This window comes from Oryctolagus cuniculus, chromosome 5 (genome assembly GCF_964237555.1).
Source record: "Oryctolagus cuniculus chromosome 5, mOryCun1.1, whole genome shotgun sequence".
Classification (NCBI taxonomy): Eukaryota; Metazoa; Chordata; class Mammalia; order Lagomorpha; family Leporidae; genus Oryctolagus; species Oryctolagus cuniculus.
Window position 1 is genome coordinate 60,647,867 of NC_091436.1, and position 142,853 is coordinate 60,790,719.

Consider the following 142,853-nt stretch of genomic DNA (forward strand, 5'->3'; position numbering starts at 1 on the left):
CACCTCCCTCCCATACTGGAGTGCCTGGGTTCAAGTCCTGGCTCTGCTTCCAATTCCAGATTCCTGCCAACCTGCACCCTGGGAGGCAGCACATGTGTGTGGGTCCCTGCCATACACATGGCAAACCCCAGCCTCAGCTGTTGCAGGCATTTGGAGTGTACCAGCAAACGGAAGGTCTTACTGTTTTCCTCAAATTAATAAAAGGTCGGTTTTCAATCAAAAGTTACAGGACACACAAGCAAGAAAATGTCAGGATTTTGTGGAGGGTCTAGGGAAGCTGGGACAAATTCTAGATTGGTTACCATTTCTTAGGTGGGGTTACAAGCAGGGCTAACTTGGGTTTGTATATATTAAGGCAAGAGTGGCTTTGCAACTGGATATCTTCAGGAACTGATGGGTAAAGCGAGTAGGCTGAATATTCTTGGTCTCTGCCTGTTTCCTACCACACAACTCCTAAAGCCCTGGGAGTCTCTGAAGGATAAGTATCTTTGTATTCCAAGATAAGTGATGTCTGGAGGCTCCTGGATAACAGAATGGGCTGGTTGCCAGGGCCCCTGGTCTCCAGGCATGGGAGAGGGACCAGAGGCTGACCTAATCACCCTTGATCCAGGATCTAACTAGCCGTGCCTATTAATGAAGCCTCCATAAAAACCTCATAAGGTTTGGAAAGCTTCTGGGTTGGTGAACTTGTGGAGGTGCTGGGAGAGTGGCTTGGAGGCGTGGAGGTTCTGCACTCCTCTTCTATCTTGCTGTTCCCGAGTTGTATCCTTTTACAACAAACCGTAATCTGGTAAGCAAGCCTTCCTGAATTCTGTGAATGGTTCTAGCAAAGGATTGAACCTGAAGATGGTGTTATGGGACCGTGCAGTGTGTAGACAAGCCAGACAGCTATAGATACCTAAGGACCCACCACTTGGGACTGGCATATAAGGTGGTGGGGAGCAGTCATGTGGAACTGAGTCCTTTACTTACGGGATGTGACAGTAACCCCAGATAGGCAATGTCAGAAATGAGTAACAAGACACCCAACGTGTCCACCAGCAAAGTGAGCTGAATAAGTTTGAGAAAACCACACTTCTGAGAGCAACAGTGCAATAGTGGTGCTCGATTCAGCAGCATATATACTAAAATTAGAACAATACAGAGATTAACATGGCCCCTAAAAAAAAAAAAAAAAAAAAAAAAAAATAGTGCACTAGTAAAAGAAACAGTTTTTCTTTCAATGACAATTGATTTTTTTTAAAGATCTATGTATTTATTTATTTGAAAGGAGAGTTAGAGAGAGGCAGAGGCAGAGAGAGAGATTTCCATCCACTGGTTCACTCCCCAAAATGGCCACAATAGCTGGAGCTGGGCTGATCCAAAAGCTTCAAATAACTTCATACATATAAGATTAACCCTACACCAAGCAGAGTTCAACAGATAGTAAGGGAACAAAAAAGAAAAAAAAAAAAAAAACTGCTCAGAGGGTCACTTTTGACCATAAACATTACCGCCTACCATCATAGCTAATACTCCATTATTACCTTGTTTGGTTATTTCCAGACTTACTGAAAGGTCAACCCAAGGTCACCTTACCAAGGAGAAAGAGAAAAGGTTTTGTTAACCCTTTATTTGTAGCCGTCCAGGTCAGCATCACAATATCAGGACCAAAACTTCTATCTTCTTGCTCTGCCACTCATGGCTTCTATTTCCAAGGTTATTTTAAAACCCAAGAATTCTGAGCCAACGTTGTGGCTTAATGGGTTAAGCTTCTGCCTGCACATTGGCATTCATATGGGCACCAGTTCAAGCCCAGCTACTCCACTTTTTTTTTTTTATTAAAACAAGGGACGAAGCTGGCGCTATGGTGTAGTGGGCTAAGCTTCCACCTGTGGCACCAGCATCCCATATGGGCACTGGTTTGTGTCCTGACTGTTCCTCTTCTGATCCAGTTATCTACTTTGGCCTGGGAAAGCAGCGGAAGATGGCCCAAGTCCTTGGGCCCCTGCACCCACGTTGGGGACCCAGAAGAGGCTCCTGGCTCCTGGCTTTGGATCTGCCCTGCTCCAGTCTTTGCAGCCATCTAGGGAATGAACCAGCAGATGGAGGATGTTTCTGTCTCTCCTTCTCTCTGTCTGTAATTCTACCTCTCAAATAAATGAAATCTTAAAAATAAGGGGGGGACTCTTTTTTTAAGATTTTATTTATTTGTGTATTTGAGGTAGAGTTACAGAGACAGAGGAGAGACAGAGAGAAAGGGCTTCTATCTGCTGGTTCCCTCCCCAAATAGCTGCAATGGCTGGAACTGGACTGATATGAAGCCAGGAGCTTCCTCCAGTCTCCCACACGAGTGCAAGGACCCAAGCACTTGAGCCATCTTCTACTGCTTTCCCAGGCCATAAGCAGAGAGCTGGATCGGAAGAGGAGCAGCCAAGAGTGGAACCGGCGCCCATATGGATGCTGGCGCTACAGGCAGATACCTTGCCTACTATCCCACAGGGCACCCCTACTCCACTTCCTCCCCAGCTCCCTGCTAATGCTCCTGTGAAAGCAGTGAGAGATGGCCCAAGTCCTTGGGATCTTGCACCAGAGTGGAAACCAGGAATAAACTCCTGGCTCCTGCTTCGGACCAGCCCCACTCTAGCTGTTACAGCCATTTGGGGAGTGAACAAGTGGATGGAAGATATTCTCTCTCTCTCTCCCTCCCCCCCATCTCTGTTAACTCTGCCTTTCAAATAAATAAATAATTTAAAAATAAATAAATAAAACTAGAGCAGAACTAGTCACCATAAAATGAATATTACAGTTGAATTCTAATAATCTTTCTCAACTGGAAAAACAGTGAACTTACAGCTGGAATATCAGAAATTAAACCTTTATTCTTTTTTATTTGACAGAGTTAAGACAATGAGAGAGACAGAAAGAAAAGGTCTTCCTTCTGTTGGTTCACTCCCCAAATGGCTGCTATGGCCGGCGCTGTGCCAGTCCAAAGCCAGGAGCCAGGTGTTTCCTCCCTGTCTCCCATGCGGGTGCAGGGGCCCAAGCACTTGGGCCATCCTCCACTGCCCTCTGGGGCCATAGCAGAGAGCTGGATTGGAAGAGGAGCAACTGGGACTAGAACCAGGCGCCCATATGGGATGCTGGCGCTGCAGGCAGAGGATTAACCAAGTGAGCCACGGCACCAGCCCCTTAGTCTTAAATACTTCAAAATTTTCTCTTCCTAGATACTAAGTATGGTAGACTGAAAAATGGCCTCCCAAAGACTTCCATGCCCTAATCCTGCATACAATAAATCACACAGCAAAAGGGATTCTGCAAATGGAATTAAGGTAACAGGCCTTAAAAAAAAGGGAGTTTATCCAGGCTGGCCCAATGTAATCAAATGGAACTTCACTTACTTTTAATTTTAAAAGTCTTGCTGCCGCCTGCAGTGCCAGTTCCCACATGGGTGCTAGTTTGAATCCCAGGTGCTCCACTTCCAATCCAGCTCTCTGCTATGGCCTGGGAAAACAGTAGAAGATGGCCCAAGTCCTTGAGCCACTGCACATGCATGGGAGACGGAAGAAGCTCCTGGCTTCATTCAGATCAGCCCTGCTCTGGCCACTGCAGCCATTTGGGGAGTAAACCAACAAATGGAAGACCTCTCTCTCTGCCTCTCAAATAAATAAATATATATATTTATATATATTTAGGCAGTTAGACAGGAAGTGAGGCAGAGAATCTTCCATCCACTGGTTCACTTCCCAGATGGCTACAATGGCTGGGGTTGGGCCAGGCTGAAGCTAGGAACCCAGATTCTTCTGGGTCTCCCACATGGGTAGAGAGCATAAGCACTTCAAGCACTTGGGCCACCTTCTGCTGTTTTCCTAGGCATGTTAGCAGGAAGACTGATTAGAGGCAGAGCAGCCAAGTCTCAAATCAGCACCCATATGGGATGTCTCATACAGAGGCTTAACCTACTACGCCACAATGCAGGCCCCTCAATTGGAACTTTCAAAGTCAAAGTTGAGGGGCTGGCAATGTGGCATAGCAGGCTAAACCACCATATAACGATGCTGGAGTACCAGTTGGGAGTTCTCCACTCCAATCCAGGTCCCTACTGATGTGCCTGGGAAAGCAGAAGATGGCTCAAGTGCTTGGGGCCCTGCCACCCATGTGAGAGAAACCTGGATGGAGTTCCTGGCTCCTGGCTTTGGCCTTGCCCAGCCCTGATCATTGGAGTCACTTGGGGAGTGAAGCAGCAGATGGAAGATTCTCTGTCATTTTGCCTTTCAAATAAATAAAATAAACTTAAAAAAAAAAAAAAAGTGGAAGGCAGAGGGATAAGTTACTGAGTTAGGATGAAGTAAGAAGTAACAGGAGAGATTCAAAATGGGAGATGGACCTGATACCACCCACCCCTTCCCCATTTCTGGCTTTGAAAAGGAAGAGGCCATGAGCCATGGAATGCCGACAACCTCTAAAAGCTAAAAATGGTCCTGACCTGACAGACAACAAGGAAATGGGACCTCACTCCTTCAACTGCAAAGACTTGAATTCTGTCAACAACTCAAAGAGCAAGGAAACAGATTTGTCTCTAGAAAAGAATACAATCCTGTCAACACCTAGATTGGTAACCCAGGGCAGAGCAGTGTCAGACTTCCAAACTAAAAGACTATAGGCAATACGCCTGTGTTGTGTTAAGCCCCTGAGTTTGTGGTTATTTGTGACACCTGCAATAAAAATTTGTACTTACCTTAGTAAAAAGCACTCAAAGTACTCTTCAGAGATGGATCTCTAATGTCATTTAAATCATAGCTTAAAAAAATTTAATTTGGGGCTGGCACTGTGGCATAGCAAGTAAAGCTGCCACCTACAGTGCCGGCATCCCATATGGGGGCTGGTTCGAGTCCCACCTGCTCCACTTCTGATCCAGCTCTGCTATGGCCTGGGAAGGCAGTAGAGGATGGCCTAAGTCCTTGGGCCCCTGCACCCATGTGGGAGACCCAGAGGAAGCTCCTGGCTTCAGATCGGCGCAGCCCCGGCCATTGCAGCCACTGGGGAGTGAACCAGCGGATGGAAGACCTCTCTCTCTGCCTCTCCTTCTCTCTCTGTGTAACTCTGACTTGCAAATAAATAAACAAATATTTAAAAAAAAAATTTAATCCATGTCCAGTTCTGAATGATTCTGGTACATAAAGCCATGCTTTGGCAGGAAATATGTACACAGCCAACACAAACAATACAGTAGTGAACAAATGAAAGGTGCACAACCAATTATTTTACACTTAGAAAGTTCATGACTAGTTATAAGAAACAATTCATCTAGGGGTGGTTTCTAAGGCAGCGTCTTGAGTTCCCAAGGAAACTTGGGAACTTTCTTTCTCAGAAGAGGTATCAGCAGGAGGACCAGAATTCCCTATCTCCAAGTGCTGTGGTTTCTCCTGTTCATAACTCAGGTTTGAAGTGTCTTTCATTTGGATCTCTTGCTCTTCCAACTCCAGAGGTTTCTCTGGGGCTGGAGCTGCGACTTCCTCATCTTCGTTCTCATGCAGAAAGCTACAGATCATGTTGGGTCTATAGGAGAAATCATTATCCTTGATTTGCAGCCATTCCACTCCACCTAATTCAAGGGAGGGGATAAAGCAAGAAACATGAAAAAGGAATTTTGGTTAAGTATATTTTTCTTTAAATGTTCATCCTAGGTATACATGTCAAAATAAAACAATAAATAAAATAATAAGTCAAGCAGCATAGCGCCTGGAACTACTTATGAAACAAATCATATAATTTCCATCTTCCCTGGAAACTGTGGAATGCCTATCAGGTATGCACAAACAAAATCATTAAAATAATTAACTTCAATTACCATTTGCCACTCCATGCCCTCTCCCTGCCCTAGTTCAATTCTCAGCTCATCCTGAGACATCATCTGAGCTCTCACAATTAATTCATGTCTTAAAGGAAACTTTGTCACTTCCTTACAATTCTCCCCTTCCTATTCAATTTTCATAATAAAATGGAGCATTGCACTCTGTCACGTTCCAAGTCAGGACTCAGCTCATTTTCTAATAGTGAAAGAAGACAGCTCTCAAACAAACCCAAACAACAAGCACCTTGAAAAAATTTTTGTTCCTTCCCTTACTCAGTAAAAGTAAAAAGTAAAAAAAGATCTAATCTCCCAAGGAACTCCCACAATCAAGAATTGGTCCAACAGTGCTAGTCAAATTTTTTTTTTTTTTTTTTTTTTTTGCTAATTACCTTTTCAACCAAATATTTTCACTGGATCCTCACAAATTTTTATAGCCAGCTCAAGCTAGCTATTCTCATCTTCAAAATCCCATCAGATATCTCTAAAATAAATCAATGATCCTGTCACCTTATTCACTCCTCCATCTATTCCTATTCCCTGCCATAAACAACCCCTCCTTAGCTGCTTGTGGCAATTTCCTTACTGGTAATCCCAAGTCTTTTCATATATTATTCCTGTAAAATAGCCCTCTAATCAAAAAGTGACTGGTCAGTCACTGTGTTGTGGCACAGTGGGTTAATGCCCTGGCCTGAAGCGCTGGCATCCCATATGGGCTCAGGTTCTAGTTCCAGCTGCTCCTCTTTCAATCCAGCTCCCTGCTATGGCCTGGGAAAGCAGTAGAAGATGGCTCAAGCCCTTGGGCCCCTGCACCCATGTGGGAGATCCGGAAGAAGCTCCTGGCTACTAGTGGCTTTGGATAGGCGCAGCTCCTCCCATTGCGGCCATCTGGGGAAGCAGTTGGAGGACCTCTCTCTCTCTCTACTTCTCTCTGTAACTCTGTCTTTCAAATAAATAATATAAATCTTCAAAAAAAACCAGTGACTAGTCCTTTTCATGCAATTCACCTTCAACTACTGACTGTAATGTTCTGACTGCGACATCATTCTCCCAGTCAAGCTCAAAACCTTGAAACCATCCTTTACTCTGTCACTTAGCATAATAATTGGAACGTAATAGATTCATAAACAGAACGAACTGGGTGTTAAGTCACATTTATTCATGTGTGTTTTAATGTGACTTACTTTAGAATCCAAGTTCCTAGAAGCTAAGGGTCACAACTCCTATCTATTTTGCTCTGCTGCCAGTATAACGCCATTGTATCAGGAAAGCCAGCCTCCAAGACGGTCCCCAGCGATCTTCACCTGACCCATGCCCTGCGCAGTCCCTTCCCACACTGAAGAGAGGCTACTGCAGAAATGACCGAGTACAACTTCTAGGGCCAGTTCTCAGAAGACACTGGGGCTTCCACCTTGTTCTCATGGATTACTGGGTCTGAGAGAAGTCAGCTGCCACGTGGGGAGGACGTTCAAACAGTTCTGAATGGCAGGTCCACATGGCAGGGAACTGAGGCCACCTGCTGTCGGCCAGCGCAAACTCCCCAGCCATGTGCACAAGCTATCGCATAATCAGATCTTCCGGCAGCAGGCCAGCCTTCAGATGAGAGACCGCAAGCCAAAGCCAACTAGGTCAGCTACTCCCAGATACCGTGTAAAACAATGGCTTTTTGTTATTGTTTCAAGCCACATGTGAGGAATGTTCAGCTCACAAAATCATTTGGTCTGGCCATACAAGGCAACCAAAGGTGGAACTTGAAATTCAATAAATCTACACTGATTTTTAAGTTGATAATTGTGTATGCCCCATGAATGATATTATAAATATCCAAATGGCCCTTGGCAGAAAAAGGTTCCCACACTTATTTTTGACTTAGCAAATAAGACCCTTTTGGGATCCATATATCTTTTTTTTTTTTTTTTGACAGGCAGAGTGATAGTGAGAGAGAGAGACAGAGAGAAAGGTCTTCCTTTGCCGTTGGTTCACCCTCCAATGGCCGCTGCGGCCTGCGCACCGCACTGATCCAATGGCAGGAGCCAGGTGCTTCTCCTGGTCTCCCATGGGGTGCAGGGCCCAAGCACTTGGGCCATCCTCCACTGCACTCCCTGGCCACAGCAGAGAGCTGGCCTGGAAGAGGGGCAACCGGGACAGAATCTGGCGCCCCCACCGGGACTAGAACCCAGTGTGCCGGTGCCGCAAGGTGGAGGATTAGCCTATTGAGCCATGGCACCGGCCTGCCACACTTATTTTAAGCCATTAAGTTTAGAGGTAATTTGTTATGAACAACAGATAGCTACTACAATCTGAATAGTTGGTTGCTAACTTATTTGACTAAACAAAACACCCAAGTCCTCCCAAAGATCTATCAGATAATTAAACACCAGAAGATATTAGATAACTTCTTTTAATAAGAGCATCTAAATGATAGCCAAGCTTAGGGTATTTAACTGCCTTTCAAGTTCATTCTAGAAGCCAGTATCTCTTTCTTCCTACATTTTTACAGGGTGCCTAAAAGGGAATAGTGAATAGTTTTGTAACATGTATGATTAAGAACAAGGATTATAGTCATGTATTGCTCGTATAATCAATTTCGGTATGATCAGTGAACTTTTAAATGTTTATTCCTTGCTTAAAATATAATAAATCTAGTAAGCCACAAACACTCATCACTAGAATCTTATCTACTAGAACTTCAAAGATGTCACTGAGCAATGAACTCTTATTTATTTGAAAGACAGAGGGGGAGAGAGCAGACATACAGACAGACAAGAGGAAACTTCCCAGTGCTTGCAATGGCCAGGGCTGGGCTGAGGCCAGCCAGGAGCCAGGAGCTCCATCCAGGTCTCTCACGTGAGCAGTAAGAACCCAGTTACTGGGGCCATCACCAGTGCCTCCCAGGGTCTCTATTGGTGGGAAGCTGCAATCAGGAGCCAGTTAGGAACCGAATTCAAGCACTCCTCTATGAGATAGAGGCATCTAACCACTAGGCTAACTGCCCACGTTCTCTGAGCAATGAACTTTTAAGCCATCAAGAGATTACTGCCCAGCTCCACAAACACGTGACTGGTATAGGTGCAGCAAACATTGCTCTGAAAGTCTCCAGTCTATGATGACCAAGAGCTGGAGAAGACTGGACACTAATCAAGAATTAGGAATTAGCTTCCTGCTAATGTGCACCTTTGGGGGCAGCAAGTGATAGCTCAAGAGTACTTCGGTCCCTGCCACGCACATGGGAGACTGGGAATGAGATGCTGACTGCTGGCTTTGGCCTGGCACAGCCCCAGCTGTTGTTGGCATTTGGGAAGTGAACCAGCAGATGGGAGATCTCTGTCTGTGTGCCTGTGTGTCTTTCTCTCGAACTTTCTCTGTCTTTTAAATAAGTAAAATAAAGACAAAGTCAGGACTCACTACTGTGGTCCTAGCGTCTCCCCCACATAGAAGTCAGCTTCTTCCAACTGTGGGCACATTAGGAAGGCTGCAGCTGACAAGTTTCCAGAGGGTCCCCAGGGTTACAACTTGGGAGTTCACTACATCCACTCCACTTATAAGGAAGCTTGTATTAAAGAGAGAGGGATATGGAATGGGAAAGACTGCTGAATTCCCTAGGACAGGGAAATCATATTAGATTTCTTGGCAAACTCCTCAAAGTCTTTTCCAATACAAAGTGCATTTTTTACATGTCCACAGTGTCTGTGACTATATGAGAATTCAGTTGAATTTTAAATATGTTCTTGGGGAAGGAGGCATCCAGCCTAGTGGTTAGGACCCAGCATCCCCTATCAGAGTGCCTGGGTTTGCTTCCCACCAATGCAGATCCTGGGAGTCAGTGGTAATGACTCAGGTAATTGGGTTCCTGCCACCCACATGGGAGACCTGGATTGATACCAGCTCCCTGCTTCAGCTTCAGCCCTGCCCTGGCCACTATGGACATCTGGGTAGTGAACCAGCAGATAGGAGCTCTGTCTGTCTCTCAAATACAGCCCCAACTGTAATGTACTAACTATATCACATATGGTCATGACCACGAAGTACAGGCCTGTCTGGGCAGCCAAGCGTCACTGTCAAAGCCAATCCTGGATCACCCATCTTCAGAGAAGCAAGTGAACAAACCTATGTTTTCTTCCCCTTCCTTCTTTTCGGTCAGCAGAGTTCTTGTCATGCTGAGCTTCTTCATGGTGTGGCATTTGTATTTCAGCACTGTTCTGTTACTGCCATCTGCATCCACTAGAACACGCAGTGAACACAATTATTACACTGTGTTAGCCCATCAAGTAAAATGGTGACCGTAAGTCTCAACTGTTCTAAAATCAGGAATTATACTAAACTAATTCCGATCAAGACAGTGTCGTTAATTCCCACAGCACCTCATCCTCCCTGCTCCAAGCACAGGCAAGTGACAGATAAAATACATACCACTCCAAGGCCTGACTAAATTCAAAAACAACATCTCTAGAGGGCAAAATCACAAAGCTCAGCATGAGATGACAGCCAGGCTCCAGACCTGAAGTAGAAACTGCAGTTGGGGGGCCAGCAGCATTGTGGTGCAGCAGGTTACGCTTTGACCTGCAGTGCCAGCATCCCATATGGGTGCCAGTTCAAGTGCCAGCTGCTCCACTTCCAATCCAGCTTCCTGTTAATGCACCTGGGAAAGAGGATGGCCCAAGCCCTTGGGAACCAGCACCCATGGGGGAGACCAGGAAGATGCTCCTGGCTTCGGTCTAGCCCAGCTCCAGCTGTTGTGGCCATTTGGGGAGTGAACCAGTGGATGAAAGATCTCTCTCTCTCTTACTCTCTAACTCTGCCTTTCAAACAAATAAAAAAGAAATCTTAAAAAACACACACACACACACACACACAAAAGGAGGGGGGGTGCCCAATGCTGTGCCGTAGTGGGTAAAGCCACCACCTGCAGTGCTGGCATCCCATATGGGTGCCAACTCGAGTCTCAGCTGCTCTACTTCCAATCCAGCTCCCTGCTAATGGTCTGGGAAAGCAGTAGAAGACTGCCCAACTGCTTGGGCCCCAGAAGAAGCTCCTGGCTCCTGGCTTCAGATCAGCGCAGCTTGGCCATTGTGGCCATCTGGGCAGTGAACCAGCAGACGAAGACCTCTCTTCTCTCTCTCTGCCTCTCTTCTCTCTGTGTAACTCTGACTTTCAATAATTAAGTAAATCTTTAAAAAAAAAAAAAGCCAATGAGAATAAACTGTGGTAAGGGCTCAAAATGAAGTACTACTGAGGCCATAAACAAGAGTGTCAATTTGTTAAGTCAACAACAGGAGTCACTGTGCACTTACTCCTCATGTAGGATCTCTGTCCTTAGTGTGCTGTACATTGTGATTTAATGCTATAACTAGTACTCAAACAGTATTTTTCACTTTATGTTTCTGTGTGGGAGCAAACTGTTGAAATCTTTACTTAATGTATGCTAAACTGATCTTCTGTATATAAAGAGAATCGAAAATGAATCTTGATGTGAATGGAAGGGGAGAGGGAGTGGGAAAGGGGAGGGTTGTGGGTGGGAGGGACGTTATGGGGGGGAAGCCATTGTAATCCATAAGCTGTACTTTGAAAATTTATATTCATTAAATAAAAGTTAAAAAAAAATGAAGTACTAAAGAGCAGGGAGCAAAAATGAACTAGAGCTGTCTCTCTTTTTTTAATGTTTATTTGAAAGGCAGAGTGAAAGAGAGAGGAGGAGAGAAAAATCTTCCACCCACTGGTTCATTCCCAAATTAGCTATAACAGCCACGTCTGAAACAGGCCAGAGCCAGAAGCCTTAACTCCATCTGAGCCTCTGATAGGGGTGGCCAGGGCCATCATCTGCTGCTTTCCCAGGAACATTAGCAGGAAGCTGGATAAGCAGAGGAGTAGCGGGAGTAGCAGTGACACAAACTAGCATTCCCATATGGGATGACAGCGTCACAGCAAAGCCTTAACAGGCTCTGGCACAACTCTAGCCTCTACAGCTATATACCTCAGCATGTACACATCTCAGAACAGAAGTGAAAAAAGATACAGAATGATATCTATAGTATACTATAATTTATATAGTTTGGAAATAAATAAAACATGATTAATATCTGTGAATAGATACGTCCACTATGTAACATAAAATCCAGTACAGGAAAGATAAACACCAAATTCAGGAGAGTAATTACCTCTGAAGCCAGAGGGAAGGGAACACATTTGGAAGGGGTTATAGAGAGCTTCTGGAATTATTTTTAAACTATAATCTGAGTCAAGTTTGGCAAATGGTAGAATCTGTTACAGCCAGACAAAAGGTACATGAAAAGTCTAATTTTAATTATACAGGCTTATGTGTGAGAACCAGTTCATAGTCAACAGAGTTGGGCTAGCATAACAATCACATACCGTTTTCCACATTTTCTTCAAATATAACACAGGTCCCAAGAGTGTCTGCAGAAACAACGTGAAGGTAACTTGTTGAGAGCTACAGAGGTACCGTCTCGGAAAGGCATATTAAAAAAGGAATTCCATGTAACTGCCATCCTCCTAACCTTCATACTCCCCAGCAAAGACATAGCGGTCCACTTGCAGAATGGGCCTCTCTGAATCAATTCCCTGCAACAGAATAAAAGATCATTAAAAAAAAAATCATCAGGGAAAAACTTCCACCATGTAACCCTGCTACCAAGGATACACTTCCCAAAGGGCGGCACCTCAGGAGCATCTTGTTCTAGCAAGTTCAAAATCAACCACAACTGCTCCTCCAAGCAGCCGCTACACATTCAGCACCACTTGACTCCTACCCAAGCAGCAAAGTCTGTTTCAGTCAGCATCCTCTTCCAGCTTAGGGCAAGCTCAGAGGCCATTCCAGCAGCAGCAGCCTAATGGTTTTAAAGGAAAGGGATGAGGCCGGCACTGGGGCTCACTAGGCTAATCCTCCGCCTGCGGCACCAGTACTCCGGGTTCTAGTCCCGGTTGGGGCGCCGGATTCTATCCCAGTTGCTCCTCTTGCATTCTAGCTCTCTGCTGTGGCCCAGGAAGGCAGTGGAGGATGGTCCAAGGGCTTGGGCCCTGCACCCACATAGGAGACCAAGAGGGAGCTCCTGGCTCCTGGCTTCTGACTGGCGCAGCTTGCCGGCCGTAGTGGCCATTTGGGGGGTGAGCCAATGGAATGAAGACCTTTTCTCTGTCTCTCTGCCTGTCAAAAAAAAAAAAAAAAAAAAAAAAAGGAAAGGGATGAAGCAGATGGTAATTTACGAGGCTGACACTCCAGCCAACAGCAGGTGTGATGTCCATGAAATCTCTCACAGGCATCTTCTCCCCCTATCCACGGGTTAGCCTCTGTGTGCACCTGATCAGTGTTTCTTCCCTACTGCTCTTAAGTTTCAAAAAGCAATGCATTGGGGCCAGCGCTGTGGCGGAGCGGGTAACACTGCTGCCTGCAATGCTGGCATCCTATATGGGTGCCGGTTTGAGTCCCAGCTACTCCACTTCCAATCCAGCTCTCTGCTGTGGCCTGGGAAAGCAGTAGAGGATGCCCAAGTCCTTGGGCCCCTGCACCTGCACGGGCAACCCAGAAGAAACTCCTGGCTCCTGGCTTTGGATCGGTGCAGCTCTGGCTGTTGCAACCAATTGTGGAGCGAACCATCGGATGGAAGACCTCTCTCTCTCTCCCTCTCTGCATCTCCTTTTTGTATGTAACTCTTTCAAATAAATACATCTTAAAAAAAAAAAAAGGCAATGCATTTTTTCAACACATCATATTATTCCACATCAAAATGTTACCTGCTCCACACCTTAACCTGTCTCTGCAGCCACACTCTGGCACTCATGCAAACACACGGATCACTCCCCCGGAAATCGACTGCTACAGTCCCGCCTGTGCACCCTTTGGGACCCTAGTGGGTCCCCCCTTTGTAAGGTGCAAGCCACACATCGGTCTTTGGCCCTTCTGTCAATGTAAGAAAAGCCACACAACTGTCCAATTCCATTAGACTCACCAAAATCTTGCATTTATTTTCACACTTGGAGAGAAAGTCTGAATCCATAATTCCCGACAATTCCACCAGCACCAACTGCTCCTGGTGGAGGAAAGAGGGGCAAACATGCCAGCGTGGCGGGAGGAGGCAAGGAACCAAACAAGTCCCAAACTGTGAACCCGGGCCCCGTGTTCAGCCAGGACGCAAGCGACGGCGGCTACCGAAGGCGCCTTCCCCACATTCGAGCCCGCCTGGCGGAGGCGGCTCGCGCTCAGGGCAGGACGCCGGCGAGGCGCCGCGGGGCCTCCCTCGCGCCGGACGGGTCCCGGACTCCCTTCCCACACGCAGCCTGCGCCGCCATCCCCGCCCCTGGCGAGCGCCGGGGTTTCCCGGCCGCAGCGCTTACGGCCTCTTCTTCCTCGCCCGTGTCCTCCCGCCGCCGCCGCCCGGCCGCCGCCATGGTCGCGCTCCTCCTCGCGCCCGCGTCAGTCGTCCCGCCCGCCGGCGCCGCCATCTTGAGTCCGGGCAGCAGCTCCGCCGGCTCCTGCGGCTCCGCTCCTGCCAGGACGCGAGATGGCGTCGGCCGGGGGTCCCGGCCCAGGGCGCCACGCACGGGCGTGAGCTTGGGGCGGGGCTTCGCCGGGCTCCGCGGACGACCCTCAGGAGAGGGGCGCTGCCCCCCGCCCCGGGAGCCGCTGGGCTGCGGGCTCAGAGGATCCCTGGTGTGGGAGGAGAGGGACCCAGCGGCCTTGTGTTGACCCCAGCGTAGATTTCTTGGAAAGAAATTGTTTTCTTTTTTAAAGATTCAATCATCCACTCATATATAAGGCAGAGTTACTGAGAGAGGGAGAGATCTTCCATCCGCTGGTTCACTCCCCAGATGCCCAGCATTCCAGGAGGCTGAACTCCCTCCGGGTCCCCAACGTGGGTTCAGGGACCCGAGCGCTTGAGCGGACTTCCACTGCCTCCCCAGCCTATTAGCAAGGGGCTGGATTGGAACAGCTGGGACTAGAACTGGCACTGTTATGGGACACCGGCCTGGCCCCACCCCGCCTCTCTCTGGCCCCACATCCCCTCCGCCACAGAAATTCTTACAGGATTAAATGAAGTAATACACATAAAACAGAATTAGCCCAATATTTGACACATAGTAAGCAGTTAATGTCTCTCTATTGCTTCTCAGCCTTTTGGCTAAGATCAAGTGTAGTATCAGTTAATGTGTCTCTAATCCATTACTAGTAGTAATATAGAGAATTTTTTGTTTGGCAATAGTTTTAAAAGGTTAATAGAAAAAAAGGAAGTAAAAGATAAATTTATTTTGGTGCAAAGTTTTTTTTGAAATCCAGAGGAAGGATTTTTTTTTCTAATTTACTTGACAGAGTTATAGATAGTGAGAGAAAGGTCTTCCTTCCATTGGTTCACCCCCCAAATGGCCGCTATGGTTGGCGCTGTGCTGATCCAAAGCCAGGAGCCAGGTGCTTGAACCAGGTGCTTCTTCTGGGTCTCCCATGCGGGTGCAGGGCCCAAGCACCTGGGCCATCCTTCACTGCCCTCCTGGGCCACAGCAGAGAGCTGGACTGGAAGAGGAGCAACCGGGACTAGAACCCGGCACCCATATGGCATGCTGGCGCCGCAGGCGGAGGATTAAGCAAGTGAGCCACAGTGCCAGCCCCCAGAGGAAGGATTTTTAAAACAGTCCATGAGAAATGCATATGATGATAAAACTATGCATAGTTTACTCCCCCACAGCTGGGGCTGGGCCAGGCAGAAGCCAGGAGATCGGAACTCAATCCAGGTCTCCCATGTGGCTGTCAGGGACCCACACACTTTAGTCAACAACTGCTGCTTCCCAGGGTACACATCAGCATGAAGCATAATCAGAAGCAGAGCCAGACACCAGGTACTCTGATATGGGATGTAAGGGTCCCAAGTGATGTCTTTGTAATATTTATCATAAATTTGGAGGGCGGAGAAAGATTACATCCCCTGGTTCACTCACAAAATAGCCATAACGGCCAGGACTAGGTCAAGCTGAAGCCAGGAGCTTCATTCAGGTCTCCCACATGGGTGGCAGGAACCCAAACATTTGGGCCATCAACCACTGCCTTCCAAGGTAAGTTAGCAGGGAACTGGATAGGAAGCAGAGCGGTTGGGCTGGAACCAGCACTCTCTTATGGATTGCTGGCATCGCAAGTGATTTTGTTTTAAGATTTATTTATTTGAAAGGCTAAACTAGAGAGAGAGAGAGAGAAAGAGAGAGAAGAGAGATCTTCCATACACTGGTTTGCTCCTTAAATGGCAGCGATGAAGCCAAGAGCCTGAAACTCCATCTGGGTCTTCTATGTGGGTGGCAGGGGCCCAAGCACTTGAGACATCATCTGCTGCTTTCCCAGGCAAACTAGTAGGGAACTAGATCGGAAGTGGAGTAGCTGGGCCTTGAATCAATGCTCATATGGGACGGTGGTGGCTTTACCCATTGCACCACAATGTTGGCCCCTACAGTTGAAATATTTTTTAAAAAAAGATTTACTGGGGCTGATGCTGTGGCATAGTGGGTAAAGCCACCACCTGCAGTGCCGGCATCCCATATGGGTGCCGGTTTGAGTCCCAGCTGCTCCACTACTTATCCAGCTCTCTGCTGTGGCCTGGGAAAGCAGTGGAAGATGGCCAAAGTCCTTGGGTCCCTGCACCCGCATGGGAAGACCCAGAGGAAGCTCCTGGCTCCTGGCTTCAGATTGGCACAGCTCCGGCTGTCATGGACAATTGGGGAGTGAACCAGCAGATGGAAGACCTCTCTCTCTTTTTTTCTCTCTGCCTCTCCTTCTCTCTCTGTGTAACTCTGACTTTCAAATAAATAAATAAATATTTAAAAGAAAAAGATTTATCTATTTATTTGAAAGAGAGAAATCAATCTTTCATCTGCTGGTTCCCTCCCCAGATGGCCACAATGGCTGGGGCTGGCCCAGGCTGAAGCCAGGAGCCAGAAGCTTCATCAGGTATCCCACACATTGGTGGCAGAGACCCAAACACTTGGGCCATCCTCTACTGCTTTCCCAGGCCATTAGTAGGGAGCTGGATCGGAAGTGGAGCAGCCACAATGTGAACCGGCACCTATATGGGATGCTGGCACTGCAGGTGTTGGCTTTACCGACTATAACACAAGGCCAGCCTCCACAAGTGCCAACTTAACTCCAGCAGACAAGCACTTTTGGACAGATGTCCTCGTGGAAGAGTTTTCTGTAAGGATGCAGTTCTAGCTCAGTCGGGTGATAGTGAGGCAGGAAGCAGATAAGGGCTAATTGGGGAAGCTGAGGGGGGGAAAATTTCCAAAAATATTTCCTTAGAGGCTATTTGTATAAATAAGATAACAGCTAAACAAATCCCAAAAGCTTTCAAAGCCTAACTCCTTGTTTGATACATGACTTGTCAAGAACTTGCCTGTCTAAAAAGCCTTCCCTTGGAAGCTACATGTATAGACATGATAACAGCCAGATGGCCGGCACACCAGGTGACTTCAACACCACACCTGGGCCCCTCACCCAGGAACCAGCTCCCATAAAATCACAGCACCAGTTATCTGCGGGGCCTCGGGTCTCAGCCTCATCTCTGATCCATTGGTCCACTCCTACTCTATGAAAGACTCTGCTTGCTTTTCCTGTAATAAAACTTTTCTGTTACTGTCGGTGTGAGCCTCATTCAATTCACCATCTGAGATTTAAAAGAACCTGGTCCCGGCCGCGGTTCAATAGGCTAATCCTCCGCCTGTGGTGCCGGCACACCGGGTTCTAGTCCCGGTAGGGGTGCGGGTTCTGTCCCGGTTGCCCCTCTTCCAGGCCAGCCCTCTGCTGTGGCCAGGGAGTGCAGTGGAGGATGGCCCAAGTGCTTGGGCCCTGCACCCCATGGGAGACCAGGAGAAGCACCTGGCTCCTGCCTTCGGATCAGCGTGATGCACAGGCTGCAGCACGCCGGCTGCAGCAGCCATTGGAGGGTGAACCAACAGCAAAAGGAAGACCTTTCTCTCTGTCTCTCTGTCTCTCACTGTCCACTCTGCCTGTCAAAAAATTAAAAAAAAAAAAAAAAAAAAAAAAGAACCTGGTCCCTGACTTTCTATCTAGGACTCCAACAACAATAGCGTTTGTTCTCAGGGACTATGTGCACGAGAGCCTCTCCTTCATAACCTCCTGGTTTAATTTCTTCTTGTTGTTGTTTAACAACATTGATACCTGAAAATAAAAGCAATATCCAAAATGCAGTAAGTCAATGGCATCTCTGCCCCAAAAAGGAATGTGATACATATACATGCTACACATGGAGGAACTTGAGAACATTATGCCAGTGAAATACTTGAGTCATCCTCCACTGCTTGCCCAGGCCATTAGTTGGGACCTGGATCAGAAGTGGAACAGGGGCCAGCGCTGTGGTGCAGCAGGTTAAAGCCCTGGCCTGAAGCGCCGGCATTCCATACGGGCGCTGGTTTGAGTCCCAACTGCTCCTCTTCTGATCCAACTCTCTGCTGTGGCCTGGGAAAGCAGTAGAAGATGGCCCAAGTCCTTGGGCCCCTGCACCCATGTGGGAGACCAGAAGAAGCTCCTGACTCTTGCCTTCGGATTGGCTCAGCTCCGGCCATTGCGGCCATCTGGGGAGTGAACCAGTGGATGGAAGACCTCTCTCTCTGTCTCTACCTCTCTTTCAAATAAATAAAAATAAGTCTTAAAAAAAGAAGAAGAAGAAGAAGAAGAAGAAGAAGAAGAAGAAGAAGAAGAAGAAGAAGAAGAAGAAGAAGAAGAAGTAGTGGTGGAATAGCCACAACATGAACTGGCACTCATATAGGATGTTGGTGCCACAGATAGTGTCTTTACCCTCTCCACCACAGTGCTATCCCCTAGAGCGGCTAGTTGTTGGTTTTTTTTTTTTTTAATATTTTATTTATTTATTTGAGAGGCAGAGTTACAGACAGTGAGAGGGAGGGACAGAGAGAAAGGTCCTTATCCACTGGTTCACTCCCCAAATAGCCGTAACAGCTGAAGCCAAGACCCAGGAGCTTCTTCCAGTCTCCCACGTGGGTGCAGGGGCCAAAGACCTCAGGCCATTTTCTACTGGTTTCCTAGGCCATAACAGAGAGCTGGATCAGAAGAGGAGCAGCCTGGACCAGAACTGGCACCCATACGGGATGCTGGTGCCACAGGCGGAGGATTAACCTATTGTGCCACAGCGCCGGCCCCAGTGGCTAGTTTTGAACAGAACAGGGAATAGAAAATTGCTTGGGCTGACCCAGGAAAAGGCTTAGATACCATGGTAGCTGCAAAGCAGGAGTATAATTTGCTTCTGCTCCAAAAAGAAAAGATGGTCTAAGGACCCATGTCTGAGAGGGGTAAGCGTTGGTAAAGGTCAAGGGTTGCAGCCTGCTTGCCTGAACCCACTTTAAGCCTCACAGCACCTTGGAAGATCATTATTAACAAGAATGATGTTTGAATTATTCAGTGACTGACTGGGAGCTCACAGCCACTCAGCCACAGTGGAATAGGGCTCTAGAACTGCTGAAGTTGAGAGGCCTGGAGTGAGTTTGATACAGTTGCATTTTACTGACTGATATGGAAGAATTTTAATAATTTAACAACAGAGACCAGTGTTGTGGCGCAGTAGGCTAAGCCTCTGCCTGCCGCACCAGCATCCCAGGTGGGCTCCAGTTTATGTCCTGGCTGCTCCACTTCTGATCCAGCTCTCTGCTATGGCCTGAGAAAGCAGTGAAAGATGGCCTAATTTCTTGGGACCATGCACTCACGTAGGAGACCTGGAAGAAGCTCCTGGCTCCTGGCTTCAGATGGGCCCAGCTCCAGCCTTTGCAACCATTTGAGAAGTGAACCAGTAGATGAAAGACCTTTCTCTCTGTCTCTCCCTCTCTCTGTAACTCTACCTCTCAAATAAATATTTTATAAAAATAATTTAACAGCAGGTATAGTTTTTACCAGTGCATAGAAGCGAAATATTGGCCTTCATTGTACTAATTTCCAGTTCTCACATTAGGAAACAGACCTGGGAGAGTAGGAAAGTTACTTTCTGGCTTATTAGGAAAGTAGGAAGACCTTACTGTCTTGTTGGAGATGTCAAGCCCGCATCAGGCTGGTGAGGGTCAGAGGAGTGAGATCAAGCATCCAACCCGAGAATTCAAGCAGAGACCAAAAACTGGGGAGTTCAGCCCTTCACAAGGCCAGGTCAGCCACATCATTCTAGGGCAAGACTTGCATGACTTTGGGGTCAGTAACCTCTGTTCTGTGAACTTTTGCTCCTTGCCAAGTTCTGCATCTGTTTTTGCTTTGTTCTTTCCTAGTGTGTGAATTGCAGCCACAAGCTTGGATATTTGAGTATAAGAAAAACCATGTTTCTTTATTCATTTTTATTTATTTAAAAGGCAGAACAGCAGAGAAAAAGAGACAGAGAGATGTTCCATCCCCTGGTTCATTCCCCAAATGCCTGCAACAAGCAAGGCTAACTAGGCTGAAGCCAGGAGCCAGGAATTCCATTTGAGTCTCTCATGTGAGTAGCAGGAACTCAAGTCCTTGAGCCATCATATGCTGCCTCCCAGGAGCATTAGCAGGAATCTGGATCAGAAAAGGAAAAGCCAGGATGCAAACCAGACATTTCTATAAGCCTTGCGGGCATCCCAGGCAGAGGCTTAACCCACTGCAAGGCAACATCCACCTCCTAAAGCATCTTTATTTCCATTAAATCAAATTAAACTTGACTCTGATTGATTAATGATGTGAGTGAAAAATAGCTCAAGAAAGTTTTTAAAGGCCTCAACTCTGAACTCTTCCATATCGGGCTGGTAGGACAATTTAATCTCTGGCAGTTTGCTCACTGTTAACTCCCAGATCACGCATGGCATTTGAAGAAGCTGCTCGTGTCTTCAGCCTACATGGGCAGTGCTGAGATGCATGTGGTTGAAGTCACACAGATCCCTGAAGAGCAAGGACTCAGTTTCAGTAGAGCTTGGGAATGCCTGCTCTGTTTGGGAACTCTGGGGTACACTACGTCCTGGTTCAGCCCCAAGGCACTGCTAGGAGAATGAGGACACACCAGTCAACCTTCTTTCCAAGCCCAGGAAATCTCCATTTTTTTCCCTACAGCTTTTGTTTCTCAATGTTTTTAAACTTACTTTCATTTTATATCATATTCATTTTTCAGATCTTCCATCCACTGACTTATTCCCCAAATGCCCATAACAGCCAGGGCTGGGCCAGGCTGAAGGCAAGAGTCCAGAATTCCATCTGGGTCTCCCATGTGAGTGGCAGCGACCCAAGTATGTCAGCCACTGCGGGCTGCCTCCCAGGATATGCATTAGCAGGGAGCTGGACTGGAAGTGAAGAAGCCGTGCACTCCGATACGGGATGCAAGTGTCCCAGATGGTGACTTAAGCCCCTGTACCAAATACTTGGTCCTCTCCTACAGTTTTTCTTTTAAAGATTTATTTAATTTATTTGAAAGACAGAGTTAGAGAGAGGCCTTCCATCTGCTGGTTCACTCCCCCAGATGGCCGCAATGGCTGGAGCTGAGCCGATCTGGAACCAGGAGCCAGGAGCTTCTTCCGGGTCTCCCACGTGGGTGCATCTTCCTTTCCCAGGCGCATTAGCATCTCCCACAGTTTTTAATAAAGGCGGGTCTCCTCTTTTCCCTCCAGACATCTAGCATCATTTCTTTAACAATAAACAAAGAAAAGCACGGTCTTCAAGTAGCTTCAACTTTTCTTTTTAAACTCCCAGTTATATAAATGGCCCAGCTGCCTGTTTGCGGAGGGCCATAGGTGAATTATTGTGCCACATCAGTAAGATCCTTGAAGAAATTCAAACCTTTGTATGCTGGTTTTAAGAGTCAAAGGCGGCCGGCACCGCAGCTCACTAGGCTAATCCTCCGCCTTGCGGCGCCGGCACACCGGGTTCTAGTCCCGGTTGGGGCGCCGGATTCTGTCCCGGTTGCCCCTCTTCCAGGCCAGCTCTCTGCTGTGGCCAGGGAGTGCAGTGGAGGATGGCCCAAGTGCTTGGGCCCTGCACCCCATGGGAGACCAGGAGAAGCACCTGGCTCCTGCCATCGGATCAGCGCGGTGCGCCGGCCGCAGCGCGCCGGCCGCGGCGGCCATTGGAGGGTGAACCAATGGCAAAGGAAGACCTTTCTCTGTGTGTCTCTCTCTCACTGTCCACTCTGCCTGACAAAAAAAAAAAAAAAAAAAAAAAAAGAAGTCAAAGGCATTTTTTTTAAAAGATTTTATTTATTTATTTGAGAGGTAGAGTTACAGACAGTGAGAGAGAGAGAGACAGAGAGAAAGGTCTTCCTTTCATTGGTCCACTCCCCAAATGGCTGCAACGGCCAGAGGTGGGCCGATCTGAAGCCAGGAGCCAGGTGTTTCCTCCTGGTCTCCCATGCAGGTGCATGGGCCATCTTCTACTGCTTTCCCAGGCGACAGCAGAGAGCGGGATTGGAAGAGGAGCAGACGGGACTAGATTCCAGTGCCCATATGAGATGCTGGCGCCACAGGCGGAGGGTTAACCTAGTGTGCCACGGCGCTGACCCCAGAGTCAAAGGCATTTGTTCACACACTAGGTCAGGATAATTTGGAAGTTCAAGGGCTGGAAACAGCCTGTGAAAGAAGGTCTGGTGAGCTTCAGCTATCCCTGTACCCTGGAGATCCTATGTGGCTCCTGGGGCTTTGCAGCATAGGCAGTGGTAGTGAGAGGACTAATGCACAGACACCTGGATGTGGCTGAAATCCTGTAAGGGAAGACAGCTCATTGCAATGTGTTCTGAGTAGTGAATTTCAACTGCTAAGCAGTTACGGTTGTGGGGTGGGCAGTTATGCTGCTTGTCAAATTAATTAATTAATTAATTAAGCTAGCAGTTATGCTGTTTGTCAAAGACGCCTATATCCCATATCAGAGTGCTTGGCTACATTCCTGACTCTGGCTCCTAACTCCAGCTTCCCACCATTGCAGACCCTGGAAGGCAGCAGTGATGGTTCAAGTCATTCACTGTGTTCCTGACACTTACATGGGAAACTTGGATTGAGTTCCTGGTTTCCTGGCTTTGACCTGGCCCAGTCTCTGCCATTGCATTTAGGGAGTGAAACAATAGATGGGAACTGTCTGTCTCTCTATCACTCAAATGCAAAAAGGAAGAAAAGTTATGAGTAACAACATGAGGGAGCATTTACAAGTCAGACTAAAAAGAGACGTGATGGTGCTGGCACTGTGACATAGAGGAGTAAACCACTGCCTGCACCACTGGTATCACATGTAAGCCATTGTTTTCAGTTCTGGCTGCTCTGCTTCACATGCAGTTCCCTGTAATGGACCTGGGAAAGCATCTGAAGATGGCCCAAGTGCTTAAGCCCCTGCTATCTACGTGGGAGACCTGGATGGAGACCTGAGCTCCTTGCTTTAGCCTGGCCCTGCCCTGGCTGTTGTGGTTATTTGGGGAGTGAATTCGTGGATGGAAGATCTTTCTCTCTCTTTAACTCTGCCTTTCAAATAAATTAATAAATATTTTTTGAAATATTTTATTTATTTATTTGAGAGATAGAGCTACAGAGAGAGAGAAGGAGAGACAGAGAGAGGTCTTCCATCCTCTGGTTCACTCCCCAGATGCCACAATGGCTGGAGCTGAGCTGATCCAAAGCCAGGAGCCAGGAGCTTCTTCAGTTTCTCATGCAGGTGCAGGGGCCCAAGCACTTGAACCATCTTCTACTGCTTTCCCAGACCATTAGCAGGGAGCTGGATTGGAAGAGGGAAAACCAGGACATAAACCCGCACCCATTGGGATGGTGGCGTAGCAGAGGCTTAGCCTACTATGCCACAGCACTGGCCCCAAATTAATAAATCTTTAAGAAAAAAAAAAAAAAAAAAGTCATGAGGCCAGTGTTGTGGTACAGCAGGTTAAGCTGCTGCCTGCAATGCTGGCATCCCATATGAGCACCAGTTGGAGTCCTGGCTGCTCCACTTCTGATCCACTCCCTGCTAAAGTGCCTGGGAAAGCAGTGGAAGATGGTCCAAGTGCTTGGGCCCCCTCCACCCATATGAGAGACCCGATGGAGTTCCAGGCTTCTGGCTTTGGCCTGGCACAGAGCTCTGGCTGTTGCAGCCATTTGAGGAGTGAATCAGTAGGTAGAAGATCTCTGCCTCTCCTTTCTCTGTAGCTCTGCCTTTCAAATGAATAAATATTTTTAAAAACTATATTATTTATCATTTAAAAATTCATGCTAGAGGCAAATTACATAGTTTTCAGCAGATACATTTGGCATTATTAGAGAAAAATCTATATTTGTAATTTGGAAGGGAGGGTTAGTTTAATTTAATTGCAGTTAATAAGAGAAATCATGAAAAAATTCTCACATATAATTTCTGTAGAAATCTAAGTGGGGTGTTGGGCTCAATATTTAAACACCTGCCACTAGGAGGAGACAAATGAATTAAAAATGGTTTACTCTGCTCTTCTTTCTTTCCTAAATTAAGAAAAAGCTACATGAAAAACATATTTAATAACAGAATTCTAGTAAAAGAGCATTTGATATTAACATTTCTGATTTAAAAGATGAACACTTTATGCTTACATAATAGTTTATATTCCATTCAAAAACAGTGAAAACTTTTTTATCCCTATCTTACACTTTTTTTTTTTTTTTTTGACAGGCAGAGTGGACAGTGAGAGAGAGAGAGACAGAGAGAAAGGTCTTCCTTTTGCCGTTGGTTCACCCTCTAATGGCCACCGCGGCCGGCGCGCTGTGACCGGCGCACCGCGCTGATCCGATGGCAGGAGCCAGGAGCCAGGTGCTTTTCCTGGTCTTCCATGGGGTGCAGGGCCCAAGCACCTGGGCCATCCTCCACTGCACTCCCTGGCCACAGCAGAGAGCTGGCCTGGAAGAGGGGCAGCTGGGACAGAATCCGGCACCCCAACCGGGACTAGAACCCGGTGTGCCGGCGCCGCAAGGCGGAGGATTAGCCTAGTGAGCCGCGGCGCCGGCCCCCTATCTTACACTTTTTTAAAAAAATTATTTATTTGAAAGGCAGAGTTACAGAGAAAGAGAGGGAGAGGGAGAGACAGAGTCTTCCACCTGCTGGTTCACTCCCCAAATGGCCCCAGTGGCTAGGGCTAGGCCAGGCTGAAGCCAGGAACCAGGGGTTCTATCCAGGTCTCCCACACGGGCGGCAGGGACCAAGCACTTGGGTCTGCTGCTTTCCCAGGTGCATTAGCAGGGAGCTGGATAGGAAGTGGAGCTGCCAGGACTGGAACCGGCACCCATATGGGATCCTGGTGTGGCAGGAGGCAGCTGAATGCCCTGCACCACAATGCTCGTCCCTTACTCCTTTAGACCAGAAAACAAAAACTAGAGTCATGAGTCTCAAGTTACAGCTGCTTGAAGCAGCAGAAGGGCATTGTTTAAATGCAGGTTGTGGGGGCCAGCGCTGTGGTGCAACAGGTTAAAGCCCTGGCCTGAAGCGCTGGCCTCCCAGATGGCTTCTCCTCCTCCAATCCAGCTCTCTGCTATGGCCTGGGATAGGAGTAGAAGATGACCCAAGTCCTTGGGCCCCTGCACCAGTATGGGAGACCTGGAAGAAGCTCCTGGCTTTGGATCAGCCCAGTTCCAGCAGTTGCCGCCATCTGTGGAGTGAACCAGTAGATGGAGGACCTCTCTCTCTGTCTCTACCTCTCTCTGTAATTGTCTTTCAAATAAGTAAAATAAATCTTTAAAAAAAAATGCAGGTTGCCTGGGGGGCCAGCATTGCAGCAGAGCTGGTTAAGCTGACTGCACTAGCATCCCATGAGTCCTAGCTACTCTGCTTCTGATCCAGCTCCCAGTGAATGCGCTTGGAGAAGCAGTGGAAGATGGCCAGAGTGCTTGATCGCTTTCTTGCTCTATTTCTCCCTCTCTTTTGCTCAATCTCTCTCTGTGACTCTGCTTTTCAAATAAATAATTTTTTAAAAAATGCAGATTTTAAAAAATGCAGATCACTTAAGCCCCAAACCTAGAGTTTCTGGTACAGAAACTCTGGACAACATCCCCCACCCCCACCCCGTTTAAATCCATTTTATTTTTTGACAGCCGAAATGGCAATGGTTTTTCCTTCTAACAGCTGCTGCTGTTGCTCTGGTCTGAGGAACACACTTTGAGAACCACTGTGCTAGCCATTGAGAAACAGTTCATTTCAAATGCGTGAAATTCAGCACAAACAGATCATCTAAAACTTAGTGGAATTTTTATTGCCTGCCCCAAAAGCTTTTACAAGCTCCTCACCTGGGACATTCCAAACTGCTAAGACAATGCTTTGCAAATAAGTGGCTTCAGTCAACAAGCCCCAGTGGGCCTTTCCCAGGCCTACCTTATCAGGGTCCATGTGGCCTTCTGCATGTCCACATGCCCCCTCCCAACAAGTAGCTTAAAAAAGACAAGCACTGTGTGGACGCCAGTTCAGGTCCTGGCTGCTCCACTTCCGATCCAGCTCTCTGCTATGGCCTGGGAAAGCAATGGAAGATGGCCCAAGTCCTTGGGTCCCTGCACCCGTGTGGGGGACCCAGAAGAGGCTCTTGGTGCCTGGCTTTGTTTCGGCCATCTGGGGAGTGAACCAGAGGATGGAAGACCTCTCTCTCTCTCTCTCTCTTTCTCTTTCTCTCTGCCTCTGCCTTTCTGTAACTCTGCCTTTCCAATAAATAAATAAATCTTGAAGAAGGAAGGAGGGAAGGAAGGAAGGAAGGAAGGAAAGGAAGGAAGGAAGGAAGGAAGGAAGCAGGGAGGGAGGGAGGGAAGAAATACCAGTGTGAAGAAAACCAAATATTCAAATATTTAAATAATATTGACTATTTATGCAAGAGAAGTTTTGAGGCGTCCCACACATTAATGTGATAACCACAGGGAGCCGGAGAAAGTTCTGGAGAGACAACTAAGCATTTGTGGGCTAGCAGTGGGAAAGGCAATTTGGCAGCTGTGTGTGAGTGTGTGTGTGTGTGTGTGTGTGTGTGTGTGGTGGCTTAGAATAGGAAGCTTTTCTGGAGATTCTAAGATAGGGGGAACTGAAACCCCGGATGAAGGCAGTGACCGAGGAACTTAAAAAAGGAGAGGTCACAGACAGTCAGCTGAAGAAGTAGAACGACATGGGTGTCTGCCTAAAGGAGGAGTCCAGGAAGGGCAGAAGTGGGAGCCATGTCTCCAATTATGAGCCTGAGAGTCAGAGCAGAAGAATGGCCCTGGCAATGAGAGGTAGCTTGCCCTGGTCATGCTGCCTAAACAGATACAACGACAATTAACCAGGCTGGTTCTCTTGTTCTCTTTTCCATTTTCTCCTTAATGTTTGTTTATTTGAAAGGCAGACAGACACAAACACACAGATAAAGAGAGAGACAGGGCCACGCCCGGGTCTCACTAGGCTAATCCTCTGCCTGCGGCACCGGCACACCAGATTCTAGTCCTGGTCAGGGCGCCAGATTCTGTCCCGGTTGCTCCTCTTCCAGGCCAGCTCTCTGCTGTGGCCCGGGAAGGCAGTGGAGGATGGCCCAAGTGCTTGGGCCCTGCACCCGCATGCACCTGCCTCCTGGCTTCGGATCAGTGCAGCGCGCCGGCCACAATGCACCAGCCATGGCGGGCACTTGAGGGGGTGGACCAATGGAAGGAAGACCTTTCTCTCTGTCTCCTGTCTCTCTCTCTCTCTCACTGTCTAACTCTACCTGTCAAAAAAAAAAAAAATTAAAAAAAAAAAAAAGAGAGAGAGAGAGAGACAGAGAGAGAGATCTTCCATCTGCTGTTTTACTCCCCAAATGCCCACAACAGCCAGGGTTGGGCCATGCCAAAGTCAGGAGCCCAGATGCCATCTGGGTCTCCCACGTGGGTGGCAGGGACCCGAGTATTTTAGCCACTATCTGGTACCTCCCCAGGTGCACAGTAGCAGGAAGCTGGAATTGAGAGTGCAGCTAGGGCTCAAACCCAGACACTCAATGTCGGATTCAGGCATCCCAAGCAGCATCTTAACCACTGTGCCAAGTGCCCATGCCATGGCAGTGGTTCTCCGGTGTGATGGCCAGCCCGTGGCAGGTAGCATCACCTGGTTTGTTAAGAGTGCAAATCAAGGTTTTGTTAAAAATGTAGATTCTTAGGCCTTACCCCAAACGCTGGGAAGCGGCCCACCAGGTTGTGGTTTAAGCTCTCCAGGTGATATTGCTGTACATTCAAGTTTGAAACACAGTTAAGCCAGTTGGAATTTTTTTTCTCCTTACAACAATTTGAACTGGGATCACAAAGAGAACCAGCCTGTTACTTGTGGAGAGAGAAGCCCAAGTTGATTCTAGAGAGATTATGAGTAAGCTGGAATTCTGAGTAAGCAGAGCTGTGACTAACACACACCCTCACGGTCACGTCCTGCATTCCTGCTGCAGCCCCAGGGGTCGCTTGTTCCCAGCTTCGAGATGTGCACGGGATCTGCCCAGGTTCAGTTCATTTTCAAGCCCAGCTGTTCTGAGTTTCCTGTGCTATTCTTATCTCCACTGTTGTCCTGAGTATCCTTTATCCCGTGACTTGAGGCGGCCTGAGTGAGTTCCTGTTCCTAAAACATGGCGAGCTGCTGTAGCTCCAGAGCAGACTGGGCAGATGTTTGAATTCACACCAAAAAATGACTTTAAAAAATTGGAGGCACTTTAAAAATTCTCCTTACAAATAAAACTGGTTACCTTAATCAGTTTTTTAAAGATTTATTTATTTGAAAGGGAGAGTGACAGAGAGAGAGCAAGAGAGACAATGATCTTCTATTTGCTGGTTCACTTCGCTAATGGCCACAACAGCTCGGTGTGGGTCAGGCGGAAGCCAGGAACCTAGAATTCCATTTGAGTTCTCACCGGGGTAGCAGGGACCCAAGCACTTGGGCCATCTTCTGCTGCCTTCTCAGACACATTAGCAGAGAGCTGGACTGGGAGTAGAGCAGCCAGGATTTGAACTGGTGAACTGATGTGGGATGTGGGTATAGCAAGCGGCAATGTAGGCTGCTGAGCCAAATACGCACTCCATCTAGAGAATGACTTTCACATTCTTGTCAAGTACTTTCTTCAAAGTCCTCTGAGTTAAACCGGTTCTGCGTTAATTAATTAATCCATCCATTCATTCAATAACTTTAATGGACACACAGCATTATAGAAAAGAGCCCCCAAAAGTTAACCCACGGCACTTAGAATCAAGTTGAGAAAAAAATACACACACACAGACCAACCAAGACAATGCCGAATCCAAGGGATACTTCTATGATTTAAGACTTCATGCTGAAAGTCCTAGGAAAGCGAGGGAGGGCCTGGCAGTGCTCACGGAATGAGGACTTATTGAACCCCTGTTAGAGTAGAGTGAGTTGGGAGGAGTAACACACGGGGCTGAAGACCAAAGGCCAGCCTGGTGGGGCAAACGCCCTTAGCAAAAGCCCGGTGGCAGAAAGCAAGCAAGGCAGGATGTGGCTTTTCAACAGATCAGCTTGGCTGGAATGAAAGGGACAGCAGCGAATGAGAAGGAAGAGTGTGAGGGGTGATAAGGGGTGGTGAGCCCTGAGCCTCGGTGCATAACACACGAAACCGTTTACGACATCCTGCGGACAACAGTTTCCTTCTTAGAACTTGTACTTCTCTTTTGAAAAGAGGATTGATTTCTTTATTTGCAAGAGCAACAGAGAGACACAGTAAGAGATCTTCTATCCTCTGATTCACCCCCCAGCTGAATGGCTGCAACAGCCAGGGCTGGGCTGGCCCAAAGCCAGCTAAGAACTTTGGACAGGTTTCCCATGTGGGTGGCAGGGACTCCAGTACTTGGGTCATCCATCACCTGCTGTCTCCAAGGTGCATTAGCAGGAAGCTGGATGGGAAGCAGAAGCCGGAACTGCTCCCGTATGGGATGCTGGCATTGCAAACAGCAGCTTAATACGCTTTGAGACACAACAGTCAACCCCTTGGATGCTTTCTTAAGCCTGAGCACTGTTGCCCGAAGCTAGCACTAATAAATCATGAAAATAGTCACTAATAAATCATGAAGCAGTAAAGAGCACAGAGCCTGGGGGCCCGCTTCTCGGGCCCACCAGACTCCACCACTTCCTAAATGCATGCTCTAGGCATGCTGTTTTGCCTTCCTGGGCCTCAGTCTTCCCGTCTACAAAGTGGCTAGAACAGTATGCTTACCACATGAGGTAGCTGGGAGTCAATGTATTGAAGCCGTGGGAACAGAGCGTGACACCGTGGAAGCGTTATGAGCGTGTCAGCCATTATTAGAATTTCAAGTATCCTCTTTGCAACAACGTAGGAGCCTTCTGTAGAAAGCCTGCCTTCCTGTGGAGCATTCAAACAGTACAGTTAGGCAGGCTTTCCCTCTTTTCTCCTGCTCTGTATAGAAAGATACACTTCACCCCAGGATGTCGCCTTACTGCAGGGTCAAACTGCCCAGAGAAAGCGAAGACCGCGGGGAAGCCGCCGAGCCCGAGGATCAGGGCTCCATCTGTTGCAGCGTTTCCCCATCACTACAATCACATACAAAGAGCAGGGATTCAAATGAGTCTAACGCGTTTTCTCGCTTAGCAGAAAATGTTTGGGTAGCTACAAGGGATAACAAAACACAAGGCCTATTGTAGTAGCAACACTGCTCCGGCCAAGGCATGGGCTGCTCCGCGTCTCTATGGCGACGGTGTTGCCTTCTCGGCCTCTTCTTCCTACCCACTCCTGTCTCCGGGCGATGTGCTGTCTTACGAGAGACGGAAAACATGCCCAAGACCTAGCCAGAGGGTTTACAGCTCCGGATCCCGGGCTTCTTGGAGAGTGAGGTGAGCTTTGGCCACAAATCCCTACGAGACTGATCCTTGACAAGCAGATGTACTCTGAAAGTTTGAGAGACTTTTTCTACAATGGGCTCCTTGTGGGTGTGCGAATCCAGACTCTTAAAATTAAGCTTTCCTCTTAGCATCTCACTTCTGGAGCCTCACTTAAGATTAGAATTTCCCTATTTGAGAAAAGGAAAATAGAAGGTTTGTGCTGGGAGGAACTTCTAAGAAAATTTAATATAATTCCTTAATTGTATAGAGAGTTAGATTCAGAGAGGATGAAGGACTTATTCAAGGTCAAAGAGCTTGCATGTGGTTGGGCCAGGAATGCAACTTGAGGAATTTAGTTAATCTTGCTATTCACAAGAGACTAAAGTCACTACAATTTCTGTTTGAAGATCAAAAAGTTAAATTCCACTGGTATTTTGCATTTTTGATATTAATTATTTTTTCTGACCATCCAGCTAGTGAATGAAAATATAAGATATTACTTCCTAGCATTTTATATTTAATGAGAATCTAGTGGAAACTTTGTTGTTAAACATAAGATAAGAATTAGGGGCCTGTACTGTGGCGTTTTGAGTAGGGCTACACATCCCATAGGGGACTGATTTGAGTCCCAGCTGCTCCACTTCCAATCCAGCTCCCTGCTAATGAGCCTGGGAAAGCACCAGAAGATGGCCCAAGTGCTTGGGCCCCTGTGCCCGTGTGGGAGACCCGGAGGAAGCTCCTGGCTCCTTGCTCCAGTATGGCCCAAGACCTGGCTGTTGTGGCCATTTGGGGAGTGAACCAGCAAATGAAAGATCTCACTTTCTGTAACTGTGCCTTTCAAATAAATAAAATAAACCTTAGAAAAGAATTAAAGTGAAAACACATGCTTTTCCTAATGATTTTGGATCTAACAATTTTAATTGATGTTTTAGTGAATCTTGATTCATGTTTTTAAAAAGATTTATTTGGGGCTGTTGTCGTGGCATAGTGGGTTGAGCCTTCTCCTGCAACACTGGCAATCCCATATGGCCACAAGTTCAAGTCCTGGCTACTCCACTTTTGATCCAGCCCCCTGCTAATGTGCCTGGGAAGGCAGCAGGGGATGGTCCAAGTCCTTGGGCCCCTGCATCCATCTGGGGGATACTGAGGAAGATCCGTGTTCCTGGCTTTGGCCTGGCCCAGCTCCAAAAGTTGCAGCCATTTAGGGAGTGAACCAGCCGATGAAGATCTCTCTCTCTCTAACTCTGCCTTTCAAATAGATTAGAAAAAAAAAAAAAAAAAGAAGAAGAAGAAGAAGAAGAAGAAAAGAAAGAATCTTGGGGCCAGCACTATGGCGTAGTGGGTAAAGCTGCCACCTGCAGTGCCGGCATCCCATATGGGCGCGCTGGTTCAAGTCCCAGCTGCTACAATTCCGATCCAGCTCTCTGCTATGGCCTGGGAAAGCAGTAGAAGATGGCCCAAGTCCTTGGGCCCCTGTACCCACATGGGAGACCTGGAGGAAGCTCCTGGCTCCTGGCTTCAGATTGGCGCAGCTCTGGCTGTTGCAGCCATCTGGGGAGTGAACTGGTGGATGGATGATTTCTCTCTCTCTCTGCCTCTGCCTCTCTGTAACTCTGCCTTTTGAATAAATAAATAAATATTTTAAAAATCTTTATTAAAATAATAAAAATGAAAAGATTTCTTTATTAAAAGGCAGAGTGATAGAGAAGGAGAGACAGAGAGGGAGAGATCTTCCATCTGTTAGTTCACTTGCCAAATGGCCGCAACATCTAGTGCTGGACCAGGCCAGCTAGGAGCCAGGAACTCCATCCAGGTCTCCCTTGTGGGTGGCAGGGACACAGCACCTGGGCCATCATCTGCTGCCTTTCCAGGTGATCAGCAGGAAGCTGGATTGGAGGTGGAAGAGCTGGGATTCTAACTGAAAACTGATGAGCCACGGGAGTCCCAAGTGGTGGCTTAACCTGCTGCATCATGACACCAGCCCTTGTTAGTTTTTTAAGTGATGTCTGCAGTGGCCTGCATTGTGGTGTAGTGGGTTAAATGCTACCTGTGAAGCTGGCATCCCATGTAGGTGTCGTGCCCAGAAGCTCCTGGCTGCTGGCTTCAACCTTGCCCAGCCACAGCCATTGTGGCCATCTACAATCTCTCTCTCTCTCTCTCTCTCCTCTCTCTCTCTCTCTGTCTCTCCCTCTGTGTAACTCTTTCAAATACATAAATAAATATTTTAAAATAATAAAATAATGATTATATATGTGCATGTATGTTTTTTAAAATAAGAAATAAATAAAAAGATTGACTTGGGACTGGTGCTGTGGTGTAGCAGGTAAAGCTGTGGCCTGCAGTGCTGGTATTCCAAATGGGTACTGGTTCAAGTCCCAGCTGCTCCACTTCCAGTCCAGCTCCCTGCTATGGCCTGAGAAAGCAACTGAAGATGGCCCAAGTCCTTGGGCCCCTGCATCTGCGTAGAAGACCCGGAAGAAGTTCCTGACTCCTGGCTTCAGATTGGCCCAGCTCTGTCCATTGCAGCCATTTGGAGAGTGAACCAGCAGATAGAAGACTTCTGTCGGGCCAGCGCCTCAGCTCACTAGGTAATTCTCCACCTGTGGCGCCGGCATCCCGGGTTCTAGTCCCGGTCGGGGCACTGGATTCTGTCCCAGTTGCTCCTCTTCCAGGCCAGCTCTCTTCTGTGGCCTGGGAAGGCAGTGGAAGATGGCCCAAGTGCTTGGGTCCTACGCCCGCATGGGAGACCAGGAGGAAGCACCTGGCTCCAGGCTTTGGATCGGCACAGCACGCTGGCCATAGCGGCCATTTGTGGGGTAAACCAGTGGAAGGAAGACCTTTCTCTCTGTCTCTCTCTCACTGTCTAACTCTGCCTGTCAAAAAAAAAAAAAAAAAAAAAAAGAAGAAGACTTCTGTCTCTGCTCCTGCCTCTGCCTCTCTGTAACTCTGCCTTTCAAATAAATAAATATTAATAATAATTATGAATTCATTGTAGTGCATTAACAATAACTCAGTTGAAATAATTCTAATGTCCTATCCCTATAAAAATTATATTTCACTTACAGAAACCTTAATTCCACCTATATGCTTTAATATAATTTCAGATTTGAAATATAATTTAAAATGTAAATTTAAAATTAAAAAAATTAAAAATATAATTTGAAACAGGAAAGTTGCAAGGATAGTACAAAGAATTCCCAGATTGTCTGCACATTATAACACTATATCTTGATAGCTTTACATGTTTATGTATGCACTTTTTTCCCTTGAGCCATCTGAAAGTAGGTTGCAGACATGCCCTTCCAAGCTTAATTCTTACCTGGAAGAAATCTGCTGCACCCACCAACTGTGGAGTAATCGAGTATCGGTCTTTTCAGCAACACCCACTCAGACAGATAATCATCATTGTCGATAGCATCATTTTCAAATTGTAGCATCTTCTGACTTGAACAATGGTAGATAAAAATCTAGCTGTAAGAACAATGACTATGGTCTTTTTGCTCGTTGATCTTCACTGAAGAACATACCTACGCCCTAGCAGATGGAAGAATACGTGTCCATATTTTGCTCACTTGAGAGCTGCTAAGATCAACAAAGATGTCTTCCCCTCTTTCTTTTCCCTCCTACATCACAGCGTTTTCTTTCATAGTGAGAAGAATGAAACTAAAATCGTGGGGTCGTCATTGGGTGTCGGGGTGAAGACGCTGCTTGGGATGCCAACATCCCTCCCTGAAGCGCCTGGCTGTGAGTCAGTTTTGCCGCCGACTCCAGCTTCCTGCTAGTGTGCACCCTGCGAGGCGGCAGACGAGCCCTCTAGTACTTGGGTCCTTGCTGCCCATTTGTGATACTCAGACTGAGTCGCCAGCTTCCGGCTGTGGCCTGTCCTGGCCCTAAACAATGAATGGGAGATTTCTGTCTGTGTGTCCCTCTGTGTTCAGAACAAAAAAACAAAAACCATTGAAACTGCATTCGCTTGTAGATCAAAGGATGAATTCAGGGAACTCAAATGACCACTTCTGAATTCTCTTAAAAATTCAGTGTTGTCTTTTACAGCTTTGTTATTGTGTTACTCTGTTATTTCTTTTTTCCTTGAAGTTGTAGCGAAACTGGAGGGTGCCAAATAGGTATTGAACTAAGTAGAAATTTCTCTTTCTTCCAAGGACTGCCCTGCATTGTCGTCCATTGTGTCAGTGTTCATCACCATTGATTCTGTTCAATCAGAGCTTGCAGAGCTAAGCATGGCCTTTGACCTGTCATGTTGGGTACGTTCTGTTCAGATCTCCCCATGAATCCTGATTCTCCGGACTTCAGTAACCACAGGTTTTGGGAGATCATATTAAGGTGCAGTGGACAATTAGCACAGCTGTCCTTTTATGAAAAGCACCATGGCACCGTTTCAAGTCCTGGATGCTCCACTTCTGATCCAGCTCTCTGCTATGGCCTGGGAACGCAGTAGAAGATGGCCTAAATGCGTGGGCGTAGCAGGTAAGGTCACCGCCTGCAGTGCCGGCATCCCATGTGGGTGTTGGTTCGAGTCCCAGCTACTCCACTTCCGATCCAGCTCTCTGCTATAGCCTGGGAAAGCAATAGAAGATGACGCAAGACCTTGGGCCCCTGCACCCGCGTGGGAAATCCGAAAGAAGCTCCTGACTTCGGATCAGCTCGGTTCTGGTCGTTTGGGCCAACTGGGGAGTGAACCAGCGGATGGAAGACCTCTCTCTCTGGCTCTACCTCTTTCTGTAACTCTGTCTTTCAAATAAATAAAATAAATCTTAAAAAAAAAAAAAGAAAAAAGAAAGGAAAAGGACCATGGGAGCTCTGAACAGCATAGGAAGGAGGGTCGGTGATAATTCCTGACATTTACTCTGCCTGTGGGACACAGCACCCTGGAGGAGGAAGTGAGTTAGCGTCACTACACAGATCAGTATCATGTGATCAGGGAAAAAACTGCAGCTGTAAGCCAAGCTTGTTTCTATGAGCAATTTGATGGCAACAATTTCTTTTTTATAGATTTACTTATTTATTTGAGAGGCAGAGTTACAGAGAGTGGCTGCAATGACTGGAGCTGGGACAGACCAAAGCCAGGAGCCAGGAACCTCTTCCAGGTCTCCCACATTGGTGTAAGGGCCCAAGCACTTGGGCCATCTTCCACTGCTTTCCCAGGCCACAGCAGAGAGCTGGATAGGAAGAGAAGCAGCCGGGACACGAACTGGTGCCCATGTAGCACAGTGCCAGCCCCGATGGTGACAGTTTAATAGCGATAGTTAGGCTCTTATTCCTGGTTCTAAGCACAAACCTTTGGAACACACCTATTTCTCATCTGAAAGAAGACAAATTGGTGAACACACCTAAACCTTAGCTACGAACTTCATCATTCTGTGCTCCCCAGTATGGAACTGGCTTCTCACTCAGACAACAGAACACAACCTACTGTTGTAGTAGTGTCTAATTGTGAGGTTCCTACCATTTTCTGGTGCCAATGTTGCTTTGGTTAATCTCTGAAGAAAAATATTTTACTATATGAACACAAGTAAAACCCACTTTATTGCGTTGAGAACTAATGGTGAAAAAGTCTGAGCTAACCTGTTGCCAGCTGTAGGAATGTAGCTTCATTAAATATTTATTGAGTACCTCTGGTGCATATTCTTTTCTGTATTCATGAATGTAGGAAGAAATCAAACAGTGGAGATGCAATCTGATGAGATGCATTATTTATGAGGCTGTGATTTGTCCATCAAGATGTTTCTTTTCACGCTTTGATTGAGGCAGGATGGCAACTACTTAAGGATGAGAACACTAAACAGTAAACAGATTACCAATATTAGGAAGACTTTAAGTCATTTTCATTGTATCTTCCTCTTGCTATGTTTCACCTTCTTCATCTTTTTTTTAAAGATTTTTTATTTATTTATTTGACAGGTAGCATTTCAGAGAGAGAGAAAGAGAGAGAGAGAGAGAGAGAGAGAGGTCTTCCATCTGCTAGTTCACCCCCCAAATGGCCGCTATGGCCAGCGCTGTGCCAATCCGAAGCCAGGAGCCAGGTGCTTCTTCCTGGTCTCCCATGCAGGTGCAGGGCCCAAGGACTTGGGCCATCCTCCACTGCCCTCCTGGGCCACAGCAGAGAGCTGGACTGGAAGAGGAGCAACCAGGACTAGAACCTGGCGCTCATATGGGATGCCGGCGCGGCAGGCGGAGGATTAACCAAGTGAGCCACAGCACCGGGCCCTCACCTTCTTCATTTAAAAAAATAACATCATGACTAATATGCAATAAATACAATAGGCATCATCTTAACTGGATTCTCTCATGTTCCATTTTTTAGTTTATATTTATTTTTTCAGGTATTACATACCTGTTTTCTTTTCTTTAAAATAGGCAGGGAGAGAGAGACAAAGATCTCCCAGTTCCCTGGTTTATCCCCAAGTGCCCCCAATAGCCAGGGATGGGCCAAAGTCAGCAACTCAGTTCTGGTCTCCCACATAGGTGGCAGGGGCCCACCCACTTGAGGGTGCCTCCCAGGGTGTGCATTAGCAGAAATCTTCAATTGGAAGTGGAGCAGGGACTTGAACCCAGGCACTCCGATGCAGGATGCTGGCTTCCCAAACACATCTCAGCCTCTATGCCAAATACCCACCCCTGTTTTCTTTGTTTTTAAAGGAGAGAAACTTACCTCAATGCTAGCATTCCCATACTAATTCATCATGTAATTGTCTTTTTGGAAGTCACTGTGTTAACTGGGAAGCACCAGTGGGCATCTCGGTTTCTCATTAGGCCCTGATACCCTTAGACACACTTCAGGAAAAGGAAAAAATATTCACGTGCATTGTGCTATGTTAACAGGATCCATTTGTCTTTCATGGAACTTGTGTTTCATGGAGTACTGCTCATGATCTGATAAGCAGTAAGAGAACAGAAGACTATGTCTTGCTCCTGTGTGTTTTGGTGTCAAGAAAGAAATAGAACATACTGTAGAGGCTTGACATATATTTAATGAGTTGGAGCAAAATCTACTCTGCAGACAAAAATTCAGCACAGAGCGGCAAAGAGGCATTGACTTGGGGGAGAAAACCCTCAGTTCTTCTAATGTTTCTCACATCACATATACACACACACACACACACACGTGTGTGTGTGCCTGGGACCCTGCCACCACTGTGGAAGGCCTGGATGCAGTTCTTAAAAAAAATTTACACTCCTCACAGGGGTGTGGGCATGGACAGTAGGAAGTTTAAGACATCCTAAAAAGACTAAGTATAATAGAAAGCAGAAAGATCATGTCCCTCATTCATAGGAAAGAAAAAGCCTATACCTCTGATAAGTTCGTCAACAGACCTCAGCCGCCTCATTTAAAAAATGAGAAACTTGGATTGTGTGCCACTAGGGTTGTGGCATCATGCTTTCTTAGGAACAAACATCTCGTGGCTAAGACAGGAGCTGGCAAAAACCAGCATGATTTGAAGGATGACAGAATAAAATGTGGTGGCATTCATTCAGTAAGGCAAGTCACAGGCACCCTTTTATCCACCTGATGTCATCCACAGTTACGACATTTTGCCAGAATTTTCCATTGAAGGGTTTTCTGTGTTCCTGACGGTGTGGCAGTTGGGAAAGTTTGTGCCAGTCTCGGTTGCAGCTGCTTCATTACGCAAGGTGTTGGTAGTCTCTCTGTCCTGCGATCCCTGGGAGGGCAGGTGTCACACCCTGTCACATCCATATCCCTTTCCAATGTGCGTCATGCTTTGCTGATAATGGGTATTCAGTAAGCGTCTTTGATGGTCTCTTTGTCTAGAAGCTCATCGCGAAAGCCAGTTTTTAAATGGCCTTTTCATCAAATCAAAAAAGATCCATATAGTGTCCTTCACCTAAAATATTTGGTTTTCTTTATCTCGTTACATGAATCACTGCCCACGATCTAATGATCAGTAAGAGAACACAAGGGCCGCCATTGTGGCTCACTAGGCTAATCCTCCGCCTGCGGCGCCAGCACCCCGGGTTCTAGTCCCAGTTGGGGCACCGGTTCTGTTGCGGTTGCTCCTCTTCCAGCTCTCTGTTGTGGCCAGTGGAAGATGGTCCAATACTTGGGCCCTGCACCTGCATGGGAGACCAGGAGAAGCACCTGGCTCCTGGCTTCGGATCAGCGCTGCACGCCGGCCGCAGCGGCCATTTAGGGGGTGAACCAACGGAAGGAAGACCTTTCTCTGTCTCTCTCTCTCTCTCACTAACTCTGCCTGTCAAAAAAAAAAAAAAAAAAAAAGAGAAAGAGAGAACACAAGACCACAAGACCACATCTTACTCCTGTGTCTTTTGGTGTCAAGCAAGAAATAGAACATACTGTAGAGGGCTTGTTCTCTCCTTCCTGCAGAAGTTGGAGTGATATCGTCTAACTATAAGCCAAGATTAACATCTCGAGCTCTTCTCTCAAGCTTAGTGAAGCATGCTAAACTTAGACAAGACAGGCAACATGGTAAAATTCGGAATTTATTTGGGGAAGTGAGAGAAATACACTGGAACGTGAGGGCTTTATTTAAGGGAGCAAGTGGTCAGAAAGATGAACCAGGAGTTCCATACCAGGCAGAGAGCAGACCAAGGGCCACGTGTGGGAGTCCAGAGGCTAGATACGTGCTGGCAGAACCAGCTGCAAAATATGACAGTGAACAAGGGTGAACAGGGACAACCAGGGGACAGGCCAGGGGCCCTCCACGCCTTTTATTCACTTCCAAAAGGGCGTGGTTACCTAGTCTGATTGGCAGGTAGGCATATAGATGAGATCGGGTTGGCGCGTGGTCTCCAACTCAGGAATTTAATCAAACGACTCCTATCTGCATTAGGTGGGGGGCACAATCAGGTTCATCCTTCTCTACCAAGCACTGAGCAACAGCTACAGCCCTCAGTGCTGGCAGCCTTTTATCTATGGTGCCTTTCAAGTGGCTTAGCACACTGGGGAGGGTCTATATTGCTACTTTTAATTTCTAGTTCAGCACAGAGAGAAAGCACTGAATGCCTGCTTGAATCCTGTAAACATGGCGCCCTTTCCAGAAAGGTACGGAATATTTATTTGATGATGACCACATCAAATTTATTTGATGATGACCTTACTGTTAAAGGTTCATATCAATTGCCTATCGCAACCACCAACATACTTTAACTGCATGTCCTCTGCAGTGAAAGTGCTGCGCCAGTGACAGCTTCCCTCCCAGGCTTCTGCAACCTGCCTCAGGTCATAGCCAAGGAGTCTAGGGAAATTAGAATATTCTTCTGGTGGCAGGACTTTTGGAGCTGCACAGAAGATGCTCGTTGGGATCCCCTCTTGGGGACTCAAGCCAGGGTTCAAGTCCCTACTCTGCTGTTGACTCAGCTTCCTGCTAAAGCTCACCCTGGGAGGCAGCAGGTGATGGCTCAAGTCCTTCAGTCCTTCCACTCCAGGGGAGATCTAGATGGAGCTCCTGGCTCCTTGCTTTGACCTGGTCTAGCCCTGGCTGGTTTTTTTTTTTTTTTTTTTTTTTTTTTTTTTTTTTTTTGACAGGCAGAGTGGACAGTGAGAGAGAGAGACAGAGAGAAAGGTCTTCCTTTGCCGTTGGTTCACCCTCCAATGGCCGCCGTGGCCGGCGCGCTGCGGCCGGCGCACCGCGCTGATCTGATGGCAGGAGCCAGGAGCCAGGTGCTTCTCCTGGTCTCCCATGGGGTGCAGGGCCCAAGCACCTGGGCCATCCTCCACTGCACTCCCTGGCCACAGCAGAGAGCTGGCCTGGAAGAGGGGCAACCGGGATAGAATCTGGCGTCCCAACCGGGACTAGAACCCGGTGTGCCGGCGCCACTAGGCGGAGGATTAGCCTAGTGAGCCGTGGCGCCGGCTAGCCCTGGCTGTTATGGACACTTGGAGAGTGAACCAGTAGATGGAAGCTCTCTCTCTTGCTCACCCTCCCTCCCTCTATCTATATTTTCTCTCTCTCTCTCTCTCTCTCTCTTTTTTGACAGGCAGAGAGGACAGTGAGAGAGAGAGAGATAGAGGGAAAGGTCTTTCTTTTTCCATTGGTTCATCCCCCCAAGGCTGCTGCGTCAGCATCCTGGCTGACACACTGTGCTGATGTGAAGTCAGGAGCCAGGGGCTTCTTCTGGTCTCCCATGCGGGTACAGGGTCCAAGGACCTGGGCCATCCTCCACTGCCCTCCTGGGCCACAGCAGAGAGCTGGACTGGAAGAGGAGCAACCGGGACAGATTCCGGCACCCCGACCGGGACTAGAACCTGGTGTGCTGGCGCCACAGGCGGAGGATTAGCCTATTGAGCCACAGCGCCTGCCTTCTCTATTCTCTCATTGACTTTCAAATAAATAAATAAATAAATAAATATTTTATAATTTTTTTTTCTGTGAGTTAACTGTGAACATAATGCACAAAAGGTTAACAAAAGAATAGAAAAACAGCTTTAAAAAAATGATTTTAGGGGCCTGTGCTGTGACACAGCGGGTTAACATCTTGGCCTAAAGCACCAGCATCCCATATGCGCTGGTTCAAGACTCGGCTGCTCCATTTCCAATCCAGTTCTCTGCTGTGGCCTGGGAAAGCAGTAGAAGATGGCCCAAGTCCTTGGGCCCCTGCACCCGCTTGGGAGACCCGGAGGAAGCTCCTGGCTCCTGGCTTCAGATCGGCACAGCTCCGGCCGTTGTGGCCAATTGGGGAGTGAACCAGTGGATGGAAGACTTCTCTCTCTCTCTCTGTCTGCCTCTCCCTGTCTGTAACTCTGCCTTTCAAATAAATAAATAAATCTTTAAAAAAAGACAAATACCATATATTTTCTCTGATTTGCGGTAACTAAGATACAGAATACAAAAAAAGGTGTAATGTATATGAGCAACATTGGCATTTTGAGATTTGATTATTGTTTGCAGCCCTTGTTCATACTCTTGAGGAACAGTGGTTTTTCCACTCGTCATTGGTTGACTTCTGTGTTGCATCTGGTGAACCCGCCGTGGAGGGTTAAACTTGCGATTTAGAAAGTAAACTGAAGTATGTTGTGGTGCACTTTAAAAGAACAATCAGAAAGGAAGGAGGAGAGAGTGTGGGCAGGAGGGAGGGCAGGCTGGGAAGTATTGTAAATCTGTATCTATGAAGTTCATGAAAACTGTTCCCCTTAGACAAAGCAAAAGGACAAACGGTAAAAATGTGTGTGACACAGAAAAACATAACGCACCAAATATAGAAAATTGGATCTCTAGACTCGGAGCCAGTACTGCACAAAGGAGACAGAGTCAGGAAGAGGAGAGAGGAAGGCAGCAGCAGAGGTTAGGAGGAGGTGGTGGTGGGGTGACAGGAAGTGCCTCCCCCGCCAGGTGAGGCGCAGAGTCACCCGAGTGAGGCTGGCTCCTCAGCAGGCTAAGAAACTGGGTAGGTGAGAAGAAGGAGAGAACTAATTGTTAAGGGACCTGAAGGCTCCAGGTAAACAATTTACAAGGAGCAAGGAGTGGCTAAAATCCTGCAAAGGTTGAGGATGAAGGACTTAGGTGTGTTGGAAGGGTGATGGAGGGAGATGAGACTTCTCTCTGACCGAGCAGAAGTCAAAAGGCACATGGTCCTTACACTTTGAGCATGGCTCCCTAGGAGAGGATAAAGCTTAGCCAGATGTGGGTGATATGTTTGAAATGAAGATGAGGGCTGGCGCTGCGGCTCACTAGGCTAATCCTCCGCCTGCGGTGCCAGCACCCTGGGTTCTAGTCCCGGTCGGGGCGCCAGATTCTGTCCTGGTTGCTCTTCTTCCAGGCCAGCTCTCTGCTGTGGCCCGGGAAGGCAGTGGAGGATGGCCCAAGTGCTTGGGCCCTGCATCCATGGCGGCCATTTGGGGGGTGAACCAACGGAAAAGGAAGACCTTTCTCTCTGTCTCTCTCTCTCACTGTCTAACTCTGCCTGTCAAAAAAAAAAAAAAAAAAAAAGATATTTTTCTTGGAGTAACATATTATAGCACCCTTGTCTCAGGAATCTCTCTCATCTTCATTTCTTTCTTTTTTTCTTTTTTTGACAGGTGGAGTTAGTGAGAGAGACAGAGAGAAAGGTCTTCCTTCCGTTGGTTCACCCCCAAAATGGCCGCCACAGCTGGCGCACAGCGCTGATCCGAAGGCAGGAGCCAGGTGCTTCCTCCTGGTCTCCCATGCAGGTGCAGGTCCCAAGCACTTGGGCCACAGCAGAGAGCTGGACTGGAAGAGGAGCAACTGGGACAGAACCCAGGGTGCCAGCGCCACAGGCAGAGGATTAACCAAGTGAGCCACGGCGCCGGCCAAAAAATCTCTCTTGACCACCTACCTTGTGTCAGGAACAGGGTGAGGTGGAGAAACAGTGAACCAGACAGAGCACAATCGTGTTGTTAGAAAATAAGCGCTGTCTGCACAGACAGCATCTGCATTGGAAACCAACTGTGAGCGCTGGCTGCGGAGACCATGGTGGAAGCAGGACAGGGGCCGAAGAAGTCCCACTCAACTGTAACACATGCACGTGTTAACTTGAACGCTTTATACTTTGGGGGCTAGTGTTGTGGGACAACAGGTTAAGCCCCCGCCTACAAAGCTGGCATCCCACATGAGCACTGGTTCGATGCCCAGCTGCTGTACTTCCAATCCAGCTCCCTGCAAACAGCCTGCAGCCTGGGAAAAGCAGTGGAAGATGGCCCAGGGATTTGGGCCCCTACACTCATGTGGGAGACCTGAATGGAGTTCCTGGCTCCTGGCTCCCGGCCATTGTGGGCATCTGGGGAGTGAACAAGTAGATGAAAGATTCTCTCTCCAAGTCCACTGCCCTCTTCTCTCTTTGAAATAAATAAATAAATAAATAAATAAATAAATAAATCTTTAAAAAATGGGTTCTAAGGTATACTCACACACAGGTATGCAAACACTTTTGCCTGTGTATGCTCTGGAAATTCATACTGTTAGGTAGGAAGTCAGAAATGAGCTTCTGTGTGTGTGACAAAGGCCTAAGGAGTTGACATCTAAGTCCAGCATCCGCATCTCAAAGTCATCCCAAAGTCATCCCGATGACCTTCCAGGTGCAGCGCAGCATCTGCACTTCAAACGCCCTGCCAGATCCTGATGACCTTCCAGGAGCTCCTGCCCCTTCTACCCGATAACCATCTTTCCTCTAAGGGGGGCTACGCCAGCCAGGCTTCCCCTGTCTGATAACTTCAGGGGGAAAACTCAGAAAGGAATTTTTCATATTTACATCCAACAAGTCCTTTGTTTGGAAGGAGAAGGAGAGGGAGAGGCAAGACCCATCCCCTTAAAAGCCCCAGCCTAAATGTAAACTGTGCACTTTCTCAGGTCCTGTCTAGAGAGGTGCACATCCGGTCTTACAGATGTCCCTACCCTAATACACCTTGCTATGTTGCTTTCCCCTGCTCTCTGTCTCACACCTGAATTCTTTCTTGTGCGAAGACAAGAACCCTTTGCTTCTCCGGTGACAATACCAGCAACTAGCAAAACCTCAGGGGCTTCAGGTATTGTGTAGGTGGGGAATAGAGGTAGGAGAAGGAGTGACTACTCACTCTCTACCATTTTTGGTACCATTTGCATTTTTGTGAACTCAATGATTGAAAAACCAAGGTACAAGTATTACTCAATAAAAAAAGTGAGTTTTTTTAATAGTAAGCAGAAACCTAGGAATGAATCATAGTTTCACAGAGACAGTGAATCCCACACGTTTTGAACATGTTTTCTCCAGGAGTGTGCTTTCCCTAAGTTGTAACTTTTCCCAAAATTAACATTCAAGGGGAAACAGGGTGTGTGCACAGGGCAGGGGAACCACAACAACTTTGGGATTTGCCAACAGCAAGGAATCAGAATATTTTGGCCTTTGGCTAATGTGGGAACACCTCCTCAGCTATCAAAATGCTGTAGATAAGGTTTCAGGACTGCCTGGGGCAGTTTCGCTCCAGACAATAGACACTGTGTGGAAACAGGTTCTGTGGGGACCAGCCTCTCCACCCAAGGCTGCAGGGATTTGGTGCTTTCTTGTCGAACTCACCTTGACAGCTTCTACTGTGTTCTCCGTCTACACGGACTCATGGACCCGCGCCGTCCCAGACAAAATGCAGACGATGAAACCCAGCATTCTAGCCTGCATCAGGGATGGCTGAGTTGGTGAAAGCATTGACTAGCAAACTTGCTTCATTGGAGGGGGGAAGTGACACTCAGGAAATGAGACACGCTAACATGTTTACAACTTGGCACATTTTGGGGGGGTCTACAACTATTGCCACTTTGGAGGTAATGGACCCATTTCCCCCCACACCCTCACCCCTGTGTTATGATCCTTTCCTGCTGCCCCTCCAGTCTCCTCTTCTCTCTAAGCCATCACTGATCTTTGTGTCACCATAGATAGGTTTGCATTTTCTGTTTTGTATAAATGGAATCCTACTGTATGTATTTTTTTGGTCTGCTTCTCTCACTCAGCATAATTTAAGAATATTTCCTCCCATTTGATTTGAAAGCCTGAGAGACAGAGATCTTTCATCTGCTGGTTCATCCCCAAATACCTACAGTAGCCAGTCTGGGCCAAATCAAAGCCAGGAGCCCAGAACTCAGTCTGGGTCTCCCACATGTAGGGCAGGGACCCAAATACTTGCACCTGTATTTCACTGCTGCTTCTCAGGATGCGTTAGTGGGAAGCTGGATCAGAAGCAGGCCCTTGGGGGTGGCACTGTGGTGTGGTGGGAAAAGCCACTGCCTATGACACTGGCATCCCATACGGGTGCCAGTTTTCGTGTCCCGGCCACTCCACTTCTGATCTGGCTCCCTGTTACTATGACTGGGAAGGCAGTGGAAGATGGCCCAAGTGCTTGCACACCTGCCAGCCACGTGGGAGACCTGGATGAAGCTCCTGGCTGCAGCCTGGCCCAGAGCTGGCCGTTGCTACCCGGGGAGTAAACCAGTGGATGGAAGATCCCTCTCTCTGTCTCTTTCTTTCTCTGTGTAATTCTGACTTTAAAAATAGATAAATCTTTAAAAAAAATGTATTACATAAAAAAAGAAGCAGGCCCTTGAACCAGTACTCTGATGTGGATGCAGGTGTCCCAAGGAGTGACTTCAACGCCGCACCACATGCTCACCCTCATTCAGCATGAATATTTTGAGATTCAGCTCTGTGGTGTATACTAAGATTTTGTTTCTTATTAAAAATTTTTATTTTCAGTTCCCATTCCATTGTAAAAAAAGTAATGCTGAGAGCTTTCCCATTTACTCAGGCCCTTTTAAAACTTTGCTGGAGGGTGGGCAGGGAAGCAGGAGCAGCAAATCCCATTAGGATGGGGGGTGGAGCTTGACACCGGTGGTTGGGCCACGTGGCCACCTGGCTTCCAGCAATGGTGGCAGGGGCTAGAGCCTAGGATGGTGTCAGGGTGTAGATCGCACCATAGAGAAGACTGTGCCATTTTCCTAATACAATGTCTTGCAAAAATATGTAATAGGTATAACAGCACATTCAGGATGTTGGCACTGACAGTCTACCGATCTTATACCCTTGAGTGCATTTAGCTCTGTACAGTTATATCACAGATTCATGTATCTTTAAGATACCAAGTGGCTTTATCATCTCAAGGATTTCATGCTTCCCTCTTATAACCACACCCGTCTCTCCACCACATCCCTCTCCCAAGTCTATCCCTTGTTCTTGCTGAGTACTAATCCAGTGTACGTGGTAGGTTTGGAATAGCTCGGGGTTCTGGCCTTTTGTACCCCCAGAAAAGAGAGACGGAAAAAGGAAATGGAGACCGGCCTCAACAGAGACAGGTTGCTTTATTGAAGCAAAGAGGTTAGTGCCAGTCTCAGGAGAAGATGGCATGCAAAGCACAATTTGGGCTGTGGTTTTATCTGGTGATGGAGGGAGTTTGCTGCTGTTGCTGTGGGGGAGGGAGAAGACTTTGCAGCTGGCGGAAAGTGGGGAATAGGGGCCTCTTTGAAGCCTCTGGGAGCTTTTCCCCTTATCTGTTTCACAAGCTGCCCTGTGCAGCTCATCTGCTTTGCTAGTTGTTTTGCAAGGAGTCTTGGGGAGGTTCCGCCTGGTTCCGCACCATGGGTCTCCATCAGAAGGGAGGAAGTGGGGTGGGGAGGGGCAACCTGCTCTTTAGTATGTACATACCATGATGTTTATTAATTTACCTACCAAAGGATATTTGGGCTGCTCCCTGCTTCTGACTCTTAAAAAATGTCGCTATAAATATTCACGTGCAAGTCTTTGAACACATCTATTTCTCTTGGGTAAATACCGAGGAGTGAAATTGGTCAGTAATTCCTAGAGAATTGTTCGGTTTAGGCTCAGCAGCCCGCTCCTTGCTTTCTTTGGCGCTTCCCAGTCTTTGTTGCAGGTAAGAGACGCTGTGGGATGGTCCCAGCTCTTCCTTGTCACCTCTCTCAGGCCTCCTCTCACACAGCAGCTGATGAGCTTTCTTACACAGCTCCTCCATCGCGTCCGGAGTCACGCTGTCCTTTATGTATTGAGGTAACTGTTCCTTGTAAGCATCTTCATCTTCCCTTAGGGAACGTGTACCATCTGCAGCGTTCTGCCCCGTGATGTGCTTCCACGCTCAACCCTTTGCTTTCAGAATCATAACCAGGGAAGCGTTTAGTGCTGTGAGGGGTAACACGAGCCTCCGTGCACATTCCCCTTCAGGGCTCCAGAAACCTCATGGCGGGAGTAGTCCTGGCAAGGCCTGCACCCAACTGCAGGTGAAGGTACCAGGTTGGCCTTGAATGCTGTGCACACTGTGCTCATCTCTGTTCACTTCCCTGTGGCCTTCATAGATTTTGTCCACGCCAAATCTACCGAGAAGCCCGTGAGCCAGCAGCAGGCCAGCGCCACATGCTGCAGAGTGATCTATCGGGCCAATCTTCCCACTGTATTTTGCTCATTCGTGTGCATAAGCCTTGCAGACTATCGTAGTCCCTCCAGGGCGGGCATAAGCAAGGGCAGATAGATTTTTAACTTTTTAAGAAACTGACAAGCATTCTCAAAGTGGCTATTCCCAGTAGTAGTGTATGAGGGTTCTCCCAGTCTCCACCTTTTTTTTTTTTTTTTAAAGCTATGTTGTGAGAGAGGGGTCTTCAAAAAGTACCCAGAAAATATATGTTATGAAGAAAACTATGCATGGGTCTCAAAATATTTTTTTGCATACACAAAATAAACTCATACTAATTTGCTACAACACTTCTGCACAGGATTTGAGAAGGCTTAGCAATCAGTTTGAACAAAGCTGCTATCAGAAGAACACAGGTTCTAAGATTGAAACAGGGACAAACTTTATACAATATTTATACCAAAGGTTGGGGGGGAAGAATGGTTAAATCATGGATGCCTTTTGAAAAATTCATGCAGACAATGCTTTACAGAGATCAGCAGTTTACAGCTGAGTGTTTGGTTTGCAGGAGGGACCTTGACTTCAAGGTTGAAGACAGAGCCTGCAGCAGCAGCCCATCCACATCAATTTGATGATTAACAGCAGAACCAACAGCCAACGCCACAGACATCTCAGCTGGTTGAGTTTACACACTGACTGGAAAGTGAAAGTGCAGCCAACTTTCTGCTCACCAGACGCCAAAACTGGTGCACCTCGAGCGGACAAGAGCAGAGCTTTCGCTGGGATTTTTCTTTTCTTTTTTTAATACGATTTATTTGGGATGCAGAATGAGAGAGAGAGAGATGGAGAGAGATCTATCTGCTGATTCATTCACTCAGGCTGCTCCAGGCTGAAGGCAGCAGACAGAAATTGCATCTGTGTCTCATATGGGTGGTAGAAACCCAAGTATTTAAGACTGCTGCTCTCTGCTGTGGCCCGGAGTGCAGTGGAGGATGGCCCAAGTGCTTGGGCCCTGCACCCCATGGGAGACCAGGAGAAGCACCTGGCTCCTGGCTTCGGATCAGCGCAGTGCACCGGCCACGGCGGCCATTGGAGGGTGAACCAACGGCAAAGGAAGACCTTTCTCTCTGTTTCTCTCTCTCTCTGTCCACTCTGCCTGTCAAAAAAAAAAAAAAAAAATTAAGACATCTGCTGCTGCTTTCCAGCACATCAGCAGGAAGCTTGATCTGAAGCAGAGTGGCTGGGACTGTAGCCAGGAAATCTATGAGATGCAGGTGTCTCAAGCAGTGGCTTACCCCACTGTGCTGTGACACCCCCACCTCCCAACTGGAGATTTTCACCAAGTGGGACAAGATGTCTCTTCAGAGAATTGTATCATGAGATGAAACAGCTTTACCAGTATGATCACGAAGGCCCGGCACAACCCAAGCAAAAGCCTACTAGTCAAGAGCAAAGGTCATGGCAATGGTGTTTTGGGGATGCTCACAGCATTTTGCTTGCTGACTTTCTGGAAGGCCCGAGAATGATCCACAAGCAGCAACAGACCAGTCCACAAGAGTGTTCTGAGAAAGTCAGCCAAAGCTTTAGCGGAAAAATGCCCCGAAAGCTTCCCTAGACTATATTTCTCCAAAAAGACAATGCTGCTGCTCATTCCTCTCATCAAGCCAGGAGCAATTTTGAAGTTTTGATGGGAAACACGGGAAGTATGTGGGAATCATTAGGGAAGTCACGGAAGCTGGCCTTTATACTTGGGAGCTATCAATAAACCAAACAGATGTAAATCCCTGTCCCCATAAAATATACATTCTCATAGAGGGAGCAAGACAATCCTAATAAACACCATACATCAGGTGGTCAGGTTAGATCTCATTGAGATTTTCAGCAAAGTCTGAGGTTGGTGAGGGAGCTATGCAGATATCTAAAGGAAAGACGATTCCGGAGGAATTTCAGCACACAGATCCTGAGACAGTCGTATGAGGTGTGTTCTAGAAAGTTCTGGAGGACTGAGCAAGGGGGAAGTAGATGATCAGGGATGGGAGGAGACAGACCTCGTAGGGTCTTGTAGAACGTTGTATAGGAGAAATGGGGACGTACTGTCAGATTTTGAGCAAAAGGTTTTACAATATACCTTTTTCATTCCTTCTATGTCTTATCCTTCAGTAAATATCTGTGGATTATTTCAAAGGAAACCCTATGTGAAAGTGCTACAACTCAAGAGAGTTACATACTAATAGTGACAACTATTGGTGGCCTGAGAGCAGCCAGAGGGAAGGCTCCGAGGCAGGCAAAACATGGGACCTTCAGACTACATGACAGCTAAAAACAACTAAGACACACTATTAAGATCATTCACAAAGTATACTGGAAAAAGGGGAAGTGGTAATTTGTTCGACACCAACTTTCACAGCTGTGACTCCTCACAAGTTGCCTGGGGATACTTCAAAATAGAGGTCTTTAGTCCCACCATTGTACTTGTTCTTTTGTTCACAGGTAACACGTCAGAGCCGTTTACATTATGATCACAGTCAGTAGCACATTGCAGTTTATGTAAAAGCAGTCACAATGTCAACATCTGATACTGTGGGAAGAAAATTCACCTTTCCTTGAGACAGCGTAGAACTCTTGGTTACTACATTAGCACTTCAAATCTAACTGATGAAAGATCAGACTGTAGGCCGGTGAGCCGTGGCTCACTTGGTTAATCCTCCGCCTGCAGTGCCAGCATCCCATATGGGCCCCGGGTTCTAGTCCTAGTTGCTCCTCTTCCAGTCCAGCTCTCTGCTGTGGCCTGGGAGGGCAGTGGAGGATGGCCTAGGTGCTTGGGCCCCTGCACCCACATGGGAGACCAGGAGGAAGCAACTGGCTCCTGGCTTCGGATCGGCACAGCGCCGGCTGTAGCAGCCACTTGGGGGGTGAACCAACAGAAGGAAGACCTTTCTCTAAAAAAAAAAAAAAAAAAAAATCAGACCGAAGCAATCACTTCAGTTGAGTTCTATAACATCCTTGAAAACTTCTTCCTCAATACAGTAAATTTTATTTAAAATCTTTTTCTTGGGGACTGGCGGTGTTGTGGTGCAGCAAGTTATGCCACTGCCTGAGATTTGTGTATCTGAGTGCGTTCAATTCCTGGCTGCTCCACTCCATCAAGCTCCCTGCAAATGCACCTGAGAAAGCCGCATTAGATGGCCTAAAGTACCAGTACTTGGGCTTCTGCTACCTACATGCAGTTCCAGGCTCCTGGCCTTGACCTGCCCCAACTGTGGCCATTGAGGCCATCTGGAGAGTGAATTGGCAGATGGAAGCTCTCTCTCTGGCTGCTCTGCTTTTCGAATAAACCTTAAGAAATTTTTTTCTCGAACTTGTTTTACATTTTTCTTTTTTGAAAGTGAGTGCACTTCTATCCACTGGTTCACTCCCTGAATGCCAGCAGCCAGGGCTGTCCCAAGCCAAAGCCGGGAGTCAGGAATTCAGTTCATGTCAGTTCAGGGACCCAAGTACTTGAGTCATCATAGGCTGCCTCTCAAAGTGTGCATTAGCAGAAAGCTGACTCAGAGGTGAGTAGCCAGGACTCAAATATGGAATGTGGGCATCCTAAGTGGTTAACTTTAACTGCTATGTCACATACCCGCCTCATGGGTATTTTAAGTGGGATGATTTTCCTCTCGAGGACGTGGGTGTTGCTTTACTTCACATCCATTTTGTAATGTCTAATAAAAACTTCTAAAAATTATCCAGAACCATTCTGCCTTATTAGGGTTTATCTTCTTCAGACAGACAGTGCTAACAATTTTCTTTGAACTTGGAGCTGCGTAAGGGGTTAACATCTGGCTTGGTAAGATATTCCATTTCCTGTTTTAATCAGGGTAGCATGACTTGCACAAAGGCAGAAAAACGACCTGGTCTCCCGCTCTCCCACTTCCCAGCTTCTACCTTTGTACATGCAGCTCTAGCACAGTGCTGCTAGAGTGTGGTCTGTTGACTGGTGCCAGTCCCAGAATGTTAGCAGTTTGCAAAAATGATAAGCAGCACGCTTATATTTGCTCGTTCAGCAGTCATTTTCTCTGAATACATTTTAAAAATGTTATATTTTATATATTTTAATAATTCATTTTAATAGCAATTAACTTTTAAAGATTTTTTTTGAGACAGAGTGAGGTCTTCCACCTATTGGTTCACTTACCAGATGCCCTGCAATGGCTAAGGCTGGACCTGGCTGAGGCCAGGAGTCAGTAACTCCACCCAGGTCTCTGATGTAGGTGGCAGGAACCCAAGGACTTGGGCCATCATCACTGGCTCCTTCCAAGTCCATTCAGCAGGAAGCCGGGTCCTGTAGTCTGGACTTGAACCAGGCATTTCAGTATGTGACATGAGCATCCCAAGTGGTGGCTTACCCACTGTACCACAGCACCCATCCAAGCAATGACTTAAAGCAGTTTACAAAAGCACCAGTCTGACCGACTGACAGCATCCCATATGGACACCACTTCCAACCCCGGCTGCTCCACTCCTGACCAGCTAGCTCTCTGCTATGGCCTGGGAAAGCAGTGGAAGATGGCCCAAGTCCTTCGGCCCCTGCACCCATGTGGGAGCCCTGGAAGAAGCTCCTGGTTCCTGGCTTCCTATCAGCTCAGCTCTGGCCATTGCAGTCATTTGGGGAGTGAACCAGTGAATGGAAGACTTCTCTCTCTGTAACTTTCAAATAAATAAATCTTAAAAAAACAAAAACAAACTTGAAAGGCAGTTAGAGAGGTATCTTCCATCCACTGATTCACTCCCCCAAAGGCCACAACAGCTAGGGCTGGGCCAGGCTGAAGCCAGGAGCTTCTAAGTCTCCCATGAGTGCAGGGGCCCAAGTACTTGGACCATCCTCTGCTACTCTCTCTCCCAGGTGCTGGATTGGAAGTAGAGCAGCAGGGATACTGGTGCTGCCGGTAGTATCTTATCCTGCTATTCCACAGTGCCACCCCCACCTTTTAAAAATTACTTGAAAGTAGAGCTACAGAAATCTTCCACTTCTGGTTCACTCTCTGAATGGCTTAAAAGTTGAGTTTGGTCCAGGTCAAAGCCAGGAGCCAGGAACTCCATTTGCATCTTCCATAGGGGTGGCAGGTACCTGAGTACTTGACCCATCTGCTGCTGCTTCCCAGGGGGCATTAGCAGGCAGCTGAATCGGAAGCAGGGTAGAAGACTTCCACTGTCACTACCCTACAGGATGCTGGTATGACAAGAGGCGGATTAACCTGCTGTGCCATACCTGAATGAGGAAAAGTAGAGGGAAGTAGTCAGGGAAGAAAACCTATGAAGGCAGGAAGAATGGAACACAAAAGATCAGACAGGACACAAAAAGCGGATGAGTACGCAGTCTGTAGGTGGGCAGCCTGGAATTGGTGACAATTCACTGTCCGTGAGAATAAAAGCAATCAAGTTCACCACCTATGTGCCCGGCATCGAAACACATGAATTCCTTTAACACTCTGACCCCCAAATTCACTACCTATTTCCTGCAAGTGAACCTTGTAAGCAGGTACTGCATACACGTGTAACATTCTTTAACAGAAATTATAGGAAATATTTTCTAATATAAGTGCATTCTGAGATAAGAACTTGTGCTTTCCTAAGATTATCTTCAAGTTTTACATATGAGACTGTAGATCTGAAATTTTACAAAACATGGAAAATGATCAGGGTATACCTATCTGCATGGAAAAACGATCGAGCTTTTAATTTGTTCTGATCTAACAGAAACATGGGGGTGTTTAGCCTAGTGGTTGTGACATACATGTTCTACTTCAGAGTCCCTGAGTTTTTTTTTTTTTTTTTGACAGGCAGAGTGGACAGTGAGAGAGACAGAAAGGTCTTCCTTTTGCTGTTGGTTCACCCTCCAATGGCTGCCGCGCTGCGGCCGGCACACCGTGCTGATCCGATGGCAGGAGCCAGGAGCCAGGTGCTTTTCCTGGTCTCCCATGGGGTGCAGGGCCCAAGCACTTGGGCCATCCTCCACTGCACTCCCTGGCCACAGCAGAGAGCTGGCCTGGAAGAGGGGCAACCGGGACAGAATCCGGCGCCCCAACCGGGACTAGAACCCGGTGTGCCGGCGCCGCTAGGCGGAGGATTAGCCTAGTGAGCTGCGGCGCCGGCCTGAGTCCCTGAGTTTTAAATATGGCTCTGCTACTGACTCTAACTTCCCAGTAATGAAGACCCTGCGAGGGAGTGAAGAAGACTGGGTTCCTACCACCTCAGGGGGTGACCTGGATTGAATTCCTGGATTCCTAGGTGGGTCCAGTCCTGGCTGTCTGAGGCATTTGGGGAGTGAACCAGCAAACTGGAGCTCATCTGTCTCTCTGCCAATCAAAACATACTTAAAACAAGAAAAATGACTATTGGTCAATGGGCTCAGTTTGGACAACCCCCAATCCCACAGTCTAAAGACCTAATTGGTAACATAAAAGCTGGAATTTCTACCTTCAAACTTTTGATTTTTACTCCAATCTCACAAATGTACACCTTTATACTGTTTTTAAATCTCGAATGTACAGCATTTGTTCAAGCAGACTATTCAAAAAAACAGATCAACAGAAAACTTTCTAAATGTCACTACATAATTCATCAAGCAAATTTTTATTGAAGCTTAAATTGTGGTACAGAAATACATTTCAACTGATTTAAGTCCAACACCAATGAAGGGAAAAATTATGGCACCAAACTTTTCCTCCTCTGTCATACTAATTTTAGATTACTAGTCAATCTACACTTTTCATTTTTGTAGGCTTTGTTCCACACAAATTTGTGCAAATTTTCCACATTAGAATTATTAGGGAAATCATTAGAAATCTATTAGGGGAAAAAAAAAATCAGACCTCAAGCCAACAATTATCAAACTACTAGGATACTGTTCAAGAACAAAATCTACTTCCAGTATTGGTCCTCAAAACAGCAACTCAAAATAGTAGGTGCTGTGCTCATTACAAAATCAAGGTTTCACCTCCCAAGGAACCTTTCAATCAACCACACGCTTAACCTAAGTGAAAACAGTGTTCCAACCACTTGATTTCAAACCAAGATGATTTTATGTTTAGAAACACTTAAAAAAGGTGCTTCATTTATAAATATGGCAGGAACAAAACATCACTGTATCAATCCAGAAATTATTTTAACAAATGTTGTGAGGACAAGAAATAAAAATGTTACTCCATATTACTGTTCTGTCAGTTGCTTAGATCCCACAGTCATTGCAAATATAGCTAACAGATGCCAACTCTTAAAAGTCTGTACTTCTAGTCATTTCCTACTGACTATTTGGGAATTTTACATCATATTTTGTTCATTTGTGTATTGTTTGGTCATATATCTAAACAACCTGCACAATTCTCATTCTGAGCAGTCATTCATCTCATCCAGTGAATGGCACGGTGAATGGAACACCATAGTTAGAGGCACATGTGAAGTCAGAACACTCACATCCATTACAAAGTCACACAAGACAGAAAAGACACCGACTCTGCTCTGAACCAAACTTTACACTATGGTAATAAAAATTAAGGTCAATAATCCAAGCTGACTTACTGAATCCAGTACAACCTCTGCTAATTCTCCCTGCTAATCAACTGACAAAAATCCCTTTATACTATGACTTAGGAAGATAGTCAAAGGCATGGCACTCAATAAAAGCCAATTTCATTTACTGTGGAGCACAGAATAGCTCAGGTTTTCCACACAGGTGAGCCAGGACACCCTAGTCTCTACAACTCTCTATGGGTCTTCCTTGCTAATTAAACTGGGTAAGTTTACTTTCACTATCTTCCAAAAGAGTTCATGCCAATTCAAATGGCTCATGTTCTTATAAGACAATTAAGCACAGGGACCACCCCCCTGCTTCCCCATGTGGGGTATTAGAGTCACTTATAAACCCACAGTGTGACAGTGTATTGCTTTATTTGGGGGGTTTGGGGCAGACACCATGGTGAGGGAAGAAATCAAAGTACAAATGCAAGGAGCAATAATGTTAAAATAGAAACACACAAAATGAGTAACTGCAATCATTTTTTAAGAGGAATCAACTCATGAAGAAAAACTTTAATTGCTGTTGCAAAAAACATCTGTATGAAGTAGAAATTGGTTTCCATAACATTAGTAGAGAATATGTTCTAGAAAGTGGAGGTAACTGGACATAAAATCCTGGCAGCAATAGAACAGTCCCAGATGGTTAGGCTGAGGCCAACACCTAATGAGGACGAAAGCCTTGTCTGTGGGGAATTTTGGACGATACCTGCAGAAATATTACACTGCGCATAAACCAAATTGAATTGTTTTCACAAGTGTTGTAAAGTTTCATATAGTAAAAGTTTTTTTCTACATGCACTTCAATTTCACAGCAAGAGTGGCATAGAATACCTAAACACAGAAGAGAGCATTCATGCAAGATATCTAACTCCTTGATATAATAATGCATACAATTCAAAATGATTCCACTATCATTACATCTAGGGCTCTGTGCAACTACAAAGTGGTGGTTACGGAAAGCATGGCCCCCAGTGTCAACATCTAGAAAGCGGCCACCACCTTCTATGTGTGTTCTCTTTTTGCGTTTTTTCTTCATGTTTCTTAATCAACTCTGCTGTTGTTGCTGCTTCTTAGCAAAACTGGTAAAAACAAAATTGTAATCGTTGAACATAGCACTCTGGCAATCAAGACGTTTAAAGCCTTCAATCTTCTGGGGCGAAGAAAGCACTGTGCGACATTTAGAACTCTGGGAACAAATTCAACAATTATTAGTACATCCAGTGAAAGTTATGCAATAAACACACCTCTCTCTTATTGAAATGCTGGCATCTTACAGACTGCAGTGGGGCATCTTATGTTCCCCTACCAGGTCTGTCAACAGGACAAGAAGAGCTCACGAGAGGGCAAGATGGAAAACAAGGATGGGCAGAAGTCCCACAAAGCACACACAACTTCTCATCCACCAGTAGCAACCTCCCAAGGAGTACCTCTGGTGACCATCGGCGTGACTAGTTAAGTGCTCTGTTTTAGAACATGCCTTTATGACAGGCCTTACTAGCCTTACTCCTTCCCTTTAAGATTTTATTGTCAATTAAGATATCAAATTACCTGATTAACAAACAAGGTGGTCACAAATTTTCCTGGCTTGAAGACTTCCACAACTTTCCTGATCAGGTCATCATAGGAGGTCTGACTTAAGTTTGTTTCAAAGCTAACATAAGAAAATTCTGGTTCCGGAGTGATGTGAATAGTCCAATAAGTTCCCTTAGAGAAACAGCTTTGTGTTAATAATGCAAAGGATATATTAAAGTATTTAAATAGTTATTGAAGCAAGATATTATTACTTACATCCGATTTCATTCCATTCATTGAATACCCACAAGGATTGAATAGTGTGGCATCAATGACAGAACCTGGTATCAGGTCACGAATTCCACTCTCCTGGGGGAAAAAAAAAACCAAGATCAAATTAAACACAATTTTGAATTAATAAAAACAAAACAAAACAAAACAAAACTGAGTGCTCATGCAGAAGAATCTAGCAGTGATTTTTATAGGAAATGCTTACACGAGTGACATCCTTTGCAGTAACACCATCTTTCATGTAGAACTGGTCCATGACTGCTGGGTCAAGCTCACTCATCAGAATCTCCAGGGTTTGATCTGGCTGGCTGATTACCCGACTCTCTGGAAAATCCAGAGTATACAGGTACCTACACAATAAAAAAAAAGTTTCTAAAAATGCTAATTGGTGGTTTAAAGTAAATCCTACATGGAGTGCACAAAAACTCCACAGAATTTCAAACATACCAACAGTCAGAATTCATACGTCCCATACAATATGCTGCTCCATCTGTTGAGGAAAGAGAATGTAAAATAAATATAATATCCACTGAACAGGATGGCTTATTAGCAACCTTCTAACAGGCAACATGATAGTATCTATCATCAATCAGACACATCAGCAGTGAAGGGAAACTAAGCGGGTGAATCTGAGACAAGCAGGATCCCTCCTTGCACTAAGACATTGTCTGGCCATCACTGGGAGGCTGATATTTCAGCTAGTAGGTCTGTCTAAATGGAGATGATAAACAGCTTACCCTCCCTGCTAAACTCCTTTAGGAAATGGAGTCTGGTTACCCATTTATCTACTCTCCCAATTAAATACAAAGTTATTTATACAATACTTCCGATACTGTTTCAAGGTCTCAACACAAACACTTGGCAAGCATTTGTTCTGATAATCAACACTCTGATGTAGCTTAGTATGGTTTTGTGTCGGATCATGTAAGTCACTTTGTGCAAAGTTATTAAATTATGCTAGGATTTTGGTCTCATCCAAGAAGTAAGGGTGTTATATCAGTGATCATTTGTAAGCCAGTTCAAAAAATTCTGGGTCAGAGTTCAATAATCTGGAAGGGCTCATAGCTCTTCCTTTATATTGTCAAAGGATACAGGAGGATATAGGAGGTCACTCAAAAAAGTTCATGGAAGGGGCCAGTGTTTGAGCTAGTGCTTATGACACCAGTTCTCACATTGCATAGCAGAGAGTCTGGGTGTGGTGCCTCCCCTACAATTCCTGACTCCAGCTTACCCCTACAATGGACCACGGGAGGTAGTGGTGATGCTTCAGGTTACTTGGGTTCCTGCCAGCCAATGTGTGGAAGACATGAACTGAGTCTCTGGGTCCAGCCTTTGGCCTCCACCCAGCCCCACTGGGGAGTAAACAAATGGACAGGAGATCTCTCATTCTGCTTCTTAAAATAAATAAAATGCAACTGAGTTCATTTTTGTGCAGAAATAATGTTTTTATACTCTGTAAATTCTGTTTTATCGTATAAAGTTTACTATTGTACTGATAAAACATCCAGGTAAGTTTAAAAAGCAAAATATTAGAGGGATAGGCATTGTGGCATAGCAGATAAAGCTGCTGCCTGTAATGCCCGCACCCCACATGGGTGCTGGTTCCAGTCCCAGCTGCAACATGTCCAATTCAACTCCCTCCCAACGGCCTGGGAAAAGCAGCCTTCAAAAGATGGCCCAAGTATTTGGGCCCCTGCCGCTCATGTGGGAAACCCAGAAGCAGCTCCTGGCTCCTGGGTTCAGCCTGGCCTAGTCCTGGGAGATGCAACCACCTGGACAGTAAACCAGCAGATTGAAGATTTCTCTCCCTCTGTGACTCTGACTTTCAAGTAAGTAAACACATCTTAAAATAAAATACATAGTGTGCTGTATTTGCATATATACGCATTCTCACACAGAGATATATGAAACATTAAATCCTTTAAGAAGGCAGATTTAAATTCATTTAAACTTACTTGGGAAAATCGCATTAAGAAACTCTATTTCTTCCTGGAAATTCCGGTGTGGGTACCCTTGGTGAGAAGGCTTCATGAAATTCTTACGAGAATAAAAGAAGCTCTTAAGAAGAAGAAGAAAGAAAGGTAACTTTAAGACACAGAATCCAGTACCATTTTTTTCTAAAGCAAAACTATTTTCTGCACATAGAAATTCAGCAAAATCAAAATTTTAGTATTTTCCCCAACGTTATAAAGTATACAATTAGCTTCCTGGACTGATTCTGCTGTAGTCTCAGTGTGTGCATTTATAGAATACTGCAATGATCTGTTTCTGAGATCAGTATACCCAGTCTATATAGATGATGGGTCAAAACTGTATAGACAAGGCCTATGTCATGGAGAAGTTAAAGCCACTGCTGCTGACACCCAAGCCACCATCCCATATCAGAGTGCTGGTTCGAGTCCTGGCTACTCTGCTTCTATCCAGTTCTCTGCTGATGTGCCTTTGGAAGGCAGGAAAGGATGGCCCCAAACTAGGTCATCTCAGTCATGAAATTTTCCTTCTTATCTTGCAGTTTCTCATACAATAAACAGTTATTGTTTGACTACTTTTTTCTCCCATTCGAATTTCATCCCAACAGGCTCAACAGTTTATAGTTCTCTTTCTCCTACAGTGTGGATCATCTCACCACATACTCTTATGCACTATAACTGCACAGTTAATACAGATTTATTTACGAGGCACATCACAGGCTAAGCATCTGTGTTTCTGCTTACTTACTTGAATTGAGTCAAACCCACTGTAGTCCCTAGCAAGCTTCAGCAGGGGAACCAGCGCTTTCAGCAAGAGGGTGGTACCACATGTCTTCAAAATGAAACGTCTCTTGGAGACAAACATGCTACTCTCACTGGGGATGAAAAAAGTCACATCATCACAATATTTCTGTACTACTCAGGATCCAACTGACCTATTATTAAGTTATAACTTTTGGCTAGTATTTTTAGCTAGTATCTCAAGAAAGCAAATAAGTAACATTATTCTTCTCTATTATCCAAAAGTTAGTTTAAGCTTCTGGAGCCTCACAGAAACAGGCCTCATTACACAAGTTCTCTCTTACACTCTGGGTCAGAGTTCAATAATCTGGAAGGGCTCATAGCCCTTCCTCATCTTGCACCACTACTCAGCCTCACAAGTTATTTCTGTAACCATCTCATTATTTCTTCAACTAGATACTAAGCTCCATGAGGAGGGAATGTTTGCTTTTACTCACCACTATACCCCCAGGGCTTGGCACAGAGTAATCATTTTGATAAACATCTGTATGTGCCAAACAAAGGCTTAATAAGAAGTAGGAACTTTCTGCATCTTGTCTAATCCAATAGCCCTGAGGACCATCACTACATAACATAAGCATTCAAAGTATATATTGAATAGCTTTGCACCTACATAAAAGGTGGGAGGCTCTTTTATATGCCAATACAGAACCCATATTTTTTTAATATGGTGAAGCTAATTTTCACTTCGCCTGAAGTTCTGACACCAAGGTCCTCTGAGAAAAGGACCTGCATCTGGAGTGCTGGGGTAGCATGACATGGAGGTGTGGAGACAGTCAATCCTCCTTTGACAAGTTCTTGCTGCTGGTTATCACAACCAGCATGGAACACTATTAGGTAAGGTTCCAAAACTAATGGTTACAAACACTCAAGTCATTAACATTTTATTTTATACCACACTGGCAAAAATGAGGTAAATATGATTCTAGAACTAAGACTGAGGGGGGACAACTCAATGTTTCACATGAAGTCACGAGTGAGTCGGGAGCTAGCTGGCTCGCACTTGCTCGCAGGACTTACCTGAGTACATAAGCTTCCTGCTTGTCAGTTTTTGTCACACTTATGATTGAACATTGCACATCCTTCAAAAGTATGTCCCACTCAGATCTATTATTTAATGAAAAAAAAATACAATTAATAACAGTCCTTGCCTACTCTCAAGTTTAAACTCTCATACAAGTTCCCCAAGACCACATTTTCTCTACTGCTCCAGCTTCTCTTAGGAAACCAACACTGATATGTACAGATAAGAGCCCATTTTGCCTTCCATGAAAACAGGAAATTTATACCATTTATTTATAACTTATTGAAACAAAAATAGACAAAAAACACGAATAAGCCATTTAGAGAGGAAATTCAAAAGCCCACAAACCAAGGGAAACTTTTTTAAAAAAGCATCATTTTACCAACTAAACTGACAGATTTAAAAGGCTGCCTGATGGAGTAATCTGTTACTAATATTGTTTAGATATCAAACTGGCAGGTGATCTGATCTATTTAACAGTCAGTCTAATACAGCGAGAGAGCAAAATGGAACTAGCCTTATTTTCATGGAAGCAAGTGCTTCTTGAAGATCTCTCTTTTTTCTTTCTATGTAACTCTGCCTTTCAAAAAAAAAAAAAAATCTTAACAACAACAACAAAAGAATTCCTAGAGATATCTTCAGATTACCAGATTAAGGGCTACAAATCTTAAAGCCCTTGCATGCCAGTCTTCTCTACCCATGAAAAGGGCTCTATCATTTCTTAGCAGATGGAAAACCTCTTTGCCTCTCTGTAACTCTGCCTTTTAAACAAATAAATCTTAAACAAAAAAAACAAGCACAAGCAGCCCTATTAGAATTTTGTGCCTGTTTCATCACTTTGCTAAAAGAAACTGTTACCAGCGACCAGCCATCTAAGTATGGACAACCATCTGAAAATCTTTAAAAGTTACTGAATTATGCTTGGTAATGATTACAGAACTGAGCTGTTCTATTTGACCGTAACTTTATTAAGCAATTTTCCAAAAGTTTTCAAAAAAATTTTAAGGTTTATATTTTGAATAAAAAGTTGTACTGTTTAGACCAAAAAAGCTACAATTAAGATAGTTCTGAGCATCACAAAAATTTTTAGAAAATCCCGTTAAAATAGCCGGCGCCGCGGCTCAATAGGCTAATCCTCCACCTAGTGGCGCTGGCACACCCGGTTCTAGTCCCGGTCGGGGCGCCGGATTCTGTCCCAGTTGCCCATCTTCCAGGCCAGCTCTCTGCTATGGCCAGGGAGTGCAGTGGAGGATGGCCCAAGTGCTTGGGCCCTGCACCCCATGGGAGACCAGGAGAAGCACCTGGCTCCTGCCTTCGGATCAGCGCGGTGCGCCGGCCGTGGTGGCCATTGGAATGCTGGCGCCGCAGGCGGAGGATTAGCCTAGTGAGCTGTGGCGCTGGCCGGGGTATATGAATTGATTAAGATAACCTGAAGGTCCTGGCAGGTGTGTGTATGAGAGATATTGTAGCACAGTGAGTTGGGCTGCTACCTGGAACTTTGGCATTTCTACCCCTACTAAAGTGCCTAGGATTAACTTTCACCTCTGCTTGCAATTCAGCTTCTTGATTAATATGCCTAGGAGGCAGATGATGGCCCAGGTATTTGGGTTCCTGGTACCCACATGGTAGACCCAGAAAGAGGTGCTGGCTCCTGGCTTTGGCCTGGCCTGGCCCCAGCTGTTGTGAGCATCTGGGGAGTGAACCAGCAAAAAAAGGGGCCGGTGCTGTGGTGTAGTGGGTGGTGCTAGTTTTTCCTGCTACTCCACTTCTGATCCAGCTCTCTGCTGATGCATCTGGGAAATCAGCAGAAGATGGCCCAAGTGCTTGTGCCCCTGCACCCACATGGGAGACTAGGAAGAAGATTGGCCCACTTCCTGCCACTGAGGCCATAGGGGGAGTGAACCAGAAGATTTGTCTTTCCACTCGCTCTCTGTGTTAACTCTGCCTTTCAAATAAATTTTTTTTAAAATTTTATTTATTTGACAGAGTTATAGACAGTGAGTGAGAGAGAGACAGAGAAAGGTCTTCCTTCCATTGGTTCACTCCCCAACTGGAAGCTAGGGCTGACACTGCGCCATTCCCCAAATGGCCGCTACAGTCGGTGCGCTGCGCTGATCCGAAGCCAGGAGCCAGGAGCTTCTTCCTGGTCTCCCATGTGGGTGCAGGGGACCAAGCACTTGGGCCATCCTCCACTGCCCTCCCGGGCCGCAGCAGAGAGCTGGACTGGAAAAGGAACAACTGGGTCTAGAACCCTGAGCCTATATGTGATGCCGGCGCCATAGGCGGAGGATTAACCAAGTGAGTCACAGTGCCAGCCCCATCAAATAAATCTTAAAAAACAAAAAACAAAACAAAACAACAGAAACAAAAACCCAAAACCAAAAAACAACTCTGTACTCTCCACATTTTGAATAAATGCCTGGAGTATTTATTACAAATGTCACTATTTTTTCCTCTAAACTTTATTGCATAGCAACTATTTTTACATAGCACTTAGACTGAATGAGGTAATATAAGTAGGTGAATCTCCTGGTTCTGGCCTGGCCCAGCCCAGGGCCTTGGTGGCTACCTGGGAAGTAAATCAGCAGACGGAATACCTGTCTTTCCCTCTTCTCTTTCAGATAAATATATCTTTTTTTTTTTTTTGACAGGCAGAGTGGACACAGAGAGAGAGAGACAGAGAGAAAGGTCTTCCTTTGCCGTTGGTTCACCCACCCTCCAATGTCCCTGCGGCCGGTGTGCTGTGGCCAGCGCACCGCGCTGATCCGATGGCAGGAGCCAGGTACTTATCCTGGTCTCCCATGGGGTGCAGGGCCCAAGCACTTGGGCCATCCTCCACTGCACTCCCGGGCCACAGCAGAGAGCTGGTCTGGAAGAGGGGCAACCGGGACAGAATCCGGCGCCCCGACCGGGACTAGAACCTGGTGTGCCAGCGCCGCAAGGCAGAGGATTAGCCTAGTGAGCCACGGCGCCGGCCCAAATAAATAAATCTAAAAAAAGTTTCTCAATCAGCACTCCTGACAATTTGATCCAGATAGTTCCGTGTTGCAGGTGACTAACCTATGGGTTGCACAATGTATAATGTGTAGCAGCACACCCTGTCCTTCCATCCTCCCATGGAGGACAAGGAACTTTAAAAAAAAAAAAAAGATTTATTTTATTTGAAAGGCAGTTGCCAGCGCCGTGGCTCAATAGGCTAATCCTCTGCCTGCGGCGCCGGCACACCTGGTTCTAGTCCCGGTCGGGGCGCTGGATTCTGTCCCGGTTGCCCCTCTTCCAGGCCAGCTCTCTGCTGTGGCCAGGGAGTGCAGTGGAGGATGGCCCAAGTCCTTGGGCCCTGCACCCGCATGGGAGACCAGGGTAAGTACCTGGCTCCTGCCTTCGGATCAGCAAGGTGCGCCGGCCGGCAGCCATTGGAGGGTGAACCAACGGCAAAAGGAAAACCTTTCTCTCTGTCTCTCACTGTCCACTCCGCCTGCCAAATAAATAAATAAATAAATAAAATAAAATAAAAAAAGAAGAAAGGCAGTTACAGAGAAAGGGAAAGGCAGAGATCTTCCATCTGCTGGTTAACTTCCCCAAATGGCCACAATGGCTGGAACTGGGCCAGACTGAAGTCAGAAGCCAGTAGCTTCTTCTGGGTCTCCCACATGGGTGCAGGGGCCCAAGGATTTGGGACATTTTCCACTGCTTTCCCAGGCACATTAGCAGGAAGCTAGATTGGAAGTGGAGCAGCTGGGAATTGCACTGGTACCCATATGGGATGCCAGTGCTGCAGGTGCCAGCTAGACCAGCTGAGCCACTAAGCCAGAACTAGGATGAGGCATTTAAGATCAGAAAAAGTTATCTCAAGGCCAGCGCCGTGGCTCAGTAGGCTAATCCTCCGCCTGCGGCGCCGGCACACCAGGTTCTAGTCCTGGTCAGGGTGCTGGATTCTGTCCCGGTTGCTCCTCTTCCAGGCCAGCTCTCTGCTGTGGCCAGGGAGTGCAGTGGAGGATGGCCCAAGTACTTGGGCCCTGCACCCCATGGGAGACCAGGAGAAGCACCTGGCTCCTGGCTTCGGATCAGCGGCGGCCATTGGAGGGTGAACCAATAGCAAAAAGAAGACCTTTCTCTCTCAGTGTCCACTCTGCCTGTCCAAAAAAAAAAGTTCTCAAGTCAATAACTACGTAAACCAACATTGCAATCCTATGCTATAAATACATCCCAAAGCCACATCTTCGTTCATCTTTAGTTAGTTAGATTTATTGAACTTTGTGTTTGAGGAGTTTCATAGTACAACGATCACCACAGAGCCCAACTTCATAGTTTACAACATAGACCAGGGATTCTCAGTCTCAGCTGATGAGCTGTGTTTGGGACAAAGCACAGACAACTTCCATCATCATTACTGTCCCTGATGTGACACCCTAACTTATTATGTAAATTTAACACTGAATTCATAGATACATAATTTACAAAGAACCTTGACCAACTGTCTAAAATTCTTTTGTCCTTCTCATCATTAATTTGGATAGAAAGCAGAGCACTGAAAAACTACAGAGTAATATTGTAAAGCAGGCAGTCTGTTGCAACTACTCAGCTCTGCCTTTACAAGGAGAAAATGCTCATACATATCATAAATGAGTGGATGTCAGATTCCGATAAAGCTTATATTCGAGTTCTTGTAATGGACTAGGCTAGGCTGTGAGGATAGAAACAATGGTGAGTTTTTTCTTTCTAAATATTTATTTCATCTACTTGAAAAGCAGAGAGAGAAAGAGAGAGAGCGAGCATGCGCGTGGTGCAACAGCAACTTTCAAATGCTCCCAATAGCTAGGGTTCTGCAAAGCTGAAGTCAGAAGCTTGGAATTCCAACCAAGTCTCTCTCTCTCTCTCTCTCTCTCTCTCTCTTTTTTTTTTGACAGGCAGAGTGGACAGTGAGAGAGAGACAGAGAGAAAGGTCTTCCTTTGCTGTTGGTTCACCCTCCAATGGCCGCCGTGGCCGGTGCACCGTGCCTATCCAAAGGCAGAAGCCAGGTGCTTCTCCTGGTCTCCCATGGGGTGCAGGGCCCAAGCACTTGGGCCATCCTCCACTGCACTCCCTGGCCACAGCAGAGAGCTGGCCTGGAAGAGGGGCAACCGGGACAGAATCCGGCGCCCCGACTGGGACTAGAACCCGGTGTGCCGGCGCCGCAGGCAGAGGATTAGCCTAGTGAGCCGCAGCACCGGCCCCAACCAAGTCTCTTACGTGTGTGGCAGGAGCCCAAGCACTTGCACCATCATCCGCGACCTTCCAAGATGCGTCAGCAAGGAGCTGGATTAGAAGTGGAGTAGCTGAGATTTAACTAGCTGCACAAGGCTCATCCCTCCTAGAATTTGTTTTTTACTTGGTTGGTTCAATCCACAGATGGGGAACACAAGGTCATAGAGGGTCAATCAACTGTAATTTAAAACGTAAGTGAGGTCAAATAACAAGTGTGCCAAGACAACACAATGGGAAGGAAAGAGTCTCTTCAACAAACAGTGCTGGGACAAGTAATTGTCCACACAATAAAATGAACTGGGGCCTTTACATTACTTATATAAAAATTAATCCAAAATGGACCAGAAATCTAAACATAAGAGGGAAAACTACAGAACGCCTTGAATACATATGGTAAAAGCATCAGCAAAGCAGATTTGACGATTTTTTTTTGACTCAACACCAAAAGCACAGGCAACAAAAGTCAAAGGCAAATGAGACTACAAACTTAAAACCTTCAATGTATCAAAGGAAACAATCAACAGAGTGAAAGACAACTTTACACAATTATAAAAAAACAGATGATTTTCCAAAAATATACAAATGGCCAACAACCTAAAGAAATGCACAGAAAACCACAAAATATCACCTCATCCACACTAGGGTGGTCACTATCAAAAGAACAGACAGGCCGGCGCCGCGGCTCACTAGGCTAATCCTCCGCCTAGCGGCGCCGGCACACCGGGTTCTAGTCCCGGTTGGGGCGCCGGATTCTGTCCCGGTTGCCCCTCTTCCAGGCCAGCTCTCTGCTGTGGCCTGGGAGTGCAGTGGAGGATGGCCCAGGTGCTTGGGCCCTGCACCCCATGGGAGACCAGGAAAAGCACCTGGCTCCTGGCTCCTGCCATCAGATCAGCGCGGTGCGCCGGCCGCAGCGTGCCGGCCGCGGCGGCCATTGGAGGGTGAACCAACGGCAAAGGAAGACCTTTCTCTCTGTCTCTCTCTCTCTGTGTCCACTCTGCCTGTCAAAAAAAAAAAAAAAAAAGAACAGACAATAAAAACTGCTGGAGAGCTGGGGCCAGTGTTGTGTGTAATGGCTTAGCAGGAAAAGCCACCGCCTGCAGGGCCGGCACCCCCTATTGGTGACAGTTCAAGCCCTGGCTGCCCCACTTCTGATCCAGCTCTCTGCTATGGCCTAGGGAAGCAGTAGAAGATGGCCCAAGTCCTTGGGCTCCTGCACCCACGTGGGAGGCCAAGAGGAAGCTCCTGGTTCCTGGCTTCGGATTGGCGCAGCTCCAGCCATTCCGGCCACCTGGGGAGTGAACCAGCAGATAGAAGACCTCTCTCTTTCTCTGCCTCTCCTCTCTGTGTAACTCTGATTTTCAAACGAAAAATAAACAAATCTTTACACAGTATGGTGGTCCCTCAAAAATTTGAACATATTTCTACTGTATTTAACCAAAAGAATTGAAAACAGGGGGTGGGGGGAAGAGGAGTGCGTTTTAGCCTAGGGGTTAAGATGCTTTCATCCCTTTTTAGAGTTCTTGGTTCCCAGCTTCCTGCTGATGCAGACCCTGGGAGGCAGCAGTGACAGCTAAAGTAGTCCAGTACCTGCGGCCCACAAGGGAGACCGGATTGAGTTTCCAGACATTGCAGGCATTTGGAGAGTAAACAAGAGGATAGGAGCTCCCACTGTCTTTATCTGCCTCTCTATGGCTCTCAAATAAATTTAAAAAGAAAGCTGTGTCTACAAGAGATATTTGTACTCCCAGGTTCATAGCAGCTTAATTCACAATAGCTAAAAAGTGAAAGCAACCTGAATGTCCAAAAGTGGATGGATTATGCAACCTTAAAAAAGGAAATCCTGTCACATGCTACAAAGTAGATAAATGAACCAGATTATTATGTTAATGTAAGTCAGTCACAAAAGGACAACTGTATTATTTCAATGACATAAAAAGTGTTTAGCAGTGGGCTCTGCATCCATAGGTCAACTTCTGCAGATTCTACCAACTGTGGATTGAAATTATCTGGAAAAGAAAACTGCCTTCTGAGTTGTACACACTGTCCCCTTGTTCAGTACAGTGTAACAACTATGTAGCACTTACAGTGTATTAGTTATTGTAAGTAATCTAGAGACATTTCAAATATGTGGACAGCATGTGCTTAGCAGTACAAGCAAACACTGCCATTTAAAAGGGACTTGAGCATCTGTGGAGGGTCACGGAACTAATCTCCCATGAATACTAAGGGATGACTGTATCCAGTTTTAGTTTTACAAGAAAAACAATACTAGCAATCTGCTACACACAATGAATATAATTAGCACCATAAAATTGTACCCTTAAAATGGTTAAGATGGTAAGTTTTGTTTTGTTTTTTAAAAGTTGCAATGCTAAAAAACTGAAATGGTAGAAAACAATGCTGCTGGCAGATTTGGTAAAGTAGATTCATGGGTCCTGCCCTGAAATTGAATCGCGTTTTTTTAAAAATGCTTCTGGGGGCTGGTTTGAACCCTGGCTGTTCCACTTCCAATACAGCTCTCTGCTGAGGCCTGGGAAAGCAGTGGAAGATGGCCCAAGTCCTTCCATCCCTGAACCCATGAGGGAGACAGGGTAGAAACTCCTGGCTTCAGATTGGCCCATCTCTGGCAGTTGAGGCCATCTGGGGAGTGAACTAGCAGATGGAAGACCTCTCTCTCTCTCTGCCTCTCTAATAAATAAATCTTTTTAAAAAAAAGATGCAGGCTCCTGGATTCAGATTAGTGCAGCTCTGGCCGTTGCGGCCAATTGAGGAGTGAACCAGCGGATGCAAGACACCCCCCCCCCCTCTGTAACTCTGTGTAACTTTCAAATAAATAAGTAAATCTTAAAAAAAAAAAAAAAAGCTTCTAGGGGGAGGGGATAGTGTGGCACATCAGTAAGCCACCACTTGCAATACAAACAATCCCTATTTGAGTGCCCAAGGTTCAGGTTCTGGCTCTGCTCCGGATCCTAGCCTCCTGCTAATGTGCACCCTGGGAGACAACAGATGATGGCAAGCACCTGGGTCCCTCTTACCCACCTGGGAGATTCAAATTGAGTTCCTGGATTTAGCCAGGCTCAGCCCCTCTTGCTGAGGGCATGTGGAAAGTGAACCAGCAAATAGAAGATCTCCCTCTGTTACTCTGCCTTTTAAATAAATACATCTTTTTAAAAAAGAAAATAAATTTTAAAGAGCTTCTAGGTGTCAAGATTACTTACTACTTCCTAAAGATGGCTGGTTTCAAAGTAATTTATTCAACCACATTAAGTTGCTTCCAACCATTAGTACTATCCTGTCTTTGGGTCAAAAGCATCCTTAAATGGGAGATTACCCTTGAGCAAGAAAACCTAAACTGACCAGAACCTGGACTCTGAGGATGCTTTCTTAGGACAGTTAATTCAGAGATCCCTACAATTAAGCACCCCTCCTTTGTTCAAAGAAACTAACCTGGAATGCAGTAACACTACTAAATATCAACATAGAACTTACATTGTTTCTCTATCTCAAATTGTTATCCCTAATTAATTTTTTCTTTTTTTGTTGGGGGGGAGGGAGGGATGTTGAGATGTGACAGGTAGGAAAATTAAGAGATAACAGACTCATTTATGCTTTTATTCATACTTATATAGGAAATATTAAATCCTGACTTGATAATTTTTATCTAGAATCTTATTTTGATTTTTTTTAAAGATTTATATATTTATTTGAGAGGCAGAGTTAGAGAGTGGGAAAGACAGAGAGAGAAGGAGGAGATTAAGAGAGGGATGTCATAAATGCAGTTTTATAAAAAAAAAAAAAAAAAAGAGAGAGGGATGTCTTCCACCCACTGGCTCACTTCCCAAATGGCCCCAATAGCCAGGGCCCGGCCAGGCCAAAGTCAGAAGCCAAGAGATTCTTCTAGGTCTCCCACATGGATGGCAGGGACTCAGGAACTTGGGCCATCTTCCACTGCTTTCTCAGGTGCATTAAGCAGGGAGTGGATCAGAAGTGGAGCAACCAGGACTCGAGAAAAAAAAAAATCTTAAAACAAAAACCCAAAAAACTGCTGACCACTAAAGGGAAACTATTAATAAAATATGCTTCCTTTAAATTTTAGACTTATGATGATGGTACCATTAGAAAATGAAAAGGAAAGCCACATAGATTCTGTAATGTAATCTGACAAATTGCACAGAAATTCAACAAAAAAGGAGGCAAAACACCAAGTATCTCCTAAACCCAAATGGCCAATTAAGATATAAAAAGATGTCCAATTCTATTAGTCAGAAATGCACTCCTTAATGAATGGTCCCTCATCTCCCTTTGTAATCCACAACTTCCTTCACCCCAGCCTCAGGCAATCTCTGGCATATTTGTTTGCATTTTCTAAGAGTTTTATAGAATCGGGGCCAGCTTTGTGGCTTAGCAGGTAAAGCTGCCATCCGATAGGGGCACTGGTTCTGGCTTCTCCACTTCCGATCCAGCTCTCTGACATGGCCTGGGAAAGCAGTGGAAGATGGCCCAAGTCCTTCCATCCCTGAATCCATGAGGGAGACACGGTAGAAGCTCCTGGCCCCTGGCTTCAGATTGGCCCATCTCCGGCAGTTGCGGCCATCTGGGGAGTGAACTAGCAGATGGAAGACCTCTCTCTCTCTCTGCCTCTGTCTAATAAATCTTAAAAAAAAAAAAAAAAAAAAAAAAAAAAGTTTTATAGAAATCTCAAGTCTTTTTTTGGGGGGTGGTAGTGGCTTCTTTCACTCAGTATCACTACTTATTACTCAAGTTTTTGCATATCTTTTTTTTTTAGGGCTTTGAAGTATGCTATAGGATAAACACATTACAATCTGTTCATTCACTTGCCTGTTAATATTTGTTTCCAGCTTCTGGGCTTTTACAGACAAAGCTACTATGATCAATCACATCTTTGTATAAAGAACTATTTCCTCTTCTCTTGGGTAAATAAAAATGAATGGTCTGAATCCTGACAGATGTTTCACTTTTTAAGAAATTGCCAAACCATTTTCCGAAGTGGTTGTATCCTTTCACATCCCATCGGGAGTTTGTGAGTCCCAATTCCTTTACATTTGGTCAGGTTATTATTTTTCTTTTAAGATCTATTTATTTATTTATTTGAAAGGCAGAGTGAGAAGGAGAGAGTGAGAGAAAAGAACTCCCACCTGCTGGTTCATTCCCAAGGGCCTGGTTTAGGCCAGGTTGAAGCCAGGAGTCAGGAGTTTCATCCAGGTTTCCACGTGGATTCTGGGGTCTAAGGACTTGGGCCATCTTCCGCAGCTTTCCCAGGTGCATTAGCTAGATCAGATACCAGCATTGCAGGAGGTGGCTTAAACCGTTATGCCACAATGCCCGCACCTTTGGTTAGGTTTTTATATCAAAATTATACTAACTGCAAAATGAGCCTGGAAGAGTGGTCCTTCTATTTCTTGGAGGAGTATGGAGAGAAGATAGGAACAATGCAGCAGTCTTTTATTAATGTAACTGTTGACTATTTTAGGATTTCTATTTCTTCTTGAATTCATTTTTCCCACAATATCCTATTTTTAATGTCTCTAACATCCAGAGAAATGGTCTCTGTAGACAACTGAGGCTTCTCTCTTAATTCTATATCTTCATGTTTAATATGTCTAACACTTATTTACTTGTTTATTTTAATACGGTCTGTTAGTATCTTGTAACCACAACTTTTATTCACATTTTAACGGAATACTAAAAGTGGGATAACATGCAAGGACTTTTTGAATTTCAAATTTTTATTAAATAAAAAGAAAACTAGTAGGTTATTCTGTTCAAGGATCAATGTAGTCAAACAGTCTGATATTCTCTGGTGACCCTATTACCTCTCCTCAAATAAAGCAACTTATTGCATGCCAAACTGTCAGGGCAACTGTTAATGTACAGCCTTTGGTATGTAAATCTGAATTTAAGCTTTCTTCTACAGCCCCGGTTGCTTAAAAAAAGGGGGGGAGCAAAGGACTTGGTGCAATGCAACAACTGTCACAGGATGCCTGCAGCAGAGAGCAGGTTCACATCCCAGCTCCTCCTACTCATATCCAGCATCCTGTTAATGTGTACCCTGAGAGGCAGCAGGTGATGGTTAAGTACTTAGGTCCCTTGCCACACACATGGGATACTCAGATGGAGTTCCCCAGCTATTGTAGGTATTTAGGGAGTGAACCAGGGGGACAGAACTCTGCCTTCCAAATAAAATTAAAAATTATAAAAATGTTTTTAAAAAGGGAAAAAATTTTGCCCCTAAAGAATCAAAGGTAAAGATAACACCTAAGTATGTTTGTTAACCTGTTTAATCCTCATAACGACCATGAGGTAAGCACCAAAAACTGCCTCCATTTTAGAGTTCACAGGACTATAAAGTGTTTGAATTCGACCTTATTATTCCAGAAGCCGTGTACTTCAGCATGGATCTGAACCTCACCTCCTCAAAGACCTCCTTCAACCATCCCTTCTTGCGAGGCCACTCATTTTATATTATTTACCTAGCATATTTTTAAGGTTTTTACCCTGTAGTAAATAACCAGTGCATCTGTTCTTCACTAGTCACTACAAATGTTCCTCAGGGGATTTCCAATGGGCTTCTTAGTAAACCCAATATTGTAGAAAACCTTGCAATTACTTGGCTTAACTTGCTTTACCTACACAACATGTGTGATATGATGGTAGGCTGCCATCAGTGGCTTAATGAATGTTGAATGTTCACAAAATGTATGGCACTAAATCATGAACTCTACAAAGAACAGAATGTTCAGTACTTCGAGACTTTTTTTTTTTGCCATCATTTTATGAACAACCATTAAGCAGGAAAACGATTTTAGCTGATGAATGTACAAAGTGAAAGTGGTTCTTAAACATTTTTAATAAGCAAGCTGTCTTTTAAAAAGCCTTTCTTCCCCTCCTTGACTCAGCAAACGTACCAGCCAAAAACTTAAATTCTGGCATTTTGGCCTTTATTAAAAGGGGGGGGGGGTACTTACATACTTACAAAGTATTAAGACTTCAAACATGTAAGAAACCAGAGCAACACAATTTTAGTTATTTATTTTCTAAGGCTGTTCTTATTCAGCTCTTCCTTGCCAAGATTTTCTAGGTGATAATTCTAATCGCAATCGTTTTTTCCGAACGCCCATCACAAACACCAGCTTTTCCATCTGTGAAATGGAGGCAACAGTAAGCTCCCCCACGTTTATTTCGAGAAAAGCCACCACTTCCTACTATATACATGTTAAAGCATTCAGAAACGAGCCTGGCACACAGTGAGCGCTACATAAGCCACTGTAAGCGTCACACAAAGCTTGAGAATCAGACCTGTGACATTTAGCTACGACTGCTTCTTTCTACAACGAAATCGTGCAAGACAGCTACTAGAAGCTGGGCTTCCCAAGTGTGCCTTAAAGTCTCGGCAGCACGTGTCTGCCGGGATCTTCCTCCAGTTGCTTTTTGTCGGGGGACGGCTGCGAGCGCAGCCAACATTCCTAAAACGCCCATTGGCCCACACCCTGAGGCCAGGCTCTCGGCCGGGCTCCGGCGCTCATTGGTCGCCGCCTCTCAATGAAGCGGGCCACGCCGGTTCCTCCGCCACACCGCCACCCTCGCCCGCACTTGTGCGCCGAGGGGCCGGGGGAGCGGCGAGCGGCCTAGGAAGGCCCGGGGCTGCTCGTCGTGCGCCTGCCGCCGGGAACACCGCCCAGGCATCCTCAATGTCGCCTGAGCTCGCCTTTGCGCTGGGATTCCCAGGGCGAGACCCCGAAAACCGCTGAGGCCAGCTCGCGCGCGCATGGCTGCTCACAGTGGCAGTGGGGGCGCCGGTCTTTTGCCCCAGCTTAAGGCATTAAAGGTATTATGTCCCAGGTCAATCGGGCATGGATCCCGTAAACGCAGGCCAGCCACCTCACCTCGGCCCGCGCCCCTAGCCCACCCAGCCCCGCTCCCCCGGATCCCGCCGACTCCCTAACAGGTTACACAACCCAAGGTCAAGAGGCTCGGAAGCAACCCTCGGCGGCTCCGCGGCCGGCCCCCGGGCCGCCCCAAAGGCTTTGGTGCAGAGCGCGTTAGGGCGGCGGTGGGGCCCAGCCACTGCGACACGACGGCTCCCGCCCAATCCCCGCCGCCCAAGCGACACATGCTGCCCGCCCGCTCGCGGGGACCGCGCGGGCTCGAGGCCTGCTCGCCAGTCCCCCCCGGCCCAGACCGGGAACGCCCCCGGCCAGCACGAGCCCCGCTCCAGCCCAGCTCCCTCCCTCCTCCATTCCCGAGGCGGGCACGCCCGAATTAGCGCCTGACTAAGCCCGCCGGGCCACACCTGCCCGGCGCGGACCGCGCGGGGTCCCCCACCCCCACGCCCCTCGCCCGGGGGCCGACTACCCTGGGAGGGCCCGGGAGGCGCCGGCTGCAAGACCACCCGAGCGGCGGCGCCACCCGCCGCCCCGCACGCCGGGCCGGGGACGTTACCTGAGCACGCGGCCGGCGCCTCCCCTCCCCCAGGCAGCGCCGGGCCCGGCAACGGCGGCGGCAGAAGCCGGCTCTGGCCCCGCGTGGACGCGGTCGCTCGCCCCGGAGCCTGGCGCCCTCCGCGGCCGCCCAGGCGACTCTCGCCCCACCTGAAGGCTGCGGGGACCCGGTGCCCGCCCGCGCCCGTCGCCTCCCCAGCGGCGAGAGCCCTCAGGCCCGGATCTGTGGGCGAGCCCCGGGCACCCACCTCGGGATAGTACGAAGATCCCCAGATCCTTGGTTTGCGTCGGGTTGCTGCCGGGAGAACCAAACCTCCAGCAGCTTCTCGGTCCCTTCGAAAAAATGTGCAGCTTCCATCACCGTGAGACTAGCGAACAACCAACAACCACAGAAAATCAACTAAATTAAATCTCTTCTCCCGCCGCTGCCGCCGCCGCTGCGGATTGTTCCAGCTGTGTTAGTAAAGTTCAGGTTCCTTTTTTTTTTTTTTTTTGCTATATTTTATATTAACTTTTTTTAAAAAAAGGATTAATAAAATTTTCCCGGCTTTTTTTTTTTTTTTATGAGCGAAAGTTGAACGTGAGTCTGTTGGAAAAAAGAGGCAGATACAGTTCAGTCTCTTGTAGTCCGCTGCTTCCCCGTTAGAGAGAGTTGAGCGAGCGCTAGCTAATGTCGCCGGCCATACTGTGTAAGCGAGGGCGCTGCGTGAGCGCCGACCTTATATACCTCATCTGCCCCCCGAAAGGCCCGGAAGTGACGCATGGTCCCGCCCCCCGAGGCTCATTAGCTGCCGCCGCCTGTCAATCGCTCTCCCGCCGAGCGGCGGCTGGTTGGCGGCGGGCGCCTGAGGAACGCTGCCCCGCAGATCTGGCTCTGGCTGTGGGCCGAGTGGGGGACCGCGCCGCGTTGTCCGGCTTGAGGACTGGGAACGTGGGGTCGAACGCAGAGATGGTGGGGCGAGGGGGAACGGAGTGAAGAAGGGCTGTGCGGCGCCGCGCAAAACTGGGTAGCAGAGAACGTAGGTGGGTCCTTCGGGGTGCTGGCGGGGTTCGGCACGGGCGGTGGCCAGCGCAGGGTCGGCATGGTGGCTCTCCTCGAGTGCAGTTCCCCGCCCCTGCTGAGGGACTTGGCCGGTTGCAAAAGTGTTTCCCCGAGGCGAACGCCGCCTAGGCAATCAAACAACCTCTGTCCGTAACGCACACCTTGTCAGGGGTCGAATTAGAAGGCGCAGTGGATTCCGCTCACGCCTTGGCCGATGTGCGGGCGAACGCAGACCTCGGCCCGTTTACACAATAGCCAGGAGCGGCGTCTCCCTGTTTGAAGAGGGAACAGCAACGTGGCGCCCAACCTTGGAGGGCTCCAGCTCTACCTACCTCCCGTCGTGGGAGCCTCGGAGTCGGCAGAGCGCAGCCGCCGCGGGGAAGCCCCGGCAGCGCCGTGCTCCCTCGGGGTCGATGGGTGGGAATCCAGCCTGCAACAACTCTTCCAAGAAATAGCGTCGGAAACTGTTTGGTGATATTTTCCTTGGAGTTTTGTGCCGCTGATGAGCTGATTGCCTTCAACTCGTGTTTAAGAGGGATTCACATGGAAATTCATGGAATGGGGGAAAATTCCATAGCTATCACTAGTGATAATTTAAAGAACCATCGATCGAATAGGTCACTGAATTTACTAATCGTATATCCTAAAATATAAAATAGTTGTCAAGTTGGAGTCAGTTTAACCGGAGGTGGCAAAATGGAGGTAACAAAGTTAACACTTGGAAATAGGGGAGGGGGAAATGCAGCCTGATCTAAAAATTACCATTGTTACAAGAAAAAAAGACTTTTTCTATGATCCTTAGACAAAAACATTCCTGAAAGTGAAATAAGATAATGTCAGCATGAAAAATCCCCTGAAAAAGATGTGGTTTGAGTTTGCAGCTTAGATACCCTGCAGGGTATACTTGTCTTAAAAGAGCATGCCTCCATGAAACCTGTTCAAAGAAGCTGCACTTGCCATGTTTTTTTAAAAGCATCCAACTCGAACTGGGGATTGGGACAAAAGATAATACATTATTTTATGATTTTAATAATTGAAAGAATGTGGTTGTTATACTTGGAATAAAGATAAAAGGCGTTTTTCCGTGTTTTACAAGCTTTTCAACTATTTGATGATTGCTTATTGAAAGGAAGACAGTGCCCACTAAACCACCTCAAACACTAATTGTGGTATAAACATAATTTGCCTTATAATTGCTTATAATTAGTTGCCTTTCAATTACTATTATGCCCCCCCCCCCATGCAATTTAAGTTAATATGAAAGTGCCGAGAATCTTGGCACGGTAAATCTCTGTTAACTTGGTATAGAATAATGTCTGTGAACCAGATGGGTCCTTTGTAAAATATATTAGTTTTTAAGCATCATTATTATCTTGAAGCTTGTACTAATAAGTAGGTCAGTTCATCTTTTCTTGAAGGTGTAACTGAGCTCAGTATATATAAAACATACTTATCATCCCTAAATGTTTCTCATCAATCAGCCCCCTTCATCACAGTGACAATTTTTTCTTGCCTTGCCAGTTTTTAAAAAGATGCTTCTTTTTTTTTTTTTTTTTTTTTTTTTTTTTTTTTTTTTTGCAGAGTTAGAGAGAGACAGAAAGGTCTTCCTTCCATTGGTTCACCCCCCAAATGGCTGCTATGGCCAGCGTGCTGCACCAATCCGAAGCCAGGAGCTAGGTACTTCCTCCTGGTCTCCCATATGGGTGCAGGGCCCAAGGACTTGGGCCATCCTCCACTGCCTTCCCAGGCCACAGCAGAGAGCTGGACTGGAAGAGGAGCAACTGGGGAAAAGATGCTTACTGAGCATAGCATTTGCACATAAAAGGTTGCTTTGTGGACTCCCCATCTCCTAGGCCTTCCTAGGGTGCCTCTTAGTACACCTGTCGTCCCTGATTCTTTTTATTAATCATTGCTATTGGGATCTTACCCAAATTTTTAAAAGTCCTTACTTGACCCCACTTCTGCCTTCAGCTATCACCCAATTTATCTGCTCCTCTTAACAGCAAAACTCCCTCAAACACATGTCTGTAGTAGTGGTCTCTACCTCCTCTACTTTTTTTTTTTCCCCAAATATTTTATTTATTTATTTGAGAGGTAGAGTTACAGAGAGAGGGAGAGACAGACAAAAAGGTCTTCCATCTACTGGTTCATTCCCCAGATGGCCGCATCAGCTGGAGTTGAGCTGATTAGGAGCCAGCAGCTTCCAAATCTCCGTGGGTGCAGGGGCCCAAGTGCTTGGGCCATCTTCCATTGCTTTCCCAGGCTGTAGCTTAGAGCTGGATTGGAAGAGGTGCAGCTGGGACTTGAACCAGAGCCCATGTGGGATGCTGGCCCTCTCCTCATTTTTTTTTTTAAGACATATTTATTTGAAATACAGAAATAGGGGGAGAGATCTTTCATTCACAGGTTCACTCCCCAGATAGCTGCAACAAGAGCCAGCAGATTGATCTGGGTCTTCGTACTGGTGCAGAGACCTGGGGACTTGGACCAGCTTCCATTGCTTTTCCCAGGCACGTTAGCAAGGAACTGGATTGGAAGTGGAGCAGCTCAGCTGGGATGTGAACCAGTGCCCATATGGAATGCCGGCATCACAGGGATGCCTTTACCCAATATACCACAAAGCCAGCCCCACCTCATCTTTACTTCAGATCCTCTGTATGAGTATTTATCCCTACCCTTGGACTGAAATGGCACTTCTCGGCTAAAACCCGCAGTTCAGTGGATAGTCTCAGTTCTCATTTCAGTGAACAGCTTGTGATGCAGTTAATTACACCTTCCTTCTTGAGACAATGCTGCAGGCTCTTATGACAACTGTGTTTTAGTTTTCCTTCTACATCTGAGTTTTCTTCCTGGTGCTGCTGTTCCAGACCTTGGGGATACTTGCCTACATGACTATTTGAATGTCTAATAAGCACGTAGAAGGTAGCATGATTAAAATAGAGCTCTTGTCACAAGTCTTCTCTCTTTCTATAAAAACAAAAACAAATGCAATGCAAACCCAGTTCTCCTCATCCCAGGCTCTCTTCTTCCATTCTTTCATCCTGGTGGGCCACTCTACCCAACAGTCATCTCATTAAATAGCAGTTGCACAAACCCCAAGTCATTTTTTTAAAAATATTTATTTGTTATTTGAAAAGTAGAGTTACAGAGAGTGGGAGACAGAGATCTTCCATCCACTGGTTTACTCCCCAAATGGCCACAATAGTCAGAGTTGGGCTGGTCCGAAGCCAGGAGCTGCTCCTGGGTCTCCCACGTGGTTGCAAGGTCCCAAGCACTTGGGCCACCCTCTGCTGCTTTCCCAAGCCTATCAACTGGGAGCTGGATTGGAATTGGAACATCTGGGACTCAAACAGGAGTCCATATAGGATGCCAGTGCTGCAGGTGGGCAGCTTAACTTGCTATGCTACAGCACCAGACCCCCAAAGTCATTCTTGAGTCTCCTCTTTCCCATGTCCGAGTCTCCTCTTTTCCATATCCAACTCACCTTTAGCCATGGTGATACTTCTGAAACACTTTAAGAGATTGTGCTCTCTTCTATCACCACCCTAGTTCAGAGCACTAAAATTAGTTCTGCTGTACCATTGTGGTAGCTTCCTAAGTAATCTCTTTGCCTTTGCTTTGCCACCTTACTTGATTGACCACAGAGCAGCCAGAGTGATGTTTCAAAAAGATAAGCCTAATTATGATACTTACTAAAACTTTCCAGTTGTTTCCCATCATACCTAAAGGTTCTTACCCTAGAGTCAGGTATTTAGTGGTTAACATGCTGCATAAGACCCCCGTGTTCCATAACAGGGCACCTGAGTTCAACGCTTGGCTGCAGCTCTTGACTCCAGCTTCTGCTACTGCAGACCCTGGGAGGCAGTGGTCGATGGCTCAGCTAATTTGGTTCCCTCAGCCACCTGCCTGGAAAACCTGATTGAGTTTGCTTTTCCTGGCTTGGGCTCTATGCAACCCCAGCTATTGGAAGCATTTGGGGAGTGAACTAGCAGATGGGAACCCACCTGGCTCTTTCACTTGCTGTCTCTCTGCCTCTCAAATAAATTTTGAAATTTCTTACCCAGCCTTCAAACTCCTATATGATCTGATCCTAGTTTAATTCTCTTCCATCTTCATCTCTACCATTCATTCCCTGTGTGACAGCCCTACCCGTCTTTCTCCCTTTAGATCATTTACCTGAACTGCCCCCCCCCCTTTTTTTTCCTCTTTTGGTGATGGTTTATGCCTCTTCTGAGACATTATGTATGGTAGATCAGATGCTAAACTAATATAATAAAGAGGTCCCCAAATACAGTAATTCAAAAAAGATCAAAGTTTGTCCCCCACATAACAGTCCAGAGTATGTACATGGTCCAGGATGAGTGAGAAGCTCTGCTCCATAAGATCATTCAGGAAGCAGGTTCCATCTAACTCATTCTATCATACCATGCAATCTTCATTATCATGATTTGAGCTGGCGCACATCTGTCCATAATCTAGCCTAGAAGAAGAAAAAGAAAAAATAGAGAAAAACCAATTTCCTTACAGAAAACAAGATCTGGAAACTATAATATCGCTTCTCCTCATGCTATGGCTTGAATGTGTTCCTCCAAAATTAAAACACTGCCAATGTGATATTAAGAAGCGTGGCTTTTAAGAGATGATTAGTTTATGAGGGCTCTCCTGAATGGGATTAGGTACTTGACTGGGGAAGTTGGTTTTCTCTTGCCCTTCTGCCTTCTGATATGTGATAAGAAAGCCCTGTAAAAGGTTTCTGGGAAGAAAAAAGGAAAGAAAGCAAGCTCTCACCAGATGTTAGTGCCTTGATCCTGGATAGACCTGTGAGAAATAGATTTCTGTCCTTTATAAACTACCTAACTTCAGCTATTCTGTTATAGCAGCACAAACTGGATGAAGACAATGCACTTAGTTACATGTTTATACCTAGTTGCAAGGGAGGCTGGGAAATGTTACTTGCTAGCTGGATAGTTAGGTGCTTAGCCAAAACTTGGAGGCTTCTATCACTGAAGGGCACAAGGGAGAGAATGGATGTGGGAGACACTTTTGGGTCTGCATTCTTTTCCTTACTTCATAATCTATGGTAGTCCACTAGTCACTCACTAGCATATCACTCTCTTGATTGTTTGCATACATCCTATTGCTTTCTTGTATTTACTTATTTATCAGTTTCTTTGCACCCTCAATTTGATCTTAGGCTACCTAAAAGCTTTGTGTTTGCTCAATGGCATAGAGCATCACTCAATAAAATATTTGGTATAAGGTTAGCATTCAGAATTAGTAGAATACATGAATAGTGAATTTTTAAAAAGTATTTATTTGAATCTACTTAATAGCAGAACAACAGAGAAGGAGAGATCTTCCATCTACTGATTCACTTCCCAAATGGCCCCAATAGTCAGAGCCGGGAAAAGCTAAAGCCAGGAGCTCCATCCAGGTCTCCCATGTGGATGGCAGGGGCCCAGGTATTTGAGATATCATCTGCTGCTTCCCAGGATACATTAGAAGGAAGTTGGATTGGAAGCAGAGTAGATGAGACTGGAACCAGGCACTCCAGTACGGAATGCAGGCATCCCAAGTCCCCTCACCCCCAGTAGAGGATGGCCCAAATACTCCCATGTGGGAGATCAGCGCAGCTCTGGCTGTTGCAGCCATTTGGGAAGTGAACCAGAGGACAGAAGACTTTCTCTCTCTCTCTCTCTCTCTCTCTCTCTCTCTCTCTGTCTCACAGGCAGAGTGGACAGTGAGAGAGACAGAGAGAAAGGTCTTCCTTTGTTGTTGGTTCACCCTCCAGTGGCTGCTGCGGCCGGCGCACCGCGCTGATCCGATGGCAGGAGCCAGGTGCTTCTCCTGGTCTCCCATGGGGTGCAGGGTCCAAGCACTGGGGCCATCCTCCACTGCACTCCCGGGCCACAGCAGAGAGCTGGCTTGGAAGAGGGGCAACCGGGACAGAATCCGGAACCCCGACCGGGACTAGAACCCCGTGTGCCGGCGCCACAGGCAGAGGATTAGCCTATTGAGCCACGGCGCTGGCCCCTCTGCCTCTCTTTAACTCTGCCTTTCAAATAAATAAATAAATCTTTTAAAAACATATTAAGATAAAATATGGTATCATTACTGTAAAATATAGAATGAATGGAAGAAAAATTGATGACACCAGACACACACTATAACATCAATGTTTTCCATTAAATTGTGCAAAAAAAAGTGCTGATATAATCTGTCCCCAAAACTGCTTGACGTATATGGTGTGATTAATGTGGATGCCAAAAGTGAAAATGCAGTTCTATTTGGAATACTCTTCTTAATGTTCCATATTGTATTTCCATTTATCAGACATTGATGAAATGTAAGTAACAGAAGAAATTGAAACTAATAAGAGTAAGAAGCTCAGGATATAACAATTTTAGTGATGGTGTTTCCTAGGATTAATGAAACATTTAACAGTAAATATAAGGTTAAAAAATTAAAAAAGAATGAACTTGATGGAAATGAGTGAGGCTGTTTATAATCAATGTAGTTGACCCTCTTCTTGGTAAAACATATGGACACGATTTTCTTTCTTTTTTTTTTTTAAGATTTATTTCTTTATTTGAAAGTCAGAGTTACACAGGGAGAAGAGAGGCAGAGAGAGAGAGAGAGAGAGAGAGAGAGAGAGGTCTTCCATCTGCTGGTTCACTCCCCAGTTGACCATAACGGCCGGAGCTGCGCTGAACCAAAGCCAGGAACCAGGAGCTTCCTCTTGGCCTCCCACGTGGGTGCAGGAGCCCAAGGACTTGGGCCATCTTCTGCTGCTTTCCCAGGCCATAACAGAGAGCTGGATTGGAAGTGGAGAAGCCGGGTCTTGAACTGGCTCCCATATGGGATGCCAATGCTTCAGTCCAGGGTGTCAACCCACTGCGCCACAGCGCCGGCCCCACAATTTTCTTTTCTAAGATTTATTTATTTGAAAGACAGAGGCCAACAGAGAGAGAGGTTTTCTACCTGCTGGTTCATTCCCCAGATGGCTGCAATGGCCGGAGCTTTGCCGATCCAAAGCTAGGATCCAAAACAGTGGCCATATGGAATGCCGGCACTGCAGGCTTTGGCTTTACCTACTATGCCACAGCGCTGGCCCCAGGACAAAATTTTATTACTCATTTTACTCACTAATTAAATATTCACTTAACAAATAATTTGTAATGTGCTGTTTGAAAATGTTGATTTAGGTATACTTCATTGTTTCAGCTTTTAAAAATTAAGCAGATAGACTTGCAAAGTTTTTAACATCTTTTTTCTGTTTTTTTTTGTTTGTTTTTTACTATTTTTGAGCCTACTTTTGTGTTTTCTTTTTTTTAAGATTTATTTTATTTATTTGAAAGGTAGAGTTACAGAGAGGCAGAGAGAGAGTGGTTTTCCATTTACTGGTCTACTCCCCAAATCGCTGAGAGAGAGAGAGAGAGAGAGAGAGAGAAATATATATAGAGAGAGGTCTTCCATCCGCGAGTTTACTCCCGAAATCGCTGAATGGCCAGAGCTGGGCCAATCCGAAGCCAGGAGACAGGAGCTTCCTCCAGGTTTCCCACGTGGGTGCAGGGGCCCAAGTACTTGGACCATCATCTACTGCTTTCCCAGGAACATTAACAGGGAGCTGGATCTGAAGTAGAGCAGCCAGGACTCGAATGGGCACCCATATGGAATGCTGGCACTGCAGGCTGGAGCTTTAAACCGCTGCGCCACAGTGCTGACCCACAGAGCTGACCCCTGTATTTTCTTCTTATCATGATCTCAACTTGTATTTATTCTATTATCTAAAGGATTAAGAAGGTGATTGCTTTGGAAATGTATAAAATATGAATGAAAGTAAATATAAATACATTTACATTTTATAGTACGTTTCCATTATTTTATGTAAAAATTACAATTTAAAATTCATTTCAGGTATTTATCTCAAAAAGCTATTTTTCCTCTAAACTTTATAATTATCTATTAAATTAAAAATGCCATGTGAGCTATAATAAATCAGAACACTGTTTCAAAAAGGCTAAAATTTTTAACTTAAATTTTTGAAAATTTAATGAAAACTTATTAGATAGATTTAAAAAAATTAAATAATCTGCAATTCTAATATTCCATATCCATTTTGTTAATAATATAAGGGATCACATTTCTCCTATAGATCTACAAGTACACAAATCTAATAAAATATAGATATTTAATGTTGCAGAATGTTTCTTAAGCTTTTGAAATTTCACCCTAATTTGTATCTCTGGTGTGCTAAGAAAAGCGAGAAAATGGATTCTTGACATGAGGAAGAGGTAGTTCATTAGGTCAAAAGTAACTACATGCACAGAGAATTTAGCAAATTAACTATTTTGTCTTTTTTATTATCCACTTCAGCTATTCAAAATCCCACATTCCAAAGCAACCTCTTTCCCCTATTTCAACAGCACCATAAATTATAAGTTTTTATCACATTTGTGTTCCATTGCTTCTTTGCAATGGAGATTTCCAGAAGTGTTTCCTTGGATTGTAATTGGTGTGATTTCAAGGAGTGGATGTTTACATTTACAAGTCAAGCTATACTGGCAATGTGTACTGGATTCCAAGTGACAGAGGTGCCTGTGTGTTTTGTCAAGGATACATTTTGGGGTGTATTTGTTACATGCAGACTTAAGGGCAGGGTCCCTCTTGTTAGGGCTAAGGGTGGTGGTACTAGTTAGAGTTTACAGAATTGTTTCTTTTTCACTAAGTGTTGTATTGTATGCTTTTGTTAGTGTATTTGAAATAATTACCCTAGGGGGCCGGTGCTGTGGCACAACGGGATAAAGCCCTGGCCTGAAGTGCCGGCATTGCCATATGGGCACCAGTTCAAGTCCTGGGAGTCCCGGTTGCTCCTTTTCCGATCCAGCTCTCTGCTATGGCCTGGGATAGCAGTAGAAGATGGCCCAAGTCCTTGGGCCCCTGCGCCCATGTAGGAGACCCTGAAGAAGCCCCTGGCTCCTGGCTTCGGATCGGCGCAGCTCCGGCTGTTGCAGCCAACTTGGGGGTGAACCAGCGGATGGAGGACCTCTCTCTCTGTCTCTACCTCTCTGTAATTCTGTCTTTCAAATAAATAAAATAAGTCTCTTTTTTGACAGGCAGAGTGGACAGTGAGAGAGAGAGACAGAGAGAAAGGTCTTCCTTTGCTGTTGGTTCACCCACCCTCCAATGTCCCCGCGGCCGGCGTGCTGTGGCCAGCGCACCACACTGATCCGATGGCAGGAGCCAGGTACTTATCCTGGTCTCCCATGGGGTGCAGGGCCCAAGCACTGGGGCCATCCTCCACTGCACTCCCGGGCCACAGCAGAGAGCTGGCCTGGAAGAGGGGCAACCGGGACAGAATCCGGCACCCTGACTGGGACTAGAACCCGGTGTGCCAGCGCCGCAAGGCGGAGGATTAGCCTAGTGAGCCCTGGCGCCAGCCAAAATAAGTCTTTTTTTAAAAAAGAAAGAATTAGCCTTGTGAAACAGAAATTCGTGAAACTTCCAAGAGGCAGATGTTAGACTGACAAAAGTAGATTTGTGTATGTGTGTGTCTATACAGATACATACACATGTAATTTTATTTATTTCTTCTTCTTTTTTAAAAGATTTATTTTATTTGAAAGTCAGTGTTACAAAGAAAGAGAAGGAAAGGCAGAGAGAGAAAGAGGTCTTCCATCCACTGGTTCACTCCCCCAGTTGGCCACAATGGCCAGAGCTGCGCCGATCTGAAGCCAGGAGCCAGGAGCTTCTTCTGGGTCTCCCACGTGGGTGCAGGGGCCCAAAGACTTGGGCCATCTTCCATTGCTTTCCTAGGTGCATTGGCATAAAGTTGGGTAGGAAGTGGAGCATCTGGGACTCGAACCAACGCCTGTATACTGTATACTGGCATTGCAGGTGGCGGCTTAAGCCACTGACCCATGACAGCAGCCCCCATGTAGTAAGTTTTAAGTCAAGTATTATGGTAAGTTCTTCAGAAATTTATAAATTTTTAGGAATTAATTTATAAATTATTAGGAATAATCAGGCCCATTCACTCCACCTCCCCAAAGTTTAGTGCCTAATTTCAGAAAGCAGAATCTGATTTATATCTCCCAGAGCTGGGAAGTTTCTACTCCATGGAAACTGAATAACTCCAAGTGAAAGCACCTGTTTATATTTGATGCTCATTGCAAAGGAAGGAACCCAACTTGGTATTTCTTTGGTGAGGAGCACAGATCTAGAAGCCAAGGTATACTGTCAGCTTTGTAATACTTCAAGCATTAGATAAGTGAAGAAAGCTTTCACCTTGAAAGACAAATTAGAGCTAGTAGGAAACAAAAGGAAACCAGAGGCAACAGAAATAATGCAAGTAGAAGCAAACTTCCAAGCTAAACAGACCAGAAATAGACACAGGGCTGACAGAAAACACTCTGTCAAAACAAAACAAATACCGAATAACCTAATGAAGAAACAACCTGAAACAAAAAAGTGGTTATATTTTTCACAAGGATTGGGGTATAGGGCATTAGGCCTTGAGGCTGAGACACCAATTAGGATGCCAGTGTCCCACAACACAGTGCCAGGGCTTAACTCTTGGCTTAGGCTCCTGATTCCAGCTTCCTGCTAATGTAGACCCTGGCACACAGCAGTGATGGCTCAACTAGTTGGGCCAGGGAGACCTGGACTGTGTTCCTGCTTCCTGCCTTTGGCCCCTGCCCAGCCCCAGCCTCTTTTTTTTATCTTTTTTTTTTTTTTTTTTTTTTTAGCAGCATCTAAAGAGTAAATCAGTGAATGCAATCTCTCTGTCTCTCTCCCCATATCCCTGCCTGTCAAATAATTAAATAAAAATGAAAAGAAAAAAATAGAAGTACATTTTGGTGCAAACTGTCTGAAATCCATGCATACAAGGGAGTCTCAAAGATTCCCCGGGGGGCTGTGTTTGGCACACAGCAGTTAGGATGCTGCCCTCATCCCATACTGGGTGCAATGTTTGGGTTTTTTGAGTCCTGCCTCTGCTTCTGATTCCAGCTCCTGTTAACGTGCATCCTGGGAAGCCACACAAATACTTGGGTCCCTGTCACCCATGTGAGAAACCTGGATTGGGTTCTGGGCTCTTGGCTTTGGCCAAGCCCAGCCCTGGCTGTTGTGGGAATTTGGGAAGTGAACCAGCAGATGGAAGTTCTGACTGTCTCTGTCTCTTTCTCTCTGCCTTTAAAATACATTTAAAAATTGTAAAAACTTCATGGGATATGTGTACTATGAGAAACACTATGCATGGATTTCAAAATTTTTTGTACCATAAATGTATATTTTAAATTTGTTTTATTTATTTTGAAGGGTGGAGACACAGGAAGGGCAAGAGGCAGAGAGAGAGAGAGAGAGAGAGAGAGAGAAAGAGAGAGATCTCCTATCTCTGGGTTCATTCTCCAAATGTCCTCAGTAGCTGGGTAGGGCCATGTTGAAGTCAGGAACATGGACTCAGTCTGGGTCTCCTACATGAGTGGCAGGCACTCAACTAGCCAAGCCATCACTGCTGCCTCCCAGAGCGCTCATCAGCAAGGAAGCTAGAACTGAATGCTGAGCTAGGACTCTAACCCAGGCACTCTGACAGGAGGTGGAGCATCCCAAGAGGCAGCTTAATCTGCTGTGCCACAATGCACACTCCCACGCTGACCTTTCAGTCCTCATTTCCACAAACTTTCTCAAGTGCCCTCCTGCATAACAATTTTATAAGTATGTAATGTTTATGTGAAATGTTTGTGGAAGTAAATTGTTACAACTTATTAACAATTAGGACACGTGACCACTACAAATTCTAAAAATCAGAAATAAGATGTGATTGTTCTGGATTTTTTTCCATATATAGACTAGTATTATGATTAAGGCAATAAAACCGAGTGTTAAGTGTAATTAATTAGGTATTAGCTATATTAATTAAGTATAATTAACAAAGTATTAAGAATTATTTAAGTTCTGTTCATGACTGTCTACTGTACTCTTCTTGCTTGAGCAATCAAATAACTGGACTAATTGGAACAATAAACTATTACTGTCACTATATTATTTCTCAAGGCCTGTACTGTGGTGTAGTGGGTAAAGCTGCCAACTGCAGCACTGGCATCCCATATAGGTGCTGATTCAAGTCCTGGCTGCTCCACTTCCGATCTCGCTCCCTGCTAATGGCTTGGGAAAGCAGCGGAAGATGGCCCAAATATTTGGGCTCCCGCACCACCATGGGAAACTTGGAAGAAACTCCTGGCTATTGGCTTTGGCCTGGCCCAGCCCTGGCCATTGTAGTCATTTGGGAGATAAACCAGCAGATGGAAGACCTCTCTCTCTGACTCTTTCTCTCTCTGTAATTCTTTCTTTCAGATAAAAGAATAAATTTTAAATATATATATTTATATTATTTCTCTTAGGGTATTCACATGTGGGGCTGAAGAAAAAAAGCTATTCTAAACTCTAACAACTGATTTTAATTTTTTAAATTTGTTACACAGATAGAGAGGAAGGACCAACGCTGTGGCGCAGCAGGTTAAAGCCATGGCCTGAAACACCAGCATCCCATGTGGGCATCAGTTTGAGTCCTGGCTGCTCCACTTTGGATCCAGCTCCCTGGTAATATGCCTGGGAAAGCAGTGGAGGATGACCTGCACCCACATGAGAGACACAGAGGAGGCTCCTGGCTCCTGGCTTAAGCCTGGCCTAGCTCAGTCGTTGTGGCCTTTTGGGGAGTGAACCAGCAAATGGAAGATCTCTGTCTTTCATTCTCTCTCTCTGTAACTCAGCTTTTCAAATAAATAAAAAAATTAAAAAATAAATAAATATTTAAAGGAGAAAAAAGATAACAAAGAAGGAGGGAAAGGGCACTCACATCTGTTGATTCAGTCTCCAAATGCCCACAATAATAACTGGGAATGGGACAGACTGACACCAGGAGGTAGGAACACATGTGGATGGCAGGAACTCAACCTCTTGAACTATCAACTGAAGATCATTTTAATTGGCCCTTCAAAACTTCCGCGTATTCTGGAAGCTAAAGAGGTATTGGGAACCCAGAACCCCTAACATTTTAATTTAAAAAAATATTTATTTTATTTGAAAGGCAGTTATAGAGAGAAGGAGTCAGAGAGCTCTTCCATTTGCTGGTTCACCCCTAAAATGGCCACAATGGCCAGAGGCGGGACAGAAAGGAGTCAGGAGCTTCTTCCCGGTCTCCCACATGGGTGCAGGGGCACAAGTACTTGGGGCATCCTTTGCTGGTTTCTCAGGCCATTAGCATGGAGCTGGATCAGAAGTGGAGCAGCTGGGAATGGAATCAGTCCCAAATGGGATGCCGGTGTCTCAGACAGCGGCTTAACCCGCTGTGCCACAGCGCGGGCTCCAGCACTTCAATTTGTAACAGACTGAGCTCTAGAGCTGGGGCTGTGGCGTAGTGGGTAAAGCTGCCACGTGAAGTGCTGGCATCCCATATGGGCACTAGTTCGAGTTCTGGCTGCTCCACTTCTGATCCAGCTCTCTGCTATGGACTGCGAAAGCAGCAGCAGATGGTCCAGGTCCTTGGGCCCCTGCACCCAAATAGGAGACCCACAAGAAGCTCCTGGCTTTGGGTTGGCCCAGCTCTGGACATTGTGGCCATTTGGGTAGTGAACCAGCAGATGAAAGACCTCTGTCTCTCTGCCTCTGCTTCTCTATAAGTCTGCTTTTCAAATAAATGAATTAAAAAAAAAAAAGTACTGAGCTATGCCTGTCACACACAAAAATCCTGCTTTACTTTGAAACAGGGAGAATATAAACGGATAGGAGTTTATTCTTTGTCCAAAGCCTCAACCTCCAGCTTGACGAATGGAAACTGACAAAGTCCAAGTTAACCTATCTGGTGTCTGGGAATGTGAGAACCTAACCACTTTATTCCCACCTGCATTCCATTCCCGAAGAATCTGCCCCTGCCAGGACTGCTTGGAAAGGACAAGACCTTGTCTCCGTAGACACGGCTGATTGAATGGGGACAGAACACCCACTCTGATCAGACTGCTTTGCTCATTGATGCTTTGAACTCAGAGAATGGGGCTTGGGGTCAGTAACTCAGTGGAGACCGCCAGAGCTGCCAGGTTAAGTACAGTCAGGAGCGGTAGTTGTCATTTGCTATGAAAGTGCTAGTAGGTGCCCTGAGAAATCCAGGCACCAGAGCTGTCACAGCCTGGAGGTGCCGAAGGAAACAGAAACCCTGTCACACTAGGCAAAGATGGAGACGGCAGTGGTCTGATAACTTTGTCTTTATACTTGCTACTGAGACCCCTGAGATTCTCTTCTGGACATTGGATCATCTCCTTTTCACTTGAGTTACTTTGGATAGCTTTCTTTTACTTGTAACCCAAGAAACCTTGACTCAACAGTTTTCAAAAGTTCATTTTTATTACCCTATCTTTTTTTTTTTTTTTTTTTTTTTTTTTTTTTTTTTTGAGAGGCAGAGTGGACAGTGAGAGAGAGAGACGGAAAGAAAGGTCTTCCTTTTCTACTGGTTCACCCCCCAATGGCCGCTGCAGCTGGCACACCGCGCTGATCTGAAGGCAGGAGCCAGGTACTTCTCCTGGTCTCCCATGGGGTGCAGGGACAAGCACTTGGGCCATCCTCCACTGCACTTCCAGGCCACAGCAGAGAGCTGGCCTGGAAGAGGGGCAACCGGGACAGAATCCGGCGCCCCAACCGGGACTAGAACCCGGTGTGCCAGCGCCGCAGGCGGAGGATTAGCCTATCGAGCCTCGGTGCCGGCCTACCCTATCTTTTCAAACCTCTCTCTCACCATTTGGATCTTTCAGATCCGCAGTATTCTGTTGCAAATTCATTGGGAAATAGCAGGGAGAAGACATTTCCTTGCAATAACTTAGAAAAAAGATTACCTGAATCTTCTAGTTATGGGAATTCAGGGTTCTTCAAGCCTCAGCCTGCTCTTCAGCAGTTCTGGTAGCTGTTGGGAGAAACTGGGTGATCAGCCACCTGGTGAATAATCTATGTAATTTTTGCCACCTATTAAGTTATAGTTGTATCAAACTGTCCTTTGTGAGCAAACATTTTAAAAATTTAAATTTCGTATGGCTTCCGTATTGTTTCAGTACACTTTATAAAACAAAGCTGTTAACTTATAGTTTTAGGTTTCTAACCATAAAGGGTTTTTTTGTTTTTTATTTTTTTAAAGAATTTTTTTTATTTTATTTTTTTAATTTTATTTTATTTTTATTTTTATTTATTTATTTTTTTTTTGACAGGCAGAGTGGACAGTGAGAGAGAGAGACAGAGAGAAAGGTCTTCCTTTGCAATTGGTTCACCCTCCAATGGCTGCCGCGGCCGGCGTGCCGTGGCTGGCACACCGCGCTGATCCGAAGGCAGGAGCCAGGTGCTTCTCCTGGTCTCCCATGCAGGTGCAGGGCCCAAGCACTTTTGGGCCATCCTCCACTGCATTCCCGGGCCACAGCAGAGAGCTGGCCTGGAAGAGGGGCAACCGGGACAGAATCCGGCACCCCGACCGGGACTAGAACCCAGTGTGCTGGCACCACTAGGTGGAGGATTAGCCTGTTGAGCCACGGTGCCGGCCATTTTTTTTAAAAGATTTAAAATATATAGGTACAGTGTTTTAAGCATTTATGGGGAACCGTTGTTGTGGTGTAAAGGGTTAAGCAACCGCTTGCTAATATCGGCATCCAGCCATCCAGCTGCTCCACTTAGTATCCAGCTCCCTGCTAATGGGCCTGGGAAAGCAGCGGAAGGTGGCCCAAGTGCTTGGGTCCCTGCCATTCCTGTGGGGAATGTCTGAGCGTTCCAAGCTCCTGGCTTCTGCCTGGCACAGCCCTGGCCATTATGGCCTTGTGGGGAATAAACCATCAGATGGAAGATTGATCTCTCTCTGTAACTGTACCTTTCAAATAAATAAATCTTTAAGAAAAAGACGACGGGGCTGGTGCTGTGGCATAGTAGGCTAAACCTCCACCTGCAGCACAGGCATCCCATTTGGACACTAGTTCATGTCCCGGATGCTCCTCTTCCGATCCAGCTCTCTGTTATGGCCTAGGAAAGCAGTGGAAGATGGCCCAAGTCCTTGGGCCCCTGCACCCATGTGGGAGACCAGGAAGAAGCCCCTGGCTCCTGGCTTTGGATCAGTTCAGCTCTGGCCATTGTGGCCATTTGGGGAGTGAACCAGCAGCTGGAAGACCTCTCTCTTTCTGCCTCTGCCTCTCTGTAACTCTGCCTTTCAAATAAAAGAAATCTTAAAAAAATACCCTAATCTTGTTTATTTTATTTCACTTTAAGATTTATTTGAAAGGCAGAGTTACAGAGAGAGGGACAGAGAGAGCATGCTTCTATCCATTGGTTCATTACCCAAACTGCTGCAATGGCCAGGTCTGCACCAAGCAGAAGCCAGGAGCCTGGAACTTCACCGGTCTCCCAAATAGGTGGCAAAGGCCCAAGCACTTGGGCCATCTTCCATGGAGCATTAGGAGGGTTCTGGATTGGAAATGGAGCTTCTGGGACTCTTGGGACAATGGCCTTGCAGCTGGTGGTTTAATCCACTATGCCACAACACTGGCCACCTCTTGTTTTGTTTTGTTTTCTTTTAAGATTTATTTATTTGAAAGGCAGAGTGACAGTGACACACACACACACACACACACACACACACAGAGAGAGAACATGAGCATTTCCATTTGGTGGTTCACTCCTCTAACAGACTGGGTTGGGACAAGCTGAAGCCAGGAGCCAGGAATTTCATCCAGGTTTCCCATGGGGTCTCAGGAACCCAAGCACTTGGGCCATCACTGCTGTCTCCCAGGTGCACCAGCAGGAAGCCAGATGGGAAATGGAGAAGCCAGGACTCAAATCAGGGTCTCTGAAATGGTATGTAGGCATCCCAAGTAACATCTTAACTCCGTGCCACAAATCCTGCCCCACCTTCTCATTTTATAAAGTTTAGTATTACTTACTCAAAATCCACAACCAGAGTTTGTACCTTAGCAAAATATTGCTGTGTTTACCACATATTAGTACTACATAATATGAAAAGCACATCAGGACTTTTTGAGGGATCACACATAAAATGTATGAAACTGGGAATTTACACATTTCAATGTAACCCAACTAATGAATTTTATTCTATAGAATGTAAGAATTACACAATAAAGAAGAGATGAACATTTTTATCTGTGGTAAAGTAAGTATTTTTAAAAAAGATTTATTTATTTATCTGAAAGTCAGAGTTACAAAGAGAGAAGGAGAGGCAGAGAGAGACAGAGACAGAGAGAGAGAGAGAATTTTAACATTTCGAGTAAACATTCTATCGCTGATTCACTCCCTCAATTGGCCACAATGGCCAGAGCTGTGCCTATCAGAAGCCAGGAGCCAGGAGCTTCTTCCGGGTCTTCCCACACAGGTACAGGGACCCGAGAACTTGTGCCATCTTCTACTGCTTTCCAAGGCCATAGCAAAGAGCTGGGTCGAAAGTAGAGCAGCCAAGACTTGAACTGGTGCCCATATGGGATGCCAGTACTGCAGGCGGCAGCTTTACCCACTATGTCACAGCACTGGCCCCAAAGAAGGTATTATTTTTATGGAGGCACATCATATAATTATGGTACCCTAGTATCTGGTCATATCAAAATATGTATACATTTAAAGTAGCTTCTTTTTTTTTTTTTAAAGTTATATTTATTTATTTGAAAGGCAGAGTGACACAGAGAGAAGGGGTGAGGGGGAGAGAGAGAGAGACATATCTTTCATCCTGGTTCATTCCCAAATGGTTGCAACAGCTGGAGATGGATCAGGCTGATATCAGGAGCAAGAAACTATCTGGGCCTCCCACATGGGTGACAGGCTACTGGGCCATCATCCACTGCTTCCTCTGGTGCACTAGCAGGAAGCTGGGTCAGAAGCAGAGCAGCCGGACTTGAACTGGCCCTCTGATGTGGGCTGCTGGTGTTGCAAGCTTAACCGTCTGTGTCACAACATCAGCTGCAGAATTTCAACATTTCGAGTCAGGCATTTGGCACAGCAGTTGAGCCACTACTTGAGACACCTGCATCCCTTTTGGAATGTCTGGGTTCAATCCAGGCAACATTCTTGATTCCTGCTTCCTGCTAATGCTCACTCTGGGAGGCAGCAGGTGATGGATCAAGTACTTTCCATATGGGAGATCTGGATTGAGTTCCTGGCTCCTGGCTCTGCCCTGCCCCAGTCCTGGCTGTTGTGGCATTTGGAGAGTAAGTTGGTGGGTGAGAGATCTCTGCCTCTCCCTGTCTCTCTCTCTCTCTGCCTTTCAAATAAAGAAAATTTATAATAAGCTTTAAAAAGTAGAATATTTTGTGAGTTTAACTATGTATGAATATTTAATTTTTACCTGTTTTGAATGCTGAAGTCACCATATTGTGCCAGGCCAAAGCCAGGAGCTTCATCTGTCTCCTATGTCAGTGCAGGGGCCTGAGCACTTGGGCCATCCTCTGCTGCTTTCCCAGGTCATTAGCAGGGAGCTAGACTGGAAGTAGTGCACCTAGAACTTGAACTGGCACCCACACGGGATTCTGGCATTGAAGGCAGTGGCTTTACCCACTATGCTACAGTGCCAGTCCCTGTTTACAGTTTCACACCCAAAGTAAAATGTGAAAACTTTTCCATTCTCTTTGATATTTCTTCTACCTATTTCATATTTGACATGTCACTTAGCCTTAAAAGGAATATAAGCTTTTCCTAAGAAAAACAATTAAAAAAAGATTTATTTATTTGAAAGGCAGAGATGAGAGAGAGAGAGAGATATCATTCCCCAAATGGCCACAATGACCAGGGCTGGGCCAGATAGAAGGCAGGAGTCTGGAACTCCATCTGGATCTCCTGTGTTAGTGGTAGGGGCACAAGCCCTTGAATAATCTTCCAGTGCATTACCATGCCATTAGCAGAGAGCTAGATCAGAAGTAGTGCAGCTGGGACTTGAACCCGTGCTCATGTGGGCTGCTGGCACTGCAGGTGATGGCTTAACCCTGCACCACAGTGCCACCCCCAGAATATTCAAAGGAGGTAATCGCTTCAATTTATCTAATGACAAGTTGAATTATTTAGCAAATGGATATTTAAAGGTTAATTTAAAAAAGAAAGCAGGGGCTAGCATTGTGCACAGTGTGTTAAGCCACTGCCTGTGATGCCAGCATCCCATGTTGGAGCATCAGTCTCAGTCCTGGATATTCCACTTCCTACCCAGCTTCCTGCTGATGAGCCTGGGAGAGCAGAAGAGGATGGCCCAAGTACTTGGGCCCCTGCCACCTATATGGGAGATCTGGATAGAGTTTGAGGCTCCTGGCTTCAGCCTAGACCAGCTCCAGCTGTTGTGGCTGTTTCAGGAGCAAACCAGCCAATGGAAAATCTCTGTCTCTCTGCCTTTTAAATAAATAAAATAAATCTTAAAAAAAAAAAAGAAAGCCGATGCCGCGGCTCACTAGGCTGATCCTCCGCCTTGCGGCACCAGCACACTGGGTTCTAGACCCGGTCGGGGCGCCGGATTCTGTCCCGGTTGCCCCTCTTCCAGTCCAGCTCTCTGCTGTGGCCAGGGAGTGCAGTGGAGGATGGCCCAGGTGCTTGGGCCCTGCACCCCATGGGAGACCAGGATAAGTACCTGGCTCCTGCCATAGGATCAGCGCGGTGCGCCGGCCACAGCGCACCAGCCGTGGCGGCCATTGGAGGGTGAACCAATGGCAAAAAGGAAGTCCTTTCTCTCTCTCTCTCACTGTCCACTCTGCCTGTCAAAAAAAAAAAAAAAAAAAAAAGGCAATTATATGAACAAGAAGTTGCAGTAACTTCAGCTTAGCGTGGTTCATCTAGGCTGGTATTGATGTACTTCATCCACTCAGATTTGCATTATACCCAAAGTTATAGAGAAAGAGGTGATTCTTTTCTCCTTTGAATTCATTTAATTTCCTTTTCATGCACCTTGCTGACCTACACGAAAGCTAGCTGTAACTCATTTAGATTCAGGTCTCCACTATGAAGTAGTGCATTGCTTAACTCTGCAGAGCTGTAACCCCAAGTGCGAGCTGGGGAGTGTCGGTGTTTCCTAAGAGCAAGGTCTTTAGCAATAAGGTGTGACATCACTGTGGCTGAAGGATACTATTCCAGTCAAACATGTTTCTGTTCTGCATCTCCCATTGTGTAGTAAGCTCTCTAACATACAAGTGCTAATCCTTAAATAAAGAAAAGAGCAAGAAAGAAAAACAAAATGCCCTGTACAAAACCAAAAGTCTTTTACAGCCTCTGAAAATTCCTGGACATCAAGTATCAGTCACTGGATTTTCCTTCAGCCGTGCCAAGTTCCTCAGCTTTGTAGTGAGCTTCCCAACAGGAGCTGGGCAAGCAGCACAAGGAAATGTCACTAAGTGACACAGGGTACAAGCGTGTGGGGGCGTCTACTGCATGGCACTTGACATTGAGCCCTGTCCTGATTCACAGTCATTGCAAGATGCAAAGAGCAGCAATATTATGTAGATAACACAAGTTTGTGCAGGAGACTATAACAAATTCAGAATGGCTAAAGCACAATTGCTAGTTCCTAAAGATAAAGAAGTTTTTTGAATGATATAATTACTGGCCGGCGCCACGGCTCACTAGGCTAATCCTCCACCTGCGGCGCCGGCACACCGTCGGGGCGCCGGATTCTGTCCCGGTTGCCCCTCTTCCAGTCCAGCTCTCTGCTGTGGCCAGGGAGTGCAGTGGAGGGTGGCCCAAGTGCTTGGGCCCTGCACCCCATGGGAGACCAGGATAAGTACCTGGCTCCTGCCATCGGATCAGCACGGTGCGCCGGCTGCGGTGGCCATTGGAGTGTGAACCAACGGCAAAGGAAGACCTTTCTCTCTGTCTCTCTCTCTCACTGTCCACTCTGCCTGTCAAAAAAAAAAAAAAAAAAAAAAAAAAAAAAAAAAAAAAAAGAATGATATAGTTACTGATATTCCTCTGAATTTTTCTTGTCAGTCTCCTCTTCATTTCTAATATTCTTAAGTTAGGTATGTTCTTCATTCATTCATTCATTTGTTAACTCTTTTTAAAAAAAAGTTTATTTTTTTAATTTGAAAGGCAGTTACAGAAAGGCAGAGGCAGAGAGAGAGAGAGAGAGAGAGAGAACGAGCGAGCTCTTCCATCTGCTGGTTCACTCCCAAGATGACCACAATGGCTGGGGCTGCACCAATCCAAAGCCAGGAGTCAGGAGCTTCTTTCAGGTCTCCCACATGGGTGCAGGGGTCCAAGGACTTGGGCCAACTTCTACTGCTTTCCCAGACTACAGCAGAGAGCTGGATCAGAAGTGGAGCAGCCGGAACTCGAACCGGCGCCCATATGGGATGCTGGCACTGCAGGTGGTGGCTTTACCTGCTATGTCACAGTGCTGGCCCCCATTCATTAACTCTTGATAATTAGTTCATTAGTTAGAAATTATTTGATCATTCATTCCATGAATATTCACTGAGTACCTATATGGCATTGTGTTAGGTTATAAATATTAAAATCAATAATTTTATATTGACATTGTGACATTTCCAGAAATTTGTTATAAAAAATGAAAAAGTAGGGGCTGGTGCTGTGATGTAGTAGGTAAAACTGCCGCCTGCAGTGCCAGCATCCCATAATGGGATGCTCCACTTCCTATCCTCCTCTCTGCTGTGGCCTGGAAAAGCAGAAGATGGCCCAGCTCTTTGGGCCCTTGCACCAGTGTGGGAGACACGGAAGAAGCTCCTGGCTCCTGGCTTTGGATTGGTGCAGCTCCGGCCATTGTGGCCAATTGGGGAATGAACCAGTGGATGGAACACATCTCTTTCTCTCTTTCTCTCTCTCTCTCTCTCTCTCTCTCCTTCTCTCTCTCTCTGTAACTCTGATTTTCAAATAAATAAATAAATCTTAAAAAAGCAAAAAGCAGCAGCAGCCTAGAACTCCATATGGGTTTCCCGTGTGGGTGGCAAGGGCCCAAGTATTGAATCATCATCCGCTGTCTCCAAGGAGCATTATCAGGAAGCTGGATAGGAAGCAGAGTAGTACTTCCACATGCAATGCTGGCATTTCAAGCAGCAGCTTAACTTGCTGTGCTCCAGCTGCTTGGTTTTATTTAAATAGTCCAATTTATATTCATTAGAAAAATGATTGTCTAAATTGAGCTGCACTTGTTATTTGTTTTTGCATATGCATCCACTCTTCTGCATTTAGGATAATCTTTCTTTTTCTCCTGGTAAATTGAATGTGTCTAAGATTTATGAACCATGCCAGCATTTATTGAGTGCTTAATTTATAAAAGTTGTAGTGATGTTTAATACTTTGAGTTTTTTTTTTTTTTTTTTTCTTACTTAAGCTCATTATCTCCAGTCTACAGATAGTGAACTGAGGTTAAGTAGCCAGGCCAAGGTCATGCAGAACTACATCTGGGCAGTCTGTCTCCACAACCCTCTCTCATTAGTCACCATTCTGTGTGAAACTTCTTCTTCTTTTTTTTTTTTTAAGATGTATTTATTTAAAAGGCAGAGTTACAGAGATAGAAGAAGAGACAGAAAGAGAAAAATCTTCCATTTGCTGGTTCACTCCCCAGATGGCTGCTATCGCCAGGGCTGGGCCAGGCTGAAGCCAGGAGCCAGGAGCTTCTTCCAGGTCTCCCATAGGGGTGCAGGGATCCAAGCACTTGGGCCATTTTCTGTTTTCCCTAGGCCATTAGCAGGTAGCTGGATTGGAATGGGAGCTGCTAGTACTCAAACTGGGATGCTGGCAATGTAGGCAGTGGCTATACCAGCTTTACCACAGCACTGGCCCCATAAATATACTTTATAAAACAAAACCAAAAATCCTGGAAAATATGGAAGCAGCTTTGGAATTAGGTAATATGAAGGAATTTCAAAATATCCATGGAAAATGGAATAAAGTTTATTTTGGTGCTTAAAGATAGACTTTTTTTTTTTTTTTTAAGATTTATTTGTTTGAAAGGTAAGGTGACATACAAAGAGGGAGACATTGACAGAGACTGATCTTCCATCCACTGTTTCAATCCCTAAACAGCCAAAATGGCTGTTGCAGGGCCAGGATGAAGCCAGGAGCCAGGTACTTTATCTGGGTCTCCCACTTGGGTGCAGGGGCTCAAGAACTTGGACCATCCTCCACTGCTTTCCCAGACGCACAAGCAGGGAGCTGGATGAAATGAAGCAGCTGGGACTTGAACTGCTTCATCACCATGCTGGCCCTAAGATAGAGACTTACTGATTGTATCCCCTGTCATGCTGTCAGCCAGAATAGCTTGGTTTTCTAATACCTGGTGAAAATTTCAACCTCAAGTGTGGGGAGCAGGGTCCGTCTCCCGCAACATGGCGGGGCGCCCGGGAGACAAATAAGTACTGAGACTGTGAACTGAAACTAACTCTACGTGTCTGATCTCCCACCATATGGCGCTGAGAGGGAGTAAACAAATCTTACACAGCTGTTTCGTCAATTAGCTGATTCCTGATCCAATCTCTGATTGGAAGAAAGCGGCGTGCTCAGCACGCGGGCAGCAGAGCACCGATTGGTGGGAGAGGACTATAAAAGGGAGAGAGAGATAACATGCGGAGCCCCCTGAGAGAGCGGAGAGCTCGTTGGTGCTGCTCCTCCGTGAAAGCGGGGGAGCGGCAGCAAATCCAGGAAGGACCGGTGTCGTTCCTCTGCGAGTAGGGGAGCGACACTCAAGGATCATAATTTTTTCTGGAGGGGCAGATCCCTTTGGCATTTAATTCACTGACAAACCAAATGAGGCAAAGATAATTAATCAGGTTATTGCAAAGCACACACAAAGGCAGAATAAACAAAATATATGGAAAGTTTAGGAGAAAAATAAATGAAATTACTTGAACTTAGAGTACAAGTAGCAGACCAAACATTGTGCAGCCATGGAGAAAATGTTCTGAATGGTCCTGGAAGACACACACGTTCAAGGTGTCGCTGGACAATTCTCCATGCTGTCAAACTGTCAGCAGCAAAGGAAAGAACTTTTCACTCCAGCAAAGCCCCTGTTGGCTGATCCCCTTTAAAAAAAAAGATTTATTTATTTATTTGCAAGTCAGAGTTACACAGAGAGAGAAGAGAGAAGGGGGGGGGGTCTTCCATCCGATGGTTCACTCCCCAGTTGGCCACAATGGCTGGAGCTGCACCAATCCGAAGCCAGGAGCCAGGAGCTTCTTCCGGGTCTCCCACATGGGAGCAGGGGCCCAAGGATTTGGGCCATCTTCTACTGCTTTCCCAGGCCATAACAGAGAGCAGGATCGGAAATGGAGCAGCTGAGTCTCGAACGGATGCCCATGTGGGATGCTGGCGCTTCAGGCCAGGGCGTTAACCTGCTGCCCCACAGTGCCAGTGCCCCCCCCCCACCATTTTTGAAAGGCAGAGAGAGAGAGAGAGACAAACACGAAGATAAAGAGGGAGAGAGAAAAAAAAGAGAGAGGGAGAGAGAGATCTTCTATCTGCTGGGTCATACCCCAAATGACTACAATTGCCAGGGTTGGGCCAGGCTGAATCCAAGAGTCTGGAACTCCATCCAGGTCTCCCACATGGCTGGCAGGGGTCCAGGTACCTGAGCCATCTTCTGCTGCCTTCCCAGGCATGGTAGCAGAAAGCTGGATTCAAAGTGGAGCAGCCAGACTTGGACTGGCACTTATATAGGATGCCAGTGTCACAGGCAGCAGCTTAATGTGCTATGTTGCAACACTTTCCAACGTTTTCAGTTTTTTTTTTTTTTTTTTTTTTTTTTTTTTTTTTAGTAAATAAGCTGGTGAAGTTTAATGAAGAGAAGACCCCTCGCTGGTCAGACAGGTAGCTCAGCAAAGAACGAAGGGTGCAGTCGGCATTCAAACTGGAGTTTTTATGGCTATTGGCAGAAATCCTTTTAGACTAAATTCGTGCAGGGAAATGGAGTCACAGTAAGATGTATCTCAATGGGTGATTTTAAGGCACTAGCATTTATTGTCCCAGAAGGTGTATTATCTTAGCTCCCAGATATCTAATGTTGCAGAGAAAAGTCCTGGACTCAAATCATCTCATTTGCACATGGGCTCACAGTTGTGGGTGTGGCTATCAGACAGGGTGAAGTAACAAGCTCCCTTGCTATCAACAACAGTCGGCTCAGTTATAGCTTGTGTTAGAAGAAAAAGCACAAAATGGAGTCAGTGCTGTGAAAGCCGAGTCATATTACTCATAATTAAAATATCAATTGACTTGGATTCACAAGAATTATGACATAGTCAAGCACACATCACAACACCCTTGTGAGTAAGAGGCTGGAGTTTGGAGAAGCAGGTCAGGGAAAGCCTAGACTATACTGAAGGTGAGGGCTCAGAAGAAAAGATCTAAAGTGAAAGTCTGAAACTTCTTAGATATCACTTAAGCAGCTGTTACAGAAATACTGGGGCTGGTGCTGTGTGTAGCAGGTAAAGCTGCCACCTGCAGCGCCGGCATCCCATATGGGCACCGGTCTGAATCCCAGCTGTTCCATTTCTGATCCAGCTCTCTGCTATGGCCTGGGAAAGCAGTAGAAGATGGCCCAAATCCTTGGGCTCCTGCACCAATGTGAGAGACTGGGAAGAAGCTCCTGGCTTCGGATTGGCCCAGCTCTGGCCATTGTGGCCATCTAGGGAGTGAACCAGCAGATGGAAGAGTGCTCGCTCTCTCTCTCTGCCTCTCTGTAACTCTGCCTTTCAAATAAATAAATAATTTTAAAAAAGAATGTTACATAAATATGGTCAGTAAAGGCAATTCTAATGAAGTTTTAGATAGAAATGAGAAACCACAGAAATAACTAGAATAAAGGCCATCTTTGTTACAAGCAGGCAAGGACCTTGGCTGATTATGTCCTTGCCAGAAGGGTTTATGGAAACTATAGTTTAAGATTCAATGATCTAGGATATCTGGTGGAAGAACTTCTAAGCAAAACATTGGAGGAGCTGCATGGTTTCTTTTAACTGCACATAGTAAAATGGGTGGGAATGGAATGATCATTTGGCTCAGTAGTTGAGACATCACTTGGGACATCCTGACCGGACTCCTTACTACTCTCCTTCCATTCCAGCGTCCTGTTAATATGCATTCGGGGAGGCATCAAGTAATGGCTCAAGTCATTAGGTCTCTGACACCCACATTGGAGACTTGGAATGAGTTCAGGCTCCTGGCTCCGACCTTGCCCAGCCCTGGTTGTTGCAGGCATTTGGGACATTGTTAGGAAAAGAGTTGTTAGGAAAAGAAGTGCTAACAGACATGAACCAGAGAAGAGAAGAGCTCCTTTTCTCTGTCTCTATCACACTGCTTTTCAAATAAACACATTTTTTAAAAAACTTAGAGGGGCCAGCGCTGTGGTGCACTGGGTTAACGCCCTGGCCTGAAGAGTCTGCATCCCGTATGAGCGCCGGTTTGAGACCTGGCTGCTCCATTTCCGATCCAGCTTGCTGCTATGGCCTGGGAAAGCAGCAGAAGATGGTCCAAGTCCTTGGGCCCCTGCACCCGCATGGGAGACCCAGAGGAAGCTCCTGGCTTCAGATCGGCGCAGCTCTGGCCATTGAGGCCAATTGGGGAGTGAACCAATGGAAGGAAGACCTTTCTCTCTGGCTCTGACTCTCCTCTCTCTGTGTAACTCTGACTTTCAAATAAAAATAAATAAATCTTTAAAAAAAGACTTAGAGGAAAGATTATTATTATTAAACCTCAGTTCTCAGTGTTATGCTCCCTTTTGGGTTTTGGACATACTTGGAACCTATTACTTCTTTTTTCTTTTCTGTTTCTCCTTTTGGGAATGAGAATGTCCATCCTATGCCTGTCCCACCACTGGGATTTGGAAGTAGATAACTTGTTTAGCTTCAAGGGCTCACAGTTGGAGGGGACTCTGCTTTGGGATGAACAAACCTTCAATGTCACCTGTCTCTGACTGAGCTGAAACTCTGGACTTTGGAGTTGGTTCTTTGAATGTTTGGGATGCAGTGAATGTATTTTGCTTGTGAGAACTTTCAGGGCCTGGGGCATAATGCTATGGCTTGAATGTGTCAGTTCAATTATCTACACATCTTATCCTAAAAGCAAAAACATGCCAATTTTTTTTTTTAAATCAACAAACTATGCTTTTCTTCTCACACAATACATTGAAAGTAAATTAAACAGGATGTGTCTCTTGTGAAAAGGAAAACATTCCCTTTTCTGTGGAGGAAAGTTAGCTCTCTTATGGATCCCAACTCCCCTCTGCTGTGCCTCCCAGCAAAGGCAAGGAATCGGATTAATGAGTGTGGGGGTCAGGAGAGGGTTTGTGCACCCCACTCACTTCTCTGCTCCTGAGAACTGGCAGCCTTGAGGAGTGTCTGAGCCCTGCCTTCTGAGAGAAGGGCCTGTCCCTTCTAGGTTTTCCAGTCTATGACGAGACACACGGATATGCCTGCCTTCTTAAAAAAATTTGATGATTTATTTGAAAGGCAGAGATAGACGCAGAGAGAGTTTCCATCTAATGGTTCAATCCCCAAATGCCCACAACTGGCTCTGACCAGGACCAAAGTCGGGAGCCAGGAACTCAGTCTAGATATGCATGATGAGTGGCAGAAACACAATTACTTGACTCATCACTGCTGCCTCCCAAGGTCTGCATTAGCAGGAAGCTGGAGTTAGGAGCTGAGTATAGAACTAGGGGTCGACACTGTGGCATAGCAGGTAGCGCTGCCACCTGCAGTGCTGGCATCCCATATGGGAGCTGTTTTGAGTCCCGGCTGCTCCACTTCTGATCCAGCTCTCTCTGCTATGGCCTGGGAAAGCAGAGGAAGATGACCCAAGTCCTTGGGCCCCTGTACCCACGTGGGAAACCTGGAAGAAGCTTCAGGCTCCTGGCTTCGGATTGGCTCAGCTCCGGCACCTGTGGCCAATTGGAGAGTGAACCTCTCTCCCTCTTCCTCTCCCCCTCACAGCTTCTTCACATAAAGCCTGGTAGACACTCCAACTTTCATAATCCTATCAACTTTTCATTTTTATTTTCTAGTTCCAAGAACTCCTCCTTTCTACCCTAGACCTTTTGGTGCTCTGTTGTGCAAAAGGTTTTGTGTCCCAAGCATGGGGCAGTGGGTTGAGACAAGGGACCTTGGCCCTTTTGTGAATCTTTGTCTTGATTAATCATCCTTACTGTTGCCCTGGGCAATTTCAGATCAGATTTCTTGTAATTTCTGCCTTCTGATTTTTAAAAAAGATTTATTTATTATTATTATTTATTTGAAAGTCAGAGTACCACAGAGGAGAGGCAGAGAGAGAGAGAGAGAGAGAGAGAAAGTACTTCCATCTGATGGTTCACTCCCCATGTGGCCGCAACAGCCGGAGCTGCCAGGAGCTTCTTCCGGGTCTCCCATGTGGGCGCAGGGGCCCAAGGACTTGGGCCATCCTCTACTGCTTTCCCAGGCCATAGCAGAGAGCTGGATTGGAAGAGGGGCAGCCAGGACTAGAACCGGCGCCCATATAGGATGTGGGCGCTTCAGGCCAGGGCATTAACCCGCTGCGCTACAGCTCCGCCCCCCCCCCCCTTTTTAAAGGCTTATTTATTTGGGAGGCAGAGTTACAGAGAGAGAAGTCTTCCATCCATTGGTTCACCCCTCAAATAGCGGCAATGGCAATGGCCAGAGGTGAGCTGGTCCAAAGCTGGAAGCCAAGAGCCAGTAGCCAGGAGCTTCTTCCTGGTCTCCCACGTGGGTGCAAGGGCCCAAGCACTTGTGCCATCTTTCACTGCTTTCCCAGGCCATAGCAGAGAGCTGGATGGGAAGAGGAGCATCTGGGACTAGAACTGGTGCCCATATGGGATGTTGGCCCACTATACCACAGTGCCGGCCCCCAAACAGTTGATTTTAAAGTAAAGAAGAGGGCATCCATTGATGACCCATCCTTTAGTTGAATGGCCTTAAGAGCAAAATGGAAGTTTCCCTGAGGAAGAAATTCCACCTATGGACAGGAGTTTCCAGTCTGGGGGCCTGCCCTTGGATTTCAGACTTGCCCAGTCAGTTCCCACAGTAGTGTAAGGTAGCAATGCCTCAATATTTATATTTTGCAAGAATATATATATATATATATGTATTTCACGTTTCATATATAAATGGATGTCCTTGGTTTACAATGGGGTTCCCTCCCAGTAAAGCCATCTTAAGTTGGAAGCACATTTAATATTGTCCACCTAACTGACTGAGCACTGTAGCTTGGCAACATCGTATTCTGTAGAGAGTCAGTTGTTTATCCTCATGGTTGTGTGGCTCACCGGATGCTGTGCCTCACTGCTGTTGCCCGGCATCAAGACAGAGTACCCTGCCCAGGAAAACTTTGGTTGGATACAAAGCTGCTACTGAGTACATATTGCTTTTGTACCACTATGAAAGAAAAAAAAATCATACATCAAACCGTCATAAGTTAGGGACCATCTTACACTCACACCAGAGAGACAGTAAAGCTTACTGGTCTGTTTCCTTGGCAAGAACCCTGACTGATAAAGATGCCTTGGATTCAGAGCTAGCTGCATAATTTGCATTGCCAGTGCAAAATGAAAATGTGGGAACCTTGTTTAAAAAGCAAGAAAAGGAGTGGATAGTTGGCCTAGTAATTGAGATACCTGAATCCCAGACCTGGATTACCATCCTGGCTTCTGGCTTTGGCCCAACCCAACCCTGACTGTTGAAGACTTTCGAAAAGTAAATTGGGGCTGGTGTTGTGGTGTAGTGTTGTAGTAGCTGCTGCCTGTGGTGCCGGAATCCCAAATGGGCGCTGTTTTGAGTCCTGGGTGCTCCATTTTCAATCCAGCTCTCTATTAAGTGCTTGGGCCCCTGCACTGCGTGGGAGACCAGGAAGAAGCTACTGGCTCCTGGCTTCAGATCAGCTCAGCTCCCTCCGTTGAGGCCTCTTGGGGAGTGAACCAGCAGATGGAAGACCTCTCTCTCTCTCTCTCTGTCTCTCTTCCTCTCCGTAAGTCTGCCTCTCAAACAATAAATAAATAAATAAATATTAAAAAAAAAAAGTAAATCAGCAGTGGCAGGTCTGTCTCTCTGTCTCTCTCTCTACCTCTCTAATAAACATTTTCTTTTAAAGACAGATACTTGAGCCATCACATACACATGAGCAGGAAGCTTGAATCAGTAGCCACAGCAGGGACTTGAAGCCAGGCACTCCAATATGGGATGTGGGATTCTCTGGTGGTAGGTTAACAGTTAGGCCAAATGACTGCCCCAACTTTTTCTTTTTTTCTTTCTTTCTTTCTTTTTTTTTTTTTTTGACAGGCAGAGTGGACAGTGAGAGAGAGACAGAGAGAAAGGTCTTCCTTTGCCGTTGGTTCACCCTCCAATGGCCGCCGCAGCCGGCGCGCTGCGGCCGGCGCACCGCGCTGATCTGAAGGCAGGAGCCAGGAGCCAGGTGCTTTTCCTGGTCTCCCATGGGGTGCAGGGCCCAAGCACCTGGGCCATCCTCCACTGCACTCCCTGGCCACAGCAGAGAGCTGGCCTGGAAGAGGGGCAACCGGGACAGAATCCGGCGCCCCGACCGGGACTAGAACCCGGTGTGCCGGCGCCGCTAGGCGGAGGATTAGCCTAGTAAGCCGCGGCGCCGGCCCCAACTTTTTCTTTTACAAATATTTTATTATTTATTAAACATAGCATGTGTAATAGTGATAAGTGAGGACAATATAAACTTACTCATTGCAAAAATATTTTTGGTAACATAATTTTTTTTTTTTTTGACAGGCAGAGTGGATAGTGAGAGAGAGAGACAGAGAGAAAGGTCTTCCTTTGCCGTTGGTTCACCCTCCAATGGCTGCCGCGGCCGGCGCGCTGCGGCCCGCGCACCGCGCTGATCCGATGGCAGGAGCCAGGAGCCAGGTGCTTTTCCTGGTCTCCCATGGGGTGCAGGGCCCAAACACCTGGGCCATCCTCCACTGCACTCCCTGGCCACAGCAGAGGGTTGGCCTGGAAGAGGGGTAACCGGGACAGAATCTGGCGCCCCGACCGGGACTAGAACCCGGTGTGCCGGCGCCGCTAGGCGGAGGATTAGCCTAGTGAGCCGTGGCGCCGGCCTTGGTAACATAATTTTATATACTACAACAAATAATACTTTATGTGATGTCTTGATTATCATAAGATTTTTCTGGCTTCCTTTTCTGCAAATTCATTCATTAGGTCATCAAAATTTATACTTTCAACAATTTTATTTTATTTATTTTTTTATAAAGTTTTTTTTTTTTTTTTTTTTTTTTTGACAGGTAGAGTCATAGACAGTGAAAGAGAGAGACAGAGAGAAAGGTCTTCCTTCCATTGGTTCACTCTCCAAATGGCCGCTATGGGCGGAGCTATGCCGATCCGAAGTCAGGAGCCAAGTGCTTCCTCCTGGTCTCCCATGCGGGTGCAGGGGCCCAAGCACTTGGGCCATCCTCCACTGCCCTCCTGGGCCACAGCAGAGAGCTGGACTGGAAGAGGAGCAACTGGGACTAGAACCTAGCACTCATATGGGATGCCGGTGCTGCAGGCGAAGGATTAACCAAGTGAGCCACAGTGCTGGCCCAGTTTTATTTTCAATCACATTGAAAACAACTTCAATTCCTGGCAAATGCAACAGTACAAATAATTTTTGATGATTTTTAATTAGATTAAAGATATTTCTGCTGATGTGATTGTTCCTGGAACTAAGAAACATAAATTTCTGATGTTATTTTTGAAATATATATTTTAATTAATGGGATGATTTTTCTAAAAAGATTTAACTGTACATCAGTTTCATGTAAGTCTAAATTGTAAATGTAAATTTATACAATGGCATTTAACGTTTCCTGGAACATTTCTTGTCACTTGTTAAAGTCACTCAGGAAAACAAAAGTGGCCTCATTATTTGCATATAATTTAAGACATAATTTTACACATTCATTTCTGTATTCGATTAGAAAGAAATAATTATAGAATCTTTCTCAATAATTCACCTGAAATTTCATGTGAACATGGTATTCTTTTCTGTTAGATGCGACAATCTTTTAAATTCAATTTTGCTTTGTAACCCTGTGAAATATTTGCCTTCGGTTCTGTAGCAGTTTTCAGAACTGTAAACCTAAACCTAGTGTAGAATGTTTATGAACTCTCTGATATGCTTTCTGACAATTTCCATGCACATGCTTCTACTTTCTAGTGAGCTGGTGAGTGTTTATTGGCAGAGTGCTGGCAGTTCCTGTCCAGGTGCTCAAGCCAGAGACTTAGTATTTGCACAAATCCCGCTGGGATGAGTTCTGTGGATGGATGAGCAAAACTGTTTCCCTCCACAGATCCAGTGTCGCTCCAAAGCAGAGCCTCCACACCTTCTACTCGTGCTCCTCCCTTCACAAATACCAATCTGGACCCCAACCCTGGCCTGGGACTGGGTATATATGCTGGGATGCCAAGCCAATTGCTCAGCCCCCTGTGACCTGTGGTGCCCAAGAGACTGAACTAGTGACCACACGCAGGGCCTCCTTCTGATGTATCTCACACTTTGTTGTCCTATCAGACTTCACTTACAAAACATAAGTTCAACGATAAAATTATCACAAATTTCAAGCTGCAACAGCAGAGCGTTAAAACTAAGTCTGAGACCCTTCCGGGAGGGAGGCCTGCAGGCCCACGAAAGCAGACCTGGCTGGATTACTAGTACACAGCATGTTGATGCCATGCTATGGAAACAGCCTACCTCCCCAACTCCCTTTTGAGAATCTGTTTACCATATTAGGACAGAAGGTCAATGTCTGTGAATATTGCATCTTCTAGGAAGCAGCTGTCAAGGAGTTAGGTGTCCTGTGGATTTCTTGCAGACAGTGTCCTTGAAACACAAAGACAGGGGAGTAGGCGCTGACAGGGAAAGCCTTCGGAGGCTGTGATTCCCTACGAAATGAGGTAGTTTGAGTCTAGATGCTAAAAAACATTAAACTTATTTTGAAAAATAACTTAAAGAAAATCAAACTAAGATTGCTAATTTATTTTTATTTCAAAAGAACTTTGAGGGGGCCCATGTCAAGGCACAGTGAGTTAAGCTGCCACCTTTGAAGCAGGTGTCTCATCAGAGCCCCTGCTTCAGTCACAGTTGCTCCACTTCCGATCCAACTTCTTACTAATGTGCCTTGGAAAGCAGAGTATGATGGCCCACTGCCACTTATGTACTAGGCCCCTGCCACTTATGTGGGAGACCTGGATGGAGCTGCTGGCTCCTGGCTTCAACCTGGCCCAGTCCCAGCCATTGTGGCTATTTGAAAAGTGAACCAGAAAATGGAAGATCTCTCCCTCTGACTCTCTCTGCAACCCTGCCTTTCAAATAAATAAAATAAACCTTTCTCTCTCTTTTTTAAAAGAACTCTCAGACATAAACTGTCACATTTCATTTCAAAGTAAACTTATGAAACACAATGTCAAGGTTTCTCATAAAACTTTTAGAAACATTTTCAGTTTTGATAGCAAAACAAATGAATAACATGGATTCAAAAAGGCTTCTTTGTGTTTTGGAGAGCTATAGTCACAAGACAATGACAATAATAGACAATTCTTCTGCTATTCAAATGCCAAGTGAATGGAAAGGCTTAATAGGTGCAGTTCGTTTTAGTTACATCTATTTTAATAATCCATCAAGCTTTGCTCACTCTCTCCCTCCCTTTTCTCCTCCTTCCCACCTCCCTCCCTGTCTCCCTTACCGTGGTTAAAAATAGTGAATTCTCCAGCTCTCTGCTGTGGCCCAAGAGGGCAGTGGAGGATGGCCCAAGTGATTGGGCCCTGCACCCCCATGGGGGGCTGGGGGTGGGGTTGGGGGAGGCACCTGGCTCCTGGCTTCGGATTGGCGTAGCTCTGGCCGTTGTGGCCATTTGGGGAGTGAGCCACCGGAAGGAAGACCTTTCTCTCTGTCTCTTTCTCTCACTGTCTGTAACTCTACCTGTCAAATAAAAAAAAAAAAAAAAGTGAATTCTTACTAAGTGCCTGACACTCGCTGGTCTCCTTGGCAATTATGAATGTACATTATAGTTGATTTATATGTTTCCCTAGCAAAATTTTCTTACATTCCCATTAAGTACCAGGCAAAGTACTGGCTACCAGGAATTCAGTAGTGAATAATGTATGCTCCTCCCTATTCCTCAAAGCAATTGTGAACCAGTGGGAGACACACACACTGCCTCTTCAGCTCTTCCACCCAGAATGAGACAAGAAGAGCAAACCTGAGCCCAACCAGCAGCTTAAAGCTAGCTTCAGTTGGAGTCTGGAGCAAGAGAAACTGACCCACAGTGGGCCTGCAGACCAAAAAGCATGTGACTAAGTGCTGTTGCAAGCCTCTGAGTTTTCAGCATGATTTATTATGCACTGTATTGTATTAAAAGCCTGGTTAATGCATCTTCTGCATTTTCTTTGTTGACCTTTCCTTTTTGCATCTCACATCTATTTGTATTTCCTCTATATTTAAAAGTCTTATTTATTTGAAAGTCAGAAAGAAAGAGAGATCTGTCTCCAGATGCCTGCTACAACCAGGGGTAGGCCAAGCTGAAGCCAAGAGCCAGGAACTCCGTCTGGGTCTCCTTCATGGGTGGCAGGGACCCAAGGAGTTGGGATATCATCTGCTGCCTTCTCAGGTGTATTAGCATGAAGCTGGATCAGAAGTGGAGTAGCAAGGACTCGAACTGGCATGCCAATATGGGATGCAGCCACTGTGCCACAATGTCTGCCCACCTCCAATTTGTATTTTCTTTTAGTCTAATGTTTGCACTTTAGAATATTCTGAGAATCTTTGGGTGGTAAATTCTCTGAATTTATATTCAATTGGAAAATTATTTATCCCTTGTTCTTAAAACACAACTTGTGGGTAAATAAGTGTGGATTTGATCTTATTTTCTTTTCAGCAGAATGAAGGTAATATGCTTCTATCTTCTGACTTTATAAAACTCTTCATTTATTTGAGAGAGAGAAAGAGAGAGGGAGAGAGGGAGAGAGGGAGAGAGGGAGAGAGGGAGAGAGAGAGAGAAAGAGAGAGGGAAAGAGAGAGAGAGAATCTCCTATCTACTGGTTCACTCCTCAAATGCCAAAAATGGCCAGGGCTGGGCCAGGTTGAAGGTGGTAGTTGGGAACTGGGAACACAATTTCGGTCTCCCACAATTTAGGCTGTTTCCATAGGAACCCAGCCACTGAAGCCATCACCCACTGCCTCCATGGCATGTACCACCTGAAGCCAGAATAAGGAGAGGAGCTGCAACTCAAACATGGGCACTCAGATATAGGATATGGGTGTCCCAAACACTGTCTTGATCACTAGGCCAAAAACCTGCCCCTTCCAGAGGTTTTTATTGGGTACCTTTGCAAAGCTGACTGGTAATTTAAATAAATAAATAAAATAAAAATTATTTGAGAAGCAGAGAGTTTCAGAGGGAGGGACAAAGAAAGACAGATAGAAACAGAGAGTACCCACCTGCTGGTTCACTCCCCAGATGCCCACAAGCCGGGAACTGGGAACTCAACCTAGATCTCCACGTGGGCAGCAGGAATGTAATCTCTTGAGCCATTACTGATGCTTCCTCGGGTTTGCATTAGCAGGAAGCTACAGTAAGGAGCCGGAGCCAGGAATTGAACCTATGAACTCTGATATGGGATGCAGACATCTTAACTGATAGGCTAAACACCTACTCCTGACTGGTCATTTTTTAATAGGTTCTTATTCCTTCCTCAAATTTTACCTTTTATTTCTATAAAAACATCAAAGAGATTTCTATTCTATATCTAATAATTACAGTGTCTAACATTTTTGTGACACTGCTCTAACTCAAGGTACCTTATTTTCTTGTGTATTTTATGATTTCAACTATAAGTTCATGGTTCTTTGGTAGAGGTCTGGGTTAAAGGGTGCACTTCCAGAGGGGATTTTCATTTCCTTATACTCTCTAGGGGGCACTACCACACAGGACTGACTTAAAATAAATTTTCAACATTAGGTGTCTGGGACCACACAGACATTAAGAAATTTGAAGGGTCTTTTTTTTTTTTTTTAACCCTACCATAGTAAGTCCACTACAGTGGCATGGTACTCTTATATCAGAGACTAAAGACAGTTGATTACTCAAAGCAATAGCAGTGGTCAGACTTTCAGCATTCTTGCTGGTTTCCAACTCCCAGTTCACAAGGGCAATGCCCAAAGACAACCGTGTGAATGGAGTCTATGGTCACAGAAGGCTTCCATAGCCTTGGCAGCCCATGGCAAGAGCCTCGGGTGATTACTGACATCATAAATAAGAGTGTCAATTGTTAAAGGAACAACAGAAATCACTGTGCACTTACTCCCCATATAGGACCTCTGTCCCTAATGAGTTGTACTATGAGGATTGACTGCAAATTTTGTTCCCAAACTGTACTCTATGTTGTGTGCACACATGGGTGCAAAATGTTGGTTCTCTGTATATAGTCAAACTAAAAATGAACCATAATGAAGAAGGAGATGGGAGATGGAGAGGGAGGTGGGATGGGAGCTGGGGGGGGAGGGTGGGAATGGGGGGAAAGAACTACTGTATTCTGAAAGTTGTATCTATGAAAAATGCATTCATTAAACTTTAAAAAAATAAGACAATCATGTGATATCTCTGCACACAGTGGGCTTCATTATAAGAAAGGCATCCAAGCTTTAGGGGACATGGATTTTTTTTTTTTTTTTTATAATGGACAGAGGTAGTCATTATCACTGTCTTCCAAGGTTGTAAGCAAACCTGCCCTCCTGTCTGGAGAGTGACACCACCTTTATCTTCCAAGAATGCTTGGTACACAAACCAGTGTGGCACAATGGGTTAAGGTACCACTTGCAACACTGGCATCTTATATCATAGTGTTGGTTTGATTCCCGATTGCTTTGCTTTGGACCCAGCTTCCTGCTAATACACCTGGGAAGGCAACAGAGATGGCCCAAGTGCTGGACCCCTGCCACCCATGTAGGAGACCTGGATGGAGTTTCTGGTTCTTAACTTTGGCCTGGCCCAGACCCAACTGTGGCAGCCACGTGGGAAGTGATAGAAGATTTCTCTATGTTTCTCCCTCTATTTAAGTCATTTTGCTTTTCAAAGAAGTAAATATTGAAAAAAAAGAAAAAAGTATGCATATTCTAGTATTTAACGAGACTGTTTTTTTGTTGTTGTTGTTGTTGGTTTTTTTTTTTTTTTTTGACAGGCAAAGTTAGACAGTGAGAGAGAGAGAGAGAGAGAGACAGAGAGAAAGGTCTTCCTTTTTCCGTTGGTAACCCCCCAAGTGGCTGCTACAGCCAGCGCTGCGCCTATCCTAAGCCAGGAGCCAGGTGCTTCTCCTGGTCTCCCATGTGGGTGCAGGGCCCAAGGACCTGGGCCATCCTCCACTGCACTCCCGGGCCACAGCAGAGAGCTGGCCTGGAAGAAGAGCAACCAGGACAAAATCCGGTGCCCCGACCGGGATTAGGACCCAGTGTGCCGGCGCCGCAGTCGGAGGATTAGCCTAGTGAGCCACGGCGCTGGCCATAACGATACTGTTAATCTGTAGTTGTCTATTAGTCTACATGCTATATATATTATCTCTATACTAATAGTCTATATACTAATGTGTAGTATTTCTTAAATAATTTCAGTTTATCTCACTGAATAAATATTTTACAAATATGTTCCAAATTAAGTGGCTTACAAAAATAAATAAAACAAAATAAAATTTAATATGATTCAATGGTGACAAATCAAAGAGAGCATGAGTGTTAAATTGTAAAATGATATATGTTTTTTTTTTAAAAAAGATTTATTTATTTATGTGAAAGTCTGAGTTACACAGAGAGAGGAGAGAATGAGAGAGGTCTTCCATCTGCTGGTTCACTCCCCAGTTGGCCATAATGGCTGCAGCTGTGCCCATCTGAAGCTAGGAGCCAGGAGCTTCTTCTGGGTCTTCCATGTGGGTGCAGGGGCCCAAAGGCTTGGGTCATCTACTGCTCTCCCAGGCCACAGCAGAGAGCTGGATCGGAAGTGGAGCAGCCGGGTCTCAAACTGGTGCCCATATGGGATGCCGGCACTGTGTCAAATGTCTGCCTGGTTCACACTCTGAGTTTGAGAGGGTAGTATTTTATTTTTTAAACCCCACAACATAAATTTACACATTTTCCTGTCAATATAAACTAGATCTACGACACTCTTTTAAATGAGTTCAATGTAGTGTACTGAAAGTTATATTATTCACTTAAAATATTTAAATTGTAATTAAATTTTTAAAATTTATTTTCATTGTATTTGAAGGGGGGAGGAGAGATTTTCCATCCACTGGCTCACTCCCTACAATGCCCATAATAGCCAGGGTTGGGCCAGGATGAAGTGAGAAGCCTGGAATTCCATCCAGGTCTCCCTCATGAGTGGCAGGAAACCAAGGACTTGAGCTGTCACCTGCTGTCTCCCAGGATGCACATTAGCAGGAAGCTGGATTGGAAGTGGAGCTGGGACTTTCAGATGGGATGCAGGCATCCCAAGTTTGGTCTTAACAGCTATGCCAAAAACCTGCCTAGTTTTTTAAATTATAAAAAGTCATGTCTATCCTTTTACATGTATTTTTTTTTCTTTTTAAAAATGTATTTGAGAAGGAGGGAGGGAGAACGAGTGAGCGAGTGAAAGTGAGCCCATCTGTGAATCTTTCCTCAAAATGTCCAAAATGACTGGGACTGAGTTGAGGCTGAATCCAGGAGCTGGGAACTCAACACAGGTTGGGGGGCATAAACCCAATTATATGAGTCATAACTGCTGCCTTTCTGTGTGCAGCACCACAGCTGGAGTCAGGATTGGAGCTGGGAATTGAACCCAGACACTGGGATGTGTGAGTGCAGACATCTTAACAGGCATCCTGATCACTAGGCAGAATGCCTACCCTTGATTACTTTCTTAATAGTTCTCAGAAGTGGAACTGGTAGTTCCAAGATGATATACTTAACAACTTTTAATTCGTATTGTCAGACTGCCTTCAAGAAAGATTATATTAATTTACTTTCCCACTGAAAATGTGTAACACTGTCCCAATTTTTTAATCTTTAGTGAAAACCAATGACCAATCATTTAAATATTTGCCAATCAGAGGAGTGAGCAATGATTTAGTTACTATTTTAGGTTGTGCTCCCAAAAGTAAGGGAGTGAGGGAAGCAGCACAGGTAGAGGTAGATAAGTCTAGCTGTGGTCTTGGTTGAAGGCTGGCTGGCAGAGCTACAGAGCAAGGGAGAGACAGAGAGAGACATCTTCCATCTGCTGGTTTACTCCCCAAATGGCTGCAACAGCCAGGGCTGGGCCAGACGAAAGCCAGGGCCACAGCAAAGCCAGGAGCCTGGAACTCCTTCCAGGTCTCCTATGCATGTGGTAGGGGCCCAAGTAGATGAGCTATCTTCACTGCTTTCCTAGTGCATTAGCAGGGAACTGGATGGGAAGTGGAGCAGCTGGGACTCCAACCAGCAATCATATGGGATGCCAGCATTGTACCCAGCATCTTAACCCTCCATGCCACAATGCCAGCCCCAAAAGCACACCCCCTCTTTATTTTTTTTTTAAGATTTATTTATTTATTTGAAAGTCAGAATTACAGAGAGCACACGGGAGACTGCACTAGGTTCCATCTGCTGGTTCACTTTCCAAATGGCCACAATGGCTGGGGCAGGGGCAGGCCAAAGTCAGGAGCCAGGAGCTTCTTTCTTCCAGGTCTCCCATGAGGGTGCAGGGTCCCAAGTACTTGAGCCATCCTCTGCTGCTTTCCCAGGCATAACAGCAGGGAGCTGGATTGGAAATTGAACAGATGGGACACGAACTGGTGCCCATATGGGATACCAGTGTTGCAGGCAGCGGCTTAACTAGGTATGCCACAACACTGGCCCCCCAGAAGCCCATGTTGAGGCAAGTATTTAGCCTAGTGGTTCGGATGCCAGCTAAGATGCCTGCGTCCCACATCAGAGTGTCTGTGTTCAATTTCTTTCTCTGATTCTTGATGTAAAGGTAAAACAGGATTCTTCTCTAGGCCTTCTGAGGGAGCATGACTTTATGGACTCCTTGACTTTGGGCATCTATGCTCTGGAACTATCATTCAATAAATTTCTATTGTTTAAAACCAACAAGGACATGATACGATGTTACAGCAGCCCTAGGAAATGAATACAAGGGGGCACCAGCAGCTACTACAACAGTTCTCAAAATATGGTCCATGGACTCCTGAGTACTTGTAGCAACTTCCCTCATGGTCTATAGGATTATAGCTTATTTTTCATAGTAATACTGTTTGCCTTTTTAACTGCAGTGACATTTGCACTAAAGGTGCAAAAGCGATTCATGGGGTATAAAACTGCTGACATTGCAACAGGCACTGTAATAGTGCACCCAACTGTGTAAGTAACCATATTCTTCACTGCCACATACACAATAAAGTGCCAGTGTCACACAGAATGGCCTCGACGAAGCAAAAAAGTATTGACTTTATTAAATCATGACCCTGGAGTATATAGATCTTTAATATTTTGTGTGATAAAATGAGAAGTAAGCATAACCCATTTCTGCTGCATACAACGGTTGTTTCAAGGAAAAGCACTCTATGATACTTGGAATTGTGAGCTGAACTAGTCAGTTTTTCATAGGCAATCACTTTTAATTAAAAGACTGAAAAATCATGATTGTTCAGATTTGGGTATCTGATGTGTGACTTAAAGGTATTGACAATGATAATTGAGCTTTCAAAAAAAAATTTAGTATTCTGAAAAAAACCTTTTATCTGACATCATGCTTTTCATGTCTTCTCAATGCTTAAAGATTTTCCTGATGAGATCAGTGGTGATATTAAAATATATGGGGGAATTTTTTGATAATAGAATATGTCAGCATCTGGAAGAACTTCCTAACACAGTGAGGCAATATTTTCCAAATGACTCATGTATGATGCTACAAATTAATGTGTGAGAAAAAGATCCATTTAAATATGATAGGCCAATGAATTTTAAGGTTACAGAATATGAAAACTTCACTGCTATGATTTCAGATTCCACATTGTAACTAACTTTTAATAGAGTTACTACTCATTGAGTTTTGATGTATCATCATAAAATAATATGCACCAAAAGGCTATTAAAATACTCCTCCCTTTTCTAACCACCTAATTTTTTCATGACTTAACCAAACCCATATATTTCAATAGAAGGAATGAAAATATGCCAATAGAATGAATGCAAAAAGACACGGTGATCTACCTATATTATATTAATCCAGATATTATAGAAACTTACAAACATGTGAAACAATGACACTCTTTCACTAATTTTATTTCTGATCTGGAAGGCATAGTTATTTTCACATAGACATGCTAGCATATTTGTTATTGTTATTTTTGAATAATTAACAAGTACTTAAATTATCGACTGCTATTTTGAATACACTAAATATAACCCACATAAAAAAAGGTTTTTAGGGTCCTCAATTTTTAGGAGCAGAAAAGTGCAATATCTAAAGTTTGAGAACAGTTCATCTACTGTTAAGGTGCCCACATCTTGCATTGAAGTACCTGGATTCAAGTCCCAGCTCTGGCTCTTGACTCCAGTTTTCTGCTAATTCAGACCCTGAGAGGTAGCAATGATGGCTCAAGTAGTTGGGTCCTTGCTACCCACATGGGAGACCTGGACCGAGAAGCTCCCAGCTTCAATCTTGGCTTGGGGAGGGGAGCAATGAGGGATTTGAGGGGGTGAACCAGCAGATGGGAGTATGCTTTCAAATAAATACAAATAAAAACCCCTTAATTAATCAAATTAATCTTTATAAAAGTACAAAGGTATATAGACTAAGAACTACTTATTGATCCACAATGATAAAGTCAGTATGAGGATATTAAATTAAGCTATTCCTATTAAACTGTCATGTTGCCATTTTTTCTCCAGATTGACCTGACAGTGGCTCGCTCCCATTTTCAATTCCAGATTGTTTTTTTTTAATATTTATTTATTTATTTGAAAGGCAGAGTTAGAGAGAGGCAGAGGCAAATGGCCTCAATGGCTGGAGCTTTGCCAAACCGAAGCCAGGAGCCAGGAGCTTCTTCCGGGTCTCCCACATGGATGCAGGGGTCCAAGGCCTTGGGCCATCTTCTACTGCTTTCCCAGGCCATAGCAGAGAGCTGGATGGGAAGTGGAGCATCCGGGAGGCAGTGGCTTTAACTACTATGCCACAGCACCAACCCCTAATTGAAATTAGGCTACCCTGAGTTTTTCCCCTGTCCCCAGAATATAAAATAATTTCACTAGAAATATTTGCATTGTCAGAGCTAGTGGTATATTCCAATTCCACTGCCATATTCTCTTGGCTAGTGTAGATTATATTTGTCATCAAAAATTTTATTTGAAAAGCATAGCAACAGAGAAAGTGAGAACATACACACACATGCATGAGATTGTCCATCTGCTGGTTCACTCCCCAAATGCCAGCAAACAGCCAGGGTTGGCCAGGCCAAAGTCATGAGTCAGGAACTCTGAGTATCCCACTTGAGTGGCTGGGACCCAAACACTTAAGCCACCATCTGCTGACACCAGCGTGTATATTAGCAGCATGCTAGATGGCAAGCAGAGGCAGACTCAGAAACTCAGGCACTCACATATGGGATGCAGGGGTCTCAAGTGTCATCTTAATCTGCTGTGCCACAGTGCCCACCTCTGCAGATTCCCTTAATTCTCAAGTTATCAAGTGCCTTTGAAGTACTGTACCTTGATAGTCACTGGGTATTTATTGGTAAATAAAATAGACACATCCTTTGCCCTTGAATGGTTGATTTTTGGTTTTGGTCAAATAAAAGTGGACAGAACACATGTTTTCTGCTCCTCCTAAGACACAGTGGAAATAAAGATTCAGAAGTACAAAGAGGGATAAATTAACAGGGAAGAGATTTGGGAATGAGCTTTTAAAACATTTCTCTAAGACGGTGCTGACAGATGTAATAGAGGAGAAGCAGCTGCAGGTCTCATCTATGGAGCTGCGGACGTGCAGGAGTCCTGCTACAAGCTCCTGAGAAGTTCTGGGGCTGCAGAGTTGGCACACGAGGGAATGTGACTTCAGAACTGGGACAGTGTTTGAAGAAATGCAAAGGAAAACACTTGATCTTCCCTTTTCCACTCTGCTGCCCCTCTGGCAAAGTGCTGTCAAAACATCAGACATTGAGATCAAGATAAAGCCAGGAGGGCTGCTCTCTGGGACTGGAAATGCTAAGGCCCCTAATGTAAGTGTTCGCCCCTCAGAGGACTGAAACTAGAGAAAAATAAAAGAGAGCTGAGAAGAGGCATTGAGGATCAACCTAAGAGGTCCCCATCTGCCTAATCCGAATCCTCCAAAGAGTTACAAAATGGAGTGAAGAGATGATAGCAGAGAGGAGAACATACCAGAGAAAATAATAGAACAAAGCAGATTTAAAGTACCCATATACATATTCTTGTAATAGATTAAATCTCCAAGATTAGACAAACGATCCTAAACATTTCTATGGAACAAGCAGGACACTTAAAAAGGTATGAGACAGAGGCAGGAGTTTGGCACAGTGGTTAAAACCCTGCTTGGAGTGCCTGTATCCCCTACCATATTGCCTGGGTTAGGGTCCCTGGTCATTTCCAGCTTTCTGCTAATGCATACCGATGGAAGACAGCAGGTGATGTCGCAAGTAGTTGGGTCCCTGCTACCCATGTGGGAAATCTGGATTGAGTTTCAGGCTCCTGAGTTCAGCCTGGCTCAGCCCTGTCGCAGACATGTGAGGAGTGAACAGGAGGATGGAAGACCTCTGCTTGACTATCTCTGTCTTTCTGCCATTCAAAGAAATAAAAATACATAATTTAAAAAGTTAAAAAAGACATAAAACAGATTTATATCTGAATTGCTGTATTTATGAAATAGTGGAATAACACCTTCAGTGTTCTGAGGAAAACTCATTTTTAAGTTAGAATTATATTTCCAGCACCTACTCACCCCCCCAAAAAATTAAAATTAAACTCAAGTGTAAAAACTTGGAAAACAATCAGTTTAATCTTTGCTCCCTAAAGAGTTCAAAGCCTGACTGAGGAAAAACATACAAACACGATGGGCAGAAGATAAAGAAAGTACAAAGGGGTCTGCATGGGTGTTAATAGCACAGAAAGCTGAGGAGGCAAGAGATTTCCTGAGGAGGTGATTCTGAGCTGAGCCTTAAACAATAAGCAAACAATTAGGTAATCTCGGTAATAATTTTCCCTGACCTAGATTAGACTGTGGCAAGAGAAATTCTATCTCCATATTCAAAATCTGACTTCCACATAGCTCATAAACTGCTCATGACTAAGGGCTTGAGCATTAAAAAATAGCTCTAATTTTGCTTACCACGTCCATCGCGTACGGAGGGAACCTGACCTGCAAGATTTACAGCTCCATTCTTCTCATGACTAATCCACGGTTGAAACCATCACTTTTTTCTTTCATTACAAGTTCCCTACCTGTGCCAAGTGAACTCAACTTCTTCATGTTTAGACCAATCTTCTCAAATTCCTTGCTAGCATGTGATTATGCCTTATTAGTTACTTGCAGGGCTATCATTTAGTTACTTTGTTTTGTTTGCTTGTTTGTTTAAAGTACAGGGAAGGCTGCACTTCAGTGTCAGGGAACAGTTCTTGCTGTATTTGAGCTAAAAATTTTAGAATTGGGAATAAAATGTTTAGAATGTAAGGATGACTGGCAATATGGTATTTGTGGGCTTTTTTCTTGGTTTTCCTGAAAACATATTAAATTGAAAAGACAAATCTCCTATGTAGTCTTGCTACTAGTTCAAACTTTCTTTTTCGAATGATTAAAAAAAGAGTCTCACAGCTTTCTGAAATAAGCATCAGCCTGATAGTAGGACTGATCAACTTACTTTATTGTTGTTTCATTTTATCTGAAAGGCAGAGAGACAGAGACAGAGAGATCTTTCATTCACTGGCTCATTCCCCAAATGTCCACAACAGCCAGGGCTGGTCAGGCAGGAGCCAAGAACCCAGGATTCAATCTGGGTCTCCCACATGGGGGACAGGGATCCAAGCACTTGAATCATGACTTGCCTCATACCAAGGTGCTCAGCAGCAGGAAGCTGGATTGGAAGCAGAGGAGCTGAGACTTGAACCAGGAACTCTGATATGGAACGTGGGTGTTCCAAGCAGCACCTTAAATGCTTAGCCAAATGCTAACCTTTCATTGCTGTCTTATAGCACACTATATTTATTATATATTTGAAAACCTTCTATGCTTTCCCATACATAATCTACTAAAACATGACAACAGGGGCTGGGGTCTATGGCTTAGTAGGCTAAGCCTTTGCCTGTGGTGCTGGCACCCCATATTGGTGCCACTTTGTGTCCTGGCTGCTCCTCTTCTGATCCAGCTCTCTGCCTATGGCCTGGGAAAACAGTGGAAGATGGCCCAAGTGCTTGAGCCCCTGCACCTACATGGGAGACCCGGAAGAAGCTCCTGTCTCCCACTCCTCAAATGAGTAAATTAAAAAAATCTTTTAAAAAATGACAATAAAAAGAATGAAAAGGTCTTATCTGTACATAAAGTACTAGGCTAATTTTTTTGAGAATTAGATTTTCCCAATACTAGGTTTTTTTGGTCATAAAATTAGAGTAATACCACTAAAAGAGGATGAGGGCATGTTTTTATTTTTTTTAACTTTTATTTAATAAATATAAATTCCCAAAGTACAGCTTTGGATTACAGTGGATTTTTCCTCCCCCATAACTTCCCTCCCACCTGCAACCCTCCCATCTCCTGTTCCCTCTCCCACCCCATTCACATGAAGATTCATTTTCAATTCTCTTTACATACAGAAAATCAATTTAGTATATATTAAGTAAAGATTTCAACAGTTTGCACCCATACAGAAACACAAAGTGTAAAGTACTGTTTGAGTACTAGTTATAGCATTAATTCACAATGAACAACACATTAAGGATAGAGATCCTACATGAGGAGTAAGTGCACAGTGACTCCTGTTGTTGATTTAACAATTGACACTCATTTATGGCATCAGTAATTTCCCTAGGCTCTTGTCATGAGTTGCCAAGGCTATGGAAGTCTTTTGAATTCGCCAACTCTGATCTTATTTAGACAAGGTCATAGTCAAAGTGGAAGTTCTCTCCTCCCTTCAGAGAAAGGTACCTCCTTCTTTAATGGCCCGTTCTTTCCACTGGGATCTCACTCACAGAGATTTTTCATTTAGGTCTTTTTTTTTTTTTCTTTCAGAGTGTCTTGGTTTTCCATGCCTGAAAATACTCTCATGGGCTTTTTAGCCAGATCAGAATGCCTTAAGGGCTGATTCTGAGGCCAGAGTGCTGTTTAGGACATGTGCCATTCTACGAGTCTGCTGTGTATCCCGCTTCCCATGTTGGATTGTTCTCTCCTTTTTAATTCTATCAGTTAGTATTAGCAGACACTAGTCTTGTTTATGTGATCCCTATGACTCTTAATCCTATCATTATGATCAATTATGAACTGAAACTGATCACTTTGACTACTGAGATGGCATTGATACATGCCACCTTGATGGGATTGAATTGGAATTCCCTGGCATGTTTCTAACTCTACCATTTGGGGCAAGTCCTATTGAGCATGTCCCAAACTGTACACCTCCTCCCTCTCTTATTCCCACTCATATTTAACAGGGATCACTTTTCAGTTAAATTTAAACACCTAAGAGTAATTGTGTGTTAATTACAGAGTTCAACCAATAGTATTAAGTAGCACAAAAAAATACTAAAAGGGATAAAGTATTAAGTTGTTCATCAACAGTCAGGGCAAGGGCTCATCAAGTCACCATTTCTCATAGTGTCCATTTCACTTCAACAGCTTTCCTTTTAGGTGCTCAGTTGTCACCAATCAGGGAGAACATATGATATTTGTCCCTTTGGGACTGGCTTATTTCATTCAGCATGATGCTTTCCAGATTCCTCCATTTTGTTGCAAATGACCAGATTTCATTTTTTTTTTACTGCTGTATAGTATTCTATAGAGTACATGCCCCATAATTTCTTTATCCAGTCTACTGTCGATGGGCATTTAGGTTGATTCCAGGTCTTAGCTATTGTGAATTGAGCTGCAATAAACATTAACGTGCAGATAGCTCTTTTATTTACCAATTTAATTTCCTTTGGGTAAATTCCAAGGAGTGGGATGGCTGGGTTGCATGGTAGGGCTATACTCAGGTTTCTGAGGAATCTTTAAACTGACTTCCATAGTGGCTTTACCAGTTTGCATTTCCACCAACAGCGGGTTAATGTCCCTTTTTCCCCACATCCTTGCCAGCATCTGTTGTTGGTAGATTTCTGTATGTGAGCCATTCTAACCAGGGTGAGGCGAAACCTCATTGTGGTTTTGATTTGCATTTCCCTGATTGCTAGTGATCCTGAACATTGTTTCATGTGTCTGTTGGCCATTTGGATTTCCTTTTTTGAAAAATGTCTATTGATGGGGCCGGCGCTGTGGTGCAGCGGGTTAAAGCCCCAACTTGTAGCGCCGGCATCCCATATGGGCGCTGGTTCTAGCCCCGGCTGCTCCTCTTCCGATCCAGCTCTCTGCTATGTCCTGGGAAAGCAGTAGAAGATGGCCCAAGTCCTTGGGCCCCTGCACCCATGTGCTGGCTTCAGATCGGCACAGCTCTGGCCATTGCGGCCATCTGGGGAGTGAACCAGCAGATGGAAGACCTCTATCTGTCTCTACCTCTCTCTGTAACTCTGTCTTTCAAATGAATAAAATAAATCTTTAAAAAAAAAGAAAAAGAAAAAGAAAAATGTCTATTGAGGTCCTTGGCCCATCTCTTAAGTGTTTTTTTTTTTTTTTTTTTTTTTTACAGGCAGAGTGGACAGTGAGAGAGAGAGAGAGACAGAGAGAAAGGTCTTCCTTTGCCATTGGCTCACCCTCCAATGGCCGCCACGGCTGGTGCGCTGTGGCTGGCGCACCGCGCTGATCCGAATGCAGGAGCCAGGTACTTATCCTGGTCTCCCATGGGGTGTAGGGCCCAAGGACTTGGGCCATCCTCCACTGCACTCCCTGGCCACAGCAGAGAGCTGGCCTGGAAGAGGGGCAACTGGGACAGAATCCAGCGCCCCAACCGGGACTAGAACCCGGTGTGCCGGCGCCGCAAAATGGAGGATTAGCCTAGTGAGCCGCAGCGCCAGCCCTGTTGTTTGTTTTGATGCTGTGGAGTTTCTTGATCTCTTTGTAGATTCTGGTTATTAATCCTTTTGTATAGCATAGTTTGCAAATATTTTTTCCCATTCTGTTGGTTGTCTCTTCACTTTCCTGACTGTTTCTTTTGCAGTACAGAAACTTCTCAATTTGAATAATCCCAATTGTAAATTTTGGCTTTGACTTCCTGTGCCTCCTGGGTCTTTTCCAAGAAGTCTTTGCCTGTGCCTATATCTTGTAGGGTTTCTCCAATGTTCTCTAATAATTTGATGGTGTCGGGTCATAGATTTAGATCTTTAATCCATGTTGAGTGGATTTTTGTGTAAGGTGTAAGGTAGGGGTCTTGCTTCATGCTTCTGCATGTGGAAATCCAGCTTTCCCAGCACCATTTGTTGAGCAGACTGTCCTTGCTCCAGGAACTTTTTTTAGAGCCTTGATCAAATATAAGTTGGCTGTAGATGTTTGGATTGATTTCTGGTGTTTCTATTCTGTTCCATTGGTCTATCCATCTGTTTCTGTACCAGTACCATGCTGTTTTGATTATAACTGGAGGACATGTTTTAATAACATTCTTTAAAAAAAAAGATTTATTTGAAAGTCAGAGTTACACAGAGAGAGGAGAGGCAGAGAGAGAGAGAAGTCTTCCGTCCGATGGGTCACTCCCCAGATGGCCGCAATGGCCAGAGCCGTGCTGATCCGAAGCCAAGAACCAGGAGCTTCTTCTGGGTCTCCCACGTGGGTGCAGGGGCCCAAGGACTTGGGCCATCTTCTACTGCTTTCCCGGGCCATAACAGAGAGCTGGATTGGAAGAGGGGCAGCTAGGCCGGGACCACGGCTCACTAGGCTAATCCTCTGCCTGTGGTGCTGGCACTCCCGGTTCTAGTCCGGGTCAGGGAGCCGGATTCTGTTCCGGTTGCTCCTCTTCCAGTCCAGCTCTCTGCTGTGGCCCGGGAGTGCAGTGGAGGATGGCCCAACTGCTTGGGCCCTGTACCCACATGGGAGACCAGGAGGAAGCACCGGCCATAGTGGCCATTTGCAAGGTGAACCAACGGCAAAGGAAGACCTTTCTTTCTTTCTCTCTCTCTCTCTCTCTCTCACTGTCTAACTCTGTCAAAAAAATAAAAATTAAAAAAAAGAGGGAAAAAAAAGAGAAAAACAAAGGAAGAGGGGCAGCCAGGACTAGAACCAGTGCCCATATGGGATGCTGGGGCTTCAGGCCAGGGTGCATTCCTTTTTTTTTTTTTTAATTTATTATTATTTTTTTTGACAGGCAGAGTGGACAGTGAGAGAGAGAGAGACAGAGAGAAAGGTCTTCCTTTGCCGTTGGCTCACCCTCCAATGGCCGCCGTGGCCAGCGTGCTGCGGCCAGTGCACTGCGCTGATCCGATGGCAGGAGCCAGGTGCTTCTCCTGGTCTCCCATGGGGTGCAGGGCCCAAGTACTTGGGCCATCCTCCACTGCCCTCCTGGGCCACAGCAGAGAGCTGGACTGGAAGAGGGGCAACCGGGACAGAATCCGGAGCCCCGACCGGGACTAGAACCCGGTGTGCCGGCGCCGCAAGGCGGAGGATTAGCCTACTGAGCCACAGCGCCGGCCCAGGGTGCATTCTTAAACTTAAATTCTCCTTTACAGAAAGAAAAAACGAACAAGAAAGTCAAGTTTAGGGGTTCTAAGGATTCCCTTCTACTCTCACTGACAGCAAAGCTTGGGCAGGGGCCAGTGCTGTGGTGTAGCAGGTAACGCCACCGCCTGCAGTGCCAAGCATCCCATATGGGCACTGGTTTGAGACCCGGCTGCTCCACTTCTGATCCAACTCTCTGTTATGGCCTGGTAAAGCACTGGAAGATGACCCAAGCCCTTGGGCCTTTGCACCTGCATGGGAGACCCGGAGGAGGCTCCTGGCTCCTGGCTCCGGATCAGCACAGCTCTGGCCGTTGTGGCCAACTTGGGAATGAACCAACAGATGGAAGACCTTTCTCTATCTTCCTTTCTTTCTCTCTCTGTGTAACTCTGATTTTCTAAGCAAAATAAATAAGTCTTTAAAAAGAAAAGAAAAAAAAAAAAAAGCTTGGGCATGATGCTGGGTTGTATGTCTGCTCAAAAGGTATATTTACCTTAAACCTGTGAAAGTGACCTGATTTGGAAACAGGATCTCTGCAGAAGTAGTCAAGTTAAAATGAGATCATATGGAATGAGGGTGGGCCCTAAATGCAATATGAACTGGTATGCTTGTGAGAAGAGGGAAATTTGGATGTGGACACAGAGGGAAGCCAGCTATGTGACAATAGGGGCAGAGATTGGAGCTGCTATAAAGGAGGGAATGTCAAGGATTGTAGGCAACCAACAGAAAAAGGGAAAATGCAAGGAGGGATTCTCCCCTAGGGCTTCTGGGACAGCATGGATTTCACATAACTTGACACCACAACTGTGGGATAATAAATTCTGATGGTTTAAGAGACTCAGTTTGTGAAAATTTGTCACAGTATTGGTCCACTTCTTTCTGTGCCTTACCAGCAGCAGGCAAGCAAACCTCCCTCATTTGCTCTTGTCTATGGTTCAAATGAGAGTTGGCTCCTGAATTCATGCAAATAATTCAACCCCAAAGTCACATTAATGGTACAAAGAGGGAGGAAATTTATTCCAGCTGTGGTGTTTAGGAGGTGGCCCTGTGGGAGCCCTCAGTTCCTTGAGGCAGCACCCTCAGAAGGTAATTTTATTAAGAGGGTTGATTATAAAACCTCAGTTAGGCCTGGCTACACTCTCCCTGCTCCCTGGCTTGCCAAAGGATCTTTCCTTCATACAAGCTTTGCCACTTCCATTGGCCACCCTCACCAGATGGCTGAACCAATGGGACACACCTGATCGTGGACTTGACTCTCCAAAACCAGGAGCCAACATAAACTTCTTTCCTTCCTAAGAAACTTGTTTCATCGGCTGGTGCTGCGGCTCTCACTAGGCTAATCCTCCACCTGCGGCGCCGGCACACTGGGTTCTAGTCCCGGTCGGGGCACCGGATTCTGTCCCAGTTGCCCCTCTTCCAGTCCAGCTCTCTGCTGTGGCCAGGGAGTGCAGTGGAGGATGGCCCAAGTGCTTGGGCCCTGCGCCCGCATGGGAGACCAGGAGAAGCACCTGGCTCCTGGCTTCGGATCATCGCGGTGCGCCGGCCGCAGTGCGCCAGCCATTGGAGGGTGAACCAACAGCAAAGGAAGACCTTTCTGTCTCTCTCTCTCACTGTCCACTCTGCCTGTCAAAAAAAAAAAAAAAAAAAAAAAAAAAAAAAAAGAGAGAGAGAGAGAGAGAGAGAGAGACTTGTTTCAGGTATTTAGTTACAGTGATAGAATAGGCTTACATACTTATGTAACAGAAAGAGGTATTATTCTTATTTTTTAAAAAAGATTTATTTTGGGTCCATTACTGTGGCATAGCAGTTAATGTCCCAGCCTGCAGCACTGGCATCCCATATGGGCACTGGTTTGATTCCTGGATGCTCCATTTCTAATCCAGCTCCCTGCTAATGTGCCTGGGAAAGCAGATGAAGATGGCTCAAGTCCTTGGGCCCCTGAACCCATGTGGAAGACTTGGAAGAAGCTCCTACCTCCGGATTGGCTCACTTCTGGCCATTGTGGCCATTTGGGGAGTGAACCAGTGGATTGAAGACCTCTCTTTCTTTCTGTCTCTACCTCTCTCAGTAACTCTGCCTTTCAAATAAATTAAATAAATCTTAAAAAAAGAAAACCTCTGCTTCTTGCAAATTGATCTTTTAAAAAATTTTAAATTTTTTAAAAAAGATTTAATTTGAAAGGCAGAGTTAGAGAGAGGAAGAGACAGAGAGATAAAGATCTTCCATCACTCCCCAATTGGCTGCAACCGCTAGGGCTGGGGCAGGCTGAAGCCAGGAGCTTCTCCTGTGTCTCCAAAATAGATGGCAGGGGCCCAAACACTCGGGTCATCTGCTGCTTTCCCAGGCACATTAGCAAGAAGCTGAATCAAAAGTAGAGTAGCCAGGATTCAATCCAGCAACCACACAGGATGCTGGTGTCACAGGTGGTGGCTTTATCCACTATGCCACAACTCCAGCCCCAAGAAGTCTTATTCTTTTTTTTCCCCTCATATGCCCTTTATCCAGCCTCCCCAAAGTTAATATATTATATAATCACAGTACTATTAACAAAGCCTGGAAACAAACATAGATATAAAGCTATTAATTCACCAACAGACCTTATTAAAGATGCTCCAGTTGTCTCCATAATGTTTTTTTTTTTTTTTTTTTTTTTTGCTCTAGGGTCCAGTCCAGGATAGTGTTATATGCATGTAATTATCATTTCGTCGTCGTCTTCTTTTTTTTTTTTTTAAAGATTTATTCATTTATTTGAAAGTCAGAGTTACACAGAGAGAGGAGAGGCAGATAGAGAGAGGTCTTCCATCCACTGGTTTACTCCCCAATTGGCTGCAACGGCTGGAGCTGTGTTGATCCAAAGCCAGGAGCCAGGAGCCTCTTCCGGGTCTCCCACGTGGGTGCAGGGGCCCATGAGCCTGGGCCACCTTCCACTGCTTTCACAGGGCACAGTTGGATCGAAGTGGAGCAGCCGGAACTAGAACCGGTGCCCATGTGGGATGCTGGCGCTTCAGGCCACAGCATTAACCCCCTGTGCCACAGTGCTGGTCCCCTATTGTGTTTTCTTAGTTTCCCTCAATTTAGAAAAGTTCTGCAGTTCTTTTCTGTTATGAACATGATGACAAGTCTTATTTTAATCCCATTGCCCAGTATTCCTTCTTCTCAATGGCCCCTGATGTCAACTCTGTATTAAAGGACACCAGAATCTGTTTCTTCAATAGCCTTCAAGGTCAGACTCTCCTTATTAAAAGCATTTTTCTCAGACTTTTCCCCTCAAGCATTAAAATTTTTTATGTATTTTAGAGAGAGAGAGTGAGGTCCCATCTGCTAGTTAATTCTCCAAATGCCTTTGATGACTGGGACCAGCACTGGGACTCGGTTGGGCTGAAGCAGGGAACCAGGAACTCAATCCACATCTTCTATGTGAGTGTCAGGGACCCAAGGACTAGAGGGTCTGCATTAGCAGGAAGCTGGAGTCAGAACCAGAGCCAGGAATTTTATCCAGGCACTCTGACATGGGATGTAGGTGTCCTAACCGTTAGGCAAAATGCCTATTCCTACTCTTAGATTTTTAATCAATGTTTAGCAGCATGAACATGCCTCCCAGTGAGCAGGAAGTACTATTTTTTTTTTTTTTAGGATTTATTTTATTTGAAATGCAGAGCCAGAGAGAGAGGGAAATACAGAGATAGAGATATATTTTTTTAAGATCTACTTATGTATTTGAAAGCCAGAGTTACCAAGAGGCAGAGGCGGAGGGCAGAGAGACAGAGACAGACAGAGAGACAGAGAGAGAGAGAGAGGGAAGAGAAGAGAATCTTCCATCCTCTGGTTCACTCCCCAAATGGCTGCAATGGCCAGAGCTGGACCAGGCTGAAGCCAGGAGCCAGGAGCTTCCTCCGGGTCTCCCATGTGGATGCAGGGGCCCAAGGATTTGGGCCATCTTCTGATGCTTTCCCAGGCACATAAGCAAGGAGCTGTATTGGAAGTGGAGCATCCAGGACTCGAACTGGTGCCCACATTTGATGCTGGCATGGTAGACAGCAGTGGAACCGTGAGTATCAAGTATTTACATGCAACTAATGTTCAGAACTCTGATTGGCTAGAGAGGTGTTGCTAGTAGAGCAGAAAGAACAAAGGCAAGTGAGACCTCGTATCCTCCCTGAGACAATGAATATCTCCCTGGCAATGGCAACACTTCTCTGTAGTTCATAGATGCTGTGACTCTTGTAAATGCCAAGAAGGGAAAAATAATGACTGATAAACCAAATACGAAGGAAAACAAGGCAGAAGTAGTCATTTTAACATATATAATGTAAGATTTAAGACAAAGAGGATGGAGTATTTCAGAGGGATCATCACTTGATCTTGCTAAATGGAAAATCCACTACTGGGCATTGTAGCCTGAGAGACCTGGAGTTAAATCCTAACACTGACTAACTGCAACACTACATAAATCATGCTCCTGGAGGCCCGGTTTCGTCATTGGTAAAATAAAGATAGTACTCACCTTCTTCACAGGGTGCCCTATGAGGTTCACATTAGATAGCTTATGACCAGGATTCAGTGAATGTTAGCACTCATCCCCCCTCTGCTTCCTTTCTAAGACCAACACCATCACTCTTTATTCAAGCTTCTTGCTCTTACCTCTGCTCTATCTTCTTCATTTGATCAGGCTTCCCACTACATACGAAAAAACTTGTTATTTTAAATTTTACGAGTTCAAAATCTCCCAGCTGGTCAATTCTCTTTTCTTTTTTCAAAGATTCATTTTATTTATTTGAAAGTCAGAGTGCCAGAGAAAGAGAGTCTTCCATGTGCTGGTTCATTCCCTAAATGGCCACAACAGCTGGGGCTGGGCCAGGAAGCAGTCCCACCTGCTGTGCCACATCACCAGCCCCTACATTTGAAATTTTCAAAGATGTTACCAAAATAAACATACAATGTATATATTGCCATAGATTTTTTTTTTTTTTTTTGACAGGCAGAGTGGACAGTGAGAGAGAGAGACAGAGAGAGAAAGGTCTTCCTTTTGCCGTTGGTTCACCCTCCAATGGCCGCCGCTGCAGCCGGCGCACCGCGCTGATCCGATGGCAGGAGCCAGGATCCAGGTGCTTTTCCTGGTCTCCCATGGGGTGCAGGGCCCAAGCACCTGGGCCATCCTCCACTGCACTCCCTGGCCATAGCAGAGAGCTGGCCTGGAAGAGGGGCAACCGGGACAGAATCCGGCGCCCCAACCGGGTCTAGAACTCGGTGTGCCGGCGCCGCAAGGTGGAGGATTAGCCTATTGAGCCACGGCACCGGCTGCCATAGATATTTTGTGAATAAACACTTTCACTGGGAATGTAGGAGAATCTGCTTCCCCATACATTTGGTAAAACAATGTCAAACTTTTAAATATTTTTACTAAGCTTTTATACTCTCTATATACATTTTTGAGGGGTACAGACAGAGAGAAGGCTCTTATCTTTCTAGTTTACTACTCAAATGCCTGGAATGGTGGTCAGCGCTGTGGTGCAGCGGGTTAATGCCCTGGCCTGAAGCGCCGGCATCCCATATGGGCGCCAGTTCTAGTTCCAGCTGCTCCTCTTCTGATCCAGCTCTCTGCTGTGGCCTGGGAAAGCAGTGGAGAATGGCCCAAGTCCTTGGGTCCTTGCACCCACATGGTAGATCCAGAAGAAGCTCCTGGCTTCGGATTGGCACAGCTCCGGCTATTGTGGCCAACTGGAGAGTGAACCAGTGGGTGGAAGACCTCTCTCTCTGCCTCTACCTCTCTCTGTAACGCTGTCTTTCAAATAAATAAAATAATCTGTTAGGATCTTTCAAAACAGAAAGCCTGGGTTTGATACCTGGTTCTGGCTCCCAATCCCAGCTTCTTTCTAATGTGGACCCTGGAAGGCAGCAGGTAATGGCTTAAGTAGTTGGGTCCCTTCCCTGCCATGCACACGACAGACCTGAATTGAGTCCCTGGCTTAAGGCTTTGTTTGGGTCCAGTCCCAGCTGTTCTGAGTATTTGGCGAGTGAACCAGTGCATGAAAGTTCTGTCTCTTTCAAATTGAAAAAAAAAAAAAAAAATCTGAAAAATTGAATTAAAATATAAATTTATTTTGGTGAAAAATATTTTCTTGAAATCTATGTATAGCTTTTTCTTCCTTCCTTCCTTTTTAAAAATATTTATTTACTTGAAAGAGTTACAGAGAGAGGGAGAGGCAGAGAGAGAGAGAGAGAGATCTTCCATCCACTCACTAAATGGCGCTGAAGCCAGGAGCCAGAATCTCCTTCCAGGTCTCCCACATGGGTGCAGGGGCCGTCTTTCTCTGTTTTTCCCAGGCCATTGGCAGGCAGCTGGATAGGAAGTGGAGCAGCCAGGACACGCACTGTTGCCCATATGGGATGCCAGCACTGCAGGAGGTGGCTTAACTGGCTGTGTCACAGTGCTGGCCCCTATGTATAGTTTTTTCCTAATACACAATTTCCATGAACTTTTTGAAGAACCTTACATGTTATTTAGAAAATATTTCCTGCTGAAATAAACATATATTTTAAAAAGATTTATTTATTTCATTTGAAAGTTACAGTGACAGAGAAATAGAGGGAGAGACAGAGATCTTCTATCCACCGGTTCACTCTCCAAATGGTCACAATGGCCAGGGTTGGGCTAGGCTGAAGCCCAGGAGACAGGAACTCCATCTGGGTAGCCCATGTGAGTGACAGTGACTCAAGTACTTGGGCCATTAATTGCTGCTTTCCTAGGTGCATTAAGCAGGTAGCTGTACTGGAAGCTGAGCAGCTGGAACTCAAACTGGCACTCTAATGTGGGATGCAGGTGTCCCAAGTGGCAGCTTAAGCTGCTGAGCCACAGTGCCCATTCCCATACACTTCTCTCTTAATTCCATTTTCCACAATTGTGAAGTACCTTTGCTCAAGACTGATTCTATTTCTCCTTAAGTCTATTTCTCAGAAGTCTTTAATGGCTTTCTTTTGCCTAAATAATAATGTAGTCTTGCATTAACTTCTGCTTGACATACACAGCTCTTTATGACCTCTGCTTATCTGTTTAGTCTCTTCTTATCTATTCCCTTTCCTTGCCTTAATCTGTCCTTATCTAATCTAGTTGCAGTTCTCAAAATAAATCATGTTCTCATGATATGGGTATATGCTGGCCTGCCTGGCTACTCCATTCGCCCTTCAAGTAAGAACCTACTAATATTCTCTCTCTCTCCATGTTTTTCAGAGTTAAACAGAGTGAGCAAGAGAGCGTGCATTTGAACAACTTGCTGGTTTACTCCCCAGTGCCCTCCAAGGCCTGGAACATACTCCCTTCCAGGCTCTGTAAGAGCAGGAGGTTGGAGCCAGGAGTGGGGACCCGGCAACTGAACCCGTGTACTCTGCTAGGTTAAATGCTGGTTCTTTTTCTCATTCTTTAGAATTTCGCTTAAATCTACCCCAGTCATGAAGCCTATCCTAACTCACCCAGAACTCTGTCTATTCAACCATTGCTCTTTGTACCCACACAGTTTATTTTTAATTTGCTTGCATGTTTGTTTATTCACTAAGTGCAGTTCCCTAAACGGAAAAAGACCAATTTTATTCTGGTATTTCCGGCACTCATCATAGTGCCTGGCAGCAAGGGCAAGTCGTATTCCTCTTGCCTGAAGATACCGTCAAGACCTAAGGAAGTTTCCTAGGACGAGGGGGAGTGTGCTCAGTAAATAAACAATCCTCCCCTTTCCTTCTAATTTTCCAAGCTTCTTTCAAAACCCAGCAGTTTACTATTAACTGTCCCTATTTCTTAAGGTAGTATCGACCATTCCCTCCTTGGTGCTCCTTCTAAAGGTGCAATTTAAGTCCCATCCTAGCTGGATATACTAGCTGGATCAGGTTGTATTCCTTGGGACAGTAGGCAGCCATTTGTAGGTTAGGGGAAATGGCTGCCCTCTGCTTTTCTTCGGCTGGTGGATGAATGAAATGAACACAAACCAGATTAACAGGAGAAAAACAATGTTAATAACATTGTTAATAACAGGAGTTCCAAAGATACAGGTCTTAATGAAGGACCAGGTGATTGAAGCTTCCTGATTGACAATAAGGGACTGGGCTCTGGAGCATCCGGTGGGGTGGTGGAGACAAACTGAGGGTGGGTGAGAGGAGGAACTATAAGGTGAATAATGGCTGGCTTTTTACGCAGATAAAAGTTATCCAGGAATAGTTCTTTTCCTCATACTGAAGCCTGGACTAATCAAAATTTCCTTAATCGACGTAAATTCCTCTTTACAAAAAGGAGAATTTTATACTTTATTTTCGGTGTGTGTGTGGGGGGGAGGGGGTGAAAGGGGGGAGGAGATGAAGAGCTTTTCTTGAATTGACCGGTTCTGAATTTCTCTTCTTAGTTCAGAGGTATCAGTATGCCAGAAAGGCAGGTTTCGGGGTGGGCACAGTCAGGAGGGTGGCGCCGCCTGAGCCCCAACACTTCAATGAAATAATGACTCAACCTTCAGCCGGATTAAAGGCACATATCCGTTCCTAGGAGTGCCCAACCGAAAAAAAAATTAAAAAAAAAAAGGCCTTAAAAAGGCAAGCCAAACGATTGCTTTTAAAACGCTGCATCTTCCGGGCACTTTAATTGTCCTTAGACAGATGGCCCAAGCTCGGCTGCGGGCGCCGCACATGCTCGGAGGGAACCGACTCGAGCGCCAAGAAGAGGCTGATTGGCTGCTGGGGCTCAGAAGTTACTCGTCCTCCTTATCGTAAGGCAAGAACTAGGAAACCGCTGACTCTACAGGTTTTGAAATACGGTTTCTGCATCGTAAAGAAAAACGATTAACCTATCAGGAAGAACCAAGCCTATGCAATTACCAATCCAGAGCGGGAAAGCAGCCAGAGCCCGGGGACACCACGCACCACGGCGGACGTCATTCTCTAGCCTCCGCCAATGAGCGACGGGACGGGGGCGGGCCGCTCGCCGCGGAAAACAAACAACAACCTGCGTTACAACTGTCCTGACCAGTCCTCCCTCTCGAGCCCTCGGAGCGCGCTGCTGCGCGAGGCGCCCTGCGTGTGACACAATTCCCACGCCCCTTCTGGCCCGGAGTACCTCATCCTAGCAGAGCAAGGGCCGCCGACACACCCACGCCCACAGTCTCTCACGAAGCACCCTCCAACTTTGCGCCTTCTACCTTCACAGGAACTGGTAGCCCAGCGCTACCTGAGGGGGAGGGGCGGCCCCAGTGCGCACGCGTGCGTGCTATGCGGGGGCGAGGCTGTGGAGGCCCGAGGTAGTCTGGGAGCTGTATTTCTCGCGCGGGCCGAACGTCCACGGCCCCTGGGGCCTGAGGAACTACATTTCCCAGGAGCCTTCGCAGCTTTGGGGCGGGCGGGCTGGCTCGTTAATGAGCTCGAGGAAGCCGCGGCGCGGCCCACCAGGTTCCAAAACAAGGAAATGAAGGGGGGAGGCGGGACCGGGGGTGCCTGCGGGAGCTGCCGCCGCCGCCGCCGCCGCGGAGGAGGAGTAGGAGGAGGAGGAGGAGGTGGAGGGGGTGGCTGCCGCGGCCGCCGAGGAGTCCCTTGCTGAAGGCGGACCGCGGAGCGGCGGGCGGCGCGCGCGCGCCCGAGAGGCGGCTGTTGGAGAAGTGGAGCGGCGGTCGCGGGGGGAGGAGGCAGAGGAGGAGGAGGAGGAGGAGGGACTGAGCGGCGGCGGCCCCCGCGTCCCGGTGCCTCTATGGGGGAAGCAGACAATGGATTATGATTTCAAGGCGAAGCTGGCGGCGGAGCGGGAGCGGGTGGAGGATTTGTTTGAGTACGAAGGGTGCAAAGTGGGACGCGGCACCTACGGGCACGTCTACAAGGCGAGGCGGAAAGATGGGTAAGAGCAGGGGCGGGGGAGTGAGCTCGCTCCGATCCTCGCCCTGCCCGCGACCCCGCGGGATGGGTGGGTCGGAGCTCGGGCGCGCCGTGCCCCAGGGGCGAGGCGGAGGTGGGCGCGGGGCCGCGTCCCGGGGCGGACTCTTGAGGGACGCCCGCTCTGACCGCTCCCCGCGCGGCCCCTTCGCGCCCCTCGAACTCCCGCGGCGCAGCCCCGTCGGGGGGCCGGTCCCGTTTGGTGGGCGCCCTCCGCGTGCCTGGAGCCGGCGGCGGGACTCCAGCTGGGACCTCGGCTGGAGGTGGAGTTGGTGGGGTCTGTCTCGTGGGGGAGACGCGGAGGGCTGGAAGAGCCCCCGTCGCGGAGTTGGCGCTCCGGCCCTGGGCTGCTGACGGTCGCTGAGGAACTTCCAATCGGCTGAGCGCCTCTCGGGGGCGGCGGTTTGAAACCTGGCGGGGGAAGCCAGGCGGGCGGACGGGCCGGCTGGGCGCCGCCACTCTCAGCCGCGACCTCTGCCTCGCGGGCCCGTCAGCCCGGTGGCCCCTCAGCGCTGTCGCTCCGGTCCCAGTCGACCCTTCCTCCCGCGCCCCTCCGGTTTCGGGGTCTCACTTTCTGAATCGCACACCTTCTCCTTGGAAGGTGGGACCACCGCTTCCTTGACAGGAACCGCGTTTTGCCGGCGGTAACTTCAGAGTTCTTTCAGTTCCGCGTAGCACTGCCCGGGGGTCTCGGGCATTCTTGCGCCCTGCACCCCGGGCGCTGGCCGTGGACTGCGCGCTGGGGCTCTCGGAGCATGCAGGTTACTCCGAGCGGAATACGGAGTGACGGGGCAGGGCCCGAACCTCTGTTGTCCTGGGAGTTGAGGGAGACCCGTGGGAACCCCTTGGGAAGCTGGATAGTGGGCAGCGGAGCTCGCACAGCGGGACAGGTGGAACCAGCTCCCTGCCTTCGAGCGGTGGCTTGCAGCGGGTCGTCACCTCTCGTCCCATCCCCCTCGCCCCGGAACTCCCCTCCCCCGGTGTCAGGGCGCCACGGAAAGTCTGCCTGTCCTGCCTAGACCCCACAGACGGTCCAAGTAACCGGAACAGAGTTTTCAGAATTGTAACGGAGTGTTCTGAGTGAAGTGTTGAGCAGCCACACGACGTAAGACTCAAAGTGCTGCACGCTCTTGTAATCTGATGTGGTTGGTTTATGAATTCTAGAGCCAAGTAGGTAGATTGTGTGTGCTAATTTCGTAAGAGGAACAACAAAGCACAGTTTTATAAAGTATTTTATCATAAAGCATCGTGAAATTGTTCAAAGGCTTATCCCAAGTTTACAGGATTGTTACTGCAGGTAGCTTTTTTCTTTAATAACTGAACAGGTTCTTTAGTACGCAGTTTCTCAGTTCTTTTAGTTAATTACCAGGTATCCTTGCATGCACATCATGGAATCTGAGGTACTGTAATTAAGTTGTATCTTGTTTTCGGAATGTCCACTCGACCTGTTTTACTTGTGCTTCTGTGGATATATTTGGGGAATGCACACGAAGTTTTCCGGATTGGACATTGATGTAAAATAAATATGAGGTGCGTTTTTTTCCATACTCCTCACGCAGACTTTGTAATATACCTCAGAATTTTAAAAATGTATTTTTTTTTTGGATAAAATAGCATTCTTTTAGCAGACTACTTTTGAGAAGTTAAACAAATGTGCTTCTGAATTGTATTTGAACAGGACAGGCTTGCAAGAAGAAGTAATTTAATTCCTGCTCTTTGTTCTTTTTGAATATTTGTCCTTTTAATAAAGTTCTTGATTGGAATACACTCCTTTCTTGAGTGAAATTTATTAATTAGAATTCATAAACTTTCATTACTAGAGTAAGGTCAGTTTGTGCATTTTCAGTATATTTGTTGTGTAGGATCTGAAAGCATTAAAGAACTATTTTACATATATGAAAAATCATAATGAACTTTTTTTTTCTTGGACTGAAATTTTAGTTTAGATTTGCAACTTTCTGATAAACACCTTCGGTAATGGGGTCAGTTAGGTTCATATCAGTGATTTGACAGAATACAAAGTTTTTGCTGATAGTCCCTAAACTCTGATGCAGATTTACATTGTAAAGGATTTTTATATTATGATCATAGTAAATACATTAGCTCTGTTTATAAAAAATTTTAAAGATATTTTAGGGAGCAAGAGATAGATTACATGGGTGCATTAAAGAGAAATTATTCTGGGGATGGGTGTTTGGCGTAGTGGTTAAGATATGACTTGTGGGGCCGGCGCTGTGGCTCACTTGGGCACCAGCATCCGATATGGGCGCTGGGTTCTAGTCCCAGCTGCTCCTCTTCCAGTCCACCTCTCTGCTGTGGCCCGGGAAGGCAGTGGAGGATGGCCCAGGTGCTCGGGCCCCTGCACCCGCATGGGAGACCGGGAGGAAGCACCTGGCTCCTGGCTTCAGATGGGCGCAGCTCGCCAGCTGTAGCATCCATTTGTGGGGTGAACCAGTAGAAGGAAGACCTTTCTCTCTGTCTCTCTCACTGTCCAATTCTGCCTGTCAAATAAAAAAAAATAAAAATAATAATAATAAAAAGATATGATTTGGGACATCCATGCCCTCTATCAGAGTGCCTGGTTTGAAGGTCTGGTTCCACTCTCCATTCCAGCTTGCTGCTGGTGTGCACCCTTACAGGCAGCAGGTGATAGCTTGAGAAGACGGACCCCTCTCATGTCTGGGACCTTGATTGAGTTCAAAACTCCTGCTTTTGGTCAGCCCCAGCCCCAGCTGCTGCAGGCATTTGGGGAGTGGACCAGTAGGTTGGAGATCTGTCTCTTTGCCTTTCAAATAAATAGGAAAATAATTTCAGGTTTATATCTTGTACGTATAACCCCAAAATTGTTGAAGTCTTTAGTGTATACATTGGGAAAGTTAATATACACAGTCATTAGAAAAGCCTCTGCTGGGGCCTGCGCCATGGCTCACTTGGTTAATCCTCCACCTGCAGCGCCGGCATCCCATATGGGTGCCAGGTTCTAGTCCCGGTTGCTCCTCTTCTAGTCCAGCTCTCTGCTGTGGCCCAGGAGGGCAGTGGAGGATGGCCCAAGTGCTTGGGCCCCTGCACCCGCATGGGAGACCAGGAGAAGTACCTGGCTCCTGCCATTGGATCAGCGCGGTGCGCCAGCCACAGTGCACTGGCCGTGGCGGCCATTGGAGGGTGAACCAACGGCAAAGGAAGACCTTTCTCTCTGTCTCTCTCTCTCACTGTCCACTCTGCCTGTCAAAAAAAAAAAAAATTTCTTCATTAGTGAAGAAATATGTAATTTATGATTAAAAATCTTTAGACTGTATTTCTTTAGTTGGAAATAGCTTAATTTGGATTGTTAGAGGAATGTTAAAATGTTCTTTTGTCAATAAGAGTTTGAGACAAATATGATTGCGTTGCGTAGTACAAATATATCTGAACACTGCCGTACTCAGAAGTACTATTCAGCTTTGTAAACTATTCATTTATCCTCTTGAATCACTTCAGTAAGAGAATGCTGCTTTTTGGGAGTGTGTTTATGAGAAATACTTAGTAACTGAGTGAAATGACTAAGAGACATCTTAAAAGTTTCAGTTTTGTCAGGGTGTCAGATAAGTAGTTGATGATGACATATCTTAGTGTGTGTCATGAAATTGTTCACAAATAGTATATTTATAATAGTAGATTTGGCTAAGTAAATGCAGGTGTACAGTATTTGCCTGTTTTGACTTTATAGTTAAAATACATTATCATATAAGGGTAGTTCAAAAAGATCATGGAAATTTTCATTAATTCTATTTTTCCATGAAGTTTTTGAAATATCTTACATCTGCTTTTTGTTGGAAACTACCAAATGATTAAAAAGTTTTTTAAAAGTTACATTTTTTTTATTAAACTGAGAAGTAGGGAAACAGTAAGAACTTCTATACACTGATTCACTCCTGAAATGCCTAGAGTGGCTGGCCAAAGCCAGGAGCCAGAAACTCAATCCAGGTCTAACATGGGTGTGAGGAACCCAGTTACTTAATTTGTCATATGGCTGCCTGCCATCTGCATTGGTGGGAAGCTAAGATCTGGAGCACAGTAGTATGCAGGTATCTTAACCACTAGGCCAAATGCCAGAACCTTCTCTTTTTTTAGACATCTGTTTATTTGAAGGGCAGAGTTACAGAGAGACAGAAGCAGAGAGAGGGAGAAAGAGAGAAAGACAGGGAGAGGTCTTCCATCCATTGGTTCACTCCCCAGTTGGTTGCAACAGCTGGAGCTGCGCTGATCCAGAGCCAGGTGCTTCTTCCAGGTCTTCAATGCGGGTACAGGGGCCCAAGGACCTGGACCATCTTTCACTGCCTTCCTAGGCCATAGCAGAGAGTGAGATCAGAAGTGGAGCAGCTGGGACTCGAACTGGCGCCCATATAAGATACTGGCACCGCAGGTGACGGCTTTACCCCCTATACCACAGCACTGGTCCCCAGAATTTTCAAGAGTCTGAGAACTTCTATTTGAACTTGCTCTTAAAAAGGAGAAACCCAGAGCTCTGAGAGGTTAATTTTGGCTCAGAGTTTCACAGCAAAGATGAAGCCTGTAATCTAGGTCTAACCCTGGTTCTTTCATTTTCTAGTATGTTTTGTGTTCCTATTTAAAAAAATTTTTTTGGGGCTGGCATTGTGGTGCAGTGTGTTTAAGCTGCTGCTTGGGAACCCACATCTGATATTGGAGCACCTATTTGAGTCTTGGCTGCTCTGCTTCCATTCCAGCTCCCTGCCAGTGCACCTGGGAAGGCAGCAGATGATGGCCCCAGTAATTGGGCCCCTGTCGTACACATGGGAGATCCAGATGGAGTTCCAGCTCTTGGTTTCAGCTGGGCCAACCCCTGGATATTGTGGTCATCTGAAGAGTGAACCAGTGAATAGAAGATTGTCTCTCTCTCTCTCACTCTGCCTTTCAAATAAATTGAAATTATTTGAAAGTGACATCTTTCATCTGCTGGCACTCTGGCATTATAGGTGGCAACTTAACCTGTTGGGTCACAGTTCTGGCTCTCTGTATGTAGGTAGCACTGTAGGTAAGAGTAACGTGTCACAAACTATTACCTGCAAAAGGGTCAGCATTATATTTTCAGTGTCTTGTACAGGGTTAGACATTATAATACACAGTTAGAAACCATATTGAATTTTAAAATATGCTCCAGATTGGCAAACATGTTTCATTGATCTTAAATCAGAACACTTTTTTAGAAAGCCAGCATTGTGGTGTAGCTGGTTAAGCCTCTGCCTGTGATACCAGCATCCCACATGGGCACTGATTCAAGTACCAGCTGCTCCACTTCTGATCCAGCTTCCTGCTAATGTGCCTGGGAAAGCAGCAGAGGATGGCCCAAATGTTTGGGCTCCTGCCACCCACGTGGGAGACCAGGAAGAAGCTCCTGGTTTCGATCTGGCCCAACCTTGGCTGTTGAGGCTGTTTGGGGAGTGAACCAGCTGATGGAAGAGCTCTCTCTCTAACTCTGCCTTTCAAATAAATCTTAAAAAAAAATTCCTTTTTAAAAATAAGTTTCTTTTCTTGAAAATCCCTGTTTTTAGTATTTGTTTTAAAAGCCTGTGAACATGACCTCAGTGGTTAGATATAAGTATTGATATAGGGCTAACTAGGTCTGGTGTATTTTTTCTTAGGAATTGTGCTGGTTTTTAAGATAGTTGATGACAGTTTTTTAATAGATAATAAAAATAGGTTATTTTTTGGAAATATTAAGCATCTTTTAGGCCAGCTCTTTTATAGTTGCTAGGTTGTAGTAATATGTTTTCTGTGCTTTTTGTTTTATTGAAAGTTCTAAAATATTTATGTGGCACAGCGGGTTAAGCTGCTACTTGCAGTGCCTCTGGCATCCCATGTGGATGCTAGTTGGAGTCTTGGCTACTCCATGTCTGATCCACCTTCCTGCTAATGGGCCTGGTAAAGCAGCAGAAGATGGCCCAAGTACTTGGGCTCTTGCCACCCACAAAGGAGACCTAAATGGATGGAATTCGAGACTCCTGGTCTGGCCCCTGGCCACTGTAGCCATCTGGGGGAGTGAACTAGTGAATGGAACAGATCTCTCTCTCTCTCTCTCTCTCTCTCTCTCTCTCTCTCTAATTGTTCTGTCTCTGCCTTTCAAATAAATAATAAATACTTTTTTATTTATTTGAAAGTGTTACAGAGAAGGAGGGAGGGAGGGAGAGAGAGGGATATCTTCCATCTGTTGCTTCATTCCCCAAATGGCCGCAACAACCAGGGCTAGGCCAAACTGAAGCCAGGAGCCACAAGTTTCTTCTGGGTCTCCCAGATGGTTGGGGGGCCCAAGCACTTAGGCCATCTTCCACTGCTTTCCCAGGCACATTACTAGGGAGCTGGATCAGAAGTGGAGCTGGGACTCAAACCAGCTCTGATATAGGATGCCAGGATTGCAGGCAGCTGTTTTACCCACTATGCCACAATGCCAGTCCCAATAAATAAATCTTTAAAAATGTTATTTACTTGATGGGGGGAGGGTGGTGGGACTGAATGAAACTGAAAATGCTCCCGTACACTGGTTCACTTCCCAAATGCCCACAGTGGCCAGGACTGATCTGAGGCTGATGTTAGGAGCTGGGAGCGCAATCCAGGTGTCCCACGTCGGTGGCAGGAACCCAGTCTCTTCAGCCACCTGTGCTAGCTAGAAGCTGGAATCAGGAGCAGAGGTGGGTGTGGAATCCAGGACTCCATCTGTGATGCAAGCATCTTACCTGCTAGGCCAAATGTCCTCCCCTCATCTGTGCCGCACCCCCCCCCCCCCCCCCGCTTTAGAAATTATTTTATTTGAAAGAGTTAGAGGGGAGAGACACATCTTCAGCCACTGGTTCACTCCCCAGGTGATTGCAACAGGCAGGGCTGTACCATATGTTGCAGAGAGCAGTGATGTCCAATAGAACTTTATGCAGAAACTATTCGACATCTGTACTGTCTAGTATGGCAACCCAAAGCTGCAGAAAGCCATTGATCACCTGAAATGTGGCTAGTGTGACTGAGAAGCTAGTTAGTAGCTGTCACTTTGGAGTGCGTTAAGTTTAGAGGTTTTGAAATGAGTGACTTAGAACTACACTTTCAGAATTCTCTGATCTGTGAAGTGACCTTTTGATAAAAATATATAAATGAATATGTAGACACATGAAATAGGGAAAGTCTAGTCTCTTTCAAATTATAGGAGAAATTTTGAGGCTGGAATAACTTTATTTTCTTTATTTACTTGGAAGGCAGAGATAATCGGAGATTTCCATCTACTGATTCACTCCCCAAATGCCTGCAATAGTCAGGACTGAGCCAGGTCTGTCAGGAGCCCCGAACTCAATCTGGGGTCTCACGTTGGTGTTGGTGGCAGGTACCCAATCACTTGAACCATCACCTGTTGCCTCCCAGGGATTATTAGCAGGAAGCTGTGTGGGTAGCAGAGGCAAAACTTGATCCCAGGTACTCATGTGTAGGAGGATGTCATTCTCCCAACCTTTGGCCTAACCTGTTGCACCTTGACACCAGAACTCTTTAGTTCACCTATCAATCTGTGAAGAACTCAAGGGTACTTGATGACTTTTTCTTTATTTTCTTAACTTTTTGAAAGGATTTAGAGAGGGATAGAGAGATACTGATCTTCTACGCGATGGTTCACTCCCCAGATGACCACAGGTAGAATTCGGGTCTCCTATGTGGATAGCTTGGGCCATCTTTGCTTTCCCAGGCACATTAAGCAGGGAGCCTGGATCAGAAGTGGTACAGCCAGACTCAAGACTGGTGCTCATAAGGGAGGCTGTGCAGCTTCACTCTCTGTGTTCCACAGCGCTGGTCTCTTGATAACTTTTTAAAAAATTTTGTTAAAAG

At 45.9% G+C, this 142,853-nt stretch overlaps 3 protein-coding genes, 1 long non-coding RNA gene and 2 pseudogenes across 11 annotated transcripts in view; 3 read left to right on the plus strand and 3 right to left on the minus strand.

Moving 5' to 3' along the window:
* Window positions 1-5,108: 5,108 nt before the first annotated feature.
* GTF3C6 (general transcription factor IIIC subunit 6) lies at window positions 5,109-14,555 on the minus strand. The gene is made up of 6 exons (XM_051854406.2): window positions 14,180-14,555; window positions 13,795-13,875; window positions 12,346-12,409; window positions 12,200-12,244; window positions 9,938-10,051; window positions 5,109-5,584 (listed from the first exon to the last, which is right to left on the minus strand). The coding sequence occupies exons 1-6, from the start codon at window positions 14,285-14,287 to the stop codon at window positions 5,283-5,285; spliced, it is 714 nt and encodes a 237-aa protein (XP_051710366.1). The 5' UTR covers window positions 14,288-14,555; the 3' UTR covers window positions 5,109-5,282.
* A 389-nt stretch (window positions 14,556-14,944) lies between these two features.
* LOC127493284 (U2 spliceosomal RNA) lies at window positions 14,945-15,050 on the plus strand (annotated as a pseudogene).
* Window positions 15,051-30,485: 15,435 nt separating this feature from the next.
* Window positions 30,486-51,684, plus strand: LOC138849618 (uncharacterized). The gene is made up of 2 exons (XR_011388588.1): window positions 30,486-30,587; window positions 47,975-51,684. It is a non-coding gene; the product is annotated as an uncharacterized lncRNA (long non-coding RNA).
* On the minus strand, window positions 46,316-47,698 carry LOC127493251 (large ribosomal subunit protein uL18 pseudogene; annotated as a pseudogene).
* Window positions 51,685-54,008: 2,324 nt separating the features above from the next.
* On the minus strand, window positions 54,009-75,024 carry AMD1 (adenosylmethionine decarboxylase 1). The gene is made up of 9 exons (XM_051854416.2): window positions 74,517-75,024; window positions 60,561-60,647; window positions 59,488-59,614; window positions 58,725-58,827; window positions 57,217-57,259; window positions 56,975-57,119; window positions 56,755-56,847; window positions 56,515-56,670; window positions 54,009-56,152 (listed from the first exon to the last, which is right to left on the minus strand). Exons 1-9 carry the CDS (start codon window positions 74,624-74,626, stop codon window positions 56,012-56,014), a joined length of 1,005 nt encoding a protein of 334 aa, XP_051710376.1. The 5' UTR covers window positions 74,627-75,024; the 3' UTR covers window positions 54,009-56,011.
* A 59,528-nt stretch (window positions 75,025-134,552) lies between these two features.
* CDK19 (cyclin dependent kinase 19) overlaps window positions 134,553-142,853 on the plus strand; it is a 192,052-nt gene continuing 183,751 nt past the window's right edge. For 3 of the 8 annotated variants that reach the window (XM_051854410.2, XM_051854411.2, XM_051854412.2), the window contains exon 1: window positions 134,825-134,964. Coding sequence is in view for 2 of the 8 variants with exons in the window: in XM_051854407.2 (XP_051710367.1) it covers window positions 135,027-135,262 (236 nt within the window). In the remaining 6 variants the exon portion in view is untranslated. Of the gene's footprint in view, window positions 134,965-134,991; window positions 135,263-135,295 lie in introns of those variants that run through there. The other 5 variants (XM_051854414.2, XM_008263371.4, XM_002714914.5 and 2 more) reach the window with 4 other exon arrangements.

Excerpts from the sequence above, each read along its gene's own strand:
- AMD1 (XM_051854416.2), bottom strand. The coding sequence starts at position 74,626 with ATGGAAGCTGCACATTTTTTCGAAGGGACCGAGAAGCTGCTGGAGGTT. Across the intron at positions 59,615-60,560 it reads CAGGAAGCTTATGTACTCAG|TGAGAGTAGCATGTTTGTCT; the intron begins GTAAGTCCTGCG and ends TTTCATCCCCAG. Across the intron at positions 58,828-59,487 it reads GTGGGTTTGACTCAATTCAA|AGCTTCTTTTATTCTCGTAA; the intron begins GTAAGTAAGCAG and ends CTTCTTCTTAAG.
- GTF3C6 (XM_051854406.2), bottom strand. The coding sequence starts at position 14,287 with ATGGCGGCGCCGGCGGGCGGGACGACTGACGCGGGCGCGAGGAGGAGC. Across the intron at positions 13,876-14,179 it reads CGGGCGAGGAAGAAGAGGCC|GAGCAGTTGGTGCTGGTGGA; the intron begins GTAAGCGCTGCG and ends TTCCTCCACCAG. Across the intron at positions 5,585-9,937 it reads GGAAGGGGAAGAAAACATAG|GTGGAGTGGAATGGCTGCAA; the intron begins GTTTGTTCACTT and ends CCCTTGAATTAG.